The following is a 125,002-nucleotide window of genomic DNA, read 5'->3' as shown; positions in this document are numbered from 1 at the left end:
CTTAATCTCTTTGAGTAAAGAGAGGCTAATTTCTGACTATCTACTGGATTGTTCGATTATGCTAAAGGGCAAACTGCCTGGCATTTCTGCACCATCATGAGATTGATATGCCTGAGTTAAGGCTCTGGGCAGTGAGTTCTAGTCCCACTTTACGCCCACTTTACGCCCAAAGCCACCTGGGTGACGTTGGGCCAGTCGCTGTCCCTCAGCCCTGAGAAGAAGAAGGCCAGGGTAAACCTGAAATTTCCAAGACAACTGCAGGGACTCTTTCAGGCAGGATTTCTTGTTTTTATTAAATCAGGAATGCATATTAATGTTGGCAGAGATTGGCTCTCCAAGCTTGTTTCAATTTAGTTTCTGAACATTTCATTACCAGACTAGGTAACATCATCTGCAGGATTTTCTTGTCCTATTCCTCTTTAGCTTATCTATGTCTTGTGTGGCAGTGTGGTCAGTTGGCCAAGAAAATCCTGCTGATGACATTACCTAGTCAGGTATCAAAACGTTAGATACTAAATTGAAACAAGCTTGAAGAACAAATCACTGCCAAAATCTAAAACCCGAGCTACAAGTATTTTCTCTTGTTTCAATGCATATTAATTTCCCAAATGCCCTTTATGGGCGACTGGGAAAGAAGTGGTCACATTTCATGGCAGAAAAATCAATCCCTTCCAAAGTCACTTTGACAGGGACTAACAGCTAAACCCAACGCTGGTCTCTCCCTCTGGCATCTACAGGCTGTTTATTACTGCACACGGAGAAAAATAAGAGAAAATGTGGTCTTATTACAGTTAGGTCAAAAGTAGATTTATATGAAAGTATATTAAACATGGAATATATATTAAAACTGCCACCAATGAATAGAGTAAGTTGCTTAACCATGCTTTTTTATAAGTTACACACCACAGCTTAAATTAAATAAATGCCTTTCAGTCGCAACTCAATGAATTAAAAAAAATGTTCTGGATCTAGTATTATAAGCATACTTTAAAAATGGAACAAAAATTCAGACTATTTTTTACAAATAGTGCAGATTAATACCTTCTTCCATCTATGATAGCTTCTTTTTTCAGAAGCCTCTCCCTTTGAAGCATTCTTTTTCTCAACAAGCCTACAAAGAATTCTGAACGGTTCAGATAATGTACTTACAGTTGAACCTTCCCAAGAAATACTGCAGACTACATTCAGGGGACTGGTCAGCATCTGGCCAGCTGCAAGCTTTGGATCCACTAAGTCCTGGACAGCTGGCAGAGTCAGCAAGAGGCCAATGGATGCTGGGATACTATCGACCCACAAATGTTGCAGCAGCTTCTCTATTGAAATGTGTGTGACATGATGTGTATTGATCCCTTCAGAGCAGCAAGGAATTGGATCATGGGATGGTTCTCATGCTCATACGTGTGTGTGTTCAGACGAATTCTGACCCATTTAATGCACAACCAATTTCAAGCAGCCAATTATCCCATAGCTGATAAAGATACTAAGCAGAATTTGTTTCTAGGTCTTAGATGGGTTAAGATTGTTAGCTGCAGGGATGAAAATGCCTTAGCCAAACTGTTTTGGTCCTCGTTGAATGGTCTGAATGAGCAAATATGAGGGATCCCTGGCAAACAGAGGCCTCACCCCACGCATCCCTCCTCTGGCGTTTTCCCAGTATCACTAGTCTGAAAACATATTAGAGAGATAGTTGGAACTTCGAAGGAATCTCTCTCTGAGCTCGGTTCTTTACTTGCAGACCTTTCATTACCCAACATGGTTGATCATTAACATCATCAGTGCCAATGTATGGAGGTTTGCTCCCGATTTATGTACAATACAGGTAGCTCTTGACTTTCAACCATTTGAAGTTATAATGGCACTGGACAAAGTGACTTACAAGCGGTCCTCTCACAGCATCCCCATTCATAGCTGAATGCCAGGCTTCCAGAAATTCCCTAGCATTTTTAGATTTGGCTTCGTCTAGGATGCTCACAGTTTCCCAGTTGAAACTATGGTTGAGTCTGTCCATGAGATTTAGTAGTTTTCATTGTGTCTTGATTGCTAATTGGTATTCATGAATGAGCTGAATCTGTCTCTTCTACACAGTGGCAGTTACTCTGCATGTTGTAGATGACTTCTGGTTTTCCTACTTGGACTACTTACTTGGTTTGTGTATTACGGTGATGCACTATAAACAACCTTCAACCTGTCAATGTTCCGGCTGATGATCCCAACAAAGTAAGCACACCTGAGACATTCCAGTCGCTAATGCAAGACTTTATTAAGTACAGCATACTGGCAATAATGAATGGAAAGTCAGCTCTGACTTTAAATTAGTGTGAAAGTAGTATATTAAAAGTATAGAAACTCCCTTCCCCCTGACAGTGCAGGTCACATTACCCAATTAAGCTCCAGACAATTATTATGAGAAGAATCTTAACATAAGAATCTTTATTGTCATTTTTTACTGTGGGCACATCAGCACACATCAAAAATGAAATTTAGTTGCCTGCTTTCAAAGTGAAACACATACATGACACACCTAAAACATACTACATACAACATATGTATAGACCCACACCCCTACATATTCATAACAATAAAATATTAAATACTGTCCATCTTGAATATATAACGGAAGGAGGAAGCCTGAGAGTTCACAAGGTTAATGCTGTATGGAATGAAACTATGGTTGAATCTGGATGTTCTGCTACGGATACCACGAAGCCTCCTCCCAGAAGGTAACAAGGAAAACAGGTTGTGATGAGTAGTGTCCCAGATATAGTCCCAATATAGTTATAGTCCCAATCCAGATAGTATAAACTCCACGAAATGGATTTAAACAAATATTTATTGATCAGGAATCCTAGGCAGACTGTTCATGCTCATATCTGTCCATTTTCGCAGTGTAAAAAAGGAATAACTTCTCCATCTCAGCTAGGCATTGTTACGGATGCCAATCGATGTGTGCTCAATGCTTGATTAAAACAAAGGCTTTTACAACCTGGCAAGTAGCCAGGATGTCCTGTAATAAACTTTGAAGCTCCTCCCACTGATAGATAAGATATAGGACTGACTAACCACTAGACTACATTTCCCAGAGGCCATCTCTTAAGGAAACAATGGTTAACCCTTTAAATGATAAATGTTCTTACATACAGTTCTCTTAAGGATACAGCATTAACCCTTTAAATACTAAATGCTCTAACACAGTTCTTAATTCCTAAGCTAGCTATATAATGGACCAGATGGAAAATCAGATTGGTTTCAGTTTCCAAAACAAACTCGTGGATGACCTTGCCGCTCCACAGCTGCAATACACATTACATTCTTCCCCACGGCCCTCCCTGGTTTTGTAGGCAGGCTGGCTGGCTACTATAAACTCTGCTCAGGCAGGTGCATCAGCAAGGTGTAATACAAAATACCAGGTTGGTGAAATCCAGGTACTGCCTGTTTTATAGCATCAAACATTGACCACACTTTCAAACCCAACCCCCACCCCCACCCTAATAAGCAGGCATATACATAGAATGAAGGCTATTGCTAAGCACATTGGTATGTGCTTAAATTGTAAGCCGCCCTGAGTCTTCGGAGAAGGGCGGGATATAAATGGGATTAAAATAAAATAAAAAATAAAATAAAAAACTCTGGAAAGGGTGCAGGCATGGCAGCGGCTCTCCTGGTCATCTGACAAACCAGGCCTCTTCTTCTTCATCAAATGATGGCAAAAAGTCCTATTGGGCATTTTGCTGTTTTGGTGCCACCAAATCTGTCTTGCCTCCTGGAGACTGGCTGGACAAATGGAAAGAGGACACATAACCAGCAAATAGACCATATCTGCAAGGACAAAGTCAGGAAAGCTCAGAATAAACCAAGACTTGCAACAAATGCCAATAATGATAATAAAAATGCTTCTTTCAACAAGTAAGAAGCAAGACAAAGTTGAGGAAATGATCAGCCCGCTAATGGGAAAAGATGGTAAAGAGGCAATGGGTAGCAGGGAGGAAGTAGAACTGCTTAATTCATTCTTTGCATCTGCAAAGGAAAAACAGTCCAATTTAGTTGTGAGAAATGTAAATGTACACTCAGGCAAGAAGGAAGAAATGCGCAGGTATAGAATAAGTGGTACCTGGTTCAATAGCAATAAATGTGAGAGGGATCTGGGGGCCTTGTGGACCACCATTAAGTATGAGCCAGCCATGTGCTGCAGCTGCCAAAAAGCCAATGCAGTCCTAGGCTGCGTCAACAAATGATTAGCATCAGGGTCATGAGAAGAGATAGTACAACTTTATACTGCAATGGTAAAACACTTGGAATACCACGTCCAGTTTGATCACTGCAATACAAAAAGATCCTGAGATTCTAGAAAGAGTGCAGAAAAAAGTAACAACAATGATTAAGGGACTGGGGGATAAAACATTAATGGTTCTATGAACTAGTCCAGCAAAGAGAAGACTAGGGATGAGTTGATAGCAATTTTCAATATTTGGAGGGCTGCCACAGAGAGGAGGGGATCAACCTATTCTCCAAAGCACCAGAGGGCCAGACAAGAAGTAAAGTTGGAAACTAATCAGAGATTCAACCTAGAACTAGGGAGAAATTTCATGACAGTGAGAACAATTAATCAGTGGTATTGTGCAGTGGGCTTCAGTAGGCAAGGAGTAGACCAGCATAGTTACAACATCATTTATTGACTCAAGCTAGAACTGGAGAACTGCAGGCAATTGCCTGTAATTTATACTCTGAGCCTATAGGGCCTTAACCAATCACAATACTTGAAAAACCCGCCCAAATATGAATGTTCAAAGTTTCCCTCCAAAACAGTTGGAGTTAACAGTCAGGGTCATCTAAAGGTTAGTTTCATTTTAGCTTCACAAGCAGTTGGAGTTAGGTTAGTTTCACTTCAGCAGGGATTAACACAAGTTTATATATATTCAATACATAACAAGTGGAACCAGGTTGCCTCTGGAAGCCGTGGCTGCTCCATCACTGGAGAAGATACTCGATAGCCATTTGCTAGGGTGATGTAGGATCTCCTGCTTGAGCAGGAAGTTGGACTAGAAGACCTCCAGGGTCCCTTCCGGCCATATTCGATGCTCTAAATTTTATGTTCTAAGTCCCTGCTGTTATTCGGTTATTCTTATATGTGTAACTCAGCTCTTATTTTTAAAACACAAATATCTAAGCATTTTTTTAAAAAGGTACCCCGCATTTATATGTGGTTAAATGATTCCCTTGTTTTTACTTCTTTCTTCTTTGTGCAGAAGCCTTCCTGGGCAAGGGTTTTCTTGCCGCCTCGCCCAACCGTTCCAAGCAAGTCTCGCTCTACATCTGTATTATTCCAACAGACTTTCAGTTTCTGACCACGAGGGGGTGGTACAACCACACACAACACACACACAAACACAAAAGTCAAGGAAACAATCTGCCCACTAATTGGAGAAGGCATGGAGTAAAGAAAACAGAACTGCTTAATTCATTTTTTGCAACTACCTTTACGCACAAAGATAGAATAGAGCTGGAAGGGACCTTGGAGGTCTTCTAGTCCAGCCCCCTGCTCGAGCAGGAGAACCTCAGACAAGTGACTAGCCTCGTTTTAAAAATCTCCAGTGATGGAGTGCCACGATTTCTGGGGGCAAGTTATTCCGCTAGTTAATTGTCCTTACTGTCAGGATTTTGATACCATCGACCATGGTATCTTGCTGCGGCGTCTCAGGGGGTTGGGAGTGGGAGGCACAGTTTTTCAGTGGTTCTCCTCCTATCTCCTGGGACGCTCGCAGTCGGTGTTGGCAGGGGGGCAGAAGTCGACCTCGAGGCCTCTCGTTTGTGGAGTTCCTCAGGGGTCGGTCCCCTCGCCTCTCCTGTTCATCTACATGAAACCGCTGGGTGAGATCATCCGTGGTTTTGGAGTTGGGTATCATCAGTATGCTGATGATACCCAGCTTTTCATTTCGACCCCAAACCACCCCAGTGATGCCCTCGACGTGATGTCCCGCTGCCTGGAGGCGGTTCGGGTCTGGATGGGGAGGAACAGGCTTCGGCTCAACCCTGACAAGACTGAGTGGCTGTGCGTACCGGGAAATTTCTCGGGAAATTCAGATCATTCCACCTCTTACTATGGGGGGTGAGTTATTACCCCCCGTAGATAGGGCTCGCAACTTGGGTGTCCTCCTAGATTCACAGCTCTCCTTAGAAGATCATATAGGAGCTGTGACTAGAGGGGCCTTCGCCCAGGTTCGCCTAGTGCACCAGTTGCGGCCCTATCTGGACTGGGATGCCTTGCGTACAGTCACTCATGCACTCGTGACCTCTCGTTTAGACTACTGCAATGCTCTCTACATGGGGCTGCCCTTGAGGACCACTCGGAGGCTTCAGCTGGTGCAGAATGCAGCTGCACGATTTGTGTTGGGGGTCTCCCAATACTCTCATGTTACACCTCTGCTCTGTGAGCTGCATTGGCTTCCAGTTGCCCTCCGGGTGAGATTCAAGGTGCTGGTGATGACCTATAAAGCCCTACATGGCATGGGTCTGGATTACCTATGGGAACACCTGATGCCGGTGTCAACTTCCCTTCATCCAGTGCGCTCCCACAGAGAGGGCCTCCTCGGGGTGCCACCAGTCAGAGAATGTCGACTGGTGACCCCCAGGGGGAGGGCGTTCTCTGTGGGCGCGCCAGACCTTTGGAACCGCTTACCGGTTGAGCTCCGGATGGCTCCCGACCTTCGCTCCTTCCGACGTGATCTAAAAACTTATTTATTTGAACAAGCCGGCCTGGTCTGATGGGCTTGGGGCTTTAACATTGATTTTAACTAATGTACTGCATCGGGTACAATTATTTAATGTTTTTTAACTTTTGTATCTTGTATTTTTGATATTTATTGCCCTGTACACCGCCCTGAGTCCTTCGGAAGAAGGGCGGTATAAAAATCAAATAAATCTAAATCTAAGTTTCTCCTTTTTGTAGTATGGTGACCAAAATTGGTTGCAGTATTCCAGGCTGTGGTCTTACTGGGGTTTTTAAAGTGGTACTAATACTTCACGTGATCTTGATTCTATGCCTCTGTTTATGCAACCCTGGATTGTGTTAGCTTTTTTGGCTGCTGCTGCACACTGCTGGCTCGTAGTCAAGTGATCGTCCACTAGGACTCCAAGGTCCCTCTCATAGTTGCTGTTCTTTGAGCCAGGCCTCGCAGAATCTGTACTTGTACTTTTGATTTTTCCTGCCTAAATGTAAAACTTTGCTTTTCTCCACATTAAAATTCATTTTGTTGGATAGGGCCCATTGTTCAAGGTTGTCAAGATCTTTTTGGATCCTGAGTTTGTCTTCTGGGGTGTTGGCCACTCCTGTCAGTTTGGTGTCATCTGCAAATTGTGGTACCCCACTGCTTAATTCTCTCCATGTGGACATAGTACCATTGAGGACTACTTGCTGAGTTCGGTTTGCCAGCCAGCTACAAATCCATGTGGTGGTGATGTTGTCTATCCCACTTTTTTTCTAGCTTACCAAGAAGTAGGTTGTGGTCTACGTTTTTGAATGCCTTACTGAAATCTAAGTATACTATGTCCACAGCATTTCTCCGGTCTAGGTGGTCCTCAACCTATAACAGTTCATTTATGGCACTGAACAAAGTGACTTATGACCGTTTCTGACAGACTTACGACTGTTGCAGCATCCCCAGGGTCATGTGATCAAAATTCAGGTGCTTGGCAACTGGTTCATGGTAATGACGGTCCCAGGGTCATGTGATCAACTTTTGCGACCTTCTGACAAGCAAAGTCAATGGGGAAGCCAGATTCACTTCAACAACTATGTTGCTCACTTAACAACGGCTGTGATTCACTTAACTGTGGCAAGGAAGGACATAAAATGGGGCAAAATCACAACTGTCTTGCTTAGCAACAGAAATTTTGGCCTCAATTGTGGTTGTAAGTTGAGGACTACTAGAACAGACTGTTTCCCAGTTTCTTGCCTGGTGCCTTAACTATCACACCATTTGACGGGCTCTCTTGCACTCGGGACTATTTTCCACACGTGTGATGACATGAACTGTGGTCCATGAGGGTGTCTATCCACTTAGTTATAAGTCTTTGCGGATGCAAAAGAGGCTGTGTTTGCTGCCAAAGATTAACACAACTCCAATCCATGTCCAACCATTTATTTATTTAATCAATCAATTGATCAGTCAATCGATCATAGTCACTACACTCTCAAGGTATCCAGATTACAAATCGGGGCTTATAAAAATCAAGAAAAACAGAAGCAAAGAATATATATAGCAAAATTCAAAAGCAGCATGAGTAGAAAAGAACAAGATTTTACAAGTGTTTCTGTACCTCGTCAACACAGGCCTTTTTTCAAAATGAGAAAATGCCTTCTGCATGGTGCATTTCCCAAGGAAGATATTTATTTAACACCCTACGTTGCTGTGAAATTTTCACTAATGCAGAATGCACCTTTTTCAGGCACTCTGTTCCTGCTCAGGAAAGGTGACACACTTTATCCTCTAATAGCAGTTCATCCTTTGCTTGTCCACAACAGGGTCTCTAACGTGCATCTGATTGGTTACATGATGCCACGTCATGGCCCAAGTCCACTATCGCATGTAAACACTCTGCAGAGAGCCAGAATAAAGGTTAATTTTCAAAGGGTCAAAAAATGTGGGATTGCCACATCTGTAAATGTATTGCAATCTTTCAGATGGAAACATAAGATTTATTTTATTTTGGACATCCACATGTATCGTTACCTATATGCCAATTCCTTGCTTTTCATGGTCATCCTCAGAATTGTTTTGATGGTGATATTAGTAGCGTATTCTGTAAAATGGAAAGAACTGGAAATGTCTGCATTGCAAGATTCTTGACTGGTTGGGTTTCTGTAGTGAAGAAACTGCTTTAAAGTCATCAAGAGACTTTTTTCTTAATTAAATCACTAATTAAATTTGAAATGAGTGTAAAAAATTGGACCACCTACTAGGTAATATATAGAAAAATGCAGGAGTAATATTTTAACGATCTGGGGTACAAAATACCCATTTTTTTTTCTACTAAATTTCTAAAATGTAAAAACTATAAAATGAAAAAGCTTCTACATTTCAGTTTTTTTAAAAAAATAAATAAAAAAGATATTAAAAGTTGAGTCTCAAAACTGGAAAAAAACTACTTGAATTTTAAACTCAACCTACTATGCAAAAGCCATTATTGAGTTGTTGTGTATATTTCAGAAGGCAAAGCACAATGCCCACAAATCTCTTTGCTTAACAAACCACAACTCTTTTGGCAGGCTGGCACTGACCAGTCTCTCCGACATGGGCACTGCTACCACCTAGCAGCTTCACACTTGGCTGGGGCTAACGGCAGTCTCCACCTCGTTCCCATCATCCTTGTCACAGACTGGGATGTAGCCGCCTTCTCGAGGCAAGCACCAACACCAGCCGGCCCCCGTGAGGTCCAGAGTAGCAAAATTGAAGCTGCTCCAGTCTAGTTGCCTGAAGTCCACAGTGTCCATTTGGGAATGAATCTCATTGAGCTTCTGCCAATGTAGCCAGGCCATCACCAAGCCGAAGACCTGCAAGAAGACAGTGGAGACAGGTTAAAAGACCTCTTAGGATATGGCCGTCTTGTCCTATGGGTGGCTGGAATTACTGGGGTCTTCGCCAATCAACTGCAACACCAAACCAGAACGGGAGGATTAGGCTCTGACATTTCTCCACACCCACTTCCTTTCCGCCCCACCACCACAGCCGCCCCACAGTAGGCTTTCCTCCTGCGTTGGCCCTGTGCCGGCGATTCTTCACTGCCAATGGCCACTGGGCCCTCCACCCCCAGCCCTTTTTCCCGGCCAATTCCCTGCATGGGATAAGCAGTCACGTGCCAGGCCTGCCCCAGGCGGCCTCTCAGGAAAGCAAGACTTTTGAATCCATCGAGTTGAATCAAAAGAACTTTTACTGAGAGAAAGTGGTTGCAGGAAAGTCAGGCGGAGTCTGAAGATCCTGCGCAAAGCACCAAGCGATTCTTTCGGTTTCGCCAAGTCCAACCCTCCTGACCAGCCCACTGGTGGCCAATGGGATGCTGAGAAGATGTTTTGAGAACGCTGAGGTGCTAGGCAGATGGCAGGTTGCCATCAGGGCACAAGAGCCTTGGTGGAGCAGTGGGCTGCCTGCAATTAGTGCAGGTTCGAGTCCCACCAGGCTTAAGGTTGACTCAGCCTTCCATCCTTCCGAGGTAGGTAAAATGAGGACCCAGATTGTTGGGGGCAATAAGCTGACTTTGTAATAATGCTGCTTGGGGGAGGGGACGAAAGCCCTAATAAGCAGGCATATACATAGAATGAAGGCTATTGCTAAGCACATTGGTTTGTGCTTCTTAGATTGTAAGCCGCCCTGAGTCTTCGGAGAAGGGCGGGATATAAATGGGATTTAAAAAAAACCAAAAACCTGGCGACAACCGGCTGGGAAGGCACCCATTCAGTCTCCGAAGACAGCCCCCCTCCCTAATTCCCAAGCGAACAGCAGAAGCGGAAAAATCCCAAGCATGCCATCCCCTCTCCCCCCTTAGTGCGATGGAAGGGCGCCAGAGTACGAATGGTGGACCTGGCAGCACGTCTCCCGGCAGCCAATCAGTCCGACCCGCCCCCCAATTCTCAGTTTCCTCAACTGGAGGATGGCTGCAAGGCAGGGACCCGGGTTTTAGGCTCTGGCGCGTTAATCGCTGCAGCAGGCAAGAAAAAGATCTTCCCACTTGGGAGAAAAGGTGGGGGGGAGGGGAGGATCATGAAACACCTTGACTGTAATTTCAAGATGTCTTGGAGAGCAGAATCTTCCTTTCCTTTCCTTTCCTTTCCTCCTCCTTCCCTGTCTCCCTTCCTCCCCTTTCCTGTCTTTTTTTCCTTCCTTCCTTCCCTTATTTCCTCCCTCCCTCCCCTCCTTCCCTCCTTTCTTGTTTGTCTTCCGCCTCCCTGCCTGCCTCTTCCTTCCTCCCTTTCTTTTACCTTTTTCCACTCTTTCCCTCTCTCCCTTCTTCCCTCCCTGAATGAATGAAAATTCATACAACAAATACCCGGCAGTCCTCAACTTACAACCACAACTGGAACCAAACTTTCCTTTGCTAAGCAAGACGGTTGTTCAGTGAGTCACACCTGACTTTATGCCCTTTTTTGCCACGGCTGTTAGGCGAATCACTGCAGTCGTTAAGTGAATCCTGTGGTCCTTAAGCAAATCTGGCTTCCCTCATTGGCTTTATCAGAGGCCGCCTGGGAAGATCACAGGGATGATGGTCACAGGATCCTGGGATGCTGCAACCCTCACAGAATAGAGTATAATGGGACCTTGGAGGTCTTCTAGTCCAGCCCCCTGCTCGAGCAAAAGAACCTATACCATCTCAGACAGGTGAATGTCCAGTCTCTTCTTAAAAATCTCCAGTGATGGAGCGCCCACGATTTCTGGAGGAAAGCTGATCCACTGGTTGATTATCATCACTGTTAGGAAGTTTCTCCTTAATTCCAGGTTGCTTCTCTCTTTGGCCAGTTTCCAACCATTGTTTCTTGTCCTGCCCTCAGGTGCTTTGTAGACTAGTTTGATGCCCTCTTCTTTGTGGCAGCCCCTCAGATACTGGAATACTGCTATCATGTCGCCCCTGTTTCTTCTTTTCTTTAGACCAGCCCAGGGGTAGGCAACCTTGGCTCTTTTATGACTCGTGGATTTCAACTATCCTGGCTCAGGAATTCTGGGAGTTGAAGTCCACGAGTCATAAAAGAGCCAAGGTTGCCTACCCCTGGCCTAGCCAAATGCAAGTCCCACAGCCCTTCTTCATAGGTTTTAGTCTTCAGGCCCTTGATCATCTTAGTTGCTCTTCTTTGCGCTTTTTCCAAAGTCTCAACATCTTTTTTGTAAAGTGGTGTCCAAAATTGGTTGCAATATTCCAGGTGTGGTCTTACTAGGGCTTTATAAAGCAGTACTAATACTTCACGTGATCTTGATTCTATGCCATCAATTCCAGATGGTGCCAGATGGTAGAAGGAAGGACCATATTGCATGCTCAAATCTAGGTAGCGCCTTGTGTGGTTTGGTGATGGGGTACCAGGGAAGGCAGGAGAACTCCATATAGGCAATGTGAGCAGTAAACTCCTGTGATGAGCTGTGAGCCCCGGATGGTGGAAGGGCTAGGCGGGTGACAAGAAGCTCTCCGGTGGTATAGTGAACAAGCCTGGTAGTCCTGTACCTAAACAGTGAAAAGTCGAGGAACATGATGTGCCCTCAACCGAGCCACTCTGGGGAGAGACTCTGTGCCACGGGTGGCTATGCAACTGAGGACGGTGAGGTGAAGATCCTTCCAACCCTGGTGTGTGAGGATCCATCCGTACCTAAAGGAGGTGTTGGCACCAGCACAGACCCTGGAGGAATGGGATTCAGGCTGGGAGTTCTCCTTTCTCCTCTTTCATGCTGGGTGACTCTGTGAGCTTTGCTGGTCCGAAGGCCAAATGAGGCTCGGTGACAGTATTAGCAGGCTTGCTCCAGGGTTGATTGTGATGCAATGGGAGCTGCTTTCAGGCCTTCCAAGTCCAATTCTTGCAGTGAATGGAACATTTCCTACAGCATGCCTGGTCCTTGTGTAAATGAGCAAAATAACAAAACAAAACAAAAATGCCAGCTCTGGATCCTTTAAAAAGGCGACTACTGAAAGAAAACTGTGGGGAAGAGAAGAAATTTGGCGTCTGCCCAGCTTGTTTCTGTTCTGAATGTCCCAGGGACTCCCTTCGCAGGAACTACAATAAAGAATGCCCAGGGATCCCAATAAAGAGGAAAGATGGCACCTGGAGAGAAGATACTAATTATCCTGGCTCATTTGGCAAGGGGCCAACAAAGACAGCTACTCTGAACATGTTATGGATCCTGATTCTTTTTAATTAGGACATGTGGGGGCTCGTGGGGTGTCTAAAAACGTCAAGATTGGCACCATAATGCAAAGGTTGCAAGCGCCATTCCTAGGACTGTGAAGTTCCCCCAGCAGGTGGACACACCAATCTGTTACGTTTCCAGTAAAGTTTCCTTATGTGCTGAAGGTACCCTCTTTTGTGCTGCCTTTTCATGGGCAAAATGCAAGCACCCCTGAGCCACCATCAGAGAACAAAATGGATTTTTACCTGAGGAAGGAGCAAAGAGCAAACAATCGCTAAAGTGGCTTCAAAATTGTCTTTGAACCAAAAGCTCACTGCATGGATGCAGCCGCGTACGTGGATGGTGTTCACCAGCTCCAGTCGCTACAAAAAGAATAAATTGCTAATTAATGACATGATTCTGCTCATCCTGTCACAAGTCATTGGCTTTTAGAACACCAGTCATACATTCTGCTCTTACATTTGACTGATGGAAATTTTAACTAATTACTGAAATCCAGCAGGCACCCCCAAATTTACCCAACATACCAGTTTCTGCAATACTAACAAAGTTAGTATGGTGGTCAGGCAGATCTTTATCAGAGTATGTGACGAAGCATGTTGGGTAAACCGAGCTGTTTGGTGAGTTTAGCTAGTAATGAGGAGCTAATTCAGTAACCAGATTATGCTGTGTGAATCCACCATATAGTTCGGATGATGCCCAGCAGGAGCTTCAGTGAGCAATGCTCCCAAAGCTCCTCCTGGCCCTCCGATCAGGTGCTGCAGGTGCAGCCAGCAAGGACATCGGGTGACTGAAGGCAGGCGGCTGAATGTCTAGCGCCGGTTCCCCAGGGGAAGAGCACCCCAGCCACCACATGAAAACCGAAAAAACCCCAACGGAGAGGCCGAGAAATCAAGCTGGGCACATCAAAGCCAACCCTTCAAGGTCTCTTTCCCCCTCAAGGGTGAGAGAGAGAACTCCGGTTGAACACCATCAAATACCAGCCGCCTAGGACAGTGACGGTGAAGGCGAGAACGATCGATGGTTAAGTCAAGCCATTTTCACCATCCCTGCTAAATGTATAGCACCTAAAATAGGGTCCCAAACTGAATTAGAAGTCCTGATAGATTCAGGCTGTCTAATCAACCTCCAAACAGTGCTTAAATTAGGAATCCGAGCCAAGTGACTGTCCCTAGCCATGAAATTTGAGCAATCGATGGGTCATTACTTGCAGGATCACCTGCAACACACCTGAGCCAGTACGGCTGTAGATGGGATAGCATTGGGAGATTATCCAGTTTGTGGTGATCCCCAAAATGACTGAGACTGTAACCCTGGGGTTGGCTTGGCTGGATAAGTAGGAAAACAGGGTAAGAACTATGAGATTAGGAACAGAGCTCATTCCTCCTACTCATGACGGCCAAGAGAGGGAAGCTACCCCCACTAAAGCTGGACATAAACCAACTGAGACTTTGAAAATTGCAGCTGAGCAGTTATCCGGGGTCCAACTGATTCCTAAAGAATACCTTTGAAGTATGGACTGACCACGAGAAACTTGAGGCGCTAAAAACCCCGCACAAATTATCCCCCAAGCAAGTTTGATGGGTGCAACATTTCAATTAAGGAGAGACTTCCTAAGAGTGACGACAATTAACCAGTGGAACAGAAGTTGCCTTCAGGAATCGTGGGCGCATCCTCACTGGAGGTTTTTAAGAAGAGACTGGACAGTCACTTGTCTGAGATGGTGTAGGTTCTCCTGCTTGAGCGGGGGGCTGGACTAGAAGACCTCCAAGGTCTTCCAGCTCTATTCTATTCAAAGCCCTGACAGCTTAACCCAGAAACTGAAAGCTGACCCCTGGTTCAGAGACAACAGACAACTGTTAAGTTATAGGGATGAACTAACAAGGAAAGGTTCCAGGTTGTACCTTCCTAGCATCCTCAGGGTTTAAGCCCTGCAACGAAGCCATGATGCTAAGCAAGCTGGTCACTTTGGATTTTTAAAAACTTTGCATTTAGTAAGGTGGCAGTTCTGGTGCCTTGCGATGAAAAAGGACACTGAAAGTTATATAAAAAGCTGTGCGACTTGTGCCGCCATGAAAAAGAGACCAGGAAACCCCGCTGGGATGTTACAGCAGGTAACGGAACCATCCCAGCCCTGGGAGGAAATTGCAATCGATTTCATCGTCAAACTCCCTGAAAAGAGCAGAAATACCATAGTTTGGACTGTTATTGACCTTTTCTTAAAACAGGCTCACTTTATTGCCTTCCCTGGCCTTCCCTCCACTCAAGAGACTGGCAAAGCTGTTTTTAAAACATGTCTACCAGCTCCATGGAGCGCCAGGGAGAATGTATCAGATCGAGGGGTCCGGTTCACTGCCAAATTTTGGAGGGAGTTCATGAAGCTCATCAGATCCACCCAGGGGCTCAGCTCGGCTTTTCATCCAAGTACAAACGGAGCTTTAACTTTATGACTGGTCCTTGCACTGACAATTGTTGCAGCATCCCAGTCACGTGATCGCCATTTGTATCGTTTACAACTGGCTTGCGACAAGCAGAGTCAATAGAGAGGTTGGTAGTAAAGTTGGAAGTCATGGTCATGTGATGCTTTGCTTAGTGTCTGTGGTGCTGGGTAATAGAGTTCCTGGTCCCAATTGTGGTCACTAAGCGAGGACTATTTGTATTACATGCCCCCAGCTTTCCAACACATGCATGTGCACTATCACACGTACAAGGAAGAGAGGAGAAACACACACCTCTGCATGTCGTTACACACAGAAGAAAATACAGGCGCCTTCAGTGGAAAGTGATTGGAAAGCATTTTGGAGCCGTTCTGCAGGCTTTCTCTGCTGCGTTTTTATATGTAGAAATGTTGCAAGGGTTTGTAGCAAGGCTAATTTCCATTCCAAACAGATTAGGAGTTCTTAAACTGACAGTCTCTTTAGTGTCACTGAACTGGCCTCTCTTGTGGCTTTCTTTGTGAGGTTTATTGGAAACAGTGTCAGAAAGGCTAATCCCAGATTCACAAGAAGTTTTATTTCTTTCTCTGAACATGTATTTAGCCTGTTACACTGCTCAAATCTGGTTTTCTGAAATACTGCACTTAGTAAAAGAGGGATGACATTTTGGTTTTGAATTGGACTATTAACTCTTGAACTGAATTATTTCTGAATGATCTGGGGTGGGATGTTAAATGAAAAACTAAGCAGATTTTTTATTTATTTATTGAATTTTGTATCCCTCTTTTATTACTTTTATAAGTAACTCAAGGCAGCAAGCATACTTAATACTCTTTCCTCCTCCTATTTTCCCCAAAACTACAACCCTGTGAGGTGGGTTGGCTGAGAGAGAGAGACCGGCCCAAGGCCAGCTAGTCAGCATACATGGCTAAAGAGGGACTAGAATTCATCGTCTCCTGGTTTCTAGGTCTGCACTTCCTGACCAATGCCAGGGAATATGGGATGAAGCATTCATTGGTAGGTTATCAATTTGTTTTAAACTTCCAACGCTGTTCTCCAAAAGAAAGGAGGAAAGGCCCCCATCACACCATTAAAGGGCGAGTGAGACCGGTTCTATAGGTGGTGGGCTGTTCAGAAGACCTGGCACTGGACTGAGTCTTGCCCAAGGCCCACTGTGCTGCCACCACATGGCTGTTTTGAAGTAATTACAATGTGGGCAGTCAGACCCTCCTACCCTATGATGTATTTTCTCTTCCCTCCCCTTTCTGGGATGGACTTCCTCCTCCTTTGTCTCTGGAGAGAATCCCATCCTCCATTGTCCAGCTAACATGTGATAACAGCAGATGTGCAGTCGCTGGGAATATTACCATTTTCTGACCTTGGAGATACCTTGGAAATATCTTGGAAATGCTGTACAAACGTCATCTTACTCTACATGCAATAAAGGTATTTCTATATGATAAAGGGTGTTTCCACGGGTTCAAACTATCTGGAGAGAACTGTTAATGTTAATGGCCTGCTTATATAGACCATAGAAGTCTTAACAAGGGGTTAATTACAGTACAACGGCTTTGGATCCAGAATAGTCAGAAAATGGTACGCCATCTCTGGGCGCACCCCTCAGGCTTTGGGATTGTCAGCCACAGTAACCACAGTGAGAAAGGCTGCCTGACCTCAGGCGCCATCTTAAGCCAGGGCAATTCTGCTCCATGGGGAGTTCAGCAGCGACACTCCCAAAGCATCTGTTTATTTTATTTATTTATATATTTATATCACCCCTCTTAGCCACCCATCTCCCTGCCTGCCCACTGCTGTTTGGCATTCAACTCAGCCCAAGGAATTTCAGTTGCTACCTCTTGATTTAGTGTCCGGTATCCACACAGGGTGTTGATGACTTCTCCTGGTGCCTGTAAAGACAAAAAGAAGAGTGTTTAATAACAGCACATGGAAGGTGGTTCTTTTTAAGAGAGCAGGAAGAAAAAAAAGTAAAGCTTAAAGTCTTAATATTTTCTATCGGGTCCCAGCAATTGTGTCTTTTAAGTGGGATGAAGCAAATCATGTCTTAGGAAGTCATCCCAGTCACGATGTTGCTATACCTGTTGGACAATTGGAAACCGTTAGGTTTTGCAAATAGCTAAGAATCATTCAGTGGCTCTTGATTAATCTTAGTTCCTTCCTTTTTCTTGAGGCAACTTATTTTCAATTGTTCTGTTGACAAAGAAGTTGGTCATTATTTTGACTCAGAATGAGATTTTTTTTAGCATATTCTTTCCATTTGGCAAGGATGAGCTCCCTTCAGCTTCATTTGAAATTGGAGCAGGATATTCACCTCTCAGAAGCCCTCTCTCTCTGATGTAGTCATAAACCAATAAAACCCAATAATTTTTTACTGTTCTTGAAGAGTGATGGGAGATAGCCTCCTCCTCGTCCTCAGTAGGATCAGCATGAGCGCCCCCTTCCCAAGCTGAACTGAGAAAGCTGTTTCACACATATGCTAAATTAAATGATTAAATAAATAACTAACATGGAGTCTGCTTTGATATGTGGCAAACAATTCCCTGACTATTGTCCTTAAGATTGGTGCCTGTATCTTATCCCTCAAAACAAATATTCCAACCTTGATCTTTGGACCGAAGGCAGAAGCACAAGAGGAAACCAGGGTGTACGGTTAAATGCTGACTCTTCTGGCCCACAAAACAGTCTCTGCTGAGGTGATGTTGGCCTGCCTGCTCTGAGGATAATCTTCCAGTGAAAATGGCTGCAGCTCATCGGGGGTGTGCTAGGATCCCCCTGAGGGAAACCCTGATAAGGGGCTATGTAAGCTTTGCAAGGTGCCCTAATCCACCTGGAGAGTCTTCATCCTTCTGCAGCTAAGAAAGGACTGAGACTTCTGCAGGACTTCTGGAAGAAGTTGCTCTCCCATTTTCATCTTCTTCTCTCTCCTTGCCATCTCACTTGCTGGGTGGAAAGGATACTCCAGTCCCTGGTCCGATTCATTTACTTTCTTTTTTTGTGGCATCATTTAAACAGGGATCCTTGCTGTGGCCCCTGGGCTCTTTCCTTCAGGCCTCATCAAAGAATGGAGGCTGAGTAGGACTGGCTGTCTAATTGCGTAACAAAAATCCTGTGTCTCCCCTCATGTCTGTAACAGCCCTTCAAATCCTTGGAGGCAGCCATTGTGCCACCCCTCTTCCATCTCTTTGCTAGGCTCCTAAGCGTCCATCTGACAGTTTAGCCTCCAGCCCTCTAATCATCTTTGTTTCTCTTATCTGCACCCTTTCTAGAATTTCAGCATCTTTTTTGTATCACAGCGACCAGAACTGGAGTCAGTTTTCCAAGTGTGCCCTCATTAGTATAGCACACAGCAGCACTATCATTTCCCCCGGATCTTGATGCTACTTCTCTGTTGATGCAGCCTAGGCCTGAATTGGCTTTCTTTGCCAACTGCAGGACAAATAAGTGCTTTCTTTTACAGGATTCAAAATCTAGCCTTCTCTAACCTACAGATCTATGTCCCTCAACTTTTAAACTGTTCCAGTAAAAGCAGAACTTCAGGCCTGTGGAAGGTGCACTAGGTGAGGGAGTGTCAGAACCCATTCCTATTTCATTTCTATCCCCTCTGACCCAAAATCAAATCTCACCTTTCCCTGGGTTCTGCCATACTCCCAAAGGGGAGGGGGGGATGTTCCCACGGGTTTATTGCCTCTGCTCCCTCTATTCGCTACAATGTAACATTTTGCTTTCCTGCTATATCTCTCTGAAGTTTCTCTCCCTAAACTGTCAGCTCGAATAAGGGAGGGAACAAGGAATGCAACCTCCGTGCCTGGTTTATTTCTACGCTCTCAGAGGAAGATGTGAAGAAGCCGCCGACCATCCCTGCGTGAACTGGAGACAGGCCGATGTTATCTCCCCTTTTCCCACGATGGACCTAACACCTGGGGATTGGCCATCCCACAGCCGCTGGGCGGACTATGGAGCGGGGTCTTGCTTGGGGATACTTTAATCTATCGCTCTGCACGGGAAATCTCAGATCCTGTCTATTATGCCTGCTATCAACTACTCTTAATAAAAGTTCCTGTTGGAAGAAATTGTTTCCAAGAGTTCTGCTTTCTTAAGATGTGGGGTTGAAGTGGGTCCTGACAGGGAGCTTGCAGTAACTGAACCCGAGGTGTGGCCTAAAAAGAAGCACGTCACAAAACGCATGCCATTTGAGCAGGAGACTGTGACCCTTGCCAAGAAGGAGTCCAAAGGGATATCAATGCAAGGAGCATCAAGCCACCCTCCCATCTGGAAGACCCCCAGGCAAGCCTCTTCGCCTCACCTTCCTAATACAGCACGTGTAGGGCACTCCACAGGCCAGAGGGCCACTGCCATTGCATGAATGGTAGGGATTCACATGCCAGTCACTGAATTCATCACCTCCACAGCAGGAAAACTGCAAGACAAAGAGAAGAGCTTAATGCATAGCTTCATCTTTCAATCATTAAAATAAAACAAGGAGGCAATTCCAGGAAGTTCCAGAACAGAGGCCTTTGGCCTGCTCTAAGCCTGCAAGACTATTTATCTGAGGAGACCTTGGCCACTTTGTAAAGCTGAAGGAAAACATTTGCTACAGCAGTCGATGCTTTGCCCAGGGAAAGATGGAACCATCTATGCTTAACAGCTTCTTCCTTCTGTTCTACAAATGTCTGTGCTGCCCCCCAGGGTTCTTCTAATGCAAACTCACAACATCACGTGACGTCTTGTGATGTATCGCGACTTTTTTTGCCACTGCCGGCAATGGGGTGGGCGCTGTTTTGCTATCATGCATCCAGCCATGGGCCGGCAGTTTGACATCCCTGTTCTAATGGGTCAAGGGTTGGTGAGTGGAAGAGGATCTTCCAGTGGCTGAATCTTTTGCATGTTCATGCTGAAATACCAAGTGACAGAAATGGAAGGCCACTTTCAACAGAATCATCAGGAGACTGGAATGAATTTGTTTGGGGCAAATCCTTGCCTGAGGCCAGAGCCGTCTAGTTGGGATTTTAGCAAGACCTCCTCACCTCCCTCTGAGAGTGGGATGAAATAGCGAAGTGGCAGCAGACACCTGAACAGCTACAGCAAGTCCTGTTGAACCCATGGCAGGAGGTGAGTTTTTGTCAAGTTTCAAATTGAAACTTCCCTGCTGGCCACTGTCAAATAGAGAACAGTTCTAACAACAGTTTTCTGCAAAAAAAAAAGCCATAACAGAGATAAAAAGAAGCTGGATATATCAAAACCCAGACAGAAAAACTCTGGACTAAGAAAGAACATTTACACTTTCTACCCATCCGTGTCTCTGTAGATGAGTCAAATCCTTAAGTTTTGTCACCCGCACTTTATTAAATTGGGAAAGTGAGGAACTTAACATTCCTCAAGGAAAGAGGGCAATTTGAGACCAGGGAGAAAAAAAAGGCATCACCCCCTCCAGTGAAACCAATGTGGAGCTGCTAGCTAAAAACCGATTGTTCAGCTCAGATGGTGACCTCAACCTATGGCCAGTTGCCAGCAGTTACTAATAAGTATGATGAGCTACAATGGCTCCTGGACCAGAGAAGCCGGTCACATAAAGACCGACCTTTATGGCAGCACTACAATCCAGCCATATAAGCACATTCAGACTGTAAGGTCTTATCTCTAGGTCCACATGATAATCAGCTATAGACCAAACACTGGCAAATTCCACCTACTTTGCAGGCTGTCTCCCCCTTTTAATTAGAAAATATAAGGACCATGTTGAGGACTCTAGGGGTCTAAATACATTGCAGAAATTTTAAAATTATTTTTCCGGATCATGAATGGCACCATCATTACCAACTATATAATCCTCCTCTCTAAATTGACTCAGCTACCTGTGCCTGAACACACTTGTAGATGGATTCTAAGCTTTCTAACAGGAAGCAGCAGGTGAAGCCCCTTCAATTAGCACAGGTGCCCCTCCAGGGCTGTGTGCTCTTTTCTCTATATACCAATGACTGCATCTCTGAAAAGTCCCTCTGTTAAACTAAGTGCTGCAGATGATACAATAGTTATTGGTCTTATTCGAGATGATTATGAGTCTGCACGTAGATGAGAGGTAAAAGAATTGGCCCTGTGGTGCAGCCAAAACAATCTGGGGCTGAACACTCTTAAAACTGTAGAGATATGGGATTTTAGGAGGAGCCCCCCTATTCTACCACCTCTTACAATATTACGCAACACAGAATCAACCGTAGAGACCTTCAGGTTTTTGGCTCTATTATCTCCCAGGACTTGAAATGGCGACCTAATATTAGAACGTCATTAAAAAAGCATGACGAAGAATGTCCTTCCTGCCATCAACTCAGAAAGCTCAGACTGTCCAAGGAACTGCCGATACAGTTCTACAGAGGAATTATTGGGTTTGTCATTTGTACCTCAGTAAACTGTCGGGTTTGGCATTGCAACCAACCAGGACAGGTACAGACTTCAATGGATAGTTGGGATTGCAGAAAAAACAATTGCAACCAGCCTGCCTTCCACTGAGGATCTGTATACTGCATGAACCAGAAAGAAGGCTGAGAAAATATCTGCAGACCCCTCACATCCTGGACATGGACTGCTTCAAATTCTTCCCTCAGGATGCCGCTATAGGGCACTGCATGACACAACAACCAGACACAGGGACATTTCTCTCCCCCACCCCACCCCACCCCCGTTCCATCACTCTGCTGAACACCCAATTCCCACAGCAATGTCTTAGCCCATCTTCTCATTTCTCATCTTTCCTACTATCCTCTCCTATTGGTATCTTACTATTTATCACTTGTTGTTTGTATCTTATGATTAATGATTGTAACTATGATTTATGAACTATGACCTATCACTTTGTTGTTTGATTGAGAGCTTATGCACCAGAGTCAAATTCCTTGTGTGTCCAATCACATCTGGGCAATAAAGAATTATATCTTTCTATTTATTATCTGTCTATCGTCTCTATCAGAATTTTCATACTGGACTGGCACAAGGTCCTCTTTCATTGATTACGCTGCATTTTCAAGTAACCTGTGTTTCTCACTTCTTCCAACTGGTCTGAGGGAGACCACCATCCCAATGTGGCGTCACTTTTGGTGCTCCTTTCCTGGAAACACACCTGTTCAGGAGACGACATCCTTAGGGGCGCAATACATGTGAAGTGGATAGCCACATGAAGGATAAATTAACCAAAACTCTTTACCAGAGGTACCAACATGTGATTGTCTTCTGATTCAATTTTGCCAGTTGCTCCAGGTAGTTCTCAACTTATGACCACAATTGAACCTGCCCTCTCTCCCCATTCCTGTTGCTTTTAAGGTGTTTTTTTGAAAAATAATTATTTTATTTTCTATTTTTACAAACAACTGGGTCCATTAGTAATTCCATGGTACATACAAGCTTCTTCAAACTGAATCCAATATTACACTATCCAATACATCTCTTCTTCTTGTAAAAAACATTTTTCCACATTAAGCAAATACAATTCACTTCAGAAGGGATGTGGAGAAGGTTCAGATAGGAGTAGTAGGATAGTAGATGATCTGGAAACATGTTCTATGAGGAAGAAAGGAACAATTTTGGCATGGGAGGGAGGGAAGGGAGGGAGGGAGGAAAGGAAGGAAGAATTTCTAATGTTCGTTCCTGGCTTTCCACAAGGAAACTCCTTGCCTCCAAAAATGGCATCCTGAGCAGCTGGGAGTTTTTCCCCTCTGCCATTGAATAGCTGATTTCACTGCCAAAGCCGGCTCTTTGGCAGCACTCCCTCCCTAAATCACAATCGGAGCAATAGGAATGACCCCAGATGACTCTCAGATGACCATCCTACTTACCTGCGAAGAGGATGGTTGCAATTCACAGTAAGTATGGCTTGAGAGTTGGATCTCCATCTTTTCCTCTCAGCTGCTCAGATTTTTAAGGGTGTCTTTGTTTTAGCATCACTTTTTGAATTTATTTTGGCTTTTGACTTACATTTTAAATGTTAAACATCTGGTTGAATGCTGAACTATCCTTTGCCACTTGCTGGATTACAATGTGATTTTTTAATTTTTTTCTTATTCTTTTCAGAATAATAAAACACTTTCATTTTTGCCACATGGAAGTTGATTGTGCAAAGGTTTCTTCTTTTGTAGTGAAAATACTTTAATTTATGCTGGTCTGTTACAGTAAGGAATCTGTATTTCACTAGCTTTTACAAGAACTTTGCTGTTTTACTGTATTTTATTTCTGAATATTTCTCTGGTCCTTTTTTCCCTTAGAAAGACAGGAACCTTTGTCTCTTCTATTCACTTTCTATTGTGGGAAAAATTATCTCATTCTCTCCTCCAGCCAGCTTGTCATGGAACAAGCTGTCCTTGAAAGAAATTCCTTATGCTTTTTGGACTGTGTTAAAAATGAAAATGAAAACATTAAAAGCTTTCTTGGAAGCCTCTGAAAAAGTGCTTTTTAATCTACAAGCTTTCTTTGAAAATTTGGATAAAAGGCTTAATGAAGCAATAATAATAATAATAATATATCACCCTAAAGAAGACATTATACAGGCAACAGCAGAATCAGATTCGCAATTTGATGGATTGGAAATTGATTTGTTGCTGACAAGAGCTGGAGGAGAAGGAATTTTGCTGGAAAATTACAAACTTGGCAGAGAAAGCTGAAAGACCAATGAATCAAATTTTTTTTAGAGATGACAGAATGGTGTGATGAACTGGACTTGCTTAAGAAAATTTATGGACTTTTTGAACAACAAATATTCTGGAGATACCTACAACAGAGATCTACGATTCTGGGGAATGAAATGCAATTATAGGGAAAGACCTTTTTACGGACAAGTTTTATTATTAAGAATCAATCAAAGATATTTGATCCTGGACAGACCAGAGACAATGAACATAATGGTTAAGATTGAAATTGAAACTGAAGCCATTGCAGACATTCTGTGAGTAAAACACAATAGTGGATCGTTAACAGAGGCTTTGAACTTAATGTCTGTTGTTGGGTTGACTGGTTAACTGTTTCATTTTACAGTAGATAAATTATAGGTCAAATTGTTTGGGTAAATTGAGTCATAGAAACTTATATATTATATTGAGTCGTAGAAACTTATATATTGTAGAGCTGCTTTGCAAAGGGGGAAAACTACTAATGTTGTAATATATTTAGCAGTATTCAATTTCTTCTTTTTTAATTAATGCACTTGTTTTTGTCCTCTTTAGTTTTGTTCTGTTCTTGGTTGTTTTTTGTAAATTTGTATTTTAACTCTTGAATAAAAAATGAAAACAAAATAAAACTAAAATAAATAATAAAAGTACAGCTCACTTCATCAGATACATCATGCATCACAAAAGTATACGCCTTTTAATAAAATTTGTTAGACTAAAAAGGTGCCACTAGGGTCCTCCTGATTTTGGCCTATTATAGACCAACTTGGCTCTCCTGCAGTTTCTACTAGGAGAAGTGGCCCAGGTCTCTGAATAACTAGGGAGAGTCCTGGGGATATTCCTCACTTCAGATGTTGTTCCCCAAGAATTCTGTTTTGCCTTCAAGTTTAAGAAATTCTCCTGTTTGCAAAGAGGCCACCCAGAGTCCCAAATGAATGGGAGAATCCAACAAAGGAGAATATTTTTAGCTCAGGGTTGAAATATGGGATTCTTGGAGTCTCCAAACTTGGTTGCCTTCTTGCAGATGTTTCATTGCCCAAACTAGGTAACATCATCAGTGCCAGAATGGGAAAATCTATCCCAGATTGGACACGTATTGCTTAGCAGAACAAGGCATTCTGGATCGGTCTAGCCCTTTAACCTTTCTCCAATATTACTTCCGTTATAGCAAAATGACAGTTGACCCCAAAATATAGCATTACCTTTTGCTGAACATAGTCCAAAATATTCTTGAAATCCAAGTCGTCATAATAGTGCCTTATTCCATCCTGAATGCTGGAATGGAACACTGCATTCATCTGCAAGAAAAAGGGTCCCACAGGTGAGAGGAGTTTCCTCAAACCACTGAAGAGGTCACCCAGGTTGGGAGCCATCTACAATGCCAGCAGCTTTCACCTTTGTGGCAGCCACAAATGTCAAAACAGCATGTGCTAAATAATCAGAAGCAGTATTTACTTTAGAAGGAAGATGTTTCGACACAGTCTTGGTTCATTTCTGTAGCATCACTCTAGCATCACAGAGTCACAGAATCATAGAGTTGGAAGCACCAAAGACAGTAACTATTGTCAGGATAAATGTGTCTGGGACTTCTAATCTGCTCGATTGTTTCATAGATGGCCATGTGGTGACCTGAACCCCCCTGGGAGAATCAGGTCCTTCCTGCCCCAGCCCACCTTTGAGTCTGTCTGCTGGGGAAGCAAGGTAGAGAAGAGAGCCCAGCAGGAAACAATGAAGGCCAAGGGAAATGATTACGCTGAGGCAGTTGGGTGGCCTCTGCTGCAGCCACCTTGAGTGCCCTGAAAAGGGCTGCAGCAAAATGGCAGAGAGTAATTAGGGGGAAATGCAGCTTCCTTCTCCATCCAGTGCTCCGGCCAGCCTTGGAACGTGACTCCTTCTCTCCTGAGCTGAAAAAGAGCAGACAGACTCAGTCCTGCTAGACAGCCTGAAATAGTTATAGCTCCCATCAGATGACAATATTTGGGGAAAGGAAGCAGAAGCCAGTGCAGTGTGTGCAACACAGATGCTACATGGGCACATTCCAGACTAGTTGAAGTTTCCAGGGCAGCCCCATGTAGAATGTTTTGCAGTAATCCAGAGAGGTGACCAAGGCATGGTTGACTGTAAGCAAGGCCTCCAGGTCCAGGACAGGGTGCAAATGGTGCACCAGATCTTTGCACAAATCTGTGCAAAGGCACCCTCTCCAGCCACAGCTGTCACTTGCTCTCTAAGGAGGAGTTTGTAGCTGGAGCCACAGCAGCACGGTCTTTGGAGCGCCCCAGCCCTGGTATAACTTTCCTGTGGCTGTGTGGGCACAGCTGTGAAGGGGGTTGGCGGTTTTTGGAAGATGCTGAGAGCCTACCACCGGCCTCCAGAGCAGGCAGATATTGTGGAAGAAAGTAACATCGATGCATTTGCTCAACAACTGCAGCAAGAGCTGCAAACTGATACATGGTTTGTGACACATCAAGAAGAGCTAACCATGAGGGAGCTGTTGGCGTGGAAGGGAGATGAACTGTATGTCCCAGACAGTCTGCGACTGCAAGTCCTGGAGTACAGCCATGATGCCGAGCGAGCTGGCCATTTTGGGTTCTTAAAAATTCTGCATCTTTCTAATCACCAGTTCTGGTGGCTGAGGATGAAAAAGGACATTGAGGGCTATGTGAAAAGCTGTGCAGTTTGGACCACCAGCAAGAGACTATCAGGAAAAAGCCCATGGCTATTGCAGTAGGTCGCTGACCTGGCCATACCCTGGGAGGAGATAGCCATGGACTTTATCGTGGAACTACCAGAGAGTGTGTGTCTCTGTGTGTGTGTGGGAAACACCATGATTTGGATTGTGGTAGACTTGTTCTGCAAGCAAGCCCATTTCATTGCATGTTCTGGGCTCCCCTCATCCCCAAAACTAGCAAAATTGTTTCTGCTCATTGCCAGTTTATTTATTTTTATTTAATTTTTATACCGCCTTTCTCCCGAAGGACTCAGGGTGGTGTACAGGGCAATACAATAAAATAAAATATATAAAAATTAAAAAAATATTAAATACTACAGCCCAATTCAATAAATTAATACAATAGCGTTAAAATACCCCTAAACCCATCAGACCAGGCCGGCTTGTTCAAATAAATATGTTTTTAGGTCACGTCGGAAGGAGCGAAGGTCGGGAGCCATCCGGAGCTCAACCGGTAGACGGTTCCAAAGGTCTGGCGTGCCCACAGAGAACGCCCTCCCCCTGGGGGCTGCCAGTCGACACTCTTTGACCGACGGCACCCTAAGGAGGCCCTCTCTGTGAGAGCGCACTGGACGAAGGGAAGTTGATGCCGGCAGCAGGTGCTCCCGTAAGTAACCCGGACCCATGCCATTTAGGGCTTTATAGGTCATAACCAGCACCTTGAATTTTACCCGGAGGGCAACCGGAAGCCAATGCAGCTCACAGAGTAGAGGTGTTACATGGGAGTATCGGGAAGCCCCCACCACCACTCGCGCGGCTGCATTCTGCACCAGCTGGAGCCTCTGAGTAGTCCTCAAGGGCAGCCCCATGTAGAGAGCATTGCAGTAGTCCAAACGGGAGGTCACAAGTGCATGAGTGACCGTGCGCAAGGCATCCCGGTCTAGATAGGGCCGCGTCAACACCCCTCCGTCCTGTGCGCTCCCACAGAGAAGGCCTCCTCAGGGTGCCACCGGTCAGAGAATGCCGGCTGGTGGCCCCCAGGGGGAGAGCATTCTCAGTGGGTGCGCCAACCCTCTGGAACTGCTTGCCTACCGAAATCCGGATGGCCCCTGACCTTCGCACCTTCCGGCGTGACTTAAAAACCTACCTGTTCCAGCAGGCCGGCCTTGGGGTTTCATTTGTTTTTTACTATTGTTAACTGTATACTTACCTTGCTCTGTACACCGCCCCGAGTCCCTCGGGAGAAGGGCGGTATATAAAAACAAACAAACAAATAAATAAATAAATAAATAAACTGATGCACCAGGCGAACCTGCGCGAAGGCCCCCCTAGTCACAGCTCCTATATGATCATCCAAGTTCTGGTGGCCAAAGATGAAAAAAGACATTGAGGCCTATGTGAAAAGCTGTGCAGTTTGTGCAGCCAGCAAGAGACTATCAGGGCTATTGCAGTAGGTCGCTGACCCAGTCAGACCCTGGGAGGAGATAGCCACGGACTTTATCGTGAAACTACCTGAGAGTGGGGAAAACACCATGATTTGGACTGTGGTAGACTTGTTCTCCAAGCAAGCCCATTTCATCGCATGTTTTGGACTCCCCTCAGGCCAAAAGCTAGCAAAATTATTCTTAAAGCAAAACTATTGGCTGCACGGAGTACCAAAGGAATCCAGTTTATTGCTAGGTTCTGGCCGGAGTTGGTGAGGATTGGCTTAGTTTGGTTTTTCATCTCAGTACGAATGGGGCCACAGAATGAGCCAACACGATGGTGGAACAATACCTATGTTGCTTTGTCAACTACCAGCAAACTAACTGGGCAGGGTTCCTGCTGTTTGCGGAGGTGGTGTACAACAGTTCAGTGCACAGTAGCACCCATTTCACCCCCTTTAAATTAGCCATGGGAGTTGAGTTTGTGCCCATACCAGAATGCCCTCAGGAGCCTACCTTCTTGGGCACCTTAACTGAATGTGTAGGTTTGTTCCAATGGGTTTGGAACAATGCAAAGAAAGTTTTAGCCAAAACAGCAGAGCCGGAAAAAACAGGCAGACAAAGGCATAGAAACATTCTATGTAGGAGATAAAATGTATCTATCCAGTAAATACCTCAAGTTGAGACAAACTTGCAAAAAGTTAGTCCAATGGAAAGGTTACCCAATGTCAGAGGCTAGATAGGTAAAGGCACACGATGTGAAAGCGGATTGCTTAGTGGAGCAATTCCATACTAAGTACCCCCGGAAGCCAGGGCCCTTGGAAGAGAAAGTTAACAATTAATGATGTGTATTCTTTGTTTTCCAGGTTCTCCCAACTCTGTAAGGGAGCCAGCCTGTCAAGCTAAGAGGACTGCTTGCATCAGAACTGCTATGCTGCTTCTAGCTTGCCTACAGTTGTGAGGGAGAGGGGACAATTTGGAATGCACAGGTGGATTTTATCCGGATGAGAACCAAGGTCACTGGAGGGATGTTGTGGTGAACAGAGATGTTCTTCTCATAACAATTGCCTGAGGATTAATTGGACAATGTGACCTGACCTGTCAGAGAGGGGAGGGAAAGGTTTACTCTTTTAATTATCCTTTTCCTGCCATATTGCCAGAGCTGGTTTTCAACTCTTTAATGCCGGTATACTGTATCCAATAAAGTTTTGCATTAGAGATCGGAATGGTTCTGGTGTATTTACTTCATTGGAATACTTAGCCGGAACATTGACAGGAAATCTCCTAAGTGTACAATATCCAGATGCATAAAATTGAGGACAAAGCAGAAGATATCTGCCTGCTATTTAAAAAAAACCAAAGAAATCTTCTACAAAAATGCTAAAAATGACAAGTGGGGATTTCTCCCTTCCCCAAATAGGCTTACAGCTTACTCCACAGCATTAATTTAAGGAAAATCACAAACTGGCTGAAGTGATCTTGGTAGGTCTATGGGGGTTCTCAGTCATCCAGGTCATGGTTGTCCAAAAAGTGCTTTTCTCCAAACAGCAACTGGATTTTCTTGATTTTTCTTGAAGAAGCTTCACTTCCCATCCAAGAAACCTCTTCACTTCTAACTACCTGATGGAGAATGGAAGGGATTTATCCTCTTTGCAGTCAGCCAGTCCTTAACACTCTGGAGGTTGTTGAAACCACCTGGGGGTTAATCTGTCCTCAGAGACACCTGAATCACAGCGCAACCAAGTCTGGAACCATCTGCTGAAAGGACTGCATTGTATATGGGATGTAAGTGGTGTTGTCTCCCTCCCTCTCTGTTGAGAGAGGGCTGTTCAATGTTAACACAGGTAGCCTCTTTCACTCCTCTTTCAAACCAGAATGTGGACCTTGCTGTCTTCAAAATATGGCTCTTTTCTTTCAGGTGCAGAAGGATTGCTGAATCCAGATACACAACATGCGGCTATCCTAACTGGGCCATTGTCAAATCCACAAAAAGGTGCAGTAAGATTCCACAATAGACAGAAGAAGAAAACAAAAAATGGAGCAACATTGTCATTCTATATGTTGCAGGAATGTTGGAAAAGCTCAGGAGGCTTTTTCAACAAATACAACATACGTGCACACTTTAAACCCAGGAACACATTAAGACAGAAATTTATCCACCCCAAGGACAAAACACCCAGATACAAACAGAGCAATATTGTATATGCAGTCCAATGCAGCAAGGGATGTGCAGAATTGTACATTGAGAAACAAAACAGCCACTACACAAATGCATGGCACAACACAGGGAACCAACGCATCAGGATGGGATTCAGGAGTCTTTTTTTCTAAAGTGTTAGCTATTGCTCCGGCTTGGTGTCATCTTCAAGTTTGATGAATTCCCCTTCTGTCCCCTCATCTAAATCGTTTAGGAAGATGTTGAAGAGTACTGGGTCTAAAATGGGACCTTGTGGTACCCCATTGCTTACTTCCCTCCATGTAGATGTAGTTCCATTGAGGACTATATATTGAGTGCAGTTACGAATCCATCTGGTAGTGATGCTATCCCACATTTTTTCTAGCTTACTAAGAAGTAGGTTGTGGTCTACTTTGTCAAGTAGACAAAGTAGTTGCCTTAGGTAAAGTCCAAATATACTATGTCCACAGCATTTGCTAATCCACCAATTTAGTCACTTTATCAAAGAATACAGTAATGCCCTGTTTTTGACAAACCTATATTGGCTACTACTCACTGGAGAAGAGCCTAATGCTGGGAAAGATTGAGGGCAAGAGAAGAAGGGGACGACAGAGAATGAGGTGGCTGGATGGAGTCACTGAAGCAGTAGGCTTGAGCTTAAATGGACTCCAGAAGATGGTAGAGGATAGGAAGGCCTGGAGGAACGTTGTCCATAGGGTCGCAATGGGTCGGACACGACTTCGCAGCTAACAACAACAACATATTGGCTACTGGTTATAATTTTGTTTGCTTCTAGGTGTTTGCAGATTTGTTAATTTTCTTTTCCAGAATTTTCCCAGATATTGATGTCAGGCTGATTGGTCTGTAGCTTCTTGAATCTGGTTTCCAATCCCCCCCCCTTTTTTTGAAGCTGGGAACCACATCAGCTCTTTTCCAGCACTCGTGTAGTTCCCCGGTGCTCCAGGATCTTTGAAATCTATGGTTCAGTGGTTCAGAGATCACATCTGACAGCTCCTTCAGGATTCTGGGATGTAACCCATCTGGTCCTGGCAATTTGAACTCATCTAGAGCAGACCAGTATTCCCTTATCACTTTTCTGCCCATTTCGACTTGTATTCCTAATCCGTCTTTTATGGTTCCGCTACCGTTGGACTATTTTTCCCTTTTTATGTAAAGGCAGATGCAAATAATGAATGGTGCCCTCCCCCTTTCCAAAGTGTCTCCTGTCATAGGAGTGACTGACCCACAGAGCTTACCTGCTTCTCGAAGATGATTTCAACCAACAGCAGCAGCAACTCAATGATGAAGATGGCCAGGAGGACCCAGAAGAACTAGGCAAGAGACAGAAAGGTGGGTGGGAACCAAAAGTCATTAAAACAGGGACGTGCACGCTCATTCTTTAGCATTGCTGTGGCATTAGAACCATGTTGATCACCTTCCTAAAATACAAACAAGTTGCAGAAAGAACTTTTTGCTTCCTCCAATGGGCAGGAGATGCCACAGAAGATGCCACAAAGCCAAATCCTTTTATGATACTTTCAGCTTGTTAAAGAGCATTAGCTGCTGGATTCGGAGGATTTCTTTCTTTCTCTCTTTGACAAGTGGACTCCATAAGCTTTCTGACAAACAGTCTTGAGATGGAAGAGCATATATGAAATATAAATCAAATGCCCCCCACCCCAAAGGCATGTGCTTTAGTTTCAGGTGTGAAAGACCAGGTCCACACAATTAAACCGATTTGCTGCTAAAGCCTATGCATAGGACTCTTCTCAACCAATGGTGGATAAAATTGCATAAGGGTTAACGGTATTCAAAGGAGTTGGACTCTATTTGATTGTGGCTTCCCTCCCTCGGGCTCTGTCATTTCTTCTCCTACATTTAGGTTTCCAAATTACTGCAATGAATTACTTTTAATAATCTATTGAATTTAATAGAGTGTATTCAATTTAATACACATTAAATGAAGTGCTGCAATATTATTACATTTGCGAGCACACAAGAAGAGGCGAGTGTGTTGGGGCCGACGGTGTCTGGCAGCAGCCGCAACCCACCAGCTCCTTGGCACAGCGCAGGTAAGTCCGAGCATGGAGGCAGAGGTGGGAGGGAGGCAGGCGATCTGGATATGCTGTGTGACCTCCTAGCTCGCGCCAGCCTCCCACGAGAGTCCCGCGAACTAGGCAGCTGCGCAGCACATCCAGATCTCCTGCCTCCCCCACCCCCGTGCCTCTGCCTCCACCTGCCGGTGCCACCGTGTGCGCCTCCCACGAGCCACACGCTGTGCATGTCCAGATTGGCTGCCTCCTCGTGTATCTGCCTCCTGCCAGTGCCGCCTCACGCTCGGATCACTGCCTGCCCCCCACCTGCCTCCATGCTCGGACTTACCTGTACTGCACGGGCTGCAGCTGCTAGACACTGTTGGCCCCCGCATGCTCACTGCCTCCTATGCTGGCCATGCCCACCCCCAGGCTTAGTTTGGGGGTAGGGCTTATATTAGGAGCATGCTAAAAAAATCAGGCTATGATTTATTTTCTGGGTGGGTCTTATTTTCCTGAGTGGAATGTGATTGCAATGTATTTACAATATTTATTAACAATAATAATAAGACGAGGGGGTCAACTTATTTCCCAAAGCAGCAGAAGGCAAGACAAGAAACAATGGATGGAAACTAATCAAGGAGAAAAACAACCTGGAATTAAGGAGAATTCCAAACAGTGAGGACAATTATTCAGTGGAACGGGTTGCCTTCAGAAGCTGTGGGTGCTCCATCGCTGGAGGCTCTCAAGAAGACTGGTCTGGAATGGTACAGGGGTCTCCTGCTTGAGAAGGGCGTTGAACTAGAAAACCTTCAAGATCCTTTCCAACTTTGTTATTCTGTTATTTTTGTTTGGTTTTTGATTTTGTTGAGAACTACCCAGAGTTAATTAGGTGAGACAGGAAATTATATAAATTGAAAAACAAAGAAACAGGTTTTTAATTACTGTGACTTTGGTATAAAAGTTATTGGAGATTGATGCATTTAGCAATATTTGAAAATACAGATTATGGTATCAAAGCAAAAGCTAAAAGGCTGTCAGGCCCAAACAATTAGATGCACATGTGAAGTTCAATTAACTATATTATTGCTCCTGCCTATAACACAGGAATCTTCTCAGACTACTGGTTTGCATCTGGGCTAGACTAAATAAGGTTCAATTGCATTTAAGGGAGGGCGTTTGAACTTTGCCCTCTTGTGCCTGCATACAGATTCCAGACTAATTCCCCACTTGACTCCTTCCCCTGGCCCGGCTGGTCTCTCTCCATCAAAGGTTTTAACAAGTAACAGCTCTGCTGCTTGAAACTGCAAGGAGACCTGGAATGTGCAGGACACCGTGGAGCCAAAAGGATAGTATCCAAGACTCCCTGAAATGATGTCAATCAAAGTGAGACTCTAAATTCAACATATTTCCATTTAAATTTGTTTATTTTGGGTTAGTAAAGAATAGAATAGAGCTGGAAGGGACCTTGGGGGTCTTCTAGCCCAGCCCCCCGCTCAAGCAGGAGAACCTACACCATCTCAAACAAGTGACTGTCCAGTCTCTTCTTAAAAACCTCCAGTGATGGAGCGCCCACGATTTCTGGTAGCAAGCTGTTCCACTGGTTAATTGTCCTCACTGTCAGGAAGTTTCTCCTTAATTCCAGGTTGCTTCTCTCCTTGATAAGTTTCCAACCACTATTTCTTGTCCTGCCCTCTGGTGCTTTGGAGAATAGTTTGATGCAATAATCATGCAAGACCCTGCTGTGGCACCTGGTGTCTGAAAAAACTGCTTTTAGATTTTGAGGAAGACTATGCAGCAAAGTATTTCGCAGTTTACTTTCCAGCGTGGGTCATGAGGACTCACCTTGGCAGGTGAGCATGATGGGAAACCATCTCAGGATGTTATAAAACAGGGGGAAAAAACCTAGAATTAAGTTCAAGCTATTAACAGATTCAAAAGATAGAGGGGGCTTTTCCCTGCCAGATTTGAAACTTTATTTTGAAGCTGCTGCTTTTTGCTGGTTGAGAGATTGGTTTGTGTTAGAGAATACCGATGTATTAGATTTGGAAGGTTTTAACAATGTATTTGGATGGCATGCATATTTATGGCATGATAAGTTAAAGGTCCACAAAGATTTTAAAAATCATATAATTAGAAAGTCATTGATTAATGTGTGGATGAGATATAAAGACCTGTTAGAAAGTAAAACACGCAGGTGGATTTCACCGTTAGAGGCTAAGGCCCAGAAAAGGTCAAATAAGGTAACCAAGTGGCTGAAATATAAGGATATATTGGTACAAGAAGGAGACCAATTTAAGATAAAAACATATGAGCAGATGAAAGATAATGTTGATGATTGGTTTCAATATTACCAAATGAATGAAGTGTATAAAATGGATAAAAAAGAGGTTTCAAATAGAGAAATCCAAATTGGAAACATTACTGTTAGATACAAAATCAAAGAATCTTTCCAAGATGTATAATTTATTGCTGGAGTGGCACACGGAAGATGAACAAGTGAAATCAGTGATGATTGATTGGGCTAATGATGTGGGGCATAACATTATGATGGAGGACTGGGAGAGGATGTGGAAAAAGGGTATTAAGTTTACAGCATGCAATGTTTTGAAAGAAAATATGATGAAGATGATGTATAGGTGGTATTTAACACCGGTTAAACTTGCAAAAATTTATCATACACATGATAATAAATGCTGGAAATGTAAAGCTGTAGAAGGAACTTTTTACCACATGTGGTGGACTTGCCCCATAGTAAAAGACTTCTGGGAAAAGATCTATAATGAATTAAAGAAAGTTTTGAAAAACACATTTATTAAGAAACCAGAAGCCTTCTTATTGGGTATAGTCGGAAAAGAAATTCCCAAAAAAGCTGTTACTCTCTTTCTGTATGCCACAACAGCGGCGAGAATTTTGATAGCCAAGAATTGGAAGACACAAGAAATACCAACGGTGGAAGAATGGCAGATGAAAATAATGGACTATATGGAACTCGCTGAGCTGACCGGGAGAATCCGTGACCAGGGTGAAGAGTCGGTGGAAGAAGATCTGAAGAAACTCAAGGACTATTTGAAGAAATACTGTTATATTAACTAGTTTGAAATGGACTTGGAAGTGCTTATAGGTTGTAGTTTTAGAGTTTAATGTTTAGTATTAAGGATAATATGAAATAATGATTGTTAAATGATAAGAAATTAAATATAGATAGATATTAAATATGATTTAGAATTATGAAATAGAATTTGCTAATGATGATCTACGATGAAACGCAGATAGAGGGGACTTGAGGAAGTCACCTGAATATGATTAGAAAGATTAGGAATGACGGAAGTTAAGTACTCTTTTTGTATTTTTGTTGATTGTATTGTTTATGTTATGTCTTGTTTTTATATGTATTTTTTGTTTTATTATATGTTTTTATAAAAGCAATAAAAAGGATGTTATAAAACAGAACCCCAGAAGTATCTTTGTGTCTTTCTTTTCAAGCAGCTTCTGATTCCTTGGAAACGCTCATAGTTTTTCTCTACCCCACTCCTATTCAGGGTCCCTCAGCCTTTCTCAAAAGTGGGTGCTCAATACTGCACACTGGACTTGAGACGGGTCTGTCCCATGCAAAACACTTTCCCTGATAGAAAACTAACAAAGCAACACTTTTTATAGCAACTTCGCACTGTAAACTCAGCCACAGAAGTAGGAACTTCTGGATAATTTTAGCTACTTATTAAAAGAAATTTGCATTTTGTTCAATCTTTCACTTTTTGTATATGGCTCTTTCAGGATTGTATCCCAAGTGTTCTATTTATCTTGAGATCACCATAAACAATTATATAGTTTTTGCTTTTTCATTTATCTTATCCCCACAAGCAACATGGGATGTGGTTTCTCTTTGCCCTTTAATGTTTTCACAAAATGCATCTTTCTTCTTAATAACAGGCGGTCATTATTTTACAACTTTCTTTGGATTGCATCTTTGCTGCCATAAAGCACTCACTCTGTGAAGCCTGAACTGAACTTGGGGAAAACCCTTCTGCAGAGAGATTTGGCAAGCTGTTTAACAAACTTCACCACACCCACAAAAGGGCTAAGGTGAGTTTTTAGACTTCTAGTTTTCCTTCAAAATACCCAATCAGAAATTCTCCCACTTTCTTTAAAACCACATAGTCTAGGGAAGGATTTTTCCTCTGTGTTTTGCTTTCTTTCTTAGCACAAATGGCTTCAGGTAATATGTTGTTTTATATTTATTTCCCCAGAAAAAGTCTCTTGAAGCTGATGAGCTTTCAAAAAATGATTTATCTCTATCATAAAAGTCCTTCTCCCTATGATTTTTCAAGTTCTCTATTTTTCTGCTTTTTTGTTTTATTTCTGGAATCTGTGATCCATCTTTTTTTAATTTCTTTTATTTACAGTTGCAAGAAAAAGTATGTGAACCCTTTGGGATTATGTGGAGTTTTGCATGAATTGGCCATAAAATGCGCTCTAAATGTCATGTAAGTCACAACAATAGAAAAACAGTCTGCTTAAAATAATACTACACAAACATTAGCTGTTGTCATGTTTTAATTGAACATAAGATGGAAACATTCACAGTGCAGGGTGGAAAAAGTATGTGAACCTTTGGACTTAATAACTGGTTGACCCTCCTTTGGCAGCAATAACCTCAACCAAACGTTTCCTGTAGTTGCAGATCAGACCTGCACAACGATCTGGAGTAATTTTGGACCACTCCTCTTCACAAAACTGTTTCAGTGTAGCAATATTCTTGGGATGTCTGGTGTGAATCGCTCTCTTAAGGTCATGCCACAGCATTTCAATCGGGTTGAGGTCAGGACTCTGATTGGGCCACTCCAGAAGGCGTATTCTGTTCTGTTGAAGCCATTGTTTTGTTGAATTACTTGTATGCTTTGGGTCATTGTCCTGTTGCATCACCCATCCTCTGCGGAGCTTCAGTTGGCAGACAGATGGTCATACGTTTTCCTGCAAAATGTCCTGATAAACTCTGGAATTCATTTTCCCATCAATGACAACAATCCGTCCAGGCCCTAAGGCAGCAAAGCAGCCCCAAACCATGATGCTCCCTCCGCCATGTTTTACAGTGGAGATGAGGTTTTGATGTTGGTGTGATGTGCCTTTTTTTCTCCACACAGTGTTGTGTGTTTTTCCCAAACAACTCAATTTTGGTTTCATCTGTCCACAGTATATTTTGCCAGTAGTGCTGTGGAACATCCAGGTGCTCTTTTGCAAACTTCAAACATGCTGCAATATTTTTTTTGGACAGCAATGGCTTCCTCCGTGGTGTCCTCCCATGTACTCCATTTTTGTTTAATGTTTTCCTTATTGTAGATGTGTCAACAAAAACGTTAGCATGTGCCAGAGATTTCTGTAGGTCTTTAGCTGATACTCTAGGATTCTTCTTTACCTCATTAAGCATTATGCGCTCTGCTCTTGCAGTCATTTTTACAGGACAACCACGCCTACGGAGAGTAGCAACAATGCTAAACTTTCTCCATTTGTAGACAGTCTGTCTTACCGTGGACACATGAACATCAAGGCTTTTGGAGATACTTTTGTAACCCTTTCCAGCTTCATGCAAGTCAACAATTCTTGATCGTAGGTCTTCTGAGAGCTCTTTTCTGTGAGGCATGGTTCACATCAGACAGTGCTTCTTGAGACCAGTAAACCCAAAACAGGTGTGTGTTTTTAAAGGGCAGGACAGCTGTCAGCAACACATCCAATATCATCACACTGATTGGAGTCAAGGTTGGCTCACTCCTGGCTCCAATTAGCTCTTGGAGAAGTCATTAGGCTAGGGGGTCGCATACTTTTTCCACCCTGCACTGTGAATGTTTCCATGTTATGTTCAATTAAAACATGACAACAGCTAATGTTTGTGTAGTATTATTTTAAGCAGACTGTGTTTTTCTATTGTTGTGACTTACATGACGTTTAGAGCGCATTTTATGGCCAATTCATGCAAAACTTCACGTAATCCCAAAGGGTTCACATACTGTTTCTTGCAACTGTATCTAGAGAAACTTCAAAGCTTTCATTAAAGATACTTCACGGCACACTTCACTGTCATCTTGCATTCAGTACAGCATTGACTTTCCACTTCCTTTCCAGCCCCTTCCCCTCCTATGGGTCTATGGTATCACTTAGGGACCAAAATTCCAATCCCAACTAAGGTAGATAGAGAATAGAATAGAATAGAATAGAATAGAATAGAATAGAATAGAATAGAATAGAATAGAATAGAATAGAATAGAATAGAATAGAATAGAATAGAATAGAATAGAATAGAATAGAATAGAATAGAATAGAATAGAATAGAATAGAATAGAATAGAATAGAATAGAATAGAATAGGAGCTGGAAAGGACCTTGGAGGTCTTCTAGTCCAGCCCCCTGCTCAAGCAGGAGAACCTATACCATCTAAGACAGGTGAATGAAATCTCCAATGATGGAGCGCCCATGGTTTCTGGAAGCAAACTGTTCCACTGGTTAATTGCCCTCACTGTCAGGAAATTTCTCCTTAATTCCAGGTTGCTTCTCTCTTTGATCAGTTTCCAACCATTGTTTCTTGTCCTGCCCTCTGGTGTTTTGGAGAATAGCGTGACCCCCTCTTCTTTGTGGCAGCCCCTCAAATACTGGAACACTGCTATCATGTTTCTCCTAGTCCTGCAGCCGTTCTTCTTATGTTTTAGACTCTGGGCCTTTGATCATCTTCTTTGAATTTTTTCCAAACTCTCAACATCTTTCTTGTGACCAAAATTGGTTGCAGTATTCCAGGTGCGGTCTTACTACAGTTTTATAAAGCAGTACTAATACTTTGTGTGTTCTTGATTCTATGCCTCTGTTTATACAACCCAGGATTATATTAGCTTTTTTGGCTGCTACTGTTTACTGCTGACTCATAGTCAAGCGATCATCCACTAGAACACGGGTCGGCAACCCACGGCTCTAGAGCCGCATGTGGTTCTTTCAGCCTTCTCCTGCAACTCCCAGTCCTCCTCTACCGTTTGCAGAGGAGACACAGAGACACGAGAGAGGCACTTGTGCTGCCCCCCCCAGCAAACAATCTGGGCTCTGACTAGCTGCTCTGTGCTTCCGCCTCCCCCCCACACAAGTAAGCTGCATGCAAAAATCCCACAAGATCTACCAGCAGCGCTTTCACTCCTACGTCAGCCTATGTCTGTACACACGCAAAGACTTAAACGGAGCCTCCCAAACCTGACACGCATACACATGTGGATGTCTGCTACAGTCCCCATATAGCATCTACACAGCCACCTGTTTGTTCAGACAGGCATCCCACGAGCATCTGCGCTTTTCCATGGTGGCTGCTGACGATTTATACGCGGGGAAGAAACCGGTCGTTGCAAAAAACAGAGAAAAAAGGGGGAAAAGTGGGTGTGACTATTTAAAGACCACCCCGCTTTTCCTTTCCTTCCTCCTCTTTGGCAGTGTTGACTTCTGCTCCTCCAATCCTGGCTGCTCCTCGTGGTCCCTGCCTGCCAGCTACTGCCTTTGCAACCCCTCCCCTCCCCTTCCTAGAATCCCGTCACAGGCTTCAAAGGCACAAGCCTGGGTTCCCTTGTGCTTAAGTCGCAACTTGAAGTGAGTGCACACAATGGTTTTTTAAAAATCTGACGATTTGTACCAACACAAACGGTGGACACGTCACTTGCCTTCTGGGTGGGTTGCTATTCAGGAACTGGCTTCAAATAGGACAGCAGGACTTAGCTCAACACACACACAAACACACACCACCTAGGACAGTCTCCTTGGACCTGTTATGAATCAAGCACAGCTTTTTGCTGGATGGATTTAGCACAAATACCTGTCGGTGACATCACCTTGTAGGCAAGGAAATAAAGATGAATCAAAATAAAAGAAGACAAGACAGCTAATGAAAAGTTTCAGTTAGCCGTCTGTCATGTTCTCAGCATGACAGGAACAACAGATAAAACCCCTCATCCTAATTCAATTCCTAATTCCAAAATCTTGTTCCAAATTCAGGGTTAAAGTTAGTAATTTCACAATGGCCCAAAGAGAATCCAGCACTGTGCCTTTAATTTCACTGAACCTGTAACAGCCTTATCACAGTCACAATGAGCTGATCAAGTGCTCCCAGATCAATTTGTTTTTAATTTTTTATGGCATGCAAATGTTTTAAGCTCTGTGTTGACAGAAATTATCATATTGCTAATGTAAAGGTTTCAGAGGGAAGATATACGTTTGTTGCTTTTATAGTCTCCCTGAAGAAAAGTCAACAGTATGACAATATGCCATCTCCTATATTTTCACTGCACTTTGGAAGCCCACCCCCTCTTACTCCAAGAGGAATAATTCACTCTCCAATTACAAGGGGTCTCAAAAACTGTGAAAGCAGGACTTCCTGTGAACATGGATGATATGCCCAGAGAGACTTTCTCTCTCCGGACTGTTGATTTTTATACTAACTGACGAAGGAAGGGGCATTTCTTTCGTTTATATGACTCTCCTGTGTTAGGGAGAGTCCTAGAATCAACCCATGAGATCCTCCATACAGCAGCGGTCTGCAGGAAGCCCCAGGAGCTGAGCTTCAGAGCAGCCGGGGAGCTGTTCAGCCGGGGGGGCAGGGGGGGCAGGGCTGCAATCACTTCGCTGTTTTTAACTGGCTGGCAAACCGCACTCAACGAGTAGTCCTTAATGGTACTACCTCTACATGGAGGGAAGTAAGCAGTGGGGTACCACAAGCTTCTGTCCTAGGGCCAGTACTCTTCAACCTAAACAACGTAGGGGAGGGAATAGAAGGGGAACTTATCAAATTTGCAGATGAAACTAAGCTGGCAGGCGTAGCCAACACTCCAGATGACAGGCTCAAGACCCAGATGGATCTTGACAGACTTGAACAAAATGAAATTCAATGTAGAGAAAACTAAAGTCTTATACTTAGGAAAAACCAAACGAGTGGGGATCCCCCCCCAAAACAAATGTGCTTCATGGGTAACCTCCCAGCACAACAGAAGTGACCAAAACCTGCTGCAGACAACTGGGGGGGGGGGATAAAAACCGAACAGCCCCCCCCCCGCCAATCCTCAAGAGAAATGCTCATGACAGTGAAAACCTCGGACAGGGGGAAGAGCGCAGGCAGGCAGGCATCTTGCTTGGCTGGTGGTTTGGGGGGAGGGAAAGCCTTGGTGGAGCAGTGGGCTAATGCCTCCTTAAGTAACACCAGCTGCCTGCAATTAGTGCAGGTTCGAGTCCCACCAGGCTCAAGGTTGACTCAGCCTTCCATCCTTCCGAGGTGGGTAAAATGAGGACCCAGATTGTTGGGGGCAATTAAGCTGACTTTGTAATAATGCCGCTTGGGGGTGTGTGTGAAAGCCCTAATAAGCAGGTATATACATAGAATGAAGGCTACTGCTAAGCTTGTAAGCCGCCCTGAGTCTTCGGAGAAGGGCGGGATATAAATGGAATTAAAATAAAATAAATAAAAAATAAAGGGGGCAGCTTTACCCCCCCCAAACACAGCCCTCTCACGAAAGCAGGATGAAAACTCTGAAAAACGACAAAGAAAAAAGGTCCTGTCATGCTGGGAGGTTACCCACGAAGCACATTTGCTTTTAGGGGGGATCCCCACTCTGGTTGCTAAGTTTGCTTATACCATCTTCCTCCTCCTTCTCACTGGAGCCCCCCTTTGTCTGCAATGGTGTGGCAGGAAGACCCCTGCCGGGCTGGGGATGATGGGGATCTGCCCTCTGCAGAGTAGGGGCAGGGTTACTATGCTCCCTATCAACCAGGTTTGATTTCCTATCTTTGCCCCTCAGCCCCATGCTTGTAGCTGCTTCTGAGCCCCTCATACTTGGGACTTAGCATTGCTGGAATCTCTTTCTGCTGAGCCCCTCATGCTGGGAAATTGTTGCCACCCAAGAACTGTTTTAAGGTTAGGGAATCTTTGGGTGGGATAACCAACTAGCACTCCAACACCCCCCCATGCCCCCACTTCAACTGCAGAACCCACACACATCCCAAAAGCCCTATTGGCAATTGCATGCTGCTCTGAGGAGGAATGCTGGCGGCAAATGGGCGGAGGGGGGAGGCTCAAGGAGAAGGAGGCATGGCCAAGGGTGGGAGGCAAAAGATCCAAGAGCTGCCTCCAATCAGCTGGAGCTGCACATGACAATCCTGCGCTCTCAGCAGAACCCAGGCAACCCTAACGCAGCTCCACCTGAATCTCCACCATAAGACTGCGTGCAGCTGCCTGCCCGTCCCAAGGCTGCTGCCCATCAGCTGGAGCTTCGCACGCTGATCCTGGGCTCTCAGCAGAGTCCCGCTGATACCTCATGCAGCTCCAGCTGACTCCCACATGCCTGTGTGCTGCTGCCGCCGCTTCACCTCATCCACTTTTACACTTTTTTTACAGGCCTTTTCAATCTGTCGTACATACCTGCCAGGTTGAAAAGCCCTCCTCTAGCCCACTCCAATGAAGCCCCTCTGGAACTGAACAATCGCTTCCCGTAGCCTTCCCTGGAAGAAAATATACAGACACTGTATATTTTTCTCTTTAATTCCAGGTTGCTTCTCTCTTTGGTCAGCTTCCAACCATTGTTTCTCGTCCTTCCCTCTGATGCTTTGGTGAACAACCTGGCCCCCTCTGCCTTGTGGCAGCCCCTCAGATACTGGAATACTGCTATCATGCTTCCCCTATTTCTTCTTTTCTTTAGACTGGCCAAACCCAAGTCCCGCAGCCGTTCTTTGTACATTTCCAGGCCTTTGATCATCTTAACTGCTCTTCTCTGAATTTTTCCCCAAACTCAACAGCTTTGAAATAAGGAAAGGCACAAGGCAAGGATGCCCTCTATCTCCTCTGTTATTCATTTTCACTTTGGAAGTTTTAAATCGAAATATAAGACAAGCTGCAGAAACTAGAGGTTTGGAGATAAAGGGTGAAACATATAAATTACAAGCATTTGCTGATGTTTTGGTATTTATTTTGGAAGATCCCTTGGAGATGATTCCAAAATTGTGGGGGAAATTAGAACAATATGGTGAAGTAGCGGGATTAAAAATAAACAAGGAAAAAACTAAGATAATAGTTAAAAATGTTATGGATAAGCAAAAAAGTCGAATATCAGAAGTGACAGAGGTACAGATAGTGAAAAAGGTAAAATATTTGGGTATATATCTATCAGCTAAATGTTCAACATTAAAAGAAGATAACTATACAAGGTTATTGAAACAAATAAAGTTAGACCTGGAAAAATGGAAGAATTTAAAATTGTCTCTATTAGGAAGGATAGCTACAATTAAAATGAATATATTGCCTAAGATTTTATTTCTGTTTCAGACAATTCAGATAAAACTTGGGAGAATTTTTTTTAAAGAGTTGAATTCTTTAGTTTTGAAGTTTGTATGGCAAGGAAAAAAAGCTAGAATAAAGAGGAAAACTTTGCAAGATACTAAAGAAAATGGAGGTTTTGGTTTACCTGAGTGGGCTTTGTACTATCAAGCATCTGTATTGACATGGGTGAAAGAATGGATAATGCTTAGGAATAAAAGGTTGTTATGCTTGGAGGGACATGACTTACAGCTGGGATTGCACGTGTTTTTGTGGTATGGGAAAAACAACATTCATGGATATTTTCAAAACCATTGTATTAGAAATGCTTTGATAACAGTATGGGAAAAAATTAAAATGAAAATATATGTAAAAATTCCAGGGTGGTTATCAACAATTGAAGCTTTTTCACGTGTAAACTTGTTAGATTTTGAAAAAACCTGGACTTATAGAGACATTTTAAATATTGATGGGACATTAAAATCGAAACAAGAACTGGAACATCAGGGTATTTATTTATTTATTTATTTATTTATTTATTTATTTTATTACATTTATATACCGCCCTTTCCCGGAGGACTCAGGGCGGTTTACAGGGTAATTAAAAACCAAAAATACAAAAGTTAAAAACCAAATTTAAAAAGATTAAATTTATCCCTGTATAAATAAAACCCCAATTAAAATAAATTAATCCTCAGCCTGGGCCAGAGAGCTCGAAGAGCCAGGTCTTCAGGCCCCGGCGGAATGAACGGAGGTCGGGGGCAGTCCTCAGCTCCACTGGCAGCTGGTTCCAAAGGGCAGGCGCCCCCACTGAGAAGGCCCTATCCCTGGGTGTTACCCGCCGGCAATCTCTTACCGGTGGCACCGAGAAGACCCTCCCTGTGGGAGCGCACTGGACGAAGGGAACTTGATGCCGACAGCAGGTGTTCCCTCAAATACCCTGGACCCTCGCCATTTAGGGCTTTATAGGTCATCACCAGCACCTTGAATTTCACCCGGAGGGCAACCGGAAGCCAATGCAGCTCGCGGAGTAGAGGTGTTACGTGGGAGTATCGGAAGACCCCCATCACAACTCGCGCGGCCGCATTCTGCACCAGTTGAAGCCTCCGAGTGGTCCTCACGGGCAGCCCCATGTAGAGAGCGTTGCAGTAGTCCAAACGGGAGGTCACGAGCGCATGAGTGACTGTGCGTAGGGCATCTCGGTCCAGATAGGGTCACAACTGGCGCACCAGGCGAACCTGGGCAAAAGCCCCCCTGGTCACGGCTCCTATATGGTCTTCAAAATTGAGTCGTGAATCCAGGAGGACGCCCAAGTTGCGAGCCCTATCAACGTTGACATGTATCAACATGTCATGGTGGGTACGCTTACAAATCAAAACAGATATGAAAAAGATATGAAAATTTATGGATTTTATAAAGAACAAAATGTGTTTGATAAGATATTATTAACTTCTGATGAGAAATTAATTAAAAATTGTGTAGTTTTTTGTTAACTTTAGAGATGGAAGGTGAACAAATTAAAGGGACAATGATAAGGTGGGTGGAAAACTTTGGTTATAACATAGAACTAGAAGAATGGCAAAAATTGTGGGAGAGAAATCATAAATTGACAATGTCAACTGCATACAAAGAAAATTTGTATAAAATGTTTTATAGATGGCATCTACCTCCAGCTAGATTAGCAAAAATGTTTAAAAATGTATCAGGCAAATGTTGGAAATGTAAACATAATTTAGATACATATTATCATATTTGGTGGACATGTGACAAAGTAAAGGCTTATTGGGAAAAAAATACATGCTTGGCTAGAAAAAATATTAGGAGAACATATTGCATTTAATCCTGAATTTTTTTATTAGGTATAGTACCAGAAAAGACTAACAAACAAAATTTATACTTGGTTTTACATATTGTAACTGCAGCAAGAATAAGTTATGCGCAATGCTGGAAAAATGAACAAATACCGTCAGAAGAAGAGGAATTAATAAAGAAGATATTGGAATGCGCAGAGATGGACAGATTAACTATGAGACTAAAAGACAAAGAAGAAACAGAATACTATAAAAGCTGGAATCTATTTTATAAATGGTTGGAAGAGAGAACCAAAGAGTAGAATTTGTATATGCATTAGCGTGTTATGAACCCAGCTCGCATGCTGTTTGAAAAACTAACATATGTATGTAGAGAATAAAAAATAACAATAAAAACTTTATACAAATAACATCTTTTTTGTAGTATGGTGACCAAAATTGGCTGCAGTATTCCAGGTGTGGCCTCACTAGGGCTTTATAAAGTGGTACCAATACTTTGTATGATCTTGATTCTATGCCTCTGTTTATACAACCCAGGATTGTATTAGCTTTTTTGGCTGCTGCTGCACACGGCTGGCTCATAGTCAAGTGATCGTCCACCAGGACTCCAAGGTCCCTCTCACAGTTGCGGCCTCCAAGCCAGGTCTCGCCCAATCTGTATCTGTTCCTTTGGTTTTTCCTGCCTAAGTGTAAGACTTTGCTTTTCTCCACATTGAAACTAACGCAAAGAAGAGCAACTAAGATTATTAAAGGCCTGGAGACTAAAAGATACAAAGAACGGCTGCAGGATTTGGGAATGAACAGTCTAGAGAAAAGAAGGACTGGGAGGGAGGACAATAGCAGTATCCCAGTATTTGACAGGCTCCCAAAAGGAGGAGGGGGTCAATTTATTCTCCAAAGCACCAGATGGCAGGACAAGAAACAATGGATGGAAACTAATCAAGGAGAGGAGCAACCTGGAATTAAGGAGAAATTGTCCTGACAGTGAGAACAATCAAGCAGTGGAACAGCTTGCCTTCAGAAGTCATCACTGGAGGTTTTAAAGAAGAAACTGGACAGTCACTTATCTGAAATGGTATAGGTTCTCCTGCTTGAGGAGTGGGCTGGACTAGAAGACCCCCAAGGTCCTTTTCAGCTTTATTCTGATTAAAATTCTTGGAGACAACCACGTGTGGGGGAAGAAAGGCAGACCCACCAGAGCAGAAACATGCAGTATGTAAGATAAAATCCTTGGCACATTATAGATCTCTCAAGGAAATGGGACTTCTAACAGCCATGTTTTGCTCGGTAGGAGATAAAAAAGAGGAAAGTGTTTTTCATCCCCAAGCAATCTCACAAAAGTTATTAATTTTAAAAAGAAAAAGTATTTGACATTTGTAATTCATAGGGGAGATGAATTCCTGATATACTGTACCGATGAAAAATAGTGTCAGGAAGAAACAGTTTGTGATATTTATTTAACTAAAGTGGCCTCCATTTGTAAACTGAACATGACAGCAAATAAAATTTTATTTCTGATTCCTGTACAAAGTTGATTATTTGGCATTCCAATTAATTTTCTTTCTTTGAAGAAGTTGCTCAGACTTTTCTAGTGTACAGTAAAGTAGTGGGGACACTGGACTTTCTGAAGTTTCTGAAATTGCATTAATGCTCTAAGTTTAGGGAACAAACTTGGTGAACCTAAAGTATTAGTGCATGAAGGCAGATACGAAATAGTTGCCATTGCTGAAACTTGGAGGGATGAAACACGTGACTGGAATGAACTGATGGAAGGATACAAACTATTCAAAAGAAACAGACCCAACAAAAGAGGAGATGGAGTTGCATTATATATAAAAGATCACTACACCTCTGTGAATCCATATGGGTCAATATAAAAGGGAAAAAATGACATTGCTATAGGCATATACTATAGGCCACCCAACCAAGCAGAAGAAATAGATGAACTCTTTGCAGTCATCAACCGCTTCGCCACCTGGGACAGCCGATCCACAACCACCACCATGGCTAATGTATGGCGCCCAGCCATGGATGTTTCCCTATGGCATGGAGTGGCCACTGAGGTACTGGAGTACCCCAAGACCTCCGCTGCCCCCTCCCATCAAGGCTACCTTTGATGGAATCCCAGAGAAGTTGGCATTCTTCCTGAACCAAGCCTGGTCACACCTGGACCGGCATGGGATAGAGTATGCTGAAGATGGGGCTTGCGTGAACGTTATCATGGCCAACCCCGAGGGGGAAGTGCTGGAATGGGTGACAACTCTCCAAGACGAGGGGGCTGCTGAGCTGGGAGATCTGGCTGCATTCCTGGGAGAACTCAGAGCCCAGTTCAGTGAACCATGCAGACCCGACAAGCCGAGGCCGAAGTCCACAACATAAGGCAAGGTAGCAAATCTTTGGAGGAGTACATCAGAGAGTTCAGGAGGATTGTGGGGAGATTGAGGCACTGGCTGGAGCAAATCCTGACCCACTACTTCAGAGACGGCTTGAAACGAGAAAGTGCCTGCCTAGAGGGATACTGGACCGGCTCAATGACTGGTACCACCAGCCCCACCTGGTGACTAATGTGGAACTGGACCTAATGTGGAGCACAAGGGGTGTGGGAGACTCGAGACCCGCCCAAAGAGGATCCAGGAGAAGTGTGCACTGGGCAGAAAGCAACCGGCTGTGCCAGCGGCTGCCCCAACCAAAGTCCAGAGACGCACCCCCAGCCTATGTTTCCACTGTGGGCAAGAGAGCCACTTGGTGGCCATGTGCCCGGCTCCAAAGCACCACAAGAAGTCATGGGTGGAAGATCATTAAGGAGAGGTTCAACCTAGAACTAAGAAGAAATTTCTTGACAGTGAGAACAATTAGTGAATAGCTTGCTGCCAGAAGTTGTGGGTGCTCCATCACTGGAGGTTTTCAAAAAGAGACTGGACAACCATGCTTTGGTACAATGCTTTGGTAAGGCCACACTGGAATACTGCATCCAGTTTTGCTCACCACGATGTAAAAAAGATGTCAAGACTCTAGAAAGAGCACAGAGAAGAGCAACAAAGATGATTGGGGGGGCTGGAGGCTAAAACATATAGGGAACGGTTGCTGGAATTGGGTATGTGTAGTTTAATGAAGAGAAGAGTGAGGGGGGACATGATAGCAGTGTTCCAATATCTCAGGGGCTGCCCGAAAGAAGAGGGAGTCAAGCTATTCTCCAAAGCCCATGAAGGCAGGACAAGAAGCAATGGATGGAAACTAGTCAAGGAGAGAAGCAACCTAGAACTAAGGAGAAACCTCCTGACAGTTAGAACAACTAACCAGTGGAACAACCTGCCTCCAGAGGTGGTGAATGCTCCAACACTGGAAGTTTTTAAGAAGAGACTGGACAGCCATTTGCCTGAAATGGTATAAGGTTTCCTGCCTGAACAGGGGGTTGGACTAGATGACCTCCAAGGTCCCTTCCAACTTTATTATTATTATTATTATTATTATTATTATTATTATTATTATTATTATTATTATTATTATTATTATTATTATTATTATTATTATTATTATTACCATTTGTCCAGAATGGTGCAGGATCTCCTGCCATGGGCAGGGGGTTGGTTTAGAAGACCTCCAAGATCCCTTCCAACCATATTATTCTATATTCTATATTCTACTTTACCAGGTACTCCTGAAGAACAACAAGAAGGCCCAGGAATTCTGGGCTGCTCTTGATAAAAGGGAACAACCAGAGCGCCTCCCCCCACCGCTGCTATGATCCCCACCTCGGGCTTATCTCCAGACAGAGGGACAGAGTAGAATTCAAAAGAGATCTTCAGCACAACAGTTGGACTGCTCTGCCAAACCACTTTGTATTTTCTAGGTTACTGTAAGAAACTGTCAGTTGTACTTCTGAAGAACTCATTAAAAATAATGTTCCTTTCTATCTTAACATGAAAGATGTAACTATGCTGTTGAACATTCAGCTAAAAATTCAGTTTCAGAATGTCAGAAGAGATCTTGCAAAGCAGAAAAGAACAAAAGCAACTCCAGCAAAACCAGTTAAGCGTTTGATTATGAGGTTCTGAGTTAAAAGTGATTTAAGACAGTGACTCCAGACCTTTTCGGCTTTGTGGACAAATGGGGTGAGCAAATGGTTTCTGTGAGTGGCAGACATGCACGATTGCACGCACAGCTCCCTTTGCACAAGTGGCGGGCACTCACACTCACGTGTGATGCTCCATTTGTGCAACTGGCACCTTGCCGCTCACACAAACGGAGCTGCTGTGCACATGCGCTTGCCCACCAATTCCATGTCCCGGTTCCAAACAGGCTGCAGCCCAATTTAAGATATTTCTTGGGAGGATGACATCACTAACTTCACTCATTACATTTGTTGTTGTTAGTTGCGAAGTCGTGTCCGACCCATCGCGACCCTATGGACAATGTTCCTCCAGGCTTTCCTGTCCTCTACTATCTTCTGGAGTCCATTTAAGCTCACGCCTCCTGCTTCAGTGACTCCATCCAGCCACCTCATTCTCTGTCGTACTCATTACATTACTGCCAAATATTTCATAGAGTAGTTACATGAAGGCGGAAAACTGGGAAGGTCTACGAAGAGGCATTTTCTGCTGCTGCCCCTCCCCCCGTGTTATGGAACCTCCAGCCCCCAGAGGTGAGGAAAGCCCCCAATCTCTTGGCTTTCCACACAGGGGTCAAATCTTGGCTCTTGTGTGGGGGACAGAGGGGACACTCAATCATGGGGTTGGCTAGTCCCATGAGAAGTCCCCCCCCTTTGCTTGGTAATAACTAATGTTAAATGGCCATCTTAGAATTTTTTCCTTTTCAATGTTTGTCATTAGTCTATAATTTTAAAATGTTTAATCCTAATTTAATATTAATTTTATTCATTGTTTTATTTATTAATCGTATTACATTGTACGCTGCCCCAAAGCCCCTCTTTTTGAGTTAAAGGGATGGTTTAGGAATATAAAATATAAGCAAACATATGGAGACAAATTTGTCTCTGAAAAAATTTATTTATTTGATTTGTATTCCACCTTCCCTTCAGAAAGTGGAATACAATCTTATGAGATAAGGAAATAACCTCATCTTATTTTGGATTGGATAACCTCTTTAATAGACTGTGGGAAAGTGGTTGATAATGTTACTTCAACAAAAAAAATGGCAAAATATCCCATAATTGCAAAAGCAATATGTCAACGCTGCAGCGAATTTAGCTGAAGCCATTTTCACTTCATTTTCGGTTGCCATAGTGTTAGGGGGGGGATCTGTGCTTTTAAGTTTAGACAAAACAATAAATTGTCCTGTGGGAACCAAGGTCACTGCTGCCTGAGTTTTGGTGGGCTGAGGCTTCCTTAGAAAGCCCACCAAAGTAGTTTATTGGGGAATGTGATTTATGACATATTACTGGGGTGGGAGATTCAGCTTTGTAACACTGTAACCTTTGGGAGGGAACTTCAGTCTTGGTTTCACTTTTGATTGTGCCGATACTTTGTAGCCAATAAATATGTTCTTTAAGGAAACCTCTTGCCTTGGTGTTCTGTTTTTACTGGTCTATCGGAACCATGACACAATAAAACCTTAAAAATAACTATTGTGGCAATGGAGAGCGGTACAGAATATCTTCCCATCAGCAGCCGCTGCCTTTCTTTACTGGGTTTCAGCTGGTACATTAGTTACACTAGTAGTATGTAATATTCATGGGGAAACTAATTTGTGCACACAGTGATGTGAATTCATGGGCATAGGCTTCCAAAGGCATGGCAGTTAGCTGGGTGACTTTGGGCTAATCACTCTCTCTTTTAGCCTAAACCCACTTCACAGGGCTGTTGCTGTGGGGAAAATGGGAGGAAGGAAGAGTATTACCGTGGACCAGCACCGATCTGCAGCATGCCAGAAACTGGTCCGTGCAAACAAGTGAAGCCCCATCCACAAGATGCAGGCAGCACGCAAAACTAGGCCCCCTCCGGTCCACGAAAAAACCTCTCTCCACAGAATTGGTCCCTGGTGCTCAAAAGGTTGGGGACCTATCAGGTCCCCCAAACCTCTGTGCTTTCCCTTGCATATATTTTCTACTTTTTTAATCCCATTTATATCCCGCCCTTCTCCGAAGACTCAGGGCGGCTTACAATTTAAAGCACAAATCAATGTGCTTAGCAATAGCCTTCATTCGATGTATATGCCTGCTTATTAGGGCTTTCCCCCCCCCCCAAGCGGCATTATTACAAAGTCAGCTTATTGCCCCCAACAATCTGGGTCCTCATTTTACCTACCTCGGAAGGATGGAAGGCTGAGTCAACCTTGAGCCTGGTGGGACTCGAACCTGCACTAATTGCAGGCAGCTGGTGTTACTTAAGGAGGCATTAGCCCACTGCTCCACCAAGGCTCTTGGAACTTTGGGAGCTTGGGATACTGTTTGCTTTCTACTTTCCTTCTCCTGCCTCTATCCTTGAGAAAGGAATGCGTCTCCCTTATCAGGGGGACGGTTACAGAGAAATGAAAGCTGGAGAAGACCTTGAGATGCGTGCCAACTGTGCCAGTTACCCACACATTGTGCCACCTGTGGATTGGCTGAATTTCAAATGGACATTATGACTTCGGTAGGAGGAGGAATATTGCTTGCTTAACTATACCGTTTGTGCGGGATTTTCCCCAGATCTCGCCTTGACTTCCCCACTGTCACTGACCCTTAATAAAGGTATCCTTTTGAGACGCTGCCTGTTTCAAGAGTTCTGCGTTGTTGGGTGGTTAGTTGAAGTGGGTCGTAACAGGACCTCTGTTTTAAGATATCATCTCAAGGAACTTTTAAAACTAATAAAGGTGGAATACAAATAAATAATTAGTGACAAACTCAATTTGTTTTCATTTTAAAAGCAGCTTTTAAAAACAACTTAAAATTTAAATAAAACAAAGAAAAGAAAAATAGCAAAAGAAAAAAGGGGAAAAAAGAAATCATATATATGAGAAGCAGAGAGTGAGAGCGAGTGGACTGACAGCAGAGGCTGTAAAGCAGTCGTCAGAGTGAGGGGCATCACAGCCTCTGGGCCTGGGGGCCTCCTGGCGCTTGCTACTTCCCTCTGGGAAGGGAATCTGCCGGTCCTTCCTTTGGGCCAATGGGCCCTCTCTGCCTGCGATGGGGCAGAGGGAAGGGCAAGGGGTGGGCTCAGCTGCTCCTCATGGAGGTGTCCTGGAATCACCCCCCTTCCAAGGAGACTGCTAGGTGGCCTGGGAGCGATAGACCCAAAACAGACCAGGAGCAGCATTAAAACCTTTGGTAGCAATTTGGAAACTCACAGAAAGATCAAATGGGGGAGCTCCTCTCAGCTAACATTTTCTGCCACAAACATGATGCATGCTTGTATGTGTGTGTGTGAACTGCTCCAGCCTTTTCCACCATCCTTTCTCCTCCTGGGTTACAGGGGGGCAGTCTGCAACGGCTCCTTGAGAACGGGGGTGGCCAGGGTGGGTGCGCCTCTTCCTCCCCTGCCTTCTGGAGGGCTTGGTCTTCTCTGCTTTGCTGGCGGGGGGGGGGGGGCTTTTTTGTTCCTTGCTGCTTCCAAAAAGCAGATACAGTAAACCTCAGGAGATGGGCAGGTCTTCAAACTGTCTGAATGCAGAACAGACAAAGCATCATGTGTGTGTGTCTGTGTCTGTGTAGCAATGGCTTTCTTCCTACTGCTGCATCTTTTGTCTGGCTTTTAATTCAGACAGAGAGGCAGGAGAGAACAAAGGGCTGGGAAGGCTTTCATTTCCTTCAGCTGTAGAATCAGTTTCTTTCTCAGGAAAGCCAGGAGCAAGGGGGCTTTGAAGGGGGAGGGAGCTGGCTGGCTCTCCCACATGCCTAGTGGGAAGCAGCAGCTGCAATCTGACATGTTCCAATAAGAGTGATGGGGAAGAATTTTGCAGGCTGCCCTACAGGCAGTTCTGTGCTGCTGTAAGTGATGGGCAAAGAATAGTTCTAGGAGGATAAATACGATGCATAAGACTCTCTGCAGGCAGGCTGGCATTATTATTCCTGGCAGCAGCTGTAGAGGCACAGAACAAGGAGGAACTTTCTTTTTTCGTGCTTTGCCACACACGTATGGACACACAGAGACGCATCGCTCTTATAGTTAAAAGTAAAATCAAAATGCAGCATAGAAACATGCTTTACCTTCCTGCGTAAATGGCATATTCTTGCTACCTTATTCTGGCCTTGCTTCTTTATTCTTCACAAATTACCCTACTGGGTTCCTGTGCTTAGTACCTCTGGCTTGGCTGAAACAGATCAGACCTCAATCAGTTCCATGCCAACAGTTTGGGCCTCTTAACCAGCACATTGCTGCGATGGAAAACCCAGACTTTCTGATCCTTGAAAAAGTAATTTCGTGTACATGCAGGCCTTTCCCTTTTTTTTTTGCACTTTTTCACTGGGATTTTTGTCACTAATGCCAAGAAAGTGAACGTCAGGCCTGTCCAAGAGTGCCATAGAGCAATCCCGCTAAAGTTCAGTTCTTTATTCTCAGAGCACATAGGCAGAATCTTGCCAGAGTAAACCTCTGCTGGTCTAAACTAAGGGAGATATCCTGGGAGATTCTGGGCAGTGGCTGTCCTAATTCTCTTTCTCTTCCTCTGATTCAGCTCTGGGCTGTACTGACTGTTGTCTCTGCCCCCTACCCGCCCCCCTCCCCAGAATGGGCTCCCTGCTGCTTTACTGTTGTCTATCACACCAAAACAGTTTGTGTGTCCTCTTCTCTCACCTTTTACACACCTTTCCAATTGCCCTTGTCCTCCTTTGCCTGTTCAGATACCTGGTAAGCCCACCCATGAGCAAGGATCTTCTTCCAAGCTCTAGACCAGGGGTGTCAAGCTGCCGGCCTGCAGGCCGGGTGTGTCATGCAGAAACCGTGCCCACCTCATTGCCATCAATGGCAAAACCATCCTGATACGTTGCGCGACATCACGTGATGTCGCGAGTTCGACATGTCTGCTCTAGACCGTACGATGGAATATCATCTGCCTCAGGCTCTTTTTCACCCTTTGGTCAAGATTACCATCAAGGAAGCAGAATCAACAGCACCACCCCAAAAGTCATATCCCACGATGCTGATTAATCCTGGCAGGGAGTCCATTGACTGCGCTGTGTGAATCGTATGTCCTGGCTGGGTTTGTTCTGATCCACAGTCTCTTATAAACAAGACTCACCATCTGCTGTCTTGAGAAGTCTTTGAATATAGACTATGTATAATTTGTCCTGTGCAGGGAGAGTTTAAAGCATCAACCAGGGCCAAACTAAGAAAACCATCCATTGTTTTAAAAAGCACACATAACCTGGAATGGCGGGAGACTTTGTGGCCTGATAAACAAATCCCAGTTTGTTTTTCACACCAGGAAAACCCTCCCTGCAAAGGACAAAATAGAGGGGGACCATTTTTTTTATTTTTATTTATTTTTTATTTTAATTCCATTTATATCCCGCCCTTCTCCGAAGACTCAGGGCGGCTTACAAGCTTAGCAGTAGCCTTCATTCTCTTTCAGTAAAACAAATCTCATGCAACACAACACAACACAAGGTATGTCGTTCTGCTGTGCCCCCTGTTGCACTCTCTCTTCCCCATGGTCCTCACTGCAGGCCCTCCAGGTAGACAGAAGAGTTGCCTCCCTCAGCTGGCAACTGCCTCCGCAGCTCAAGGTCTACCTGCTGTGAACAGACATTTGCCAGCAGCTGCCCTTCCTGGGAAGACTTTCAGCAAAGTGTTGGACACTGGGATATTTTAGAGATGTGGCTATTGTGTGATTGTTTTGATATTCTTTTATTTGGATCCTACATTCCATTTCTCCTAATGCATTTAAACCAAGGTTTTTCAAAAATTGTGTGGCACAGTTCAAATTTGATCAGTACACAAATAAAAAAGAATGAAAAAAGACCCAAATTCAGTCTGCCAATTGCAGTGGATAACCTCTTATGATTGCCACCGAGGTACAATTTTCACGCTGATTGAAAGGGAGAAAAATAAAACTACATTTAGAGGCCTGGAATAATGATGGGCTGATGGGAGGCAGTGGGGGAATAGAATGCAGAGCCAGTGAGGGGCGTGCTGGGAAACGAAGGGACTGGATGATGGGTTGGATGGTCCTATTTTGGCTATGCAACCTCCGCCCCCCCCCCCGCCCCATTTCTCACATTTCCCAAGGATCGTCCCCAAGAGGTTTTTCAGCACTAGGAAGCGGAACAGCAACAGAATCCCAAAGAGACACACGGGGCTCAAGCCCTCTTATTTTTCCTTGCCTCCCTCCTTTGGTTGGCTTTAGTTCCCCAAGGGGGGAAAAATTTCAATCAGTCAGGAAAAGTCTGGCAGCTCTCAGAAATGGCTTCTTTTCAGATATTCTTTCATTTAGAGTTCTGCCAGCCATAAGGAAGTCCTGATTCTGACAAATGCTTGATAAATTAAGATTACATTAAATTAAAATGAAATTCTCTTCTCAGATAAAAGCCAATTCCAGAGGTTGTTCCAAAAATCAAGACTTGTAGGAAAAAACAACGAGAGGAATAAAAACTGCAACCAACAGTTTTTCCCTGGGCATCAAAAGAGGCAGCTGAGAAATCTTTACAGGTTTTTCTCTTGTGGGCAATTTTACTGCATATTTTGGTCTCTGCTGGTACACACAAACACTGACCACATATCACATCAGACAGATTCTAAGCCTAGGTCCTGCAAAAGGTACTCTCTGATAATACCAGTGAAGGAGAGTATTTGTAGCTCTTAGTTGAAATGATGGGTCCCTGGTGCTCTCTGTGCTTGGTTGTTTTCTTGCAGACATTTCATTACCCAAACTAGGTAATATCATCAGTGCATCAGGATTAGCACAGGTGATATTACCTAGTTTGGGTAATGAAACATCTGCAAGCAAACAACCAAGCTCAGAGAGCACCAAGGACCTCTCATTTTTGATAATAGCAAGCCAATAGTCCTGCACATCGTTTATCCAAAGAGAGTGTATTGTATGGCTACCACGAAAGGTAGCCTTGGCTTAGTTGAAGGCTCTCAGAGCTACAATCTACAGCTTGTTCTGTTTAGGACCCACTTAACTCTGACAATCTAAACTCTAAATTTGCCACAAACAAGCCACACAGCTGAGGAGGCTATATCTAGGACCAGCAGAGGTTCACATTAACCAAGTCTTATGTTCTAGTGGGCAGAAATGGCCAACCTTGGGTCACCAAGGCCACCCTTCTGTTTTTGAGTGTCCAGGGCCAAAACAGACATGCAAAGGTGCAAAAGTAGGCAGGATCCTGCTACATGTGCAGTCAGGTTTGACATATTTGGCCTTCTCTTTTTTTAGGTAAGAAGCAAAGTTTAGAGTTTTTATTTAAGTCTACTTGGGACTTATCTTGCAGCTTTTAAGTATGTCTTATCTTGAAATGGCAGAAAGCTCTCTTGTATATTTTTAGCAGCTGTGTACAAAAGTTCAGACACTGGATGTTAAGGAGTTTCCCATATCTGGTTTAAGATGATACCAGTATGGAACCCTGTCTTCCCTTGCAGTGAAGAAGACATGATGATGCACAAAATTAGGTAATCCTCCATTCTTTCCTAGTCTTTGGAAAAGCTTTGGAACTAGATTAGGATTTTTGTGGTCCCTAAAGGGCCACAAGATGCAGTTGTTATTGAGAAGAACAGAAGAGCAAAAGGCACATCTTCAGACCTCAAAAGAACCGCCCTCCAGTTCTTGGCCATCAGCAAAAATCAATAGAAACAGTTGTTCTAGGAAGCCTTGCAGGTCCTAGATTTTCAGACAGGATGGGAGAGTCCCACTGGCATTCCAAACTGGGCCCAACAAACTCTGTCATGAATGAAATTATAAGTTGCTCACATGGGGCACTTTTAAAGCTTTTTGCTCAAGTTACCAGTAACCGCTGCTGCACGTAAGCAAAGCTGAAAGCTGCCAGTCCCATAGATTATCTGAAGAGGACATGTTTAGGAGGGTTGAGTGAACACTGGGAAGGAAAAGCCCTACAGAGCACTGAAGAGCTGCAGAAACCTTATGTGGCTTAGAATTTGGAAGCGGGATTTGATTTGGAGCTTTCAAGCAAACTTGGCAGCTGTGAAGACAAACATTGCAAGAAGAATTTAATTGGGAATTGTTTTCCATTTTTCCCCCAAAATTGTGTCCTAGTTCTGCAGTTTATATTTTTGACTGCAAATATATGGTGTTTCAAGATTGCAGTGCCCAGGAGGATGCTCATGGGGGCATGCAAGTGGTGGCAACTAAGCCCAGAGTTCGTGTAAAAGTGCTCTACCATTTGCAAGACTTCTAGGAAGGAGGGGTGAAGCCATGACTATTACACTGCTCATCAGAGGCCACCTATGGCAAATTGAGGTGAAGAAGGAGCAAAGGAGTAAGGAAAGAGCCCCGGGTTGTGGAAAAGTGCCTTACGGTTTTCAGCAGCATCCGGTTGTCTCGGAGGGAGCCCACCATGCCAATAAAAGAAACGGCAAAGATTGTGAGGCCCAGGAGGATGAGAATGACTGCTGGGGCGAGGAAGAGCCCTTCCAGGGTCCGGTGCTTCTGTCTTTCCACTTCGGCATAAATGCCCACACAGAAGATGACAAGGCCGATCATCTGCGGAGGAGTGGAAGGAAAAATAGCTTAGAGCCTCCCCGCCAAGCCCCATTTCAAAGCCAAGCGAAGACTGAGCCCTCTCTGGGCCTTCTGCTCTGCCCCCGCCCGGCCAGGGAACAGAGCTGGTGGGGAGATGGCGAGGAAAGGTCTGCGGAGGTGACCTGCCAACATTTCTTGACCCAGCTCTTCTATTGGTAACCCCAGGGGAAAAATATTTCACAACTTAAAACTAATACATGAATGTCAGACCAGAGGGCTATAGATCTGCATGTATTTATATCTTCCATAATTTATCATGATGAGCTATAGATGGCTGATTGCTGTTTTCATTATTAAAATATTTTATAAAGTCATTCCATACAGTAAAAGCACTTTTCTTCCTTATTTTTTCACTTGATTTCAATTTACATATGTAAATTGCACTGTATCAAACCAATTTTTATTAGATGCCTACTCTAGCTGTTTCCAGTATTTTACTAATATAGCAGATGTTAATTAAAAATCCAACACAGGTATTGTTTCTCAAATTTATATTCTTACCAGAAAATAATGACCAAAGGCCTGGTGTATCTTTTTCTATGTTTTCGTTATGATGCAATTTTCTGAAATACCCTACCTTTAAATGGCTACCTTTGGGCAAGACCACACATAGAGGCAAAAAAATAATGTCATTTCAGTCCCTCCAGCATCAAAATGTGCTTGCTTTAATTATAATTTTTTTTCTGGGCTATGGTGCTAATATTGGAAAATCTTGCAGCATGATTTCTGCAAATTTGTGGAGATATTAGGAACATGTTTTTCCAGACTTATTCATCTTCTGATATTTCTCTCTTACAATCTACTTACCATAATCTCTTTAAACATTTTGTATCTCCAGTTTCTGATTTCTACATTTAATTTATACATTTGTGAAAAAATTCATGTGTGTGTGTGTGTGTGTGTGTGTGTATCTTGTATGTTTAAATTTTGGCTTGAATAAAAATGTCCTGATTTTTCCCCACAAAGTTTCTGGATTGTTAAAATTTAAAAATCCAACCAATATTTTCATAGACCTCCTCTTAATCTAAGCATTGTTTTCTGTATCAATAGAAAACTCCACTACATATAAAAGCATTCATTATTGAGGTATACAAATAAAGAGTATTAATAAACTTTGTGAAAAGTAGTTCTCACTTCAGAAAATAATGGTCCAAAAGCTTGACCAGATGGCGTCAACTCAGTTGAATTTCTTTGGGTTACCTGACACATCTATTGAAATGTCAGCCTTTCTAAAACTGCTCTTTTTATTTTAAACTCTTCCCTTTAATTTATTTGATAAAGAATTAAAACCTTGCCAACGCAATACTGTATGTTCTGTTTTGATTCAAAACGACTTTGAACAAAAAGAAGTTTTGCTCTGTATCTTGATAAAGAAGGGTGCAAAGTTCCAAATTTGAAAAAGTGTGCCAAATGGTAAAGCTTTCTAACGCTGAGAGTGTTCAACGGAAAGTAGAAAGTTTCTTCTTTTGGACAGTAAGCAGCTCTCTTTCTCAAAGACCACTAGAATCCAATGCGAAAGAGTTCTGGAAAGTTCTTAGTGGGAATGTTACAGATCCATGGCCCAATTTTGCTTCATTTTTCCTTTTCCCCACCTCCCCTTAATGACTTTTATATATTTTTAATTTTTTAATGTAATGATCTTTTTCATTGTGCTTTGATAAAAAATAATTATTTGTAAATCACTTTGAAAAAGGACCAGTCATAAAATGGCAATATTATGTTGTTGTTTGTGGTAGTAGTTCTCTTTCCCTGGCAGGAGAAACTACCAGACTTTGTGTTTCAGCTGCCTGCACAGCTGGAACGCGGTTGAATGTCACTCAGCTGGGATCACACTGAGGAGAATTTCATCAGCACCTTATTTTTGGTGCTCACTATCTTAGATGAAGGAAAACCCCAGTACCTATAGACACTACTTGACAGAATCACATACTGGGACTGTAACAGAAGATTATCTTATTTTGTTCAGGGCACAAATGAGACAGAGGGGGTGGAGGGGGGTGGTGGTGGTGGGAGGAGGAGGAGGAGGAGACAACTTTATTAAGTCAATTGATCATACCAAACCAGAACTGTTAAGTTTATAGTCAGGATCATCCAAGAGAGAACACATTTTATAGAACACGTTGGGCTTGCATGCAAAGGTGACAAACTCACTTAAACAGACATTGCTTTTGAACTTGAAGATTCAGTGTTGAGAAAAGTAAGAGTTTACACGTAGGCAGGAGAACCAAATGTACAAATATAGAATGGGTGGTAGCTGGCTCAACAGTAGTTAACTATGAGAAGGATCTAGGAGTCCTAGTAGACAACCACTTAAATGAGCTAGCCGTGTGCCACAAGTGCCAAAAAAGCCAATGCAGTCCTAGGCTGAATCAACAGAGGAATAGTATCAAGATCATGTGAAGTGTTGTGAACAAGTTGCAAAAGATTGTGGGAACTGGGAATGTCTAGTTTAATGAAGAGAAGGACTAGTGGTGACATGATAGCAGTGTTCCAATATTTGAAGGGCTACCACAAAGATGAGGAGGTCAACCTATTTTCTAAAGCACCTAAAGGCAAGACAGGAAGTAACAGATGGAAGATTATTAACGAGAGATCCTACCCAAAAAGAAGTAGAAATTTCCTGACAGTGAGAACAATCAATCCATGGGAAAGGTTAACTCCAAACACTGGATGTTTTCAAGAACAGATTGAACAACTATTGTCTGTTGGGATATTTGAAGTTGTTTCTTTGCTAGGTGTCTGCATGTTTTCTTTGAGGGGGAGGTTGTGGGTCTGTGTATTTCCATCTAGGGGGAGAAACTGATTGCTCAGTTTTAATGGGGCTGCTTCTGGTTGGGTTGGATTGGGCAGAAGTGGTTTTGTTTGTTGTATGCTGCTTCTTCCTTTGAGTATTGTGTTTCCTTCTTTTTGTGACATACCTCCATTTGTCTTCCTCCAAGGGTTTATCAGCAGGGTCAAATCCTCTGGGAGTTATTTATTCGTTATTTGGTTCGGTTTGGGTATAGTTGTCTTTCGTAGATTGGGGTTTGGCCAGAGTTGCCTCTAAGTGCCTTACTTTTTCCTCTCGTAGTTCACATAGTTTACATCTAATGCATGTATAATTTGGGTGTTCTTTGGGCATGGAACATGTACTGCATACCTTCTAATCCTTTTCAGCTTTTTGAATCCACTGGGTTAGGAGTGGCAACTCCTTCCGTATTGTTGTGAAATGCTAATAGATTTCTCGTAGAAATGGCAATTTTTCAAACAGAAGTAATCAATGACTTACAATCACAATTGAGCCCCAAATTTCTGTTGTTAAGGAAGGTAGTTGTTATGTGAATTTTGACCCATTTTACGATATTTTTCTGTCACAGAATTATTGCAGTTGTTCAGGGAATCAGGCGGCCATTAAGAGAATCTGGCTCCCCCCCCCCCCCCCGTTGACTTTGCTTGTTGGAACCAGGCCAGGAAAGTTACAGCTGGTGATCAGATGACCCTGTGGGACACTGCAACTGTCATAAATACATGCCAGTTGCCAAGTGCCCAAATTCTGATCACATGATCTTGGGGATGCTGCAAGGTCGTAAGTGTGAAAAACAGTCATGTCACCTTTTTTTCAATGCTGCTGTAATTTTGAACAATTACTCAATGAATGGTGGTAAACTGAGGGCAATCTGTAATCAGTTCAGTCGAGGTGTGTTTCATTCCCACAGTACCTTCCTGTGGGTGAGATACATAACACATGGCACCATTCTGACACTGCTTTCCCCAATATTACATCCTGTGTACCCTCTAGGCAGCTCCTATATGTGAACTCAGCTCCAGGAGTCTCTGCAGCAAAATTGGACTCCTGCTGTACATCCACCCCTTCAGAGAGATCTTTCAAGCTCATTCAGGTCAAACTTTTGAGAAGTGTGATGCTATCTGAATTCAGCAGCAATACTTTAATTACTCAAGGAGATTTTAAAGGGCATTATTATTAAATTGAGCCTTCATGTCAATTGCAGGCAAAAGTTTAAGGCTCCCCGCCCCATCAAATTTTAAGTTTCAGTGAAATCCGTCAATGAACAGAAGGAGACACAACCTCTGTATGGGAGAAAAGGTAAACACAACTTCTTTCTGCAAGTGTGAGTGCTCTCTTTCCAGTTGAGTGAAGCTCTTGATAGTTTCAAAACAAAAAAGTAACAAACATGGCAAATGCAGAAATTTTGCGACCTTTTCAATATCTCCTCTGGCAGGAAAATTTGCCTCCAAACATTTCCTATCTCAGTTAAGAGCCTGGTGGGATTTTTCCCCTCAATTTTTCATGCAGAACTACCGTATATACTTGAGTATAAGCCGAATTTTTCAGCCCACTTTTTGGGCTGAAAAATTCCACTTCGGCTTATACTCCAGTCAACAAAAAAACTTACCGAGGACTTGTGCGCGGCCGAGGCTTTGGTGCTTCTGGGATCGCGCGCACCTCTCCCAAGCCACCGCCATCCGGAGACCTGCCGAAGTTTGGGGAGGTTTGGGGAGGTGCGCGCGCACCTCCCCAAACCTCCCCAAACGTCGGCAGGTCTCCGGACCTCCGCGCCTTGCCTGCCTGCTTCTTTCCGCAGCGGAAAGAAGCAGGCAGGCAGGGCGCGGAGGAACGGAGACCTGCCGACGTTTGGGGAGGTTTGGGCGCCTCCCCAAACCTCGGCAGGTCTCCGTTCCTCCGCGCAGACCTGCCGACGTTTGGGGAGGTTTGGGCGCCTCCCCAAACCTCGGCAGGTCTCCGTTCCTCCTGCCGACCTTTGGGGAGGTTTGGGCGCCTCCCCAAACCTCCCCAAACCTCGGCAGGTCTCCGTTCCTCCTGCCGACCTTTGGGGAGGTTTGGGCGCCTCCCCAAACCTCCCCAAACCTCGGCAGGTCTCCGTTCCTCCTGACGACGTTTGGGGAGGTTTGGGCGCCTCCCCAAACCTCGGCAGGTCTCCGTTCCTCCGCGCAGACCTGCCGACGTTTGGGGAGGTTTGGGCGCCTCCCCAAACCTCCCCAAACCTCGGCAGGTCTCCGTTCCTGTTTGGGGAGGTTTGGGCGCCTCCCCAAACCTCCCCAAACCTCAGCAGGTCTCCGTTCCTCCGCGCAGACCTGCCGACGTTTGGGGAGGTTTGGGCGCCTCCCCAAACCTCCCCAAACCTCGGCAGGTCTCCGTTCCTGTTTGGGGAGGTTTGGGCGCCTCCCCAAACCTCCCCAAACCTCGGCAGGTCTCCGTTCCTGTTTGGGGAGGTTTGGGCGCCTCCCCAAACCTCCCCAAACCTCGGCAGGTCTCCGTTCCTCCGCGCAGACCTGCCGACGTTTGGGGAGGTTTGGGCGCCTCCCCAAACCTCCCCAAACCTCGGCAGGTCTCCGTTCCTCCGCGCAGACCTGCCGACGTTTGGGGAGGTTTGGGCGCCTCCCCAAACCTCCCCAAACCTCGGCAGGTCTCCGTTCTTCCTGCCGACCTTTGGGGAGGTTTGGGCGCCTCCCCAAACCTCCCCAAACCTCGGCAGGTCTCCGTTCCTCCGCGCAGACCTGCCGACGTTTGGGGAGGTTTGGGCGCCTCCCCAAACCTCCCCAAACCTCGGCAGGTCTCCGTTCCTGTTTGGGGAGGTTTGGGCGCCTCCCCAAACCTCCCCAAACCTCGGCAGGTCTCCGTTCCTCCGCGCAGACCTGCCGACGTTTGGGGAGGTTTGGGCGCCTCCCCAAACCTCCCCAAACCTCGGCTGGTCTCCGTTCTTCCTGCCGACCTTTGGGGAGGTTTGGGCGCCTCCCCAAACCTCCCCAAACCTCGGCAGGTCTCCGTTCCTCCTGCCGACCTTTGGGGAGGTTTGGGCGCCTCCCCAAACGTCGGCAGGTCTGCGCGGAGGAACGGAGACCTGCCGAGGTTTGGGGAGGTTTGGGGAGGCGCCCAAACCTCCCCAAACGTCGGCAGGTCTGCGCGGAGGAACGGAGACCTGCCGAGGTTTGGGGAGGTTTGGGGAGGCGCCCAAACCTCCCCAAACAGGAACGGAGACCTGCCGAGGTTTGGGGAGGTTTGGGGAGGCGCCCAAACCTCCCCAAACGTTGGCAGGTCTGCGCGGAGGAACGGAGACCTGCCGAGGTTTGGGGAGGTTTGGGGAGGCGCCCAAACCTCCCCAAACGTTGGCAGGTCTGCGCGGAGGAACGGAGACCTGCCGAGGTTTGGGGAGGTTTGGGGAGGCGCCCAAACCTCCCCAAACGTCGGCAGGTCTGCGCGGAGGAACGGAGACCTGCCGAGGTTTGGGGAGGTTTGGGGAGGCGCCCAAACCTCCCCAAACACGAACGGAGACCTGCCGAGGTTTGGGGAGGTTTGGGGAGGCGCCCAAACCTCCCCAAACGTCGGCAGGTCTGCGCGGAGGAACGGAGACCTGCCGAGGTTTGGGGAGGTTTGGGGAGGCGCCCAAACCTCCCCAAACGTTGGCAGGTCTGCGCGGAGGAACGGAGACCTGCCGAGGTTTGGGGAGGTTTGGGGAGGCGCCCAAACCTCCCCAAAGGTCGGCAGGAGGAACGGAGACCTGCCGAGGTTTGGGGAGGTTTGGGGAGGCGCCCAAACCTCCCCAAAGGTCGGCAGGAGGAACGGAGACCTGCCGAGGTTTGGGGAGGTTTGGGGAGGCGCCCAAACCTCCCCAAAGGTCGGCAGGAGGAACGGAGACCTGCCGAGGTTTGGGGAGGCGCCCAAACCTCCCCAAAGGTCGGCAGGAGGAACGGAGACCTGCCGAGGTTTGGGGAGGCGCCCAAACCTCCCCAAAGGTCGGCAGGTCTGCGCGGAGGAACGGAGACCTGCAGAGGTTTGGGGAGGCGCCCAAACCTCCCCAAAGGTCGGCAGGAGGAACGGAGACCTGCCGAGGTTTGGGGAGGTTTGGGGAGGCGCCCAAACCTCCCCAAAGGTCGGCAGGAGGAACGGAGACCTGCCGAGGTTTGGGGAGGTTTGGGGAGGCGCCCAAACCTCCCCAAAGGTCGGCAGGAGGAACGGAGACCTGCCGAGGTTTGGGGAGGTTTGGGGAGGCGCCCAAACCTCCCCAAAGGTCGGCAGGAGGAACGGAGACCTGCCGAGGTTTGGGGAGGTTTGGGGAGGCGCCCAAACCTCCCCAAAGGTCGGCAGGAGGAACGGAGACCTGCCGAGGTTTGGGGAGGCGCCCAAACCTCCCCAAAGGTCGGCAGGTCTGCGCGGAGGAACGGAGACCTGCCGAGGTTTGGGGAGGCGCCCAAACCTCCCCAAAGGTCGGCAGGAGGAACGGAGACCTGCCGAGGTTTGGGGAGGTTTGGGGAGGCGCCCAAACCTCCCCAAAGGTCGGCAGGAGGAACGGAGACCTGCCGAGGTTTGGGGAGGTTTGGGGAGGCGCCCAAACCTCCCCAAAGGTCGGCAGGAGGAACGGAGACCTGCCGAGGTTTGGGGAGGCGCCCAAACCTCCCCAAAGGTCGGCAGGTCTGCGCGGAGGAATGGAGACCTGCAGAGGTTTGGGGAGGCGCCCAAACCTCCCCAAAGGTCGGCAGGAGGAACGGAGACCTGCCGAGGTTTGGGGAGGTTTGGGGAGGCGCCCAAACCTCCCCAAAGGTCGGCAGGAGGAACGGAGACCTGCCGAGGTTTGGGGAGGCGCCCAAACCTCCCCAAAGGTCGGCAGGTCTGCGCGGAGGAACGGAGACCTGCCGAGGTTTGGGGAGGCGCCCAAACCTCCCCAAAGGTCGGCAGGAGGAACGGAGACCTGCCGAGGTTTGGGGAGGTTTGGGGAGGCGCCCAAACCTCCCCAAAGGTCGGCAGGAGGAACGGAGACCTGCCGAGGTTTGGGGAGGTTTGGGGAGGCGCCCAAACCTCCCCAAAGGTCGGCAGGAGGAACGGAGACCTGCCGAGGTTTGGGGAGGCGCCCAAACCTCCCCAAAGGTCGGCAGGTCTGCGCGGAGGAACGGAGACCTGCAGAGGTTTGGGGAGGCGCCCAAACCTCCCCAAAGGTCGGCAGGAGGAACGGAGACCTGCCGAGGTTTGGGGAGGTTTGGGGAGGCGCCCAAACCTCCCCAAAGGTCGGCAGGAGGAACGGAGACCTGCCGAGGTTTGGGGAGGCGCCCAAACCTCCCCAAAGGTCGGCAGGAGGAACGGAGACCTGCCGAGGTTTGGGGAGGTTTGGGGAGGCGCCCAAACCTCCCCAAAGGTCGGCAGGAGGAACGGAGACCTGCCGAGGTTTGGGGAGGTTTGGGGAGGCGCCCAAACCTCCCCAAAGGTCGGCAGGAGGAACGGAGACCTGCCGAGGTTTGGGGAGGCGCCCAAACCTCCCCAAAGGTCGGCAGGTCTGCGCGGAGGAACGGAGACCTGCCGAGGTTTGGGGAGGCGCCCAAACCTCCCCAAAGGTCGGCAGGAGGAACGGAGACCTGCCGAGGTTTGGGGAGGTTTGGGGAGGCGCCCAAACCTCCCCAAAGGTCGGCAGGAGGAACGGAGACCTGCCGAGGTTTGGGGAGGTTTGGGGAGGCGCCCAAACCTCCCCAAAGGTCGGCAGGAGGAACGGAGACCTGCCGAGGTTTGGGGAGGTTTGGGGAGGCGCCCAAACCTCCCCAAAGGTCGGCAGGAGGAACGGAGACCTGCCGACGTTTGGGGAGGTTTGGGGAGGTGCGCGCGATCCTGGAAGCACCGAAGCCTCGGCCGCGCGCAAGTCCTCGGTAAGCTCCGGGCGGTCACTTGCTTCGCGTCTCCTGAGGGAAGGGGGGGCGACTGGAGCGGGTGTGTTTCCTCGCCTGCTGGGCGCCGCGATTTGCCCGGGGAACGCGCGGGCCCCGAATGGCAGCGTGGAGCGAGGAAGCGGACAGCCAGGGCTTCCCCGAGAGCCGCGGCCACACAGGGTATTCCTGTGTATTCAGGCTTGCAAAATGGCGGATCGAGCCTCTGCTGGTGGCAGAGGCTTGCAGAACGGCGGATCGGCTTATACTCGAGTCAATAACTTTTTCCAGTTTTGGGGGGTGAAATTGGGGGTCTCGGCTTATACTCGAGTCGGCTTATACTCAAGTATATACGGTATTCAGATCAGAAATATCCTTAGTTCTCATTGCAGGCACCACATGTTTGTTTGCTCTTATTTTATTCTATAAATAAAGTAGCATTGGATCAACAGGAAGATGCCCAAATCTGGTACCACACAGAGGTGGTGTCAGCTTCTGTTCAACTACTAGGGATTCATTGAAACATATGATTTGACTCAACTCTGTGTGTAACTGTACATGCATGCACACAAATCCATCCATCACGCTATTCTGCAAAGGTCAGAAAGGGTAGGAAACCACCAGCTGGGCCCATAGAAATCAAACTGGAAGGAAGCTGAAAGTAGGTGTACCAGCGGAAGCACCCGGACAGAGGAAGGAGAGGGTTTATTGAGCGGAGAAGCAGCGGCCAAACAGAAGAGCTTCCAGCAGCAAAAGCAATTCAGGCTGGATCACATCTTGTGACTCTAGGAAAAGGAAAGCAAAACACCAGGAGAACAAGAAGAAAGGCTGCTCTCCGCTGGCTTCTGCAGGACGGGGATGGGTCAAATATGCAGGAGGGAAAGCATCTCTCCCATGACCACCAGAAGCCTTTGCTCACAGCCAGCAGCCTTTGGACCATGTGGCAACGGAGACATTCATCCATTTCCAGGAAGTCAAGATCTGCTCTTATCCCAGAAAACAACTCTCAAAGAAACCAACCGGCGCCACAGACTGGATGCTGATTTATTGCTAGCCCTTGGAGAGGAGGGAATTCAGCTCCCCAGAAAAGGAAATATTAAAAGGGCAGAAAAATATATTTCCTAAAAAGAAATTGAAGAAGCAGGAAGGCGTGCCCAGTTTGCTTAATAGCCCTAGCTCTCCCCACCCCCCAGCAGAAAACCAGTTCTATAGACATGCAAATGTGAACCATCAAGAAGGTTGGAGCTAGAAGCTTAGGAAGACAAAGGCCTAACATCTACCTATTCCAGCCCCAGGAAAGCAGGATAGGACCTTTGGACATAATAGGTAGGACATACCCACAACCATCAAGAATACCAGAAAGACTCAGGACAGAATACATGACACAGGAAATACAAAGCCTGAAACAGGAAATAACCAAACAATAGAGTCCAGGGGGTATAAAACCCACGCCCCACACGTGCTCAGTCCTTTTTCTGTTGGATCCATCTTTCTGTCTGGCTTTCCTCTGTAATAAACTGTCACCTTCTCCCTCAAGCAGTCTCCATGTTGTTTATCCCCGGCTTGGATGGAACCATGATGAAGACTTTTCTTCCAGCAGAAAAGAAACCCTGAACACTCTACGTATATCAGGGGTGTCAAACTCAATTTCATTGAGGGCCGCATCAGCATTGCTGATGGCGGACGTGCGGGCGGTCGTGTGAGGTTGAGCTCTGCATGTCCGAGAAGATAGGCATCTTAGGAGCCCCTCAGGGTTTTTTCTTTTATGCCCTGGGTTGGGGGAAGTGTGGCAGCGATGAGTTTGGCAGTTGGTTAGGTCTTCTGCTAGCTTGGCCGGCGTTCCGCTGGGCTGTCTGTTTGCTGCCTGCCGAGCTGGTTGTTGCGGAGTTTCCTGCTATGTCGGGCAGTCCTTTCGGCTTCTTTGGCGGCGTTTGGAGTTCCCGGCGGCCGCGGTGTTTCGGCGGCGACGACGGAGCTGTTTGCGAGCTGCTTTGGCCCGTTTTTTTTTCAATCGGTCTGCCTCTGCCTTTGCCTGTATCGACGACGCTTTTGGTCCATCTTAATGGCGACGACGACGGTGGCGGCGTTGTTTCCGGGCCGTTTTCGGGCCACTTCATCATCGACTGCTGTGGTCTGGCCTGCTTCTGCCGGACCGTTTGTCCCGCTACCGCCTGGGCCTTTTGGGCCCGCTTTCCATCGGCGGTGGCGGTGGCTTTCCCCGGATTGTTTGCAGCTTTGGCGGCGTTCCGGTGGTAACGGTGATGGCGGCGGCGGCGGCCATAGCGGCCCAGCGGCAGCGGCTCCGATGACTCAGCGATGGCGTTATGGCCGGTTCGCCGGTTCCCCGGTTGGTTCTGCATGTCCCAGATGGGTTGGCACCCCCATTGTTCCTGATGGCCCCGAAGGTTCCTGGGCTAGCCGGTGGACCCCGGTGGAGCCCAGTGGAGCCTTGTGGACCTGGGTCATTCCGAAGGACCCTGGAAGACCGGCGCTCCCCAACACACTTGTTGTGATCTGGTTGGTGTCTCGGGATTTCGAGGGGGCTCCGGGGAACTTAATGGACCTGGGGGAGTCAATCTTTGTCGACCACAGTCTGGAAGGCCCTAATAATTATAGAACTGAGGGCCCATGGAGTGGTGGTCAGTTACTACCTCTAGGAATGGCGGAACAACGGGGGACTTGGCCGTTAGCAGACTTGACTATGATGGTTTGTTATCTGGTTCTATTTCTGCCTTTACAATCGACTGTGCATTGCCCTTTACACTATACCCCCAAAGGACTCAGAGAACTCTGGGTATTAGCCATCGTGAGAGGATGGCTTGAACTTACATCTGCTGCCCCTAGAGGTGAGAGCTCTATGGGGCATGCTATACCCAGAGCGGTTGTTCCAGACTACCTTCCCCCTGAGAACTGGCTCTGCGGCCGTCGTGAGAGGACGGTGGTAGGCCTGCCCGGGGGGTTTATCCAGCTGAGTGGCAGCGGCTGGACGGAGGCCTGGGACACTTATCTATCCTCTGAACAGATCCTCCTCATGGACTATTATCTATGGACTGCCTGCGATCCGGACTGCTTTTTATGCCTTCCTTTAAATATTCCTCCACGGACTTGTTCGCCCTCAGGGGTGCTCCCCCTTCCTGGGTGCGACCCGCCTTTCTAGCCGATTATAACCTCGAGGAAGGGCCCATTTATTGGGACCCTGAGAGTTGGCTGGGCACGGGTAGGGGCCTTCGACGTAGACCTAACAAGAGGCCCCTGATTATTTTTTTGTCTAAATTTTTTAGGGGGTTAGGGAGGCGGGAGGGTTCTTTTGGTTGTTTGGACAAGGGGGGCGATCCAACAACCTCTGTTCTGGCTAGTGCCGATGTAGATCGCAGGGGGGGGAGCGGGGGTCGGTTACCTCCGGGGCTCCAGGGCTGGTCGTGGGGCTACCTATTCCCACGACATCAGGGAATGGCAGCAGATGTAGGAGCAGAGGGCCGTATCGATCTCAGGGAAGGCCTCTCCGCTGCTTACAAGCGGTGGGGCACTCCGACCCTCTGGCTCTCCCCCAAGGTCCCGGGAGTGAGGGTGTGCAGCCTCCCGAGCTCCGGCTGGTGTATTTGAATGCCAGGTCTGTCTCTAATAAGGCTCCTCTCGTCCGCGACTTGGTCGAGGGTGAGCAGGCGGACCTGGCTTGCATCACGGAGACTTGGTTGGGCCCAGAGGGCGGGATTCCTCTGGTTGACCTTTGCCCACCAGGTTTCCGGGTGCTGCACCGGCCTCGGGCTCAGGGTAGGGGTGGGGGTGTGGCTGTTGTTATGAGGGAGACCTTGTGTCCGCGGGAGGCCACCGTTCCCCAGATAGTCGGGTGTGAGTCTCTCTTTCTGAGATGCGGCCCTAGTGCGCAGTTGGGCTTGCTGCTGGTGTACCTTTCGCCTAGTCACGCAGCAGCAGCCCTGCCTGAGCTGCTCGATGTCCTCTCTGGGCTGGTGATTGAGTTCCCGAAACTTATAGTTTTGGGGGACTTCAATCTACCATCGCTGGGAGGATCATCTGAGTTGGCTCGGGAGTTCATGGCTTCCATGACGGCCATGGACCTGACGCAAGTAATTTTGGGACCGACTCATGAGGGAGGCCACACCCTTGACTTAGTTTTCTTATCTGGACGGTGGTTAGATGATCTTGGTGGGGGCTCTCCAATTATTATGCCCCTGTCATGGACCGATCATCATCTCCTGCGGCTGGTCTTCCGTTTTGCCACCCCCCGCCGTGGGTGTATGGAACCAATTAAATGGTACCGCCCCAGACGCTTAATGGATCCCCAGATGTTCCAGGCGGCGCTGGGGTCCCCACCTGCCTCCCTTGCTCACAGCTCGGCAGATGCCTTAGTGGAAGCCTGGGAAAGGACGGCCACTGAGGCTCTTGACCGAGTTGTACCCCTGCGGCCCCTGACCCGGTGCAGATCCCGTCGAGCTCCATGGTTCTCTGCGGAGCTCCGGGAGATGAAGCGTCGGAGACGGGGCCTAGAGAGCGGTTGGAGATCCAGCCGATCCGAATCCGACCGATTGCGACTAAGAGCCCACATTAGGTCTTATCTCGCTGCGATAAGGGAGGCGAGGTCTAACCACTTCGCCACCCTTATCGCGTCCGCAGATAATCGCCCGGCCGCCCTGTTCAGGGTGACTCGCTCCCTCCTAAATCAGGAGGTGAGGGAGGATCCCTTGCAGGGTCGTGCCGAGGAGTTTAACCAGCATCTGTCGGACAAAATCGTTCGGATTCGGACCGGTCTGGACTCTGACTGGGCAGAGTCTGGCGATCAGGACACGGGCGGTCTTGTCGATACCACCTGGGATGAGTTTGATTCTGTGACTCCGGAGGAAGTGGACAGGATCATGGGGAGGCTGAGCACCACCACATGTTTGTTGGACCCGTGCCCTTCCTGGCTGGTCTATGCAGCCCGGGAGAGGACACGCAGCTGGTTCCAGGCAGTTATATCGGCTTCTCTGGGTGAGGGTAGCTTCCCCGTCTTGAAAGAGGCGGTGGTGAGGCCTCTCCTCAAGAAGCCTGCCTTGGACCCAGCTGTATTGAACAACTTTCGTCCTGTCTCCAACCTTCGCTTTCTTGCGAAGGTTGTTGAGAGTGTGGTGGCGCATCAGCTCCCTCTGGTCCTGGATGAAGCGGATTATCTAGACCCGTACCAATCGGGTTTCAGGCCCGGGCACAGCACGGAGACGGCATTGGTCGCGCTGGTGAATGATCTCTGGAGGGCTCGGGACAGGGGATATTCCTCTGTTCTAGTCCTATTAGACCTCTCGGCGGCTTTCGATACCATCGACCATGGTATCTTGCTGCGGCGTCTCAGGGGACTGGGAGTGGGAGGCACAGTCCTACAGTGGTTCTCCTCCTATCTCCAGGGACGTTCGCAGTCGGTGTTGGCAGGAGGGCAGAGGTCGACCGCGAGGTCTCTCGTTTGTGGAGTTCCTCAGGGGTCGGTCCTCTCGCCTCTCCTGTTCAACATCTACATGAAACCGCTGGGTGAGATCATTCGTGGTTTTGGAGTTGGGTATCATCAGTACGCTGATGATACCCAACTTTTCCTTTCGACCCCAAACCACCCCAGTGATGCCCTCAACGTGATGTCCCGTTGCCTGGAGGCGGTTCGGGTCTGGATGGGGAGGAACAGACTTCAACTCAACCCCGACAAGACTGAGTGGCTTTGCATATCTTCATCCCGGGTTTATTCGGACATTCCACCTCTTGCTATGGGGGGTGAACTATTACCCCCCGTAGATAGGGCTCGCAACTTGGGAGTCCTCCTAGATTCACGGCTCACCTTGGAAGACCATATAGGAGCTGTGACTAGGGGGGCTTTCGCCCAGGTTCGCCTGGTGCGCCAGTTGCGGCCCTATCTTAGCCGGGATGATTTATGCACGGTCACTCATGCGCTCGTGGCCTCTCGTCTGGACTACTGCAACGCTCTCTACATGGGGCTGCCCTTGAGGACCACCCGGAAGCTCCAACTGGTACAGAATGCAGCCACGAGAGTTGTGTTGGGAGTCTCCCGATACTCCCACGTTACACCTTTGCTCCGTGAGCTGCATTGGTTGCCAGTTGCCTTCCGGGTGAGATTCAAGGTACTGGTAATGGTGTTCAAAGCCCTCCATGGCATGGGGCCGGAGTACCTTAGGGAACATCTGCTGCCGGCATCAAGCTCCCTGCGCCCTGTGCGTTCCCACAGAGAGGGCCTCCTCAGGGTGCCACCGATCAGAGAATGTCGATTGGTGGCCCCCAGGGGGAGATCCTTCTCTGTGGGCGCTCCGGAGCTGTGGAATCAGTTACCGGTAGAGCTCCAGATGGCGCCCGATCTTCGCTCCTTTCGTCGCGATCTCAAGACGTTTTTGTTTGTACAAGCCGGCCTAGCCTGATGGGGATTGGTGGGGTTTTTTATTTTTTGTATTCTTAATTTTATCTTTGGGGTTTTATAATTGTATATTAATTGTTTTAACTTGGGCAATCATTTAATCTCTTTTTAATGTTTGTATTTGTATTTCACTTTTGCCCTGTGAACCGCCCTGAGTCCTCAGGGAGAAGGGCGGTATAGAAATATTATTAAATTAAATTAAATTAAATTGCGGTTGCCCTCAGGGGGCCGGGTGGGTATGGCCAGGGTGGGCGTGGCCTACTGGGTGGGCGTGGCTAGAGTGCATATGGCCTACTGGGTGGGCGTGGCCAGCTCTACATCGTTGGCATCAAGGGTGCCTATGGGGACCTGGGCAGGAGTGGGACAGATCTGAGGGTCTCTGGCAGAAGGAGGGTCTCTGGGCCAGGGCCAAGGCAGTGGGGGCCGTTCCCTCACTGTTTCCAGGATGGCTTCGCGGGCCTCATGAAACCACTTTGCGGGCTGGATCCGGCCCCCGGGCCTTGTGTTTGACATGTCTGACGTATATGATGGGCAAACTAGTGTTGGGAAGAGGAGCTTCTTTCCTCCTTCAGGGAAGGAAGCCTTCAAACGTTTATCTTCCCAGAGCTTTGAGGCGGTTGTGCCTGGCAGGGAGGGGGCAGGAAGTGCCTTGGTAAACAAATGTCAGCCGCCTTCTAATCCACCACCGCAGCAAGGCTGCCGGAGCTCTCCAGTCTTCACACAACCGATCACAGGAAAGGACAGCAGTTTAATTCCGCTTGAAAGGTCAGTTATTTCAAAGCAAGCAGCAGCAAATGCCTTATTAAAAACAGCACCAATGATCCTGTAAATGCCATCCGTCCCTCACAAGCCTTCTTCTGAAAAAGCAGCAGCCAGCGGGTGGTATTCCCTCTGTCCCCCCCCGTCCCAGGTGCAGCTGCTTTATTAGCGATAATAGTCCTCCTCCTTCCTCCTCCTCCTCCTGGCAGCTTTCAACCACATACTCAATGCTACAAGACGTTCAAGTGGAATAATAATCACACCACTCAGAACACAAGCAACAGCTAATAAATAAATAAATAACATCAACCTAACGATAGCAGATGACCCTTCCCAGAAAAAGACTGTTCACAACGTCAGTGCTGTGACAGGAAAGCACTGCTTTCTAACACACACACACACACACACACACACACACACAATCCCTGACAACAGTGAGGGCTCCCCAAACGCTTATACATTTGGGCTGCGTAAATATTCCATTTGGGATTGGATCCATTTAGATTGGGTTTTTGAATCAAAGCAGCAAATTGATCTGAACCACTGAATCAAACTAGTCATCTCAGGACTGAATTGGAGATCTGTTCTATTAGCACACACGCATTTTTAACAACCAAATTGGTCTGAATTGGACTGGATTGCCAACTGGAATAAAACTGGATCAGACGGGACCCAGTTTGAAGAGCCTGCTGTCGCAGACTCTGGCTGCCCAGCTTGGATAGTTTAGATACAGCCCTGATGGAATCTTTATTCAGCAAGGTGAACTGAGCCAATTTTTAAATTCAGTTGTGGCTGGAAGTGACGGTAACAGAGATGGCGGGTTTTGCCCTTCAAGGTCAAAATAGGCTGGGGCCAGACAGTTTCAAAAATGGCTTCTCCCTATAGATGCCTACTGAAAAACACCATCTTGACAGTGTCTCTTCGTTTCTACACTACTTGAAATCTGCCAGGTGAGCTCTCAAATCTGTCCCTGTCCAAAAGGAGTGGAAGCCCTCCCTCTATGGTAGAACACTTTTAACAAGCAACAATACTGTTTTCCAGAACATTTTTAGAAGCAAAGTTGAAAGGGATCCCAAATATTATCTAGTCCAACCTTCTGTAATGTACAGGGAAACCTATCCTTTCCAGCCTCTGGAGATGGAGAACCCACAGTTTCCATGGTAATGCAGTTTGACTATGGGCAGATCTTACCATCACAATATTTTTCCTTATATTTGAACAAAGGGAAAAGCCCCTTTTAAATGTACATTGCCTAAGTCATGTTAATTTAGAAATGCTAAAAGTAGATTAGACTATTAAAAAATATGCCTTATGTGCTGCAAGCAACATATAGCCACCTTGCTAAGAACCAAACATATAATGTCAACCTGGAGCAAAGTTATTATTCTTTCTGTTAAACTTTCCTTCCACAGAAATTATGAATCAGTCTTGATGTAGCTCAGAAAGGCATTTTTCTAGCAACGGACTCTTGGCAAGGGATGGGTTGCACCTCACGAAAACAGGGAAAAATCTACTCAGAAAAAGACTGGCCCAACTCATCAGGAAGGCTTTGAACTACAACTGAGGTGGGAGGGTGACCAATCTCTGGAATCTCTAGAACCCAAAACCAATCACAAATCCCAAGAAAACAAATCAAACAATGAGGTAGGGAGTGATAAAAAAAGAAAAGAAAAACTCAAACAACAATCAGGAGATACAGGAAACACACCCATGGACAGGCATAGAAGTTTTAAATGCTTATATACCAACGCTCAAAGCTTGGAGAAAAAAAACAGGGTGAACTAGAAGCAATAATATACGAGGGAGGGTATGACATAGTTGGCATAACAGAAACCTGGTGGGACGAAACCCATGAATGGAATGGACTGATGGATGGATACAAATTGTTCAAAAGAAACAGGTCTACAAAAAGAGGAGGGGAACTTGCACTATATGTACATATCTGCAGAAATGCACACGATCAAAGATAAAATCTCTCCAGAATGTATATGGGTCAATATAAAAGAGAAAAAAAGTGACATTACCAGAGGTGATATTACTGGCCACCCAACCAATAGAAGAAATAGATGAACTCTTTGCCGACCAGTTAAACTTATATAGAAAGCATAAAAGGTAAAGGTTCCCCCGCACATGCGTGCTAGTCGTTTCCAACTCTAGGGGCCGGTGCTCATCTCCATTTCAAAGCCGAAGAGCCAGCGCTTGTCCGAGGACGTCTCCATGGTCATGTGGCCGGCATGACTAGAAAGCATACCACAGTAGTTAATAGGAGACTTCAACTATCCAGATATCAACTGGGAGACAGTGACTGGGAGATCAAACAGATTCATAACCAACCTAAACAACAACTTTGTCACCAAAAGGTGGAGGAGGGAACTACATGTAAACTTATAGTGGACTTAATCCTTACACATAGAGAAGAAGAATCGAAATTCTGGAACCTTGGGTGAAAGTGACCACGTCATACTGGAATTTAATATAATGCAAACACTAGCAATAGAAAACAATCCAACCAATGTCCTAAACTTCAAAAGAGATGACTTTAACAAACCTAGAGAAAACCTGGATCTTCAGGATTGGAAGGGATCTTGGAGGTCTTCTAGTCCATTCCCTACCCAGGGCAGGAATGCCCAGAGGCTCTTTGAGCTCCTCCGGGGACGGAGCCCCCGACTTCAGAGGCAGCACATTCCCCGGCTGAAAAGCTCTTGCTGGGGAGGAATTTCTCATTTCCAGTTTGGATCTCCTTCTGCAAAGTTTCCACCCACTGGTTCTCATGCTACCCCGAGGAGTATGGAGAATAAATCCACCCCTCTTCCTTGAGACAGCCCTGTGCGTTTCGGAAGACTGTTGTGATGTCCCCCCTCCACCTGCTTCTCCTTTGACTAAGAAAACACCCACCCAGTTCTTCTGAAGCTTCATGGGATTCAAGACCCCCCCCCCACCATTTTGACTGCTCTTCTCTGCCCCCTTCCAGGCCCTCAACATCCTTCTTCTATTGTGGCCAGCAGAACTGGACACAGTATGTGAGGTGTCGTCTGATCAGTAGAGCACAGAGCAGAACGATAATTCCTGTGACCTTGATACTCCACCTCTGTGAATGCAGTGAAAGACCGCACTGGCTTGTGAACAACTTTAAACCTCACTCCTTGCTCTCTTGGCATATTAGCTCACTCTTCTTTCTCTCTTATTAAATTACAAACTGACCGAACAATAGGGCACACTGTGGATTCTTAATTGCAGCTATTGAACATTGAGTGATTATTTGGTTGCCCTATAACCGTGGTGGCGAACCTATGGCATGGGTGCCACAGGTGGCACACACAGCCCTCTCTGTGTGTATGCGCACCATCGCCCCAGTCCTAGGCCTTCAGCTAGGTTTTATAAAACCTTTTCGCTTTAGGCCTCCGCCATGTGCAAAAAAATAGGTTCACTTAATCAATCAATTTCAACTTCTCACGGGAAAAAAAGATCTCGCAGTTGGAATTGATTTGATTGAACTTTTTAGTCCCTCCCAGTCTGCTGTTACCACTGCAGCCATGCCCACCCAATTGGCCATACCCACCCAATGGGCCATGCCTACCCGGCACCCAACAATACATAAGTGGGCTTTGGGTTGCAGTTTGGGCACTCGGTCTCTTAAAAGGTTTGCCATCACTGCCCTATAAGCTATTAGTCTCAAGAACTATCTAATAAATTGCACATAGTGGTTATTATAGTTTCATTTCTGGAGTTCTAGAATTGATAGGTATGTTTAATGACCCACAGGATTCAGGTCCCTGCAGAATTAGTGCATTTCTGATATGCGCCAGCAAAAAAGCCAGTTTGGCAGCAAAGGTCACCTACAACCCTGCAGGAGTACAGAACTTTAGTCAGTTAAGAATACAGTAGCCTAAATCAATCTGCCTATGAGCATGTGCAGAGCATACTTTTTTATTGTTTGCAACAAGATTTTCGTTCAGATTTAGCAACCACAACTGGGATTGGCTACTCAGTCTTTTAGCCAAGTAATGGACTTACTCTTTACTCTGCTTTACAGATCTGCCATGGTGGTTAAGTGCAAGGATTGATCACAATCTTACTTTTTCATCACCATCCTAATTACAAAAGTTGCTAAATGAATTGCTAGAGGAATAAAAGATGCTCTGTTTTCCCAAATCTAAAATTTAGCCTCTGCCCGGCTTCCTGGGAAGGCTCACAATTGGGATTGATTGAGCCAAGATAAAATCTGCAAATGATTTGGTCCCTTTTGAAATCACACTTTATGAAAATGGAATGTAATTAGTATGAGTATCCCTCTGTCTGCACTTTATACTTCCCTATCAACACATTAGTGTGATCAAGAGCTTCTGGGGGGCATAATAGTTTTAGAGGTCACATGTGCTGAGAGACTTCTGGAACGCCGATCCCCTGCTAAAGCCTCAAGGATTTAAGTTTTAATGTGATTTCAAATGTAACACCAGAATCTAATGTAATAAGGTGGGGAGGGGCAGACAATATCCTGCCCTTGCTCTCTTGGACTCTTCACCCCTTAATGGTTTTACCTGGGAAAGGCCTCTTCCCCTCTCCCCCCCCCCCCCCCCCGTTGGGCAGCCTTGGCTTAGATCAAAGTTCTATAGAATTTTAGAAATTTTGAAATGAAACATCTACATCTGCATTTTTCCAGGGTATTGTTTTAGGTAAAGAAAAATGGAATGGGGAAGAGGGCTGATATATGCAGTAACCAGTTTTAACATCCATTTTTTGCAATGTTTTTAATTTTGATTATAATAAATTAAAGGCAGCGCATAGCACCTCTTCATTTTGGTCTCTTCAGAAAAAGACAGGCAACCCACAGCCCCTCCAAACAAAGAAAACCATACAAATGCACGCATGGACACGTTACAGATATAAAAGGGTTATTAATGTTTGGAAAGAAACCGAGAAAAAGAAGTGAAAAAGTCACAGAACCATACAAAACTTTCCCCAAGTCTGACTTTCTGAATCTGCATTAATACCAGATTCAACTTTTCTGCTGCTACCGTATTTGTTATTTTCATGGCTTTCTGAAAACAAAAAATTTGCCCGCAAGGTGTGCAAACCCCTTTGAGACTGAACCATTTCAAATGTGTAACGTCCTGATTTGAAACGGCCTCTTTTGATTATTTTGAAGTTTGCAAGCAAGAAACAGGTTTTTGAACTCAGAGTTGATTTGTGCGCAGGGCACTTCAACCTAATGAAAACTTGGGTCAAACATGAAACAAACATTTCAAAATTGAAATTGTTCAAATATGAAGGATTTGTGAGGATTTGTTGGGTGTAATTGGAAACATCAATCAATTTCTTTGACATTTTAATTTTATATAGCATTTCAAAATAAGGAAACACCCTAAACCCTTCCACAGGTGGCTTTCCAACTTTTTTCTAGCCCTTCCCACATCCACCTATGACTCCAACCTGTCCAGTGTGGTGCAGCCAACCCAGGGGAGCACACTGCAACAGGGGCACCGTGTCAAGCCACCTTAAGAGTCCCCACTGTGGGGGTCCGGTGTTAGCAAAACCCAACCCTGAGGGAGGAGGGGGAGGAAAGTCTTGCTAGTCTCTGGGAGCTGGCTAGTATCCCCTTTTCCAACTAACAAAATTTTAATAAGTTTCAATACAAGTTATTAAATGGCCTAAACTTTGGTGAACTACAGCTGATGTCACCAGATGCAGGGAACGGCTAAACTGAAGTAAGAATTTTGCCACTCCATGCAGCCAAGGAAGTAGCCTGCATCTCACAAGGGGCATGGATTCCAATAAAATGTGCAGGCTGGAAAAGGGGATACCAGACTTCCTTTGATGTTTGACACTGACTGAAATACGGCTGTGGCAGCTTTCCATTCTCTTCCATTGGAGGAATCCAGCTGCACATTGTCTTGCACCTAGTGTACCCTCTCAAACAACCTCAAGGATTTCAATGCCTTTCCTTTCCCACTCTCGGACTTTGCAATTGATACTGGAGCAAGACTCAGCTCCAGACCCTCACAGAAGCTGTAGGAGATGCTGGGCAACAGGGATGGGGAGCCTCCACAGTGGTTGCAGATGCCTCTCTGGGCTAGAAAGTATCTATTGGGCCATAAATGTCCCCTCTGTGGTACAGTCTTAGAGCAAAGCCTGTCTCCCTCCTGCCATCATTCTGCAAACTCCTATGATGTGCAACCCAACCTGGTTCCCTCTAAATGAATCATAGAGTCATTGGGCTGGAAGGGACCTTGGAGGTGTTCTAATCCAACCCCCTCCTCAAGGCAGGAGTTTTATGCCATCCAAGTCAATTAGTTGTCCAGTCTATTTTTGAAAACCTCCAGGGATGGAGCATCCACAACATAGGAGGAAGATTAATTTTTTCTCTGTCAGAAACTTCCTCCTTATTTCTAAGCTGGATTTCTCTTTAACAAGCTCCCACCCACTGCTTCTTGTCCTGCCCTCTGCCAGAGGGCGCTCTGGAGAATAGGTCGACCCCCTCAAGTAGGGGAAGATAGTTAGGTCCCTCCAATCTTCTTTGATAGGCTAGAGTAGACATACATAGCTCCCTCAAGCATTTCTCATACTATTTAGCCTCCAGCCCCCTAATCATCTTTGTTGCTCTTCTCTGCACACTTTCCAGAGTCTCAACCTCTTTTTTGTATTGTGGGGACCAGAACTGGACATAGGATTCCAAGTGTGGCCTCACAGTATAACTTATTTATTTTATTTTATTTTATTTTAATCCCATTTATATCCCGCCCTTCTCCGAAGACTCAGGGCGGCTTACAAATTAAGCACAAACCAATGTGCTTAGCAATATTGTTGTTATTGTTGTTTTGATGCTATCCCTCTGTTGATACAGCTAGGATCGCATCATCTGCTGTAGCACACCCTGGCCTCATACTTTAGCGGTCCACTAGGACACCTAGATCCCTCTCACAGTAACTACTGTTGACCCAGGTACCACCTATTCTATACCTATGGCTTTGGTTTTTCCTGCTTACGTTTCTCACCACTGACTCTTGTTGGATAGACCCCAATGCTCGAGTCTGTTAAGATCCATCTGAATCATGAGTTTATCTTCCAAAATATTAGTAATTCCCCCCAGCTTTGTGTGGTTTGCAAATTTGATGAGTTCCCCTTGTATCCCGTCTAGATAATTTACGAAGAAGTAAAAGAGTCTTGGGCTTAAGACAGAGCCTTGAAATAATGGTTTGTAATGGACTGGTTCCCTCTGACTACAAAAGGCAAGTGGACATTATAGGAAGTGTAGCCTAGTTTATCCAGAGGCTACTAGGTTGGGGAATGTCAGTGCATCTTTTCATCCTCATTTGCCTCTGACATTCTCTTCTAACTGCTGGACTTCTGAGTTACATGGAACGGGTCTAGTCTAGTTGAGAGTACCCGAGTTGCTTGTTTTGCCCAAGCCCCAATGTCCAAATGCTGCCCAGAAAAGTGACCACAGCGAGTCTCCTTTGGCTTTCAGTCACGCGACTAGAAGAAAAACGTCCTCTTCTTATATATTGATGCAAAATTACCTTATGTTGTTGAGCATTTAAAATGCTGACAACATGACTACAGTAAGACAACAGTGGCTGAAGGCTAGCAGCTGATCTATAAAGATTCTATTAACGGTGAAGACAGACACACATCCCAAGGGGCCCGCAGGTATGCAGGGACACCAGATAGCTTTCATCTCCAGCAAAGAAGCACCATCTCTCCCACAATACTGGGTCTCCTTGATGATGTCTTATCAGTGGACAGATGGACACATTGCAACAATAAAGTATTTTGATGCCCCCACACTGAAAATAACTACCGGACTGATCCAATGGGCATAATGTGCCCATTGCACACTAATACACCCCCCAAAAAAACAAAATCAGTGTACCATTCTATTCAAAGAAAAACCAGAATCTGAACACATAGCCTACGTCCCAAATTCAAAATCAGTTTCAGACATGCTTCTAGCTAATTTGGAAATCTATAGAAAGGGATTCTATTGCCAGCACAGGACTCTCACTGCAGAAAGCCAAATTAAAGCTTGTCTAGCCAATGGCTGCAGAGCTTCTGCTTGTACATGTTTGGCAAGAAAGAGCCCATTTCTCCAGGGGACTGTCCTCACTGTTTGGAGGAAGCATCAGAGCACATGGTAAGACTCACAATGCAGTTCAAAGCTGCTAATGTTTACTCCTAGTTAGCTTCTTTCTTTTCCTTTCCTTCCCAGTTTGGAAATATCAACTGCAATGCATTTCTATTTTACTGTAATGCTAATTCAGAGAATATCAGAAAACAACAGGATAGATTGGCAAGATCTGGTAACTCTCATGTGTTTCAGTCCCAGAAGATGCAAGCAATCAGCAGTTCTACTGGTACTATGTCTGGTCATGACAAACTGAGCTACTGTGCTGTCCCAAATGTGCTTTTTCCAAAGAACAACTGTTCTTTCTTTCTTTCTTTCTTTCTTTCTTTCTTTCTTTCTTTCTTTCTTTCTTTCTTTCTTTTTCCTTAAAAATGTTTCACTTCTCATCCAAACAGCTTCTTCAGGTCTTCAGCAAAGAAACATTTTCAAAGAAAAAACAAAACAAGAAAGTTTTCCAAAGTGCCCTTTGGAAAAAGCACCTTTGGGACAATCGTGACCTGGATAATTGAGAAACTCCATAACACTGAGCCACTGTGATCTTCTGCCAATCAGAAAGATCTAGCAAATAGCAAAAACATTCACCAAAAATTAAAATTGAACATGGCTGTTTAATACAATTGTCATGGAAAAGGGGTGCCCCCCCTTACAAGCCTAGAACCAAAAAAAGAAATGAATAAGCCCTTCTTTCTATTCTTCTATGCCTAGGTCAGGGGTCGGCAACCTCGGCTCTTTTATGACTCGTGGACTTCAACTCCCAGAATTCCTGAGCCATTCCATAGCTGGCTCAGGAATTCTGGGAGTTGAAGTCCACGAGTCATAAAAGAGCCGAGGTTGCCGACCCCTGGCCTAGGTCAAACTTTAAACCACCAGAATGAAGCCGCCTGCCTGGCTTTGTCGTTGGCCAAAAATAAATCATTATCGGCACATGTTTCGGGTAGAAGCCGACGTACCAGCAGACCGGCTGGGCTCTGCGTCTCTCTCCATATTCACACAGTGTTTTGTTATCTGCTAAGAGCCTCACTTTCTATCTATATTTGACAAGATTCCTTCCTTACGATTGGATGTGGGATGAGGAGGAATGTTGCGACACGCTAAGATAATCAAGAAATTAAAAGACGCTTGCTCCTCGGGAGGAAAGCCATGGCAAATCTAGACAGCACACTAAAAAGCAGAGACATCACCCTGCCAACAATAGTGCGTATAGTCAAGGCTATGGTCTTCCCAGTTCCAATGTATGGCAGTGAAATTTGGACCATAAAAAAGTCTTGAGCACCAAAGAATGGAGGCCTTTGTACTCTGGTGCTGGAGAAGACTCCTGCGAGTCCCTCGGACTGCAAGGCGATCAAACCGGTCAGTCCTAGAGGAGATCAACCCTGACTGCTCTTTAGAAGGCCAGATCCTGAAGCTAAAACTCAAATCCTTTGGCCACCTAATGAGAAGGAAGGACTCACGAGAAGAGCCTAATGGTGGGAAAGGTTGAGGGCAAGAGAAGAAGGGGACGACAGAATGAGGTGGCTGGATGGAGTCACTGAAGCAGGAGGCGCGAGCTTAAATGGACTCCAGAAGATGGTAGAGGACAGGAAGGCCTGGAGGAATGCTGTCCATGGGGTCACGATGGGTCGGACACGACTTCGCAACTAACAACAACAACAAGATAAACGGAAGGCCGGTGCTCAGCGCTTAAGAAAGCCAGGGGCTCAGGCCCCACGGAGACAGAGATTAGGGCGGGAAGGGGCGGGAAGCGGCCGCCGCCCGGGAACGGCGCCCGGGCTCACCACGCGGAGGCGGCGGGCGGGCGGGCGAGGGAGGGAAGAGCGCCGAGGGAGCGGCCGGGGCGCCCGCTCCGCTCCGCTTGCCGGGGAGGTGGCCTACCGAGAAGAAGGTGGAGGACGCCGAGAGCGCGAACTTGACGCAGTAGTAGTAGGGCAGCGAGTCCCGCCAGGCCGGCCCCGCGCCCGCGCCGCCCATGGCTCCGCAGGGCCGCCCAGACGCCGCGCCGCCGCCAGCATGGCCGGCCGAGCACCTGCGCGGGGGGGGGAGGCGGCGGCAGAGGCGTCAGCCGTGCCCGCCGGGCGCGGCGCTTTCTCCGGCGGCCTCCGTCCGCTTCCGCTCGGAAAGCGAAAGCCGCTCAAGGCGCCGTGCGAAGAGCCCGGCCCGGCCCGCCTGGGGAGTCGGCGTGCCGGGAAGCCTCCCCGCCTTCGCTCCCGAGGGGCGCTCCAAGGGCGGCGGGGGGGGCTGCGCCCGTTTGCCGGGCGTTGGGACGCGGAGGGCCAACAGAGGCTCCGTCGCCAGACCCCGACCCCGCCCCGGGAATACTCACCCTGCCGGCCGGTGTCAAGAGAGCCGGCGGCCTTGGGTCGGGAAAGGGTTGCCCAAAGACAGGGCCAAGCTGCTGGGGCCAAACAAGATCCGGGCCAGTCAGGTTTTCCTCAAAAGATGCGTGTCCAGCCTCTGGTTGTGCAAACCTTCGTATTATTCGTTCCCCTTCAACAGCTCTTTCCACCACTGGTACCACGCTCTTTTTTAATCAGAATTAGAATCAGAATAGAGCCGACTCTTTCAGGTGCCGTTCTGTTCCAGACAAGTGGCTATAATCCACTTTTCTTAAAAACCTCCATAGATGAAGCAGCCACAACTTCTGGAGGCGAGACATTCCACTGGTTAATTGTCCTCACTGTTAGGAAGTTTCTGCTTAATTCCAGGTTGCTTTTCTCCTTAATTTCCATCCATTGTTTCTTGTCCTGCCCTCTGGTGCTTTGAAGAATAATTTGATGCCCTTTTCTTTGTGGCAGCCTCTCAAAGGAATACTGCTATCATATCTCCCCTAGTCCTTCTTTTCCACTAGCCAAACCCAAGTCCTGCAGCCATTCTTCATATGTTTTAGTCTCCGGGTCTTGAATCATCTTAATCATCTAATATTCATATGGAATCCACCTTCTTGCCATTTAGCACTTTATTTTGTGTTCTACAGTCAGGGACCAAACAGGAGTTGTCCCCACTCTTTCTAAAGCTCCTCTGTTTGGTTTCAAATCTCCAGATAATTTTGGACTGAACCTCTCGCCTCTTGTTCCCCCTTTACTAAATCTTTCCTAAAAGATGGCATTTAAATCCGGACTCAGGACAAGCAGCAGGAGTTTGATCTGTGGAGAACAGAACTGAACTTTTTTATCTGTGATTGAAAACTGCTTGCAGAATCCAATCTGGGTCAGTCACCAGGACCAGAGGCTTGGCCTTCCGAACTTTTGGACTTGTGCTGGAGCCCATCCTCAAGGAACTTCTCACTGCTGGAATGTGTGCTTTGGGCTATTCCATGTGTTGTACTTATGTGATGCCTGGTTGGGTGTGGCTTCTTATTGGTTGATTGGAGTATTGATGGCTGGCTATTAAGTCCTTGGCTGTTGTTTTCTTGTGCTGTCAAATCCTAGGCTCCTAAGTGCCTGATCAGCACTCTTTTGACTGACAAGGGGCCCATTTCCCTGGCTATCTTTGTACTTGCTTGGCCAACAATCTTAGTACCTGCAAAATTGAATGTATGTTCATCACAATGTGAGGCTATCATGAGTTCAGGTCTCTTCGTCGGCCCGCTCACTTGTGTTCTTGCAGTCTGGTGGTTAGCTTCCTGTTTGTCGTCCATAGTCACAAGGCCAGGGGATCCGGTAGATTACATTAGAAGTATCTCCCACCTCCAAGCAATCTTCGCAATGCATGGTTTATCCTGGTATGGTAGCCTCTAGGCAGTGTGCAATGCCCACTTACAGATCTCCAAGGTCCCATCTAACTATTATTCTGTTATTCTGAAATACCAGAACTCACAAGTGCATCTAAGGTACAGTTTGTTCCCAAGCATTCTTGTATAATTTATGCAAATTAGGATAACTGATTCCAAGAGTACCTTTCAAGCCACCCTAATGTTCTGTGTATCCCACTGCCTTGGCGATATATGCTTATATGCTGATACCCGCTCATTTCTTTAATTCAAACTTAATTGTGGCTGGGCTATTTCCATGTGCGATTCAAATATTAAGTAGGTGATGAATTAATGCTGCTGGGTCTGTTATTTTGAAGAGTTGCATTACTGAAAGCCCAAAAAGTTTCAGTGTTTCCTTTGAGGCTGCAATAACTAAACTTATTCAGCCAGACCTTGCATTCGCTGACATAGTTCTATGGTGATTCAGAACAAAGAGGCTGATAGGGATGGTGATGACCCTGGCAAGCTCTGAATCTGAATAAACGCATAGCTTGCCTTTCTGCCTTCTCCAGTCTCAGGTGATAGGACCAGCCCATGCATTTTTACTGCAAACCTCTTTCTCCAGAAATTCTGTCTAAACATGCCTCCTGCATCTTGGGTGCAGTTATCTCCCTGCCTGCCAGCCTTTAATTAGAATGATGACCAAACATGGGCAGCAACCAAGGTCCTTGGTGTGAAGGAGGAATGTAAGTTTAAGTTCATGCGTAACCACCACAGCTACCTCTCATTTGTTGAGAGCCGATTCCTTAGCTTTTCAGAGCAGCTTCTTTTTTCCTGCTCCGCTCCTCCTTGTTAATACACTCCTGGCCCGATTGTACAGCATTCTGTCTCCTTTCCTGTAGGCTTCCTCTTTGGCACGAGGTAGCTGCTTGAGTTTAGCTGTGAACCAAGGCTTGTTGTTACTGTATATTTGCAGGTTTCTGGTTGGCACACATCGGTCTTCACAAAAGCTAACATATGATGTTACGGCATCTGTGAGCTCATCCAAGTCTGCAGAGGTCTCTTCGAAAACATTCCAACCTGTGCAGTCACGGCAAGCACCAATAAGCATTTTTTAGTGTTGTGTAGCAGTGACCTAAAGTATTCTTGCCTCTAGTGAGACAGATGATATGCTGGAAGTATCTTGCTAGCTCTTGGTTTAGGTTAGCACAGTTGAAATCTCCTAACACAATGAAGAGTGAATCTGGGTATTTCTTTTCAGCTCACATAATCTGATCAGCTAGAGTTCGTAATGCATTGTTTATGCAAGCGTGTGGAGGAATATATGTTGCAAATAGAATATAATAGAATATAGAATTGAATTGAATTGAATTGGAAGGGACCCTGGAGGTCTTCTAGTCCAGCCTCCTGCTCAAGCAGGAGAATCTGTACCATTTCAAATTAGTGACTATCTAGTCTCTTCTTAAAAACCTCCAGTGATGGAGTGTGTACAATTTTTTAATATGTTTTATTGATTTTTAACACAATCACCTTAATATTTGGTAAAAAGGGTGTTGTCTGGGTTAGTATTTAAAAAACAATCAATGAAACCCACTATTTCTGAAGGCAAGGTGTTCCACTTAGTTGTCCTTAGCTTGTGATGAGATTAAAAATAACACAAAGGAGATAAAAGAACAGTTTTCTAATTCAAATCTACAAACTCAGAAAATAACTACAGAGAAGGAACCAGCAACCCAGAAAATAGAAGGAAAATTAGAGAATGCTGACACAAACATTGAGGATCTAAAGGAAGAAACTAACGACCAGACTCAGATAAATGAAGACTTAGAAGACACAACGGTAATATTGGAAATGGAAAAGACATTTTACGAACCAAGGTTTCAGATCATACTGGAGGATAAGGAAGGAGAGCTGATGGAATGGAAGATAAAGCCGTTAACTTGGGGAACTGGAGAAGGAGGGAGGAAGTGTAATGAATATCAATGGGCTAGTTCTTCCAAAAATACTTTAACTAAATTGTTTCTCTTGTTTCAAATAATATACATAAAAATAGAGGAAGAATTATTTGATGATCCAAATGTACTGACTTGGAAAGTTAGTTGGCAAAGGAAGAAAGCTAGAATAAGACTGAAGCTGAAGGAAATAGAAGATTTGCCTTATTAAAGGGGAAGTTATATTACCAATTAGATGTTTGAATATGGTTAAGAATAGATTGCTAGAAATAGAAGTATTATTATAACTAGATAGATAGGAATAATAAAAATTAAAAAAAATAATTTGTAATCAGAACATCATATCTTGGTATGAAAAGGGAAATGAGAATATGCTAAGAACTTTGAATAAAGGAAGCTTTTGGGTACCCAAATATAACTTGTTCTGAAATTATAAATGATTAGGATATTTTGAACATGGATGGGAAATTAAAATTGAAAAAAAGCAAAAATAGGACATGGACTGAATAAATGGATATTGAGTGCAAATGCAATTAAGATATGCTTTGGTTAGAAAAGATATTCCAAACTTGATATTATTGATACTATTAGAAAAATGTAACAAATGTTGATAGGCAATTGTATATTTACTAACAAGAATAAGAATTGTATTTGCTTAGTGTGGAAAAACGTCTATTACCAGAAGAAGAGAGGATGTACTGGAGGGTGTAATATTGGATTTAGTTTGAAGAAGCTTACAGGTACCACGGAATCACTAATGGACTCAGTCATCAAGTTGTCTATTAGGCACTTGATTGTAAAAATAGAAAATTAATAAAACATTTATATATATAAAAAAATCAAACCAGCGAGATCTACCCACTCAAAAACTTTTGGTGGAAGATTTAGTTATTAAATGTTTCTTCAGCATATTGCAGAGATTAAAGAATGCTTTTGAGGCTGACAGCCAGTCGGTAGTAGATGACTGGATTGTTCTAGCCCAGTTAGCAGCATTCTCTGTTTTAAGACTGTCTGATATTGCATTTGTATCAACTTTAGCCCAAATTAATCTTTTATTTTGGATCACCTCTAAGTTTTTAGTCAGTCATCTGTTGGCCATATGATCTTAAATCTAAGTGACTGCGTCATGTCATGCTCACAGGCCGATGGTCACTTTCATCACTAAATGTATGGTAACCTCTGAAAAGAGGTCAACTTTATCTCGTTACATAGAAGAGGTCTAGCACGCTGCTTGAGTGGGCTGAGCGCTAGGTGTAAGGGGTACATATAGTTATTATTCTTATCTCCCAAGGTTTGAAAGTTACCTTTGAAAAATCAAAGAGACTAGGAGGAGACCGGCAGTATTACTTTTGTTGTCTCTAGAAAGCCACTGTGGATGATTATCAAGAAATTCCTTTGGGGATCATTTCTTTTGAGCAAATTCATGCAAAGATGGACCTAATTTAGCATTAAAATTTCCCAACAATATAATTATGCATTGAGGATACAGTATGGGTATATCATCAATACGACTTCTAAATGTCCAATAGTCAGAGGATGTGTCAATACAGGGATGTGTTTGGAGGAATGTATACATTTACCAATATCAATTCAAACTCCTCATATCTAAATTTCACAACTAAAAATTACAAAAACTTATCTTCATTATATAGTTTCTCCCCACCCCACCCACCCCCACCATTAATAAAAATACATAGTCCACTAGACTAGAGAGTCACCCTTTGTTCTTTGTTTTTCGGGCAGGGGAGCCCCATCCCTGAAAGCCTGGAAACTGTACTAATTTGTCCTCCTTAGTTAGCCAGGTTTCCTGGATGGCTATTACATCAAATTTAGATAAGAAACTCACTAGTCCACTGTCAACCACTTCTTTCCAGCTAGCTTTCCAGTTTCAAGTCACAATTTGTATAGGACTCTGAAAGCAGGATATTCTGACTGGGTTGGTTGACTAGTAAGGGTACCGAATGTCAGCTTGTTTTTGGAGCTGGATCAATATTGACTATACTACCTGTGCGAACACAATTATTGTAAGATTCAATAGTCCTCCTCATAAGTTGTTGCTCTTCTTTGTCTTGATTGCTAGTATTCCCCTGATTTTGATCTAAGGCTGGCGTTTCTACTAATGAACAAGGACTCCGGCCATCGTTCTCATTATCTAGTTGTCATACTGGATGGTTAATTCGGACTTGTACTGTGATATCCTGCTGAGTGTCCTTTTCCTTTACTTTTTGCTTCAGACTGACACGCCTTCTCTTTTTATTTGTTGGGGATTTGATGCTTTCTGAAAGTGAGCTTGATAACAGTTCCACAGAAGTGCAGCTAGAGGGGAGCAGATTGTTCAGACTTTTTGCTGCATTAGTTACTAAGTTCAACACTGAACTAATTATTTTCTTTAAAATCAGCTGTTGATCTCCTGGACAAAGTGTGGCAAACTGATGGATTAATTCTTCCTCATCATTCATAAACTGTAACTGTCCATTAAGTAGATCTGAGTTCTCTTTTTATTATCCTTACCTTGTTCTATCCTCGTTAATAGAGGGAGTCTTTGCTTGGCCATTAATGTTTTAGAATTGGATGTAATGGACTGTGGGTGGCCCATAGGGAAAGGGGAAATGAACTATGCTTGCTTTTGCGCGGGAAACCCAGAGCTGGTTTCGCTTCTTCTGTTTATTCAGTAAAGCTGTATACTCTTGGTAAAATAATGTCCCAGCAGTTTCTTTTTCTGATTCACCAACTGGACAGTTGACATTGATTATATAATCTAAAGAAGCTCTGGATTTCAGTCATCAGCTTAGCAGAATCAGTGTCTTCCTCAAAGTGTGAAAATACCGTTTTGTACCGTATTTTCCGGCGTATAAGACGACCCCTGACTTTTGACAAGATTTTCAAGGTTTTTCGTCTTATACGCCGGAAAATACTTACATGCCAGTTGCCAAGTGTCCGACACAAGCCCGATTCAGATTCAGCCCCGTCTGATGCAAATGGTGCAAAGCCACGCACTCTTCCAGGCCAGACTCTGCAAACAGCACCCCAGAAGCCGCAACCACCGCGGGAACTCTGAGTCCCCGCCTTTCGGCAGCCTGCACGGCCAAGCGCGATTCGGCTTTGAGAAAGCATTTGCAGACGGAGCAGCCGCCGCGTCTGGAGCCAAGCCCCGCCCAGGAGACGGTTGGCCAGGCGGGCCCGGAAGACGCGCTAGAGAGCCGGGCTTGGGGCGGCCATGCCGAGGCCAGCTGGCGAGAGCCGCTGCATGGTCTGCGGGCAAGAGGGGCGCCAAGTACCGCTGTTCCGCACTCTGTGACCAGGCAAGCGATTCTTCCGGTCGGCGCAGGTCAGGCGGTGCCTCGGCAGGAGCAAAGGTGCTCCCTTCCTACTGTCTGTCGCGGCCTATGGGCGCGACATTCAGTGGGGCCCCTCTTCGCAGCACGCCGCACGGGCCTCACCCGTCTCCCCATGGACGCGCCTCCCTCGCTACGGGAGCCACCCCCGCCATCCCTGCACGCCACAGACGCAGGCCCACCTCGACTCGTCGTGAGCCTGCCTTCCGCGCGTCGGCTGCTTCTTCCGACCGTCCGACGCCGCGTCCGTCTCCAGCGATCGCCGGCCTGGCTCGGAGGCAGGGGAGGCTCACGAAGAGGAGGCTTCTCCCTCCCGTCCGAACCCCGGTGGCGATGGCGACAGCGGCGGCTCAGCTCCAAGCCATTCCGTCCCCTCCCCCGATCCGATGAGTGATTGACACACCGATGCCCGGTAGCTGGCCAGCGCGCGTGCACAGGACAACTCTGCCGGGTCTCGCCCGGTGCCAGCAGGCTCCGCGGCGTCCTTGACCAGGACCGGACCCATCCGGGCTGCAGTGCCTAGACGCGGTGTGGGCTGGGAAGTTTGGCGGCGACATGCTGGCTGGGAGGCGGCTTTGGAGCGCGTTGCCGGGGACTGCAGATCAGAGAGGTGAATAATATTTTCCGGCGTATAAGACGACCCCCCAACTTTTGAGACGATTTTTATGGGTTAAAAAGTCGTCTTATACGCCGGAAAATACAGTATCTCATTTCAGTGCTTTCAACACTTATTTTTAAAAATGAACATCAAATAGGAAGCCATACTACCTTAAATTCTATCACTGGTTTAAAACTCTCCTTTAATTGAAAACTGTTTTATTTACTATATCATTTAAAAACTCTGTGTTCTTTTTTTCTTTGAGGAATCAATGCTTTCTTAGGGATCCTTGCGCCTTTTTCTTGCATGTTGCTCTGAAAACGTCATCTCAAATGTCTCAGCTTTGCTTTCAACAGCTTTCAAGCCTTTTATAAAACCTCCAGCTCTATACTTAGTTGTACCTTGTAGGGCAGGGGTCCTCAACTCCCGGGCCACGCACAGGCACTGGGCCTCGGCATGCCGGCAACCGGGCCGTGCTGATAAGCAGAGCCCCATCCACGGGATGCGGGCAGTGCAGGAAACAACGCCCCCTCCCGTCCACAGAAAAACCTCTCTCCACAGAACCGATCCCTGGTGCCCAAAAGGTTGAGGACCTCTGTTCTTGGGTATCTTTCAATGGTTCCACTGCAGCATTTAAAACTGCATATCTATACTCTGCATGAGCTATCTTACTATATTTAGTTCTGACAGGATGCTGTGTCAGATAATCCCCCTAAGAAGGAATGTAACCAAACATTTCCTGATTATCTACATTGGCTTTTTAAGGTTGTGAATGGCTGATTATCCTTTCCCATGGGCTATTCATATTATTATTTCTTGGGCTTTTCCTCTTGGTTGTTTTTTTTAACATAAGATATAATCCTCAAGACTTACTTCAATGTTTCAAGCAATCTGCAAGCTGATACACATAAACAAATAATAGCACAGTCCAAAGATTGTAGGGATGCTATTGAGGTTCCAGTGGCATTTTTACCTCATCTTTCACAAATGAAATCAGTATAATCCATCTTTTAATTGAAGATGCAAAGAGAAGGTAAGCTCCATTGGTTTCCAAACCAAGTCAGCACTGTTCTGCGAGATTTAACCATGCTACATAAAACTGAGTTTAGTGTAAATATCCACAGGGAATGTAAAGATAGTATATAAAAATTTATTATGCACATCAGTGTGCTTTCCTTTCATATTTTAATCAGTTTTTAGCCTTAACTTACCATTAAGTAATAATAAATCCAGATCGTCAGATCAAGAGAAGGAAACCCTTTGTACAAAAACTATAGTACAAAGATGTTCAGTAATAGATACAGGAAAAACCAGATGCACAGCTGCATGATAGGCAGTACTGGCTAAAGAGCTGTGCCTGTGAGATAGATCTAGGTGTCCTAGTGGTCCACAGATTATGTATCAACCAGCCAGGTGGGGCAGCTGCCAAAAGAGCCAACACAGTCCTAGGCTGCATCAACACAGGCATAGCATCGAGATCACAGGAAAGGATGGTTCCACAACCATCTGGTGGGACCCAAGAAACATACCATTCCTATTGCTGGGCCTGCCCTTTGGAGCACCATTCCCCATAAGATTAGGTTGGCCTCAACCCTGCTGGTCATTGAGAAGACCTTTAAGACTGGCTGTTCTCCCAAGTATGAGAGTTGGGAGGCCAAGTGAGCCAGTGAGTTATTGTTCTTTATTGCTGAGTGCTATTCTCAGTTGCAATTCAAGAGCATGCTTGATTTGTTGGCGGAAAGCTCAGCATAGATTCTTGTCAGCCCTCCAAGGTAGAGAAGGCTAGGAAACCATAATCACGCAGGCCAATATTAATTTTATCATAAAACTATAGCAACAGAATCTTGCAAGTCTGAATGTGCTCCTTTTATCTGAGCACTAGGGAAGTCTTGTCTAAGATGTTTCTGCCTTGGACTCAGGTTTCTTTCATCTGACTGTCTTGGCAGCAGTTGTTCCTGTTGTTCCTCAGGGTCATCTTTCTAGCCCTCATTGTCTTAACTGTCAAGTCTTCCTCTTCCCTTTTCAGATCCTGACTTACTTTTTGCAGACCTTCAAGGTCTTGTTCCACCCACCCACCCACCAATGCAGGCTTTTTATGGCTGTAACAGTTACTGCCTGCTATGCTGACATCTGCACAATTACTGGCTATCATTTAAATTTTAATGAACTCTTGCCTCCAAAACCACAGGTGGCCACCCCATTGCACCAGTTCACTTGTCCTCCAGACCTCTTTTATGCAGCCACGTATTAATGCTCTAATTCATTAGTGTTGTGATTCAGGGTCAGCCTGTGGGTTCGGCAGTTGGGTCGGATGACTCAGATGAGGGGGAGGAGGGGGGTGTTGAAGAAGAACTTGCTGATGATGGCTTGGAGGCTCCGCAGAGCCCCCAGCCAGGCCCCTCTTACTTGGTGGAGACCCAGCTGTGTGAGCCCGACAGTGTGGATGAAGATGACCCACAGCTGGCCCTGTTCAAGGACGCCCGACGCAGGAGGCAGTCAAGTAGGAGCAAGCAGAGAAAGGCTGTGGGACTTCTCGGAAGGAGGCAAAGAGGCCACGCCCTGAACTCTTATAAAGGGAGTGTTTGGGGGAGGGCTGGTTTGCTGAAAGCAACCGCTCCGATAGAGGATCAAAGCTCCGGTATCTTGTTTCATGTTTTGTTTGTTTGTGTAATAAATTTGGCAGACGTATTCCAGCCTCTGCCGTTTGTACAGGGGTTGCCTTTCTGCAAGGCCGGTAGCAGGCTGGTACAGAACAATTAGTTCTCATTGTGGGCAGCCACAATGTCATCACAAGGGGTCTGTGAAGAAGATAGGCTATGATTTCAATCTTGAGCTAAGTCTAGGGGTTCCCTGGCCACAAAAGGTTGAGAATCACTGCTCTAATTCAGGACTGTTCAACCTTTTCACCGATTGTACCACTTTTAGGATATGGCATTATTCGAGTACCACCAGTCACCTAGCAAACTTGATGACCAAAAAAAAAAAGGAACAAAGTGATAAAATATCCTCAACTTACAATAGTTTGCTTAGTGACTGTTCGAAGTTACAACTGCACTGAAAAATGTGACTTATGACTATTTTTCACACTTATGACCGTTGGAGCATTCCCAGGGTCACGCTTTCCTTTCCCCCAGATGCCAGTTCTCGCACGCTCGCCGCCTTCTCCGTGCACCCCAGGGGGTGGGGCAGAGATGGCGCAGGGGGCCCCTCGCTGGCTCCAGGGCTGCCCCGTGGATCTAAGGCTGAGCGCGTTCCGGCTTTGATGGCCCCCACCAGTAGATCAGTGCCACCCCTGCTCGCTGACCTAGCCTCATGGCCACCAGGCTTCCCTTTCACCAGGACCGCCCCTGCCTGCGTGGGATAGTGATGGCCAGCGGCAGTGATGGCCATCTCTTCCCCTCCCACCATCCCTTCCTGAGTGCGGAGGAAGGAAAGAGAAGCAGGGGAGGGAGGAGTGAGCTGGGAAAGGGACTGCCTTCTGAGTGCTTCTCAGGCAGGAGGCTTCACATTTTGACCCCTCCCTCCAGTTGTTGCCTCTGTGTGGCTCTCAGCTTGCCTCTCCCAGATTCGTGCATGTGTTTGTGTGTGTGTGTGTGTGTGTGTGTGCGCGCGGAGGGGTTGTATCACTCCTTGCAGCCCCATGCTGTGACATTGGGGAGGAAAAGAATGGGAGAGATGGGAGCTTCTTGCAGCCTTCCACGGGGCTGGGGGCAGGACCTGAGGGGAGCAGGGCGCGATGCGATAGGCGGCACATTGAGAAAAAGAAACAAGTACTCCAAAAAACCAGCTTTCATTAGTTTGCAGCCTGCCATCGCAGAAGGCCTCTGTTGAGAGCGTGGGGCTCAAGGAGAGTCACCACAGCAGCAGGAGCAGCCTTGAGGAGGTAAGTGCAGCCAGCGCCCCCTCAGGAAAGTGGGGCTGGACTGGGTTGAGCTGCAGGGTCCTGGTGCCCCAGGAGCTTGAGGGCCAGGCTGGGCACTTGCCCTCCACTGCTCAGGGACAGTCAGCAGGGATGCCGGGCGCTCGCTGCCTCCTCTTCATGCGCCCAGGGGGTGGAACGGGGCGGGCCCTCGCTGGCCCTTTCCCACCAAAACCTTTTATATCCTCTCTCCCCTCCCCCTTTTCTCTTCAGGGCACCTCCAGCTTCTGGAAGTGCCAATCAGCTGGAGCCTGGCGCTGATCCTGGGGCCTCTGCTGAGCCCCGACAGCCCTGCAGCTCCAGCTGTCTCTCCCTCAGGCTTGTGCGGCGCTGCCGCTGTTTCAGCTCATTCCTCCCCGCTACCACCTCTCTAGGACGGTCGCGTACCACCTTGCCAGGTGCCCAAGTAGCATCTGTTGAAAAGCCCTGCTCTCATTCATTCATTACATTTGCACAAAGAAGACGGGTCCAGAGGCAGGTCCATAACAGATGGAAATAATCAAAGAAGACAACCAACATAGAAATAAGGAGAAATTTCTGGAGAGTTAGGACAACCGATCAGTGGAGTGGCTTGCCTTCAGCAGTTGTGGGGTTTTTAAAGAACAGATTGGGCAGCCATTTGGGAGACAGCATTGACCTGTTCTCCAAACACCTGCGGGCAGGACATAAAGCAATGGGTGGAAGCTCATTAAAGAGAGATTCAACCTGGAAACGGGAAGGGGTTCCTGACTGTGAGAGTGATGAATCAGTGGACAGCTTGACTTCCAAAGTTCTGTGTGCTCCCATCATTGGAAATTTTCAAGAGAAGATTGTACACCCGATAAAAACGTATAAGAACTGGCTTGGGCTAGAAGACCTGCTGAGTCGCTTCCAGCCCTATGGTTCTATAGTTCGATTCAGGTGACTTCAGATGCCATGGCTTGAAACAGAGAGACCTTAGAATTCATGTGTCGATGGACAAATAGATTTCTGAATGGCTATTGTTGCAAGTTTTCCAGAGCAGGTTCAGACAATCAGTCCCATTCTCTCTGATGAGACATACCTGTTGGTTACATACTGAGTCAGATCACTGCAGCCCTTCTCTTTGTGACACTTGAGAAAGATTGGTTATTTTCAATGCTTTTTTTTGTAAAAGAAAAAGGTGCCGGAACTCACACATGTCATACAACCTGCCTTGCCTACCCTACAAGCTTCCATCCCAAAAAGGTGCCGGAACTCCGTTCTGAGCGTTCTATGACAAAGAAAGCCCTGGTTATTTTAAAACTCGGGCAGGATGCCAGAGAATTGGCTGGACTGAAGATGGCAAGAACACTTTACTGCCTCTTCCAGAACCTCTGATTCATGTTTTGAAGCCGTTGAAAAATGGAAGCCCAGACAAAAGGAAACAGGAAAAATATATTCTGGGTTTGTATTTGGCATTATGCTAAAAGCTTTTATTCTTCTGTACAAGTTAAGGAGTGATATCTAATTCCAGCATTTACAGGTTCTAGGGGTTTCTTCAAATGATACTGCATTTTCCCTCTAGAATATTCTTGGAATCTGCAGTACATTTTACTCATACCCTGGTATTTGACCTATTCTGGGCAGAACATCCTGGCTTCATTGGTAGTGGAGCTATCTTAATGTGTTTGCTTGAAGCCTTTTTTCATTTTTTTCTTTTAAATTGCCTTTTAGATACTATGTGACCTACAGGCCTAATGACTTTCATCCTCATTAGGACTCTTTAGGCATTGAATACAGAATAACAGAGCTGGAGGGGACCTTGGAGGTCTTCTAGTCCAACCCACTGCTCAAGCAGGAGACCCTGTGCCATTTCTGACAAAGGGCTGGCCAGTCTGTTCTTGAAAACTTCCAAGTGTTGGATTATCCACAACTTTTGGAGGCAGGTTGTTCCATTGATTAATTGTTCTCGTTGTCAGGAAATTTCTCCTTAGTTCTAGGTGCTTCTCTCCTTGACTAGTTTCCATCCATTGCTTCTTGTCCTGCCTTCAGGCGCTTTGGAGTACAGGTATTCCTCAAAGTTACAGGTCGAACAGGCAGGGGACTGCTGCCCCAGATATAGCCTCTGTCAACAAATCAAGGAATCGGTTCAGGGCAATCTTTGCTGAAGAAGTTTGCTCATTTGCAATCAAGCCTGATTACAGTTCTGCTGCATTGCACTAAAAGAGCCTCATTATATTTAATTGCGCTATGATTTTGTGACTTGTTTTTTTCTTTGATGTAATAAAGTCTGGTCTAATATTGGCTTGGAAACAGATGTTCCAAATTATATGGTGATCCATGATGCTTAAATAATTTCCTCTTGTACTTCTATTTCTTTTTTTTTCTTGTTTTTGTTCTTACATCTATTGTTGCTGAAGGTGTTCCCTGGCTGGCCACTTGGTAGGCAACAGAGTTGTGTGCTTGTATAGACTGGTCTTTCTTAACTTGGGTGTCTCCAGATTTTTGGAGCTAAAATTATTATGGCTAACTTTATTTTCCTTTCTTGCACTTTTGACACTTTGGCTTAAAACAACACGTTAAATCATACAGTATGGTGAGATCCTATAGTTGCTTCCTTTGCAAGAACAGCCTTGAACACTTGACATCGATACTCCCAGAATCCTGGGAAAGGCGATCCAAGCAGCAGATGTGTGAGCATCTAGAAATGAAGAACGCAATTACCAGATGCCAGCAGGAGTTTTCAAAAACAGATCCTGCCATGCAAACCTTATTGTTAGCTTTGATAAAGTGACTACGCCAGTGCTTCATGACAGCTCCATAAAGGCTTCATAATTGACCTAGATAAGGGGACAGAATGGAAACTGATCACATTTGCAGATGACATCAAATTGGGGGGAATATCCCACACTTTAAAAGATAGGCTCAAGATCCAGATGGGTCTCGACAGATATGAACACTGGGCCCTGTCCCACAAGATGTGGTTCTGTAGTGAGAAAAGGAAGGAAAAACCAAATGCACAGGCACAGAATAGAGATTATGCCTTTGGGCACTAACTCTTCAAAGGAGCTCACGTTATTTATGGTGCCCACTGCATCCAAAACACTTCTCAGATAGGGCCAGGCTGTTCTTTCCTTGACACTCTTTTAGTTGCCTTTCCAGCTGAACCTGCTGTCTTCTTGGCTGCAGGGTCCTCGTTCAGACAAGATGGTGGAAAAGCATTGGAAGGGACAGATCCTGTTTTAATGAAATGAACTGCAAATGGTCAATCCAGTATTCTTCAGATTTTAAACTGCCTCCAGCTCCAGCTTTAAGTAGGAAAAAAAAGTTATTCTTGACCCTTGTGCTGTTCTCCATTCTCCACAATTTTGACATCATAACACTACTTTTAGCCACAATTTTAGATTTACAATATTTTAGTTGCTTTATAACATAAAACCATTGGAAGATTCACACTAAATATTTGATGAAATGGGGGGAAAATGCCACTTAAAGTGAAGTCAGCAGGCAATGCCAGTGCCAATTGCTAGAGAAAATATCACTGTAAGAACAATAATTATTTTCCTGTGCTGCCAAATTCACCAAGATGACAAGTGTAGCTGTAAAATAAAGAGATGTCAGTTACTTGAGACAGGCAATGACAGGTCTATGCAAAATATTAAAATGCAGAGACATCCCACTAGCAACAAAGGGACATATTATCAAAGCCATGTTTTTCCCAGTTGCAAAAGTTGGACCAGTGAAAGATTGAAGAAAGAAAAACGTGTATCTTGATTGTGGGGCTGAAGAACAGTGCTGAGAATATCTTGGGCCTCCAAGTTACAAGACATCATGCAATACTCGATGAAGTAAAACCCAATTCTCACTAAAGGATTCGGTATTCTGGTATTCTGTACCTGTCTGAGACCCTCAGAATCCAGGTGCTTCAGCGCAGTCACTACGCCAAACTAGCTGGTCACTTTGGTTTCTTAAAGACATTGCATTTGGTGCGAAGGCAGTTTTGGTGGCTGGGGATGAAAAAGGATATCGAAAGCTATGTAAAAAGCTGTGCCATTTGCTCCATCATGAAGAAACAATGAGGGTAACCCTCTGGATTGTTGCAGCAAGTAGAGGATCCCTCTCTGCCTTGGGAGGAGATAACTATGGACTTTATTGTTGAGCTACCAGAAAGAAGAGGAAATACAATAATATGGACTGTCATTGATTTCTTTTCCAAGCAGGCTCATTTTATAGCCTGCTCAGGGCTCCCTTCTGCACAGAAGTTAGCTAAAATGTTTCTGAAGCATATATACTGCCTCCATGGTGTCCCAAAGAGGATTATATCAGATAGAGGAGTTCAATTTATGGCTATGTTTTGGAGAGACTTTCTCAAGTTGATTGGATTTACTCAAGGACTTTTTGTTGGCTTTTCATCCAAGCACAAATGGATTGGCTGAACAAGCTAACGCAATGGTGGAATAATACATCAGCTTCCCGTTTTGACTTCGTGGCTGAACTGGTGCAGGAAGATGGGGCTCTGTCTTTTGTGTTCGATTTCACCCTGCTGGGGACCCTGGAAAGGGTCGAAAGTCACCCCATAGAGGCAACAAGCAAGGAGGGAACCATCATTTGATCGTGCCCTTCTGTTTGATACAAGGAAGCCCTCCAAATTGCCAGGGAAAAGACTGTCTACATTCATGTAGCTAGTCAGAAGCTGCTGACAGTGGAAGACAATAAGCACTAACAATCAACCTTACAGCAACATGGATGAAACTGGGTGAGACTCTATCCTCTCTTTAAGACTTTAAGACCTCTTCCTGGAAAAAACTGCCCAAAGCATCCTTCCCAATGAGAAAGGGAAGGGGAATTTCCACCCCATTCTCTCAAGAAAAGACAAGTGGTGAATTAATTACTTGGGAGAAACAGAGAAAATTACAAGAATAATTTGGAATTAATATACATTTATGGCTTTAAATCTGGGGACTAAAACTGCTTTTGAGACTTTTTTAAAAAAAGATTTGAAAAGCTTATATTATAAGTTGAGATTTAAAAACCAGAAAAATGGCACAAATGACATCTAATGGTGAATTATAGCACTACAATTTGTTATATCTAAAGGAAACTTGGCTTGAAGCCCAGATTTAGTTAAGACTCTTGCTGAACTTGGAAGCTTTCACTTTTGAAGACTGCAGGTGGGAAAAAGAACTTTTGGATTGCTTATCGATGTGGCAGAGACAATGAACTATTTTGAAACTGGCTTGCCTGAACTACTAATATAAATATTATCTGACTTTCAGAGCTGTGTTGTAGAACTATTTCCCTGCAGGAGAAATACACTTCATTGCCTGAGATGATGGAATGTTTTGGATTACAAATCCCTGATTGATGAACAATTTTTATTATAAAGACCACCTACAAAAAATGAAATGGATATCCCATACTTAACTTGAAATGGCAAAAAACCATCTCTAACACCTGTTCCCAAAGGCTTCAGTTTGACATACTACCAAGAAAACATGGATGAAGATCAGAAAGAAATTGTCTCCATGCTAAAACCAATACAAGAGACTATTGCTTTAGCTCGTGATGAGACTAGAAATAACACAAAGGAGATAAAGGAACAATTTTCTAATCTAAATTTACAAACCCAGAACATGACTAGCAACCCAGAAAATAGAAGGAAAACTAGAGGAAGCAGATCCAAAGATGGAGGACCTAAAGGAAGGAACTAACTTGACAGATTCAGACAACTGAAGAACTAGAAGATGGAATGATAATATCGGAAATGGAAAAGACATCTTACCAATCAAGAATTCAGAACACATTTGAGGAAAAGGAAGAAGAACTGATTGAATGGAAGATAGAGCTGTTAAGAGAACTATGGGGAATTGGAGAAGGAGGGAGGCTATTTAATGAATATCAGTAGGTTCATTCTTCCAGAAATGCTTTAACCAAATGGTCTTTCTTAGTCCAAACAATATACACAAAAACAGAGGAAAAAATACTCGATGATTCAAATGCATTGACTTGGAAAGTTAGTTGGCAAAGAAAGAAAGCTAGAGTAAGACTGAAGAAAATAGAGGGTTTGATCCATTAGATGCGATATTATATTATTAACTAGATGTTTGAATATGGTGGACAATAGGTAATTGCTAGGAATAGAAGTATTATCATAACTAGAAAGATAAGATTTGTAAGTAGAATTTTAGATTTTGGTATGAGAAGGGAAACAGGAAAATTCTAAGAAGTTTGAATAAAGGAAGCTTTTAGTTATCCAAATATAACTTATTTTGAAATTATAAATAATAGATACATTTTGAATACTGATGGGAAATTACAATAAAAAAAAAGTGAAAACAGAATACTGATTGAACATATGGATATTAAGTGTAAATGCAATTAAGATATGTTTTGGTTAGAAAAGTTATCTAAAACTGACATTATTGATAATATGAGAAAAATGTAACAAAGATGTTGATATTTAATTGTATACTTACTAATAACAATAAGAGTTGTATTTGCCTAGTGTAGGAAAATAGGTACTACCGGAAGAAGAGAGGAAATATTTGATGGTGCAATTTTGGATCTAGATTGAAGAAGTTAATATATACCACTGAATTATTAATGGTCCCAGACAACACATTGTCTATTAAGCACTTGATTGTAAAAATAGAAAATTAATAAAATATTTATATATTTAAAAAATACATCAGATGCTAGTTAATTATCAACAGATGAACTGGGCTGACCTACCTTTTGCTGAAGTGGCTTACAACAACACTCTGCACAGCAGTACTGAACTTACTCCATTTAAAATAGCCACCGACCATGAGTTTGTTCCTATGCCTGAATGCCCCCAAGAACCACTGGCCTGACAAACATTAGACCAGTGGGTTGCATTGTAGCAAGCTGTTTGGACTAATGTAAAAAAAGCTCTAACGCAAGTCGCAAAAACTTACAAGTAGCAAGCCGATAAGCAGCACTTAGAGACTGTTTCAGATGGGGGAGAAGGTCTATCTCTCAACCAAATACTTAAGACTCAGACTACTCAGTAGGAAATTGGGACCAAAGTTTCTTGGTCTTTTTTCTATAGTTAGAATTATAAATCCTGTGACATTTGAGTTGAAACTTCCTCACTTACTGGGAAAATTCACCCTTTTTTCCATTGCAGTTTTTCAAAGCCTCTTAAGGAATTGTCATTGTGACCAATTCCTAAAGAGACACCTGGTCCTCTTTTGGTAGAGGGGGAAACTCATTATGAAATTAAGTGAATCCTTGACTTTAGGTTATACAAAGGGAAATTACAGTACCTAGTGCGATGAAAGGGATATCCTTTGTTAGAGGCCACATGGGTGAAAAATACAGACATCAAGGCAGACTGATTGTTAAAGAAATGTTATGATAAACATCCTCAAAAACCTCAGGGAGATTCCTAATGTCACCTTTTATTTTTCTACAGGATCTGTTTTATGTTTAGGGGGGATCTGACTGTCAAGTCTGCAACGAACTTGGCTGAAGTCATCTTGCTCATTTTCGGTTGCCACAAGATTGTGGGGAAGAATGGGAAGTGTTATGCTAGCCTAAACAATTCTCTTTCCCGTGGGAACTAAGGTCATTTCTGTTCCCTCGGCTGGGGGTGGGGTTTGAACCTAATGTTAAAAAGCTCGCCAAACTATTTTATTGGGAAATGTAGTTGTATAGATGGTAGGGTGGGAAGTTTAACTTTGTAATACTGTTTTGGAGGGAACTTTAGTCTCGGTTTCACTTTTGACCGTGCTAATACTTTGTAACCAATAAACATTTTCTTAGAGGAAAACTCAAGCCTCGGAGTTCTACTTCAATTGGTCTCACCCCAAGGTTCTGAACGAACTGGCAAATGTGATCTCAGAACCACTGAAATATATCTTTCAAAGATTCTGGAGCACCAGGGAACTACCAGAGGACTAGAAAAAAGCTGATGTAGTTCCCATCTTCAAAAAGCAAAAAAGCAAAAAAAAAAAGATCCAGAAAACTGCAGACCTATCAGCCTGACCTCAATACCTGGGAAGATTCTGGAAAAGATAAGCAATAAATCAGTGAATAACTAGACGCAAACAAAGTCATAACCAAAAGCCAACATGGGTTTGTCAAAAACAGATGATGCCAGACAAATCTTATTGCATTTGTGACCAGGTGACAAAATTAGCGGTCCAGAGGAATGCTGTGGATATAATTAACTTGGACTTCAGTAAGGCATTTGATAAAGTAGACCACAACCTACTACTTGATAAGATATAAAAATGTAGACAGCATCACTACCAGATGGATTCGTAACTGGCTGATCAACCACATTCAACGTGTAGTCCTCAATGGAACTGCATCTACATGGAGGGAAGTATGTGCTGGGATACGCCAAGGTTCTGTTTTAGGCCCAGTACTCTTCGACATCTTCATCAATGATTTTGGTGAGGGGATAGAGGGGGAGCTCATCAAATTTGCAGATGACATCAAGCTGGCAGGAATAGCCAACACGCCAGAAGATAGGCTTAAGATACAGAAGGATCTTGACAGATATGAACATTGGGTGCTATTTAACAGAATGAATGAATGATGAAAAAAGTAAAGTTCTACATTTAGGCAAGAAAACCCAAATGCACAGTTAAAGACTATGAGGTACTTGGCTCAACAGCAGTAACTGTGAGAGGGATCGTGGAGTCCTAGTGGACAACCACTTAAATAAGAGCCAGCAGTGAGCTGCAGCTGCCAAAAAGGCCAATACGGTTCTAGGCTGCATTAACAGAGGGATAGAATCAAGATCTCATAAAGTGTTAATGCCACTTTATAATGCCTTGGTAAGGCCACACTTCGTATACTGCATCCAGTTTTGGTCACCATGATTTAAAAAAGATGTTGAGACTCTAGAAAAAGTGCAGAGAAGAGCAACAAAGATGATTAAGGACTGGAGGCTAAAACATATAAAGAATGGCTGAAGAGAAGGACTAGGGTGACATGAGAGTAGTGTTCCAAAATCTCAGGGGTTGCCCCGAAGAAGGGGGGGTGTCAACCTATTCTCTAAAGCACCTGAAGGCAGGACAAGAAGCAATGGATGGAAACAAATCAAGGAGAGAAGCAACCTAGAACTAAACAGAAATTTCCTGAACGTTACAACAATTAACCAGTGGAACAACCTGCCTCCAGAAGTTGTAAACGCTCCAACACTGGAAGTTTTTAAGAAAAGAGATTGGACAACCATTTGTCTGAAATGGTATAGGTTGGACTAGAAGACCTCCAAGGTCTCTTCCAGCTCTATTCTATTCTATTCTATTCTATTCTATTCTATTCTATTCTATTCTATTCTATTCTATTCTATTCTATTCTATTCTATTCTATTCTATTCTATTCCTTATTCTGATTCTGATTCTGATTCTGATTCTATTCTATTCTATTCTATTCTATTCTATTCTATTCTATTCTATTCTATTCTATTCTATTCTATTCTATTCTATTCCTGATTCTGATTCTGATTCTGATTCTGATTCTATTCTATTCTATTCTATTCTATTCTATTCTATTCTATTCTATTCTATTCTATTCTATTCTATTCTATTCTATTCTATTCTATTCTATTCCTTATTCTGATTCTATTCTATTCTATTCCATTCCATTCCATTATCTATTATTCTATTCTATTCTATTCTATTCTATTCTATTCTATTCTATTCTATTCTATTCTATTCTATTCTATTCTATTCTATTCTATTCTATTCTATTCTATTCTATTCTATTCTATTCTATTCTATTCCTTATTCTGATTCTATTCTATTCTATTCTATTCTATTCTATTCTATTCCATTCCATTCCATTATCTATTATTCTATTCTATTCTATTCTATTCTATTCTATTCTATTCTATTCTATTCTATTCTATTCTATTCTATTCTATTCTATTCTATTCTATTCTATTCTATTCTATTCCTTATTCTGATTCTGATTCTGATTCTGATTCTATTCTATTCTATTCTATTCTATTCTATTCTATTCTATTCTATTCTATTCTATTCTATTCCTGATTCTGATTCTGATTCTGATTCTATTCTATTCTATTCTATTCTATTCTATTCTATTCTATTCTATTCTATTCTATTCTATTCTATTCTATTCCTGATTCTATTCTATTCTATTCTATTCTATTCTATTCTATTCTATTCTATTCTATTCTATTCTATTCTATTCTATTCTATTCTATTCTATTCTATTCTATTCCTTATTCTGATTCTATTCTATTCTATTCCATTCCATTCCATTATCTATTATTCTATTCTATTCTATTCTATTCTATTCTATTCTATTCTATTCTATTCTATTCTATTCTATTCTATTCTATTCTATTCTATTCTATTCTATTCTATTCTATTCTATTCCTTATTCTGATTCTATTCTATTCTATTCTATTCTATTCTATTCTATTCCATTCCATTCCATTATCTATTATTCTATTCTATTCTATTCTATTCTATTCTATTCTATTCTATTCTATTCTATTCTATTCTATTCTATTCTATTCTATTCTATTCTATTCCTTATTCTGATTCTGATTCTGATTCTGATTCTATTCTATTCTATTCTATTCTATTCTATTCTATTCTATTCTATTCTATTCTATTCTATTCTATTCTATTCCTGATTCTGATTCTGATTCTGATTCTGATTCTATTCTATTCTATTCTATTCTATTCTATTCTATTCTATTCTATTCTATTCTATTCTATTCTATTCTATTCTATTCTATTCTATTCTATTCCTTATTCTGATTCTATTCTATTCTATTCCATTCCATTCCATTATCTATTATTCTATTCTATTCTATTCTATTCTATTCTATTCTATTCTATTCTATTCTATTCTATTCTATTCTATTCTATTCCTTATTCTGATTCTATTCTATTCTATTCTATTCTATTCTATTCTATTCTATTCTATTCTATTCCATTCCATTCCATTATCTATTATTCTATTCTATTCTATTCTATTCTATTCTATTCTATTCTATTCTATTCTATTCTATTCTATTCTATTCTATTCTATTCTATTCCTTATTCTGATTCTATTCTATTCTATTCTATTCTATTCTATTCTATTCTATTCTATTCTATTCTATTCTATTCTATTCTATTCTATTCTATTCTATTCTATTCTATTCTATTCTATTCCTTATTCTGATTCTATTCTATTCTATTCTATTCTATTCTATTCTATTCTATTCTATTCTATTCTATTCTATTCTATTCTATTCTATTCTATTCTTTATTCTGATTCTATTCTATTCTATTCTATTCTATTCTATTCTATTCTATTCTATTCTATTCTATTCTATTCTATTCTATTCTATTCTATTCTATTCTATTCTATTCTATTCTATTCTATTCTATTCTATTCTATTCTATTCTATTCTATTCCTAAAAGGCCAAGAAGGAAGAGAAGTGAAGGAATAACTATAAGAGCAAACAAGGGCTGCTGTACTATTATGCCAAGGCAGCAGCAGAAAGAATATGGGGAGAGAGAAGTGAGGGAAAGAGGCTAAGAGGAAGGCCAGAAGGCATTCATGAATCTGTTGAGGAAGAAAGGAAAAATCCTGTGCAACAGAATCAGATTCAACAAACCAGAAGTTAATCCTGGTTAATCCCAAGTACATGAATGTTTGTTGAGGGGAGAGAGGGGGACACGTCTGTGAGACTTCTTGCCATATCCCATATCTCATCCCATATCTCATCTCAGCTTTGTCAGCATGTCCTTCATGAGAGATAAATCCCAACGAGCTAATTAATGGAGTGGGAGACTTTTGCATGGCTTGGATGACATCTTGGTGCATTGGAAATAAATTAAACTAAATGTCTTTGAAATTGTTGCTAGATGAGAATAATAAAAGGTAACACAATGCTTTAGCATCCCACTGAAAATACATAAAATGTATTGATTTAACAATTTGTGTTTATGACTACAAAGACACTTACGATCTTTTCTGAATAGCTTTTCCATCTTACCCGTGTGTGGGCTTGAAGGGGTGGGCATCGGAAGCCCTTTTTTTGTCCTGTTTATTATTCTGCCCTATATTTACGGCCAATGTTTGCAACAGCCCTCCTGATCAGATCAAGTCTTTCATTTAATGTTCTGTCCCTAACAGTGGGTGGCCTCATATTCCATCGAGACCACGGCAGATGAAGGGACACTGTGTATGTCTATTTGTGTGGGTTTTAGAGGGCAAAAAAAAGAGAAAAGGAAATGAGGCATAAGCACGCAAGAAATGTGGCTGCATTTCTATGGATCTATCCTAGTTTGTGTCAGACCAATTGTTCAATTGTAGGCAAAGCACCAGGACACAGCCCTTCCCTTGATTCTGTCCTTCTGCAGCAGGATGCTAATCAGCACATCAGTTCCCCTGATGTCTCACAAAGGTTTCTGGAAGATGCTCTCTCAGGCAAATAAGCCACTCAAAAGAGCCTTTTTGCTCATGAGGATGAGAATGGTGCACTTGATGGCTTGTGGTTCTCCTGCCTCTATGCTTGCCCAAGTGGCCCCAGATGTTAGGACTGGAAAGGCAACCAGGCTATTGTTCAGATCTGCTTGAGAAAAAGCTCCATCCAAGGACAACTGCTGTCTCAGGGCTGAAGGCTAGAAGAGAATAGAGCTGGAAGGGAACTTGGAGGTCTTCTAGTCTAACCCCCTGTTCAAGCAGGAGAACCTATACCATCTCAGACAAGTGACTGTCCAGTCTATTCTTAAAAATCTCCAGTGATGGAACACCCACAACTTCTGGTGGCAAACTGTTCCACTGGTTAATTGTCCTCACTGTCAGGAATTTTCTCCTTAATTCCAGGTTGCTTCTCTCTTTGATCAGTTTCCAAGTATTGTTTCTTGCCCTGCCCTCTGGTGCTTTGGTAAATAGGATGACCCCCTCTTCTTGGTGGCAGCCCCTCAAATACTGGAATACTGCTATCAAATCTCCCCTATTTCTTCTTTTCTTTAGACTAGCCAGACCCACGTCCTGCAGCCGTTCTTCATAGGTTTTAGTCTCCAGGCCTTTGATCATTTTAGTTGCTCTTCTCTGAACTTTTTCCAAATTCTCAACATCTTTTTTGTAGTATGGTGACCAAAATTGATTGCAGTGTTCCAGGCTGTGGTCTTACTAGGGTTTTATAAAGTGGTACTAATACTTCGCATGATCTTGATTCTATGCCTCTGTTTATACAGCCCAGGATTGTATTAGCTTTTTTGGCTGCTGCTGCACACTGCTGGCTCATTGTCAAGTGATCGTCCACTAGGACTCCAAGGTGCCTCTCACAGTTAGTATTTTTGAGTCAGGTCTCACCTAATATATACTTAAACCTCTGATTTTTCCTGCCTAAATGTAAAACTTTGCTTTTCTCCACATTAATATTCATTTTGTTGAATAGGGCCCATTGTTCAATTTTGTTGAGATCTTTTTGGATCCTGAGTTTGTCTTCTGGGCTGTTGGCTACTCCTGCCAGTTTAGTGCCATCTGAAAATTTGGTGAGTTCCCCTTCAATTCCCTCATCTAAGTCATTGATGAAGATATTGAAGAGGACTGGGCCTAAGACAGAACCTTGTGTTACCCCACTGCTTACTGCTCTCCATGTGGATGTAGTGCCATTGAGGACTACTCCTTGGGTATGGTTTGTTAGCCAGCTACAGATCCATCTGGTGGTGATGTTGTCTATCCCACCTTTTTCTAGCTTGCTAAGCAGCAGGTTGTGGCCTATTTTGTCAAATGCCTTACTGAAGTCTATACTATACATTTTGCTGGTCTACTAATTTAGTCACTGTATCTAAGAATGAAATGAGATTGGTTTGGCATGATCTGTTTTTGACAAACCGATGCTGGCTACTGGTTATGACTTTGTTTGCTTCTAGTTGTTCGCAGATCTGTTTTTTGATTATCTTTTCCAAGATCTTCCCAGGTATTGATATAGACTGATTGGTTTCCTGGGTCTGATTTTCCCCCTTTTCTTGAAGATGGAAACCACATCAGCCCTTTTCCAATCCTCAGGTACTTCCCCAGTGCTCCAGGATTTTTGAAAGATATGGTGCAATGGTTCTGAAATAACATCTGCCAGCTCCTTCAGAACTCTGGGATGTAGTCTGTTGGGTCCTGATGATTTATACTCGTCAAGGTCGAATAAGTGTTCCCTTACCATTTTCTTGCTTATTTTAATATTTGTTTCTAGTTTGTCTATTGTAGGGGTTTTTTTGTATGTTGGGTTATAATTTCTTTTTGTGTGAAGACTGATGCAAAGAATGAGTTATGCAGCTCTGCTTTCTCTCTATTGCCTGTTACTTCCTTGCCATCTTCTCTCTTTAGTGGGCCTACAGTTTCCTTGACTTTTTTCTTGTTGTTAATATATTGGAAGAAACTTTTTTTAATTGTCCTTGATTTCTCTTGCAAGTCTTTGTTTGCTCTGAGCCTTTGCTTTCCTGACTTCTTCTTTGCATGTTCTGGCCGTCTGCTGATAATCAGCCTTAGTTATGTGTTCCTCTTTCCATTTTTTGTACTTGTCCTGGAGGCCTGAAAGGTCCAAATTGAGTGGAATCAACTATTTTCCTGGGTCAGCCCCAGTTGCCCCTTGCACGTCCCGCTATGACCTTTATTGTCTGTCTGACAATTGGAAAATACAAGATGTTAGAAAATTGAGCTCTCTTGAGGTCCAACAACTTCCTTCTAACGTCATTATTTCCCTCTTTCTAGTGTTTTTTTTTTACCTGAGCTCTGATCCATTCATTTTGGAGCTGCTGCTGTCCAAATCCACTGAAGGGAAGAGAGTGAGAGTGTGTTTTCCTACCTCCTAAGGAAAGGATTCAGTTACACAATGGAAGCCAGCAACTGGAACTAGAGGGACAACCTGCAGTAGGTCCCAGGGCAGAGCCGGCAGAGGAAATGGGCTGAGACAGTCTCAGGTGGAAGGAAACAAACCTCTCAAGTTCTGCTTGAAGCTCAGCTGAAAGAAAATGATATCAGAAGAAAGGAACCTTTCGGAGGAGGGAGGAGAGTGATTTTAACTAACACTGTTTTGTGTCGAAATTGATAAAAACACTTTAGTGTCAGGGGAAAATGACAAAGATTTCTTTTAAAAGACAAGAAGCCTTATGTGGACTTTTTGTTGAAAGAAGAACAAATTAGAATAATGGAATAGGATAGCTGCATTTAATATTTGTCAGGTATAAATATAAATGAGATGATCCAGATCCTACCAGGATTTTCTGGGGTGAATCTCTTAGTGGATGTGGAAATGATGTTTATCCTTAAGGAATTTCCCTGAGAACATAGCCCGTCAAATATTTTATTGCTGCAGTCCAAGACCAGTGCACATACAAAAACAGGATTAAGCTAAAACTGCAGTGAGGGAGGCCAGTGCAGAGCAAGGTTTTCCAGCCTGGGACGATCTGGGCCTCCCTTCCGAGCCTTCCAACCACGTGGCCGTCTCCAGTGAAACTGAGGGCGGGGGAGAAGCAGAAGTCCTGAGGCCACTTTTTTTGCAGGAAGCCTCCTGTTTCTCAAATCAAGGATTGTTTTTCTCTTCCCAAATAAAGCTACCTCAATTAAAAAGCTCAGGGATAAATATAATGAACAAATATATTGACTAACCAACTCGAAAATGGTGATAGCTCACCTAGCGATTTTAATCAACATTGGTGGACATTGCTGTGTTAACATCTGCTAACAGAACAAAAACAGATTACACTGTACGTGCGTGTGTAAAGTCACTTTAATGTGACTTTTCTTTTTCACTTAATGACTTTGTTCTTGCTTTAGTAAAAGGTAAAGGTTCCCCCGCACATGCGTGCTAGTCGTTTCCGACTCTAGGGGCCGGTGCTCATCTCCGTTTCAAAGCCGAAGAGCCAGCGCTTGTCCGAGGACGTCTCCGTGGTCATGTGGCCGGCATGACTAGACGCCAAAGGCGCACAGAACGCTGTTACCTTCCCACTGTAGTGGTCCCTATTTTTCTACTTGCATTTTTACATGCTTTCGAACTGCTAGGTTGGCAGAAGCTGGGACGAGTAACAGGCGCTCACTCTGTTACGTGGCACTCGGGATTCAACCCGCCAAACTGCCGACCTTCTGATCGACAAGCTCAGCGTCCTAACCCAGTGAGCCACCGCGTCCCTTGTTCTTGCTTTATGTCCCTCCATTTTATGTATTCCTCCACCCATGTGCACACCCTCATACATGCAATAGCTCTAAGGCTATTAAAACATACAGAGGACTTGAATGAGTGAGTGAAGGAGATTCCCAACCACTTCAGAAGGGGAAGGTGGTAGAGCTGCTCTGGAGACAAGCAAAGTAAATGTGTTGTTTGGAGCACCTTCTGCAGAAAAGCAGCAGCAGCAGAAGATAAAGAGAACAACTCATGATAAACACCCAGCAGGTGCCTCTTCTCTGCCAGGTTCTCCTCTCCATAAGAGAATGCAAGAAGCTCCCCCTGAGTTCAGGCAACCTGAATTTCCCTCTCCAAAGCAGACCAGCTTTAAAGTGTCGAAGCCCAAGTCATTGAAGTGAGAAAAAAATCAAAGATGGAGTGCTAGTGTGAAAGGGATCTTAGGAGGCCAGGCCAATGGAACAGAAAATAAGGGAAGAAATGTTGTGTATTGTGACTTTCAGAAAGCAGAGGCTCTTTGAAAGGAATATAAAATCAAAAGGGGAAATGTTTTGCATTGGACTGACGGGAAATTTGCAGACAGATTGTTTTTAAGGAAAAATAGGGCCATGGCATGCTTGGTCTGCCAAGTCTTCATGTAAAAACGTCACTCCGTCCTTTGGGTGGATCCAGGATTGAATTGGATGCCTTCCAAGTAGACTGTGGGCATCAGCCGGAGCCTGGCAGAGCTATTGGCTTTCCAACATTCTCCTCTGGTTTCTTGAACCCAACCACACAACCAATCCTTGCACATCTATTTATGCAAAATGATCAAGTACAGCAGCAATTGTAAGACCGGTAGCAATGAAATGGAGAAGTTACATTCTGAGGGCCAGCAGGAAACATAGATACTCCGGAGTAGAGCTCAGCCTGGTGCCCGACTCATGCGGGGGGTCACACTCTCGACCTGGTGTTCCTGTCCGGACAGTGGTTGGATGTTCTAGGAGAGGGTTCACCGGTCATTGTTCCCCTGTCATGGTCCGACCATTATCTCCTGCGGTTGGTCTTCCATTATGCTACCTCCCACTGCTGGGCGGCGGAACCAACCAGGTGGTTCCGCCCCAGGCGCCTAATGGACCCGGAACGGTTCCAGATGGCGCTTGGGTCTATACCCATCGCCCTCACCCACAGCCCAGTTGAGGCCTTGGTTGATGCCTGGGATAAGGCAGCCGCTGAGGCACTCAACTGTGTTGTACCCTTGCGACCCCTGACCCGGCGCAGATCCCGTTGGGCTCCATGGTTTTCTGTGGAGCTCCGGGAGATGAAGCGTCGGAGACGGGGTCTAGAGAGCTGTTGGAGATCCACCCGATCCGAATCTGACCGATTGCAGTTAAGAACCTTTATAAGGTCTTATCTTGCGGCAATGAGGACGGCGAAGGCTAATTACTTCTCTGCCCTTATCGCGTCCGCAGATAATCGCCCGGCCGCCCTGTTTAGGGTGACTCGCTCCCTTCTTAACCAGGAGGTGAGGGAGGATCCCTTGCAGGGGCGGGCCGAGGAGCTTAGTCATCATCTGACGGACAAAATCGCTCAGATCCAGGCCGGTTTGGACTCTGACTGGGCAGAGTCTGACGTGGAGGAATCGGACGGTCTTGAGCATGTTATCTGGACTGAGTTCGATCCTGTTTCCCCTGACGATGTGGACAGGATGATGAGGAAGCTGAGCTCCACCACCTGTTTGTTGGACCCGTGCCCCTCCTGGCTGGTTTATGCGGCTCGGGAGGAGACACGAGGCTGGTTCCAGGCAGTAATAACTGCTTCCTTGAAGGAGGGTGTCTTCCCCGCCTCACTGAAGGAGGCGGTGGTGAGACCCCTCCTCAAGAAGCCTGCCCTGGACCCAGCTCTTTTAAATAACTATCGTCCGGTCTCCAACCTCCGCTTTCTGGCGAAGGTTGTTGAGAGTGTGGTGGTGCATCAGCTTCCTCTGTTCCTGGATGAAACTGATTATCTGGACCCGTACCAATCGGGTTTCAGGCCTGGGCACAGCACGGAGACGGCATTGGTCGCGCTGGTGAATGATCTCTGGCGGGCTTGGGACAGGGGTTGTTCCTCTGTCCTAGTCCTATTAGACCTCTCAGCGGCTTTCGATACCATCGACCATGGTATCCTACTGCGGCGCCTCAGGGGGTTGGGAGTGGGAGGCACTGTTTTGCGGTGGTTCTCCTCCTATCTCCTGGGCCGCTCGCAGTCGGTGTTGACGGGAGGGCAGAGGTCGGCCCCGAGGCCTCTTGTTTGTGGAGTCCCTCAGGGGTTGGTTCTCTCGCCCCTCCTGTTCAACATCTATATGAAGCCGCTGGGCGAGATCATTCGTGGTTTTGGGGTGGGGTATTATCAGTACGCTGATGATACCCAACTTTTTTTCTCCACCCCAAACCAACCCAGCGATGCCCTTGCCGTGATGTCCCGTTGCCTGGAAGCGGTCTGGGTCTGGATGGGGAGAAACAGGCTTCGTCTCAATCCTGCCAAGACTGAGTGGCTGTGCATACCGGCATCTCGGGTCAACCAGACTATTCCATCTCTAACGATGGGGGGTGAGGTGTTACCCCCCGTTGATAGGGCTCGCAACTTGGGCGTCCTCCTGGATTCGTAGCTCACTTTTGAAGACCATATAGGAGCTGTGACCAGGGGGGCTTTTGCCCAGGTTCGTCTGGTGCGCCAGTTGCGACCCTACCTGGACCGAGATGCCCTACGCACAGTCACTCATGCGCTCGTGACCTCCCATTTAGACTACTGCAACGCTCTCTACATGGGGCTGCCCTTGAGGACCACCCGGAGGCTTCAACTGGTGCAGAATGCGGCCACGCGAGTCGTGATGGGGGTCTCCCGATACTGCCATGTAACACCTCTACTCCGCGAGCTGCATTGGCTTCCAGTTGCCCTTCGGGTGAGATTCAAGGTGCTGGTGATGACCTATAAAGCCCTAAATGGCGAGGGTCCGGGATATTTGAGGGAACACCTGCTGCCAGCATCAAGTTCCCTTCGTCCAGTGCGCTCCCACAGGGAGGGTCTCCTCAGGGTGCCGCCGGTTAAAGACTGCCGGCGGGTAACACCCAGGGGTAGGGCCTTCTTAGTGGGTGCGCCTGCCCTGTGGAACCAGCTGCCTGCGGAGCTTAGGACTGCCCCCGACCTCCGTTCATTCCGCTGGGACCTGAAGACCTGGCTCTTCGAGCTCTCTGGCCCAGGCTGAGAATATTTTTAATTTTAATTTTAACTGGGTTTTAATTTTCTCAGGGTTCTATTTAATCTCTTTTAATTTGTTTTAACGTTTGTATTGACTGTTTTTTAAATGCCCTGTAAACCGCCCTGAGTCCTTCGGGAAAGGGCGGTATATAAATCTAAATAAATAAATAAATTTACAATACCCGCTCAAGTGTGGCCATGAAGGTGATCCTCCAGGGGCCCCTGTCCCAGGAGGGACCAAATGATCCTGAACTGGCCTGCTTGGCGACACTCTGCTAATACCACAATAAGGACAGATGAATAATGCTCTTTCCCTGCTCTTACCACAATGAGGCAGGTCTTAATGGCAGCTTTAGGTTGTGCTCGGTTGGAGTCATCCCTCGGTTTCCTCCAGCAGCCCTCTGGGCATCTCTGATTATGGAATACCAGGATGACAGACATTCAGCAGCAGCAGCAGCAGACAGACTGCAGGGCCCCCACTGGTCACTGTCCAGGGCCTGGGAGTGAGCCCAGTGGGGCCAGAACATGCTACCAGTATTACACCTCGGGGGTCTCTTCCCCTGCTTAGCGCTGTCCTGGAACCCACTCCTGGCCTTCCAGTCCTTGGCCAGCCCCCCCACAAAGGCTCTAGGTGCCAGGCCCCCCTCCCACAGACACACATGCACCTTCAGGCCCTGATGTTGGTGGCATTTCTGCATAGCAGCTCAGGCTTCACTCTCACAGCTCCACCCGGGCACCGATATTATGTTATTATGTGTGCAATGCCCATAAAAATGGGCAGAGCTTCAATGGCACCAACATCTTGACTTTTTTGTCAACCCCTGGCAGACCCATCTGGGAAGAGTCCATGAAAACAGGTACTTTCTCTTGCTTTGGATGTTTTCTTCTCTTCCTTGGACAACGTCATCTTAATTTGGAAGGAAAATGTGACTTTCTTGTTTTGCCCTCGAGTCCCTCCTGAGTCTTTTATGTTCTAAATACAAATCCTATTTTGCCTCTTACCTTGTTTTTCATCAGATATTGTTTGAATTAATCCTCTGCTGGAATTTTCTTTCCTCCGGTGCAAGAAGCTTTCTAAAAATACAGATGAACTGTATTTCATGAAGGAGCCTAGAGACTTCGGGTAAAATTTTAAAATTAATCTCCAGAGTTGCTGTGGTTAAACAAATTGATGATTTAGTCAGTGTGCTTGTTACTTTGACTTGGGCTGAAAATGTCACTTGGGCTTTGCAGAAGACTTCACTTAAGATATATTTCTCACTGTTCATTTAGAGGTGTCCTTAGCTCAGTTTGGACTGAGTTTGTACCAAGGATGATGATACTAGAAGGAATAGGCAACACCCCAGAAGATAGGCTCAAGATCCAGACTTGAACACTGGGCCTTATCTAATAAAATGAAATTCAATGTAGTGAAAAGTAAGGTTTTACACTTAGGCAAAAAACCCCAAATGCACAGGTATAGAATAGGTGAAACCTTGCCCAATAGAGTAACTGTGGGAGGGATCTTGTAGTGCTAGAGGACAGTCATTTAAATTTGAGCTAGCAGTGTACTGCAGCCATCCAAAAAGCCAAGGCAATCATAGACTGCATTAACAGAATCAAGATCACGTGAAGTGTTAATACTGCTTTATAAGGCCTTGATAAGGCCACGCTCAGAATACTGCATCCAGTTTTGGTCACCATGATATAAAAAAGATGTTGAGACTCTAGAAAGAGTGCAGAGAAGAGCAACAAAGATGGTTAAGGGGATGGGAGGCTAAAACATATGATGCACAATTGCAGGAACTGGGTATGTCTAGTCCCGTGAAGAGAAGGGCTGGGGTCAACATGATAGCAGTCTTCGAATATTTGAGGGGCTGCCACAACAAAGAGGGGGTCAGCCTCTCCTCTAAAGCACCAGAAGGCAAGACAAGAAACAGCGGATGAAAACTAAGAGAAGCAACCTAGAACTAAGGAGAAATTTCCTGACAGTGAGAACAATTAACCAGTGGAACAGCTTGCTTTCAGAAGTTGTGGGTGCTCCATCACTAGAGCCTTTTAAGAAGAGACTGGACAGCTACTTCTCTGAAATGGAATAGGGTCTCCTGCCTGAGCAGAGGATTGGACTAGAAGACCTCCAAGGTCCCTTCCAGCTCTGTTATTCTGTTACTCTGTTAAGGGCTTTAAAAAATCAAAGACTTCATTCTGAAAACTAGTTCTATAGACTCAGGTAGGGTCTAGTTTTGAAATCTGGCCCACCAGAGAAGAACAGCACAAGGTGTGAGGCTGCACTCCGGGACCGGGAGCCTGGCAGATTAGACCAATTCATGTACTATTTCCTGGTCTTAAGAACCTCAAAGTGATTGTGATTGAACAAATGGCAGTGCATTTAGGCCAGTTTTTATTTTGCTCAGGCTGAAAGTGATGGATATCTAGTTTTTCTAAAGATTATTAAATTAACTTCAGACACCATTGCCTTTTGTCAATTGTGTGGCCTTTCTCACTTGTATGGGCATGTAAACTGAGCTGGGGCAAAGGGCTAGCCTCCCCCATTGCATTGTCTCACAGTCTCCATCTCTGCATCGAAGTGGAGGTGCCTTCCATAAATAGGGTTCACACCCGGGATTGTGACCTTCCTTTTAAGGTTTCAGAGCTAGGAACACCTTCTCCCCTGGGAGGAAGTCGGCTTTGCCTGAGAACAATGGGAAAGCCAGAGAGCTGGAAGGGGTTCAGTAACTTCTCCATTTAGAAATAAAACTTTCTTCTAATGATTTCTCTCTATCCCCAAAGACATTTCCTGCTGTTTCTTTTTCTCTTTTCTTTCTCTTCTGTTCAGTTGTGTCTGATTCTTGGAAACTGCCTGGACATATCCCTACAATTTTCTTAGCAAGATTTCTCAGAAGGGGCTTGCTATTGCTTCCTTCTTAGAGCTGAAATAAAGCGACTGGCCCAAGGTCAAGTACTGGGGGAGAGTTATTGTATTACCCCTAGTTCTCTTAACATTCATTATATGCTTTAGCCTCCAGTCCCCTAATCATCCTTGTTGCTCTTCTCTGCACTCTTTCTAGAGTCCCAACATCTTTTTTGCATTGTGATGACCAGAATTGTACACAGTATTTCAAGCGTGGTTTCACCAGTTCGGCTCTCCCACCTGTGGTCCGCAATCATAAATTAAGCTTCTTAATTGGAGGAGGATAGTTAAACCAGGAATGGTTTAATCACTGAGAATGGTTTTCACAATGAGACCCTTGGGCCAGTCAATTCTTTGAGCTTGTTGGTCCTTGAGCAGAACAAGGTCTCCAACTTGGAGATTAGGGTTCTGATGTTGCCATTTTCTGCGACCTTGCAAAAGAGAAAGATACTCCATCTTCCATTGATTCCAGAAGCAATTGGCGAGGTGTTGTACTCTCCTCCACTGATCAGGGTATAGATTTCCTGTTTTAAAATCTCCAGGTGGAACAGGAACAAATCCAAGCTTTTGAGTGAGAAGAGCAGCTGGAGTGAGGATGGTTGGGAATTCTGGATCTGTAGACACTGAAACAAGTGGCCTTGAGTTGATTATAGCAGACACTTCTGCTAAGAAGGTGGTTAAGACCTCATGAGTAAGCCTTGTAGAGTTCAAGTCCATTAGCATAGAGTCCAATATTCTACGTGTAATTCCAATCATTGTCTCCCATGAGCCGCCCATGAGGAAAGAGTGTGGAGGATTGAAGATCCAAGTACAGCCCTTTTCAGCTAAAAAGTCCTGGACTGACTTAGAATTGATTTCTAATTCTCTGCAGGCTCCAATGAAGTTAGTTCCACAGTCAGACCTTAATGACTCTGCTGCTCCCCGCCATGATCTGAAGCAGGGTTGGATGCAGGTGGTTGCTGTGGATTGCCTGGAAGTGAATCAGGATGCGTAGCTGTAACATGCTTGTCGCTATCGCATTCTGTGCACTTGACAAAGGCTTTACAGTCTTTAGCAAAATGGTCATATGAAGCACAGCACCTGTAGCATATGCCAAGTTTTTGGAGAACCTCTTTCCACTCTTGTATAGTCTTTGCTCTAAGCTCCCGACATTTCCTAAGAGGGTGAGGTTTTTTGTGAATAGGACACTGACGATTAGGATCTTCATCTCCACCACCTGAACCACTCCACTGAGCAGGAGATGGTACAGGAGGTGAGATGTCTGTCTTTTTTGTAAACACAGCTCCACGTGAGTCTGTGTGTCTAGCTGCTGTGTTATCGTACCTTGATGATGATGGTGGAGCAGGCACACTGGATTCATTGAAGTTGAAGCTGGGATCATTTCTTGTCCAGGCTTGTTCGCTGATGAATCTGCAAAAATATGAGAATGAGGGGAAAGAAAGATCATAGCGTCTTTTGTATTCTGAGCCTTGCTGTGTCCATTTCTCCTGCAGGTTGTATGGCAGTTTTAACACCACTGGATTGACACCATGGGAGGTGTCCAAGTAGCTTAGACCAGGTAGACGTGGGTCTGTTTTTGCCAATTCTATCTCCATGAGGAGATCATTTAGTTCCTGGAGCTTGTGATTGTTTTTGTTGCCTATCTTCGGAAAGTTTTGCAGTCTTTTCAATAGAGCATTCTCTATTGCTTCTGAGCTTCCATAGGTTTGTTCAAGTCTTGCCCATGCAGCGGCAAGACCTGCATCTGGAGAGTCAACATGTACTGTTCTCAGTCTTTTAACATGATCTGCAGATTCTGGCCCTAGCCACTTTATGAGTAGATCGAGTTCCTCCTTGGTGGTAAGGTTGAGATCAGCAATAACAGCTTTGAAGGTTGATCTCCAGGATCTGTAGTTCTCTGGGCAGTCATCAAACCTTGAGAGGCTAGTGTTGATGAGCTCTTGGTGAGTCATGTATCTGGTGTAGTCAGGAAGGTCTGATCTCTTACTCCTTGATGCCAAAGAAACTTGTGGGACCCCTTGGGTGTGAAAGTTCTCTGGTGAATGAGGGTGAGGTGTACCAAGATAGAATGATGTTCCAAGAGGATTCAGCTGTGGTTTAGTCTCTAAGGCTTGTGCTGGCTGTCGATTAAACTGTTGTTTATTGCTGGAAGTTACCTTATCATTGGCAGGAAGTGATGCAGTGTTGGCGCACTTGTGTTGTGGTGTTGAAGAGGTGCAGGCCTTCGCAGGCTTGGGGTCTCTGTGTTGAGAGTCAGAACAGTGCTGTTCGTAGGAAGTACAGAAGATGACTCTGCATCGTTGCAAATATTATGCTTTAGCACATATTTACTGGTGCGTTCCATTGGATCTTCCACTTCTATTGGGATGGAACAGTCTGAACCAGTGCTTTTCCTTCACTGCTTGTTCATAGACCTTCAGCTTTGCTAGGGCAGCTGCTTCTTCCCTTTCAATTCGCAGAATCTTTATTTTGCATTCCGACTCTGCTTGGCGGGCTTTGCTCTGAGCTTCCATCTCTGCTTGGCGGGCCTTGCTCTGAGCTTCCGCCTCTGCTTGGCGGGCCTTGCTCTGAGCTTCCATCGCTTTCATCTCTGCTTGGTGGGCCTTGCTCTGAGCTTCCACCTCTGCTTGATGGGCTTTGCTCTGAGCTTCTATCTCTGCTTCCTTTCTGGCAAAGGAAACATGCACTTTCTTTGCTTCTAGAAGTGCACGGGCCTCTACCAGCTTGTCGCTTAATGTTGAAGCCCTGGAGCGAGAGGATCTAGAAGAACGTGCTGTGACTTTACTTGATGTGGATCTATGGGATCTGGTCTCCTGCAGTTCAGCAATACAGAGTTCTGCCTTATCCTTTGCATCCTGCACTAGGAGATCTCTTTGCTGGTTTATTGCATCAATCGTGGTTAGTTCTGCTAATTAAACAAGATTTCCCCTTTTGGCCACTCCCCTTAGCCCATTCTGTTGTCCAATCACCTACACTCCATTTGTTATGGGAACTGACTGGATTGTTCAAACACCTGCACAGCATGGTGCCTTGGTGGAGCAGTGGGCTAAAGCTTCCTTAAGTAACACCAGCTGCCTGCAATTAGTGCAGGTTCGCATCCCACCAGGCTCAAGGTTGACTCAGCCTTCCATCCTTCCGAGGTAGGTAAAATGAGGACCCAGATTGTTGGGGGCAATTAAGCTGACTTTGTAATAATGCCGCTTGGGGGGTGTATGAAAGCCCTAATAAGCAGGCATATACACAGAATGAAGGCTACTGCTAAGCTTGTAAGCCACCCTGAGTCTTCGGAGAAGGGCGGGATATAAATGGGATTAAAATAAAAATAAAATAAATGTCCTTGAAGGGGGGGAGCAGGGCTTCACAATCTGCAGATGGATTCTTGGCATTCCATTCTCACCCCAGGTGATTCAGCCACCCCCCCTCCCGATTATTGTCAAGTTGAGAGCAGAGAAGAAACTAGGTGAAAAACAAATCACTCTTGACATGCTGACACCCCCCCCAGGAAAATGAAACACCTGGAATGAACACAAATATACAAAAGCATAAACAATTTACCATTTACACAATAGTTTCACTTTGGTTGCTTAGATACCTCGCATGGAACAAACTAAGGCCAGTTGGCCTTAGCTTGGAATCTCCAGTGGACTTTAGCAGACTGCGATGCAACGCTGGGTGGACTCGCCTAAGACTTCTTGGCATCTGAAGCTCCACTGTCACTGGGTTTATAATCTGCACAATGGAGAAAGGACATATATATTTAGGACCTAGATTCTTACAGGACTCTCTTAGGTTTAAATTCTTGGTGGACAAGTACATGTTATCTCCCAGCCTAAACTCCCTTTGAGGAGCTTTCTTCTGATTGGCTTGCTTTTTCTGGACCTCTTGGGCTTTTCCTAGTGCCTTGCGCATGGTAACCCATGTGCCTTTTAGAGACTCCATCCATTCCACCAGTGTTGCAGAAGTTTATTATTTTTTATTTTATTTTATTATATTTATATACCGCCCTTTCCCGAAGGACTCAGGGTGGTTTACAGGGTGATTAAAACGAAAAATACAAAAGTTAAAAACAATTAAAAAATTATATCAATCCCTGAACAAATAAAAACCCCAGTTAAAATTAAAATTGAAATTCTCAGCCTGGGCCAGAGAGCTCGAAGAGCCAGGTCTTCAGGTCCCGGCGGAATGAACGGAGGTCGGGGGCAGTCCTAAGCTCCACTGGAAGCTGGTTCCAAAGGGCAGGCCCCGGGGAAACCTCCAGCATGGCTATGAACTCAACACCCATGGCCACCTTAAAAGGGGTATCCCATGCTGCTATGCAGTTATTGTAGGCCACCTCAGCAAATGGCAGCAGGTCAGCCAGTTAGTCTGCTGATAATCTATATAACATCTTAGGTATTACTCTACCATTGAGTTCATTCACTCTGCCGATCCATTAATATTGGGATGAAAAGCAGAGCTACAGTAAGTCCCTGAGATGAGCCTATTAGGCTCATGAACTCCTGCCAGAACTTTGCAGTAAATTCAAGATTGGCTCAGCAAAGAAGAGACTTTTTAGCTTTTTGAAAGCTGCTTGGCATTCAACAGTCAAGTTCAAAGGTTGACTTGGTCTGGACTTCGTCCCCTTACCCATCTTCAGCAGGTTCATGATGGGTAGGGCTGTCTTTGCGAATGTGGGAATGAATTGCCTATAGAAGTTTGCAAATCCCAGGAAACACCGCAGTTGCCTTCTGTTCCTTGGGTCCTCCCATTCTAAGATTGTCCTCACCTTTCCCAGGTCCATTTCTACCCCTTCCCTGGAAACGTGGTAACCTACGTAGTCTAGACTGGTGTTGTGGAAGTCACATTTGGATAGCTTCACGTACAGCTGGGCTTTTAGCAGCTTCTCTAGCACAGCTCTCACTAGCTTTACATGTTCTTCCATGGTCTCAGTATAGACTAAAATATCATCTAATTACACCAGCTCCCCTTTACACAGGTGTTCATTTATCAGTTGCATGAACACAGTGGGTGTCCTTGCAGCATTCAAGACAGTTTTCATCATTGCTGTGCTCTATTTCTGTAGAGATGTAGTTATTTCTTGTATATAGTGCAACTCCACCTCCTCTTTTATTTCGTCTGTTACTTTTAAATAATGTAAATCCTTCTAGCTGTATGTTCCATTTGTAGGTTTCATCCCACCAAATTTCTGTAATGGCAACAATCTACCCTTGAATTACTTGAATTTTTAATTCATCCTTTTTATCTGTATGTTGGTGTATAGACATTTGAGTCCTTTATGACTGTCTCTGTGTTTCTACACAACCTGTGTGGTGCCTGAATTTCCCTACTTCCTTACCACCTGTTTGATTAGTGCACTTGGTGTGGCACTCACTACTAAAAGCTTGATTTTGTTTGTCAGCTACATTGATATTCTTACCCGCACAAACATCTGTGTTACATGCACTGTGTCAGGATCCACCCCAATCCACATCTTAGGAAAGAAGAACTCTTGGAGACAAGATTGTCCAACAGGAACTTTTACTAAAACATGATTGACAGTGGATAATCTAGACAGGATCTGGAAACTCTCTCTGCTCGATACTTTTAAAGTGTCCCCAAGTAAGACCCCTCCCCTCAGTCCATTTGGTCAGTACCGGATCAGTTAAGTTTCAGGTGTCAAACCCCTCGTGGGAAAGGAGAGCCCCAGTACATTTGCAACATTATTACTTCCTCCCCTTCACATTCCAGTCGGAGATACAACCCAGAATCCCCCCCTCTTTCTTTGTTCTTCTTAGTTCAAAGGGTTTCTTCCCTGGTCTTTTGTGATGGCCTCCAGGCAGGCTGAATACACAAACCTTGCATCTAAGGGATAGAGATGGCCAATTAACATCCTGCCTTCTCTTCCACTCCTTGGAAATGGCAGAATCCAGTAGGGATGAGATTTAGATTTGCACAGTTAGAAATGAAATATAAATGGATTCTGACACACAGATAATCCTATTAATTTTAGATTGCTCGGGATAGAATTGTTCTATATCAATTAATTCACAGTCCCCATTGTTTAGTTTAAATATTTCTCCAGAAAATCTGTGAATTTAATGCCAAGTAATTCAGTCCCTTTCTTTGATGGATGCAAACCATCTCTTTTGTACTGTTTTTCATTGGAGTAGCTGCAGACATTGTGACTAATATAACCAAAGCCTTCCCTTTTACACCACTCTTTTAGCCACACATTGAGCTCCACTATACAGTGGCTTTTTCCTTTTTGTTCCTTATACACTAAAGCCTCTGAAAAAGTAAGCCTAACAGCCTATCCTGCTAAGTTCCTGCCCTGAGGTCTGGAAATCCTTCTGCACAGAGAGTACATCTTTTTGGAACAGATCATTCATGCCAAGATGTACAATAGCACGAACGTCGTAGTCCTTACTGGCATTCTTAACTATCTTAAAAATATGTCTCTTGTCTTTGCTAGCAGTAGCACCTGGCAGACACCTGGCCTCTTTTGAAATCTCCCTATCTTTCCCCAAATTTACATCCCTTACAATTGAATCACCAACCAGAAGCTGGCTTCTCTTTTTGGATGCCTTTCTCTTTTTGCATGACTGATGGGTAACACCTGTTTCACACTTTCCTCTATCCGAACAAGTTGTCTTGGATCACAATTCCCTGTTCATTTGAGTTATCACCATCACAACTATCTTGATCTGTCACCTTAGTGTCCCTGTTAAGATCAGTGAGGGCTCTGTATCTGTTATGCAGGGACACAGCAAAAGCTTTGTTTTTGTGACTCACAGCTTTCATCCTGCCAGACCCTACGGTCCTTCTCCTTCACGATCTTTATGGTAGAGGGGGCTGATAGCACGACGGCTCAATAGAACAGAAGGGCTGAGCTGGAAACCAAATTTCTGCCTGAAAAGCACAGACTAGAGACTTCAGATAAGCAATTACCCACACAGACTAGTAATTTGTTTAGAAGTAGGACAGTATCCAAATTTATCCCAAATGGCATTAGCCAGTTTCACTTTCGCCTCCCTAACAGGCTCGTGGCTGGCACCTGGTGCTTTCCTCAGTTCCTGCTGCTTTGACCCCCTTTTTCTCATGTGCCACTTACTAGCACCCCAATCTACTCCAGGGTGCCAATTCTTCAGCCAGGCCAGCCCAGCCCCAAGATCATAGTCTCAGTCATTCTGGGGGCCACAATAAAGCGGATAGTCTCCATGTGCTTTTCGATCCTTTAGCTTATTGGCTCTGTCAGGCAGATCACACACACACACACACACACACACACACACACACGGGAACTGTCTAGTTGTTTAAATCCCACAAGCTGCCTTAGTTTCTTGAGTCTCAACCCCAATGTTTTCACCACTGGTAAGCTGATCAGGCAC

At 45.0% G+C, this 125,002-nt stretch overlaps 1 protein-coding gene across 4 annotated transcripts; it reads right to left on the bottom strand.

Annotated features, from left to right (window-relative positions):
* Positions 1-8,119: 8,119 nt before the first annotated feature.
* On the bottom strand, positions 8,120-84,203 carry LOC308671611 (tetraspanin-15-like). 4 transcript variants are annotated; one of them, XM_081333934.1, is made up of 8 exons: positions 83,840-84,203; positions 57,816-58,001; positions 31,501-31,575; positions 25,179-25,274; positions 19,632-19,745; positions 17,164-17,217; positions 13,121-13,237; positions 8,120-9,547 (listed from the first exon to the last, which is right to left on the bottom strand). In XM_081333934.1, exons 1-8 carry the CDS (start codon positions 83,933-83,935, stop codon positions 9,314-9,316), a joined length of 972 nt encoding a protein of 323 aa, XP_081190060.1. In that variant the 5' UTR covers positions 83,936-84,203; the 3' UTR covers positions 8,120-9,313. The 4 variants fall into 4 exon arrangements, with proteins under 4 accessions (XP_081190060.1, XP_081190061.1, XP_081190063.1 ...); XM_081333935.1 differs by lacking the exon at positions 83,840-84,203 and adding an exon at positions 58,542-58,680; XM_081333937.1 differs by lacking the exon at positions 13,121-13,237.
* Between the last annotated feature and the right edge of the window lie 40,799 nt (positions 84,204-125,002).

Source organism: Vipera berus (assembly GCF_964194415.1).
Source record: "Vipera berus genome assembly, chromosome: 8".
Taxonomy (NCBI): Eukaryota; Metazoa; Chordata; class Lepidosauria; order Squamata; family Viperidae; genus Vipera; species Vipera berus.
This window is presented reverse-complemented; position numbering and strand designations above follow the sequence as displayed.

Excerpts from the sequence above, each read along its gene's own strand:
- LOC308671611 (XM_081333934.1), bottom strand. The coding sequence starts at position 83,935 with ATGGGCGGCGCGGGCGCGGGGCCGGCCTGGCGGGACTCGCTGCCCTAC. Across the intron at positions 58,002-83,839 it reads CGTCCTCCACCTTCTTCTCG|ATGATCGGCCTTGTCATCTT; the intron begins GTAGGCCACCTC and ends ACTCCTCCGCAG. Across the intron at positions 31,576-57,815 it reads ACCGGATGCTGCTGAAAACC|TTCTTCTGGGTCCTCCTGGC; the intron begins GTAAGGCACTTT and ends TCTCTTGCCTAG.